At 46.4% G+C, this 116,930-nt stretch overlaps 10 protein-coding genes, 1 long non-coding RNA gene and 1 other non-coding gene across 17 annotated transcripts; 5 read left to right on the top strand and 7 right to left on the bottom strand.

The window, feature by feature from the left end:
• Positions 1–241: 241 nt before the first annotated feature.
• On the bottom strand, positions 242–21,333 carry LOC135390935 (protein sidekick-1-like). 2 transcript variants are annotated; one of them, XM_064620937.1, is made up of 38 exons: positions 21,204–21,333; positions 20,729–20,895; positions 20,524–20,661; positions 20,245–20,470; positions 19,319–19,450; positions 18,370–18,519; positions 18,141–18,281; positions 17,898–18,077; positions 17,645–17,779; positions 17,431–17,568; positions 17,244–17,372; positions 16,629–16,740; positions 16,387–16,553; positions 15,799–15,923; positions 15,549–15,738; positions 15,406–15,482; positions 15,121–15,349; positions 14,857–15,050; positions 14,445–14,556; positions 14,035–14,202; positions 13,842–13,967; positions 13,515–13,621; positions 13,279–13,447; positions 10,870–10,994; positions 10,620–10,809; positions 10,477–10,553; positions 10,195–10,423; positions 9,932–10,125; positions 9,470–9,581; positions 9,109–9,276; positions 8,922–9,047; positions 8,596–8,702; positions 8,360–8,528; positions 2,236–2,320; positions 1,951–2,137; positions 1,847–1,886; positions 472–610; positions 242–404 (listed from the first exon to the last, which is right to left on the bottom strand). In XM_064620937.1, the coding sequence occupies exons 1-38, from the start codon at positions 21,271–21,273 to the stop codon at positions 302–304; spliced, it is 5,433 nt and encodes a 1,810-aa protein (XP_064477007.1). In that variant the 5' UTR covers positions 21,274–21,333; the 3' UTR covers positions 242–301. The 2 variants fall into 2 exon arrangements, with proteins under 2 accessions (XP_064477007.1, XP_064477008.1); XM_064620938.1 differs by having other exon boundaries at positions 1,960–2,137.
• On the bottom strand, positions 3,367–8,330 carry LOC135390936 (uncharacterized). Of its 2 annotated transcripts, XR_010421837.1 has the most exons (7): positions 6,544–8,330; positions 5,502–5,540; positions 5,238–5,391; positions 4,763–4,821; positions 4,370–4,535; positions 3,811–3,927; positions 3,367–3,445 (listed from the first exon to the last, which is right to left on the bottom strand). It is a non-coding gene; the product is annotated as an uncharacterized LOC135390936 (long non-coding RNA). The 2 variants fall into 2 exon arrangements; XR_010421836.1 differs by lacking the exon at positions 4,763–4,821 and having other exon boundaries at positions 6,544–8,310.
• Positions 21,334–21,613: 280 nt separating the features above from the next.
• On the top strand, positions 21,614–25,235 carry LOC135390934 (uncharacterized). The gene is made up of 5 exons (XM_064620936.1): positions 21,614–21,880; positions 22,455–22,862; positions 23,070–23,207; positions 23,274–23,392; positions 23,939–25,235. The coding sequence occupies exons 1-5, from the start codon at positions 21,751–21,753 to the stop codon at positions 24,107–24,109; spliced, it is 966 nt and encodes a 321-aa protein (XP_064477006.1). The 5' UTR covers positions 21,614–21,750; the 3' UTR covers positions 24,110–25,235.
• On the bottom strand, positions 25,168–40,058 carry LOC135390933 (uncharacterized). Its single transcript, XM_064620935.1, has 10 exons — positions 38,311–40,058; positions 37,182–37,814; positions 36,454–36,634; positions 35,005–35,280; positions 34,252–34,416; positions 33,396–33,542; positions 33,223–33,344; positions 31,675–31,937; positions 29,208–29,499; positions 25,168–27,567 (listed from the first exon to the last, which is right to left on the bottom strand). The coding sequence occupies exons 1-10, from the start codon at positions 39,631–39,633 to the stop codon at positions 26,611–26,613; spliced, it is 4,359 nt and encodes a 1,452-aa protein (XP_064477005.1). The 5' UTR covers positions 39,634–40,058; the 3' UTR covers positions 25,168–26,610.
• Positions 40,059–44,498: 4,440 nt separating this feature from the next.
• Positions 44,499–44,571, top strand: Trnat-ggu (transfer RNA threonine (anticodon GGU)). The gene has a single exon. It is a non-coding gene; the product is annotated as a tRNA-Thr (tRNA).
• A 4,182-nt stretch (positions 44,572–48,753) lies between these two features.
• Positions 48,754–57,507, bottom strand: LOC135390927 (uncharacterized). The gene is made up of 8 exons (XM_064620927.1): positions 57,094–57,507; positions 56,772–56,953; positions 56,517–56,699; positions 56,300–56,437; positions 54,865–55,054; positions 54,695–54,786; positions 53,506–53,616; positions 48,754–51,169 (listed from the first exon to the last, which is right to left on the bottom strand). Exons 1-8 carry the CDS (start codon positions 57,134–57,136, stop codon positions 50,921–50,923), a joined length of 1,188 nt encoding a protein of 395 aa, XP_064476997.1. The 5' UTR covers positions 57,137–57,507; the 3' UTR covers positions 48,754–50,920.
• Positions 57,483–62,962, top strand: LOC135390928 (V-type proton ATPase subunit C-like). Its single transcript, XM_064620928.1, is given in 15 exon segments — positions 57,483–57,583; positions 58,003–58,160; positions 58,427–58,463; positions 58,466–58,493; positions 58,563–58,648; positions 58,711–58,805; positions 58,863–58,954; positions 59,060–59,158; positions 60,078–60,094; positions 60,097–60,145; positions 60,242–60,334; positions 61,050–61,143; positions 61,212–61,309; positions 61,467–61,596; positions 62,397–62,962. Coding segments are annotated over 14 exon segments (1,149 nt in total). The 5' UTR covers positions 57,483–57,583; positions 58,003–58,028; the 3' UTR covers positions 62,496–62,962.
• A 2-nt stretch (positions 62,963–62,964) lies between these two features.
• LOC135390929 (S-methyl-5'-thioadenosine phosphorylase-like) lies at positions 62,965–66,045 on the bottom strand. The gene is made up of 8 exons (XM_064620929.1): positions 65,885–66,045; positions 65,671–65,757; positions 65,114–65,403; positions 64,955–65,057; positions 64,733–64,885; positions 64,029–64,115; positions 63,155–63,277; positions 62,965–63,094 (listed from the first exon to the last, which is right to left on the bottom strand). Exons 1-8 carry the CDS (start codon positions 65,900–65,902, stop codon positions 63,065–63,067), a joined length of 891 nt encoding a protein of 296 aa, XP_064476999.1. The 5' UTR covers positions 65,903–66,045; the 3' UTR covers positions 62,965–63,064.
• On the top strand, positions 65,672–68,715 carry LOC135390931 (spermatogenesis-associated protein 6-like). Of its 3 annotated transcripts, none has more exons than XM_064620932.1 (9): positions 65,672–65,864; positions 66,314–66,403; positions 66,477–66,614; positions 66,681–66,729; positions 66,965–67,131; positions 67,488–67,589; positions 67,683–67,746; positions 67,811–67,890; positions 68,466–68,715. In XM_064620932.1, the coding sequence occupies exons 2-9, from the start codon at positions 66,356–66,358 to the stop codon at positions 68,535–68,537; spliced, it is 720 nt and encodes a 239-aa protein (XP_064477002.1). In that variant the 5' UTR covers positions 65,672–65,864; positions 66,314–66,355; the 3' UTR covers positions 68,538–68,715. The 3 variants fall into 3 exon arrangements, with proteins under 3 accessions (XP_064477002.1, XP_064477001.1, XP_064477000.1); XM_064620931.1 differs by having other exon boundaries at positions 65,672–65,870; XM_064620930.1 differs by lacking the exon at positions 65,672–65,864 and having other exon boundaries at positions 66,198–66,403.
• On the bottom strand, positions 68,673–69,433 carry LOC135390932 (large ribosomal subunit protein mL55-like). Its single transcript, XM_064620933.1, has 3 exons — positions 69,347–69,433; positions 68,990–69,170; positions 68,673–68,864 (listed from the first exon to the last, which is right to left on the bottom strand). The coding sequence occupies exons 1-3, from the start codon at positions 69,370–69,372 to the stop codon at positions 68,721–68,723; spliced, it is 351 nt and encodes a 116-aa protein (XP_064477003.1). The 5' UTR covers positions 69,373–69,433; the 3' UTR covers positions 68,673–68,720.
• A 211-nt stretch (positions 69,434–69,644) lies between these two features.
• On the top strand, positions 69,645–69,998 carry LOC135390546 (DNA-directed RNA polymerase II subunit RPB11-a-like). The gene has a single exon (XM_064620241.1). It carries the CDS (start codon positions 69,645–69,647, stop codon positions 69,996–69,998), a length of 354 nt encoding a protein of 117 aa, XP_064476311.1.
• Positions 69,999–73,379: 3,381 nt separating this feature from the next.
• Positions 73,380–81,473, bottom strand: LOC135392677 (uncharacterized). Of its 2 annotated transcripts, none has more exons than XM_064623399.1 (6): positions 81,297–81,473; positions 77,908–78,208; positions 75,724–76,041; positions 74,623–74,736; positions 74,263–74,568; positions 73,380–73,727 (listed from the first exon to the last, which is right to left on the bottom strand). In XM_064623399.1, the coding sequence occupies exons 1-6, from the start codon at positions 81,371–81,373 to the stop codon at positions 73,470–73,472; spliced, it is 1,374 nt and encodes a 457-aa protein (XP_064479469.1). In that variant the 5' UTR covers positions 81,374–81,473; the 3' UTR covers positions 73,380–73,469. The 2 variants fall into 2 exon arrangements, with proteins under 2 accessions (XP_064479469.1, XP_064479470.1); XM_064623400.1 differs by having other exon boundaries at positions 73,564–73,732.
• Between the last annotated feature and the right edge of the window lie 35,457 nt (positions 81,474–116,930).

The raw sequence follows: 116,930 nt of genomic DNA, 5'->3' as shown, positions 1-116,930 counted from the left end.
ACTGTAGAAGTAGTTAGTGGTCATCACTGGCCTTTACTCCCATCATAATCAGAATCTGGCATAGCAAACGAAACATAGCGGACGGTTTACGGATTTTGTCTGTAAAAATTTTTCAAAAAATTCTGTCAAAATTTTTTCTCCATCCTTCCTTGCCAACCTATTTCGTAACATTTGTTGTGATGGTTGCTATCCGAGCGATTCATCCCTTCTACCAATGAAGAAAGAAACAGAGAAGACCGAATCACTTTGTAAGATCCACATTCACACCAAGCAGCAAACTGCACCAAATTACAGAGGCAGATCATAAGTAGGCGACTTCAGGCTTGTCATTCACGCAGTAGAAATTCATCTCCATACATTCTTCTGGTGGGGTGCTCTGTTGAGAGACTGTGACTGTCTTGGACCTGGAACGGTAAATCGTCCTACATAAATGGCCCACACGTGAACTCTCGGTGAAAGTGTGATTCTCACTTTGAGCCCTTGTGAATCATGTGCAACATCAGTCCGAGAATGATGAGAATGAGCAGTGTCGAGACGACAAGTAGGATGGAGAAGTGAAGCGTGAAGTAGCTGGCAAGTTTCTCCATGGGGATGCCCTGGGGTTCTGCATCTGGGGTAGAAGAAAACCGATTTACTGCACTTACGCCAACATTGCCTGCGTGGCCTGAGAAATCGAACATCAGGTGGACAAGTGAATCTCGATTGGCGATCTGGCTGCGATAGAACGTCAGTTGCAAGTCGTAGGAAAGTACCATGTTCTCGTAATATAATCGGTACAATGTAAATCGTACAGGGTGTTTTTTTTTTTATTCTTTACAGATTTTTTACTAAAAAATGCTATGAGAACAGCATAGGTACCGTTTTTGCAGGTGGGTTATATGGCCATTTGGATGACTGAGTTTTGCTATGCAAATGAGCTGAAACCATGCGCATCTAGTTGTTACATCATCTCGGTCCGTATAACTCAACTGCAAAAAACAACATATGCTGTTCAGATAGCTTTTATATTAAAAATCTGCAAATAATAGTAAAAAAAAACACCCTGTATAATGTTTACTTTATGTAATTATAATATGGTATTTGTAACTAGCTGTGCATGCATCAGGTACATTAGTTTCGCTTTTGACGCCATTGGGACACTGACTGGGCATCTGTACGAACAACTTTTCAGGCGAGAAGTCTGCGGAAGAGAGTGAGGAAGAATGTACGCGCGAAGTAGATATCACGCAAGAAATGCCGGGGGAATCGAAACGACGCTGGAAGGAACCATAGAAGATTTGTCAGAAAACGCGAACGAGGGCACTCGAACTAGCAGACGCCCACGAAACTACTCTTGGAACACGAGTGCGCACGGTGCGTCTCTGCCGACATCTCCACAGAATATTGAGATGGGATGGGAATGCGAAAAACTGCTAGCGAGGTGGAAGTTGTGTGTCTCATGTTCTGTTGAGCGTTCGCACTGCGTCAGAATATCGCAAGTGGCGTACTGTTCACCTAGCAGACGACATCATCAGCCCTGTCGTCTGCTACGTAATATCTTGTGGCCGCTCCACTCCACGAAAGCACGAAAAGGCATGACGTTGAGCGCTCGTGCTGACGTGCAGCAAAATGCTATGACGTGTTGCGGAGCATCCGCTGGAGTGCTCTGTGAATGCTCTGTGGAGTTCTCATTTGCATCAGGGCCGGATCCAGACAGAAGCGTGTAGTGGGGGAGGGGAACCCAATGTATAAACAATTTTTCGCCCCCCCCCCCCCCCCCTTGTATCCGCCACTGGTGTAAATACACGGTGTAAGAAGAGTGTACATGGAATAATACAAGGCAATAGCGAGCTTCGGAAATGCATACCTGTAGTCGCAGTTATGACGTCCGAGGAAACGTGAACTGACTGAAAAAAAAAAAAAAATTGAGTAAGTGGTATCGGTACCTGGGCGACGTGCACCCGTACTTACGGAACTTACAGATATCGTAGTTTGCGCGTAAATTTTGTACTTTTTCTTTGGCAGAAGGGGAGCGTTGAAGTGGCTCCCGTAGTAGAATCCATCGCCGACGACGAATGTTCGCGACGAGTTCGGCATCATTGCTATGGTGGCAGTAACGTAAGGGCCGTTCGCCTCGCTGAGGACAATGTCCAAGTTTCTGGAAATGAAGCACGCAGTGTTGATCTGACTGCCGTGATGAATACCTGTTTGTGTGCTTCAATTTAGCTAGGAGGGGCTCCTGGAGCCCTGGCCTACCTGGGTTGCGTCGTCTGTGAGACTTGCACCTTAACGGTTATTGTCGAGTGGTCGCCCGAGACGTAAACCAAAGATATGTCTGGTTCTGGATATGAAATATAATGTTCATAAAACGAGTTGTTAAGTCAGCTATTCTCTCTCTCTCTTTCTTTTTTTTTTTTTTTCTTTTTCAATTCTTTTTAAGACTCGGGAAGGATCAACGTGCTATGTGTATCCGGACACCAGTGCTCGGCTTTTACAAGGGACTCCGCTCCAATAATTTAGTTTTGCAGGTGTTCGATATTGGAACCCACATGGAGTTACCGTCCCTTCGCTATCTGGACAATTTCGTCTTACGGGAGTTCGTTATATTCGAACACACATGTGGTTACCGTCCCTTCGCTATCTGGACAATTTAGTTTTGCGGGTGTTCGTTGTATTGGAACCCACATGGAGTTACCGTCCCTTCGTAATGCAAACAATTTCGTTTTGAAGATCCCTTACAAAAAAATTGATCACCTTTCTACAGGAAGTGGGTAGAACATTAATCACCCAGCCATGAGACTGTGTATAGAAAGTATCCAGACTGTCTACCACCCACGTCACCTTTTTATGGGCAATTGGAACACACCTTCCTGTAGAACGTCTACCGACAATTTGGTGACTAAAAGTCTACCCACTGTCTGGCCAAAGTCTACCCACCAGGGATACCCTGGGCGGGCCAGGCCCCTCCATTTCTTCTCCGTTTTCTAAATTTGTGGTTCTAAAAATGATATTGCAACTGTACAGGCGCACAAATGTGAAAGATGTGAGGCAGTTTACAGACAAGTGCCAGCTGCACTGCAAACAATATTCCCTGAGAAAAAAAAAAACTCTAAATGCATGGCAGCTGTATTAATTGTGAACACAGTGAAAAAGACTGAAATGTTTTTTCGAGATATATGACACAAAATCGTGAAATTCACATGCCGCTGTATTCCTACATTACGTGTTAACCCGAGCTAAAAGATGTGTTCTTGTTGTTTAATGGCTAATCATTATTATGATTGGATACTGTATTATAGAAACATGCACCAGCCTGTAAAAATTACTGTCTATCATTTCATGAAATAGTGTTTGGCCTGTATCATTATCAGACACCCACACCACATGTTATGTGTTCATAAAGCAATATATTCACTGAAATGTACAGTGCAGTAGCTTTCTCCAGCACAGCAGCTTGGAATGGCTCCTGAAATCAGAACAAAACATGAAATTAAGAACATTGAGTGTAAGGCATACGAAAAGACAAGACATATTTATGTATTAACTGAAGTGCTCAACACACAGTTTGAATCTGCGCACTTTAAAAAGCACAATGCACATACGTGGACAAAGTACGTGAAAGCACAGAAGTATTTGTGTTGTGCCCTGTAGTATTCAGCTTATCCTAACAAACACATGCAGAAGATGCAAGGAACAATACCAAGACTCACAAATAGGGCCTCAAAAGCACAATGGTTAACGGTCAAAAGTATGAAATTTTGGGAAATGTGGACCAAACAGAAATAATCAGCACCAAATTGCAGACTAAGAAAGGGCTAATGGGATACCTACCTTTCAACTTTACCCCAGTTCGCAGATGAGTGACAGAACGCAAACAGGTATGCTACTTAAGCTTGATTACCATTGGGGTGCTTTGTTCCTCTTTCAGTGCTGATGTGTCCAAAATAGCTGTGAAATAAAAAGGAGGGCATTTTTCAACAATCATAATTTTTCATGCTATAGCATCTCAGGTGCTGAACTGCCTTCAAAGCTTCATGTGCAGGTCGGCCATCTGTTCATGAATTAGAGAAGGCCACTAATTTTCTTCTGCCACCAGGAACTGGCACAATAAAATTTGCAAACCTAGCTGTCCACAAGTCAATGTATCACAACCAAGTTTGCCAATAACACCACGTTGCCTAGAGCAGCAGCAGGTTTTTCGGTATCTGTGAAACCAAGGAATAGAAAGACAAAAAAAAAGAAAGAAAGAAACATTTGAAACACACGACCGTGAAACTTATTCTCACCCCACGGTAAGAATGAACAATACAAGGACGAATACAGCGGAGTAGTTGTCGACTACGTGATAACGATTTATGATACGATGAGTGTAATACATGAGAACGCATACCATTGCATGGATTGTAACATAAGAAACGTTGGTGGCAGGCACTGCACATCGTAGTTTAAATACACTCCGAGCTGAAGCGCCAATCCTTTCTCCACGCTCCTTGCAGTTAGCGTTTTGTCATTGTCCAAGGGAAGAACAATGCCTGAGAAGTGTAGTAGTGATGACCCTATAAGAGAGATAGATGTACATAAATCTATTGCAGTGACTGCAAATGCTTTGAGAGCCCATGTTGCAGCTGCAGCACAGATCCTTGTTTTGTGACAGCATACTTTCTTTCAGTTGCACAAAACAGAAATATGTTTTACACAAAGAAGAAGAAATGACCACTGCAAGGTGCCAATAGCAGTAAAACAAAACTTCCAAGAAATGGAAGCCATATAGCCAGCCTCATACCAATAGCAGAGGCATGGTGTTGGGGGCCCTCACTCCACAGCTGTCTGGCCAGCTTTGTGCTAAAGAAAGATTGGATACCTCACTCAGTAATGCAAACAGTTGAACTCTCATATAATAATCATCAGACACAAGAAAATATGCAAGATTAAACACAAACAAAATATATAATAAAAAAATAACCATAAAGCATTGTGCGCTCGTTACTCCTTGCAAAATTTTTCTCTGCACTTTGCCGTATCAATGATGGACCGGAAACAGAGACAATGGAGAAAATCGCCTGTGATTGCCTAGTTGCTGCCTTTAGAACTGCGTGTCTGAATTAAAGTTCATTCACCCCGCCCTGACACAACCTTCAGACATCAATCATATTACTTTGATCTTTGACATTTTCGTTTTCATGTGTGTCACCAAGAAATGTGTCAATGATCATATTATCACAGAACTCTCAGAATCAAGACGGTGCATGAGAACTTACAGTGTGGAACGAGGTGCAGACCTCATAGTCTTCATTAAAATATGCACAGACCGGCTTCAACACAAAGATATGTTTTCCTGGGCAGCCATGTTCATCACTGGAGCCCTATATGGGCTGCAGCAACTTTCTTGTTTGCGGCTTCCATTCCAGTCTCCTTGGGTAAATGACACAGATACGTTATGCATAGATGAATGTATTTGGAAGTGCCTTTGATAGTCATAAAGGTATACTTGAGATAGCTTGCATTCACAGAAGGGAACATACTCGTTTGCTGCTTGCTTCTTGTCTGTATACGCCCAGACCCTGCTTGGTAATAAAATAGAGAAAGAGATAAGTCCACGAAAGTATTAAAAAAGGGCGTATAGAGGAATATGCCTGAAAAGGAACAGGTGTTGTCTGCGTCAGAGTAAAAGCTGTGTAGCAAAAAAAAGTATTGTGCTGCAACACTATCACTTCATGCAAACACCGCTCAGCTAACGAAACGCGTCACATTATATCGTGCCCTTCGTCAGATTTTCGTTAAACTCAGAGACGCGCAAACGTTATTCTTCCCATTCAAAGCGGGCTCTGCTTGCTGGTGTGCCATCAGTGCGGTGCCGTAACTTGATACCCGTTCATATCAGGCGATGTCGTCGAACGCTTTTGGTGCTAACAACGAAGATATACTCAAGCGTATACGGAACAAGGAAAAATACGTCTCGGCAACTCTTTTACCAATATTTCTGCTGCTGTTTAATCCACATGTTTGTTTCATGCATTCTGTATAGAGCGGTGATATTTGCCTCATAAATAGTGCAAACACTTAAAACTATATGAACGACGGCTGTACACAATGGCCTCATTCGATCAACGTCGGTTAAACTAAATCAAGGGTCCCTCGACTTGGAAGTGCGATTCAACTCTCTTTCGACAGCACTGACAAGCATTTAAAATAAATCTTGCGTCCCGAATTAACATTATTAATAAAAAGGTGTAAGGGTACTCAATCTCGGTTGAGCGTTCAATCTCGTTAACCGGCGTTGGTGAACCCCGGCCGATTTCAAATGTCCACGAGAATGAACGCTCACCGATCCACTAGTTCCAGAATGTTACACACTGCTCATTTTAGTGGTTTGAGAAGAAAATTTTAAGAACATGCATGGCTACGACATCGACAGTGTTACAAGTGAGAACACAGCGGAAGGCGACAACATTCCGCTGAAGAAGGCGCCATTCACTACGTATTTGGTAACACACAACGGCGGCGCATATTTCCCTTTATTCCAAAAAGCTGACAGCATAAAGGACATAATAAGAGTTCACATACCTTCGAAATCTTATTGCGAAAGCCCACGAGTGAGGCACAGCTTTGGCTTTGACGATTTTGACAGTCGGGGCACGCTTGCGTTCCTCACACATGTGCCGGTTGCTGGAGGCCATGCAGATCCAGTGCGCATGCCCAGACACCTCCTCCCCCGCGAAATAACAGGAAACGCGCGTGATTTGAAAACACGGGATCGCGCCCGCGGCGATATGCCCGTATTTTTCACGATTATTTTTTTACAGTGTGCTGTTGCTGTGTCAATCTCCTGTTTGTTTCATGTCATTACGTAACCGTGACTCTTAACATATTGGTATTAGGAATTGTTCCACTTACTGTGATGCTTGAATTTCTGTGGATTTCACTGATGCTGCCCCATTGCATAAACATCTGCAGTCCCTTAATTGTAGAATTATTTGCGATACAACTGTTAATCAGAAATTTAGTACTTTTTTCTTAGTGAATATAAGATTTTATTTATTTTTCTGACGTGTCGCTTGTACAAACTTACTGCAGGTGAGCTTGCGGTCAAGGTCAAATTAATGTCACTAAAGTGTAATGTAATCAGTAACCACATTCCAAATTATTGCCATCCGCAATGAACAGCATGAAAGCGCTGTTGTAGTGGTACATTAATGGTCTACCAACAGTCTGCATACCAAGTCGTTAAAACGACCACAGCGGTGAAAGCTAAAGGAAAAGCACAAGAGGTAGGTAGACTGTCTGTATACCGGGTACAAAGGAAGGAGCAAACCATAGAAAGGTGACATGGTATAAAAGAAGTACATAAGAGGACCACTAAAAGGTGAAAACTGTTTTTGTAAGGGATGTCGAACGAAGATATCATCCAGAGGGTGCGTTATGGATTGGAAACATCTTTTGGGCACTACGAAGCCAATCCGCGCGCGAAACATCGAGTACTAACCTTCCACGAGGCTTTTGTAAGCATGATCTTCCTCCAGTATTCCCCGAGGAACATCGAGGCTATCACTATCGCGGTACAGAACTGTTTTTCCTTCGTTTTACGTGTGCCACAGCGACAACATATGCCGATGTCTGACTAACAATGGCTTGGGCGAAAACCGCAATTGCACCGAATGAAAGATCCATCACGAACGAAACTTTCGCAATCATAGCCACAGCTGGTTTCGAGGGAAATATAGCTGTATTTAAAGGTTCACAGTGTACTTGGCCAAATTTCTCTTCCGAAAACGGCTTACATATTACATAAACGAATTTTAAAGATTCGCACTGCCTCTGCACCTGAGGAAGCCCCAGTGATAGTAACATCATGATGACGTACCAGGTGCACCAATCGGAGGCCATTGTCTCCGAGCTCGTCTGCTTCGTGTTCGTTTTGCAATATATAGTAGGTAAATGAAAAGTCCCCTGTAAATACGCCGATTTTCGCTTATGAGTGTGAGTTCTGACGCGGCCATGTCGCTTCGAACACGGTGTTACTTTCCTGGCTGTACGAACACGTCCTGCGCTAACTCAGAAATGACAAACCCCCATCGCAGATCTCCGGGACATGGAGACGCGAGGAGCCGCTCGCAAAGGGGCGCTTTCTGATTGGACTTGTCCGTATGACGTTTTCTCCGATTTCCAGAGAGGGAATTCCGACGTACTCTCAACATCCGGCGTCCGCTCTTCTCCTGCATTACATCAAATTGCACAGAAACTACTCCACTAATGGATTTTCGGCATAATTGTCAGTGTTGAACGAGGAGTAAAACGGTGCTATAGTTTCGGAATCTACCGAACGGATGCGACAGTTCCTTTAAGAGAAATTACGTACGTGAGACGTGTTCAGTTTTAATACCTTGGTCGAGCGTTCGAAAACTGACGTTGCTGGGGGGACCTAATCCTGCACTGGTGGCTGCACGCACGTCCACAGTGTACTTGCGTCCTCCATGGAGACCATGCAATTCCAGTTCCGTCTCTGGGGTGACGCTCGTTCCAGGTAGTTCAGCGTCCGAATGGACAGTCACCTATAATGACAACCACCATTTTGGTGATATCAGTTGAAGATCACAGACAATAAAAGCTCGTCCGTACCTGGTAATGTGTTACGATTCCATTGGGTTCGTCAGGTTCCTCCCAGCTCAAAAGGGCGCTCGTATCTGTAACGTTGCGCACTTCGACTCTCCCCACGAATCCCGGTGCTACAGAAAGGGAAAAAGACATGCTATGCCCATGTACAACTGCCGTCACTCTTAGCCATAACGCGAGAGCATGCCGAGCTGCTGTCGTCAAGCGGTGTAATGTTTCAACCCAGACTCGGGCCGGTGCCTATATACACCTTGTTGTTGCTTGTCTTCTAGGGTTTTTGCAGACATCATGTCTGACATTCGATTACCATTTGACAAATAAAGAAACGTTACCTTCTTGTTTAGTTTCTTGAAGGAGAGGCGCCGAGAAAGGTCCTTCACCAGCCTCATTTACTCCATTTACTTGGAAAGTGTAATTGCAAAAGGGAACCAAAGAGTCGACCGTTATCTCTGTACTGCCTGCACGCAGACAATGAGAACTTTTTTTGGTGTGTGTGCCTATATTGTACCTTCAAATTACCTGTAGTGTTGGCCACGATGCTCGACGCCTGATGGACAGATTGCAAAACGTAGCTGTAGGATGTGACATCACCATTGGTGTCAGAGCAGGGTATCTTTTCCCAGGAAAAGGAAAGAGACGATCCTCCCACCGAAGTCACACGCACGTTAAGCGGGGAAGCCCTAGGAGCTGTTTCAGAAACGCACTGCCATGACTCGTAATATAATGTACCATCATGTATGCATGTTGTGCATGCGTTAAAACTATGACGTAGACAAACGGTAACAGAGGGCACGCAGTTGTACATGCGGGAGCTGTCTCCATCTTTTATGTGGAGTGTGTTGTAGAGTTATTATATCATTGCCTTGTGCTTACGACATACCTGCTTCCGAGGTTCTGAAGATTAAATCCAAATGGTCTCCGTAGCCGACGCCTGTCCCAGCGCTGACGTTCACTTCGTAGAGGGAGTTCGGTACCAGCTCGTCTATCGAGATCTGTTTTTTTGAATGGAGTATTGTCTTTAGGTACATTGAACTGGGGTCTAGGTACTGGGGTATTGTCTTTAGGTACATTGAACTGGGGAGTAGGTACTGGGGTATTGTCTTGAAGGTCTTAAGCTACGGTCTTTAGATACACCCCTGCAAGATGTGCCCATGCCGACTGCGAGCGGGTGACATCTGCACGTGGGTGGCTAAATGGGTGCAACGTTTCGTTGAAGGCCACTACGAAATATTGCCCTAATTCACCGGACAACCACCATCTGAGCCCATGAGGAACACTGGTAGTGTGTTCCAGATGCTAAGTTGCTGAACAGCTAACGACAATATCGGGATTAAAACGTTACGTGTGTGTCAGGAGCAAGGTGAAGAGACTCATTGTGGTCCTTCGATGAGTTTTCGCACATGCCGGCATCGAGTAGACGTAGAAGCACACGGTAGCCCTTGAGTAAACCGTTGGGCGCTGCCGGTTTACTCCAGGACAGCTCTACGGAGGTGGCATTCACGGTTTTCACTTTCAGAGCACCAACTGGACCAGGCACTAGAGGGCCAATAGAAAGTTTACAGAAATCATCGCACCCGATTTAGTTTATATGAAAGTATCGTGTACCGTCTTCGAGTGTCTCCTGGAGCACAGTCGCCACGTGGTTGCTACTCCACGCGGAGGTGACAACGCCCAATGCGATCTCGTATTCCGTGTAGGGCTCCAGTCCTCGCACGAGGTAGCGCTCTCCGGACGAGTCAACGTCATCGTGCTCTACCCACGTGGTCTCGTTGACTTTTCGAACTCGGAGTTGGTAACCCAGGAAGTGGCATCGCAGTTCGTCCGCCGTCGGCCTCTAGTGAGACTGAGTTTGTGGTACTGATGGAATGCAACCATTGCGCCATTTACCTGCCACTCCAGCTGGATCTCGTGGGGAGAGAGTGCTTCGCTCCTCATATCCTTCGGCTTGCTGTCCACCGTTGCTTCTGCATTGACAAGGTCGCCATTAAAAGGTCCGCCATAGAGGCTGTAGAATGATTTTGAAATATCACCTCCACATAGTGTTCTGGCTCTTATTTGGGCTTTCTCTGGACCTTCACTGCCCACATTAGCATTGGCTCGTCTAAGAAGGACAGCGAAATCATATTCGGTGTCTGGCGTCAGGCCAGTGATGTTCTTCTCGGTCTCAACCTGCCAGTCCCCCGCTGTGCTCCAGTCACTTCCATCTGCTCGGTAATATAACTGCCCAATGGCAGAACGTTTTGCAGTGTGTCATGTGTGTCCTGCTGCAGGGTTATATACCTTATACTCGACGGTATCTCCAGGACGCCTGCCGTACCCCTTAGAGGGCTTCCACGGCTTCCAGGACACCTGCGCCGAGACGACGGACATGTTGACTTCCGGAGGATCCTTCAGCACAGGCGTGTCTGGGTTTTCACGCGAGAACAAGGGCTGGATTATCAATGTATGCGTGCGAACAATTCTAACACACGTAGAATCACAACGAAATGTGGTCGCTGTACTGGGAGCATTTCTGTAATGGGTCTAAGCATGTACTCGTTGATTTGAAGCTTTGTGGACGCCATATTTTACGTTTTACCTTCCCTCGAGTCCCGTGGTTATACGAGTATTGTTAGACTCGTATAGTTAGACTTCATGATCAGTTTTCCTCAACTGCGTTCACCGTTATACTACCTCACCAATTACCCCATACTCTATCTTCAAAAACACATCCCCCCGCCCCCCAGTTGGATTACGATAAGGCCGTTCAGCCACTTTTGATAGGATGCTGATAGGTTGTAATAAGCAGGGCATGATTGCATACTAGTCCCCAGAAAGTTACACATTCCACATTAGGACAAACTAAATTATGTGTAGCTAACACACCCACAGTTTGTATACGGGAAGGATCTTCGAGCAATTTCGTTTTACTGGTGTTCGTTATATTGGAGCCCCAATGAAGACTCGTCCCAAGGGTGCGCCATGGAAACACCAATCAGCGCGCGAAACATCGAGCACGACGTTCCGTGAACGAACGCTCCACGAGGCTTCTGTAAGCACGATCTACCTCCGATATTCCCCCCGAGGAACATCGATGCACTCACTTACGTGGCATATGGCTGTTATTAGTGAATTTTAGTGTATCGTCATTTTACGTGTGCCAAAGCGACGACGTGTGCTGACGTACTATAAGTAACATGACTTGGGCAAGAACAGCAGTTGAAGCGAATGAAAGATCGTCCACGAACAAAACTCTGCAGCTTAGCCACAGTTATTTTTAATGCGTTGTCATTAGAAAGCACACGTCAAAGGAAAAAACGGAAACTGTGTCCATCTGCGGACACGAGAAAGGAACTAGAAGGGAGGAGGAGCTTGAACGAAAAAAAAAAAAAAACAAAGCCAGCGGGAAACGACAGGCGAGTTTTAATTCGCTAGCATTGGAAGCGCGCGATGGAAGAAGGGCCAAAACGAGCTCGACGGGATGCAAACCCAGCACTTCGAGAGGCGGAGGCCAAGACGATGTGAAAGACCAGTTCGCCTTAGATATGTATTCTCTGTGCTTTGTCCGCTGTGCCATCCCCAAAAGGTTCCATCTGCACCGACCGAGGAACGTGTGTGGACCACGTCTAGCAAACGACGTATCCGGTGGACGAAGTGCTGTACATGGCGTGGCACTTCACCGACCACAAGGCCCTTCTGGTGTCTCTCCATAAGGACATTCCCCCAAAAGAAGTCGTACACGGCATTTGGACACCAGAAATGCAAGAAATGCTCCAGTGAACCGAAAGGAGGAAGCAAAAGAAGGAATCAAAGGTTTATGCTAATGCATTAAGGATCCACCAATGGATGTTCCTAATTTTGTAAAAATATTGCCTCTAGGTGATTCGGAAACGTGTGTGGACCGACACGGTAATATTTGGCACGGCTTCACAGTCTACCTGGCCAAATTTCTCTTCCGAAAGCAGCTCTTACATATTACATAAACAAGTTTTAAAGATTCGCACTGCGTCTGCACCTGAGGAAGCCCCAGCTATAGTGTTGGTGGAGTTGGTGAGACCGCTTGCCGTAGTTGGCCTCGCGAGACGGGCATACGTCACGACTAAAGCAGGTCCAGGAAAACAGGAGGGCAGGAGAGATAAACTGATGTTCTGAGGCTGGAACAACATAGAAGGGACAGATACAAACAAAGCCTTTTGCCTACAAATTGCCTTTCATCTTTCATAGGAGGGCAGGTTCGGATTTGAAGTGAAGTCCAGTCGGAAAATGAAAAGCAGTGTGGGGATGTTCACCTAAGACGTTGAAAAGTACGCGGGGAAAAGGCCATTTGTGATGTGTCCTTAGAGACGGAAAAGGAGCTAGGTATCCCTCACGAAGGAAGCCGGCGCCCGATCACAGATAGGCCTCCGGGACTTGCGGTCGCCAGCAGCCGGTCGTCAAAGGGCGCTCTCTAATTGAACTTGTCCGTATGACGTTTTTTTTTTTTTTTTCAATTTCCAGAGAGGGAATTCCGACATACTCTCAACATCCGGCGTCCGCTCTTCTCCTGCATTACATCAAATTGCACAGAAACTACTCCACTAATTGATTTTCGGCATAATTGTCAGTGTTGAACGAGTAGTAAAACGGTGCTATAGTTTCGGAATCGACCGAACGGATGCGACAGTTCCTTTAAGAGAAATTACGTACGTGAGACGTGTTCAGTTTTAATACCTTGGTCGAGCGTTCGAAAACTGACGTTGCTGGGGGGACCTAATCCTGCACTGGTGGCTGCGCGCAGGTCCACAGTGTACTTGAGTCCTCCGTGGAGACCGTGCAATTCCAGTTCCGTCTCTGTGACGAGGCTCGTTTCAGGTAGTTCAGCGTCTGAATGGACAGTCACCTATAACGACAACCACCATTTTGTTGAGATCCGTTCAAGATCACAGACAATAAAAGCTCGTCCGCACCTGGTAATGTGTTACGATTCCATTGGGTTCGTCAGGTTCCTCCCAGCTCAAAAGGGCGCTCGCGTCTGTAACGTTGCTCACTTCGACTCTCCCCACGAACCCCGGTGCTACAGAGAGGAAAAAGACATGCAACGCCCATGTACAACTGCCGTCACTCTTAGCCATAACGCGAGAGCATGCCGAGCTGCTGTCGTCAAGCGGTGTAATGTTTCAACCAAGACTCGGGCCGGAGCCTATATATACACCTTGTTGTTGCTTGTCTTCTAGGTTTCTTGTAGACATCATGCCTGCTATTCGATTACCATTTGAGAAATAAGGAAACGTTACCTTCTTGTTTAGTTTCTTGAAGGAGAGGCGCCGAGAAAGGTCCGTCACCAGCCTCATTTACACCCTTTACTTGGAAAGTGTAATTGCGAAAGGGAACCAAAGAGTCGACCGTTACCTCTGTGCTGCCTGCATACAGATAATTAGACCTTCTTTTTTTATTTTTTGCGTGGACGTATTGTACGCTTCAAATTACCCGTAGTGTTGACCACGATGCTCGACGCCTGGTGGGCGGGTTGCAAAACGTAGCCGTAGGATGTGACATCACCATTGGTGTCAGAGCAGGGTATCTTGTCCCAGGAAAACGAAAGAGACGATCCTCCCACGGAAGTCATACGCACGTTACGCGGGGAAGCCCTGGGAGCTGTTTCAGAGACGTACTACCATGACCCATAACATAATTGTACGCAATGTTGTGCATGCATTAAGACTATATATTTCGTAGACTTGGATTACGGAGAGAACGCAATCATGGTTGAGCACTTGGTCATCAGTGTGTCATATAGTCATGCATGTGTCTCCATCTTTTAAGTGCTCTGTTAAAAGTAAGCTCAAGAGGAGTAAGTCGTAGAGTCGTTATATCATTGCCCTCTGCCTATGACATACCTGCTTTCGAGGTTCTGAAGCTTAAAACCGAATGGTCACCGTAGCCGACGGCTGTCCCAGCGCTGACGTTCACTTCGTACAGGGAGTTCGGTACCAGCTCGTCGATCGAGATCTGTTTTTTTGAATGGAGTATTGTCTTTAGGTGCTGCATTTATGAAGGGTCTGTAGATACGCCCATGCCGACTGCGAGCGAGCGACATCTGCACGGGGGCGGGTAAACGCGCGAGTGCAATGTTTCATTGAAACCACTAAGAAATGTTTAGCACGTATGGTGTGTCAGCCCCTATTGTCCCATGTTGACACCATTCACCGGATAACCACCAGTTGAGCCAATTGGCAACGCTGGTAGTATGTTCCAAAACGTAAGTTGCTGAAAATTCACGATAATATCGGTAAAAGATTAAAACGTTACTTGGGTGTCAGGAGCAACGTGAAGCGACTCATTGTGGTCCTTCGGTGAGTTTCCGCACATGCCGGCATCGAGTAGACGTAGCAGCACACGGTAGTCCTTGAGTAAACCGTTGGGCGCTGCCGGTTTACTCCAGGACAGCTCTACGGAGGTGGCATTCACGGTTTTCACTTTCAGAGCACCAACTGGACCAGGCACTAGACGACCAAATAGAAAGCTTACGGATATCATCGCACCCGAATTAGTTTGTATTAAAATATCGTGTACCGTCTTCTAGCGTCTCCTGGAGCACAGTGGCCACGTGGTTGCTACTCCACGCGGAGGTGACAACGCCCAATGCGATCTCGTATTCCGTGTAGGGCTCCAGTCCTCGCAAGAGGTAGCGCTCTCCGGACGAGTCAACGTCATTGTGCTCTACCCACGTGGTCTCGTTTACTTTTCGAACTCGTAGTTGGTAGCCCAGGAAGTGGCATCGCAGGTCATCCGCCGTCGGCCTCTAGTGAGACTAAGATTGTGGTACTGATGGAGCGCACGTCCCAATGTGCCATTTACCTGCCACTCTAGTTGGATCTCGTGCGCGGAGAGTGCTTCGCTCTTCATATCCTTCGGCTTGCTGTCCACCGTTGCTTCTGTATAGACAAGGTCGCCATTGAAAGGTCCGCCATAGAGGCTGTAGAATGATTTTGAAATATCACCTCCACATTGTGTCCTGGCTCTTATTTGGCCTTTCTCTGGATCTCCGCTGCCCCCATTAGCGTTGGCTCGTCTAAGAAGGACAGCGAAGTCATATTCGGTGTCCGGCGTCAGGCCAGTGACGTTCTTCTCGGTCTCAACTTGCCAGTCTCCTGCTGTGCTCCAGTCACCTCCATCTGCTCGATAATGTAACTGCGAGTGGACAGAACATTCTACAGCTTGTCAGGTATGTCCTGCTGCAGAGTTGTATACCTGGTACTCGACGGCATCTCCAGGACGTCCGCCGTATCCCGGAGTGAACTTCCACGGTTTCCAGGACACCTGCGCCGAGACGACGGACATGTTGACTTCCGGAGGATCCTTCAGCACCGGCGTGGCTGGGTGTTCACGCGAGAACAAGAGCTGGATTATCATTGTATGCGTGAAAACAATATGCAGAATCACTACAATATGTGATCTCTGTACTGGAAGCACTTCTGCAATGCGTCTAAGCATGTATACTCATTGATTCTGAAGCTTTGCTTTTGTTGTTGTTTTTTTACCTTACCCTGAGTCCCATATGGTAAGGTAAACTTAAAAGCACATTAATGTACTATCAAGTCTACTTCGGCAATGGAATTGCTTTATGAATAGTTTTCCTCAACGGCCTTCACCGTTATACTACCCCAGATTATCCCAATGAACTATCTTCCGAACACATCCCGCCAGTATTCGCCTGCGTTGGATTACAGCAAGACCGTTCGGCCACATTTGATAGTATGCTGAGATCTAGGGCACGACTGCATAGTCCACAGAAAGTTCTACGTTCCATGTTTGAAACTGAAATAAGGTGTAACACACCTACAATTTCTACGGGAAGGATCTTTGAGCCGAGCCCGTAACTGTTTTTAGCGTCGCATCGCACTTCGTAGAAGCCATCCTGAGTGCCGCTCACTTGAGCCGTTGCCTGGTACAGATCCTTCTCCAGATGCACTGTAGTAACGTTCAGTAGTTCCAGGTGTCCCGACCTAAAGACATAGACGAAACTTTAGCTATCTACCGAACACTATGCCTATTGTCCACGAGGTCGTTAAGGTTCTCACACGAGATGCATCCCTATGGTCGGAGCTGGGTTGGCATCGACAAGACAAGTCAACGAAGCGCTCTCGCGGGCGTTGATCTCTGTGATATTGCGCGGTTGGATCCGAGGAGCAGCTGCGAGAGAGAACGTATCTTACTTACAAGTGCCAGCAAGGAATAGAAAAATACTTATTTCATGTCGTAATCTAAATCAACGTCGCTCATATACGCACTATACGCAAGATGTCAATGACGTCAGTGGACATTACGCACTTCTATGCACGTATTTTCGAAAGAACTCGCAGAATTGCATAGTTTCGGATTCTCCAAAAGCAGGTGATGTCATCAGGAACTCTGGGGTCTGCCTCTTAGCAACATCCCACGTCTTCGATCCCCCCCCCCCCAAGTTGCAAGCAACTGCGACTGCCAACAGCTGTGGTGAGGCTAGATTGCGGGTGCGGACCGCATGACGTCATACGTCTCAAAATCTGAAATTAATTTTATGATATATTCCCGCGTCTTGTAGAGAAACAATATTTTGGAGACACGTGGGATTTACAATGTCACAAATTCCGTAGTTTTCGCAGGACACGACGGAATAATAAATAATAACACCACGGAAAAATAATACAACTCACTGTGAGTGCAGTCCTTTCCCCTGTAGCGTCCTCTGCAGGTACAGCTCCCATCTACGGGGTCGCAGGTACCTCCATTCTGGCAATCGCATGTTCCGCTGCAGTTCACACCGAACTTCTGCAGCGGACATTCTAACAGAATCAACGGCGTCATGAGAGATAGCTCTCGTGCATGAAGAGTCCTGCTTACGTTCCTGGCAAGAGTGACCCGTGAAGCCGGCCTCGCAAGACCCATTGCAAGTTCCAGAGGCGAAGTCGCAGGCGTCGTTGCCGTGGTGACAGTGACACGTGTAGACACAGTTAGGGCCAAACTTTCCCGGCTTACACTCTGCGTAAGAACCGGAAGTCACGCAGGATGTTAAAAAATGAGAGAAAAAAAAAACACTGAGAAGACAGTACAGTACCTTCCTGACATTGTTGGCCCATCCAACCCGCAGCGCAGCCGTCGTGGCAGGTGCCGTTCTTCCGGCAGTTCTCGTGCCCGTTCCAACAGTGGCAGTGGAAGGAGCAGTTGTCCCCAAACCTGCCGTGGACACACTCTATCGGAAGAAGCAGTTTCTGTCACGGTTTGTCGAAAGTCGTCATGACACGAAATGAATTTGTCTCTATGCTGACAAGACAATATACAAGTGTATGAACAAGCCAATGGTATCTTACCGGAACACGTAGACCGAGCGAATCCTTCTTGGCAAGATCCAGGACAAACGCCTGTGGTGCGGTGACATGGTTCTCCGTCCTTGCAGTTACACCTCCGAGAGCAATTGGTCCCGAAGAATCCGGCATCGCAGTCTACGTTTTGGCCCTCAGTCGTCGGCGGGGTAGTGCTGAGGTCACCCTCTATCAGTTACATCAAATAGCTAAGGTATGCGTGTCGATCGGGGAACAATGGTTCGTACGTACCGTATATTTGGCACGACTCCCCAGTCCAGCCGTCGAGACAACCGCCCTGTTCACAGTGTCCTGTGATAGAGTCGCAGTTACCCCGGACGTTGCAGTGACATCGCTGTGTGCAGTCGGCGCCGTAAAAGCCTCGCGGGCACACTGAAGAAAATGAATACCGCAACCTTCGTGTAATCATTTCAGAGGACCGGGATACCAAACGGAAAATATTGGTTTTAAAATGGCGCACCCTCAGAGCAGCTATGACCCTTGAATCCTGGCGCACAGGTGCATCCTACAGGATCGGGACCACAGAAGAGATGAATGGCGCAACCCTTTCGTGTCTCCTTTGCGTCACACTTCTCTGTACAGTTGGTGCCAACCCGATTGGCTCCGCAAGCTGTTGGTCAAGCAGATATATAGTGGTGGTTATACAAAGTAGAAAGACCTTGATCTGTTGAATTCCAACAAGCACGCTGTTCGTGAGGAGCGGGTACCCAGGCTCCGGAATTGTTCCCTGTACAGTCAATCATAGCCTGACCAGTGATGGGCAAAGTACCTCAACATTGTACAAGGTACTTTGCAAAGCACTTTAAAGTAATCATCAAGTACATTACAAATTTGGGGGAGCGAGTCTAGGATACCCAAGTTTTTTTTTTTTTTTTTTTTTTACCTCGGTTCGCGAACCGATTAGGCAACGCCAGCCAGTGGGCAGCAAAGCACCACGTATCTGCGATGACTGAAGGCAAACTGACTATATATCATGAAAGGCTAGAAAATCCAGTGAACAGATATGAGGACAAGAGCCGCCGATATTTCGAACAGAGACTGTTCTCCTTCTGGGCCGTCCTCATTTAATGGGTTAGGAATAATGTGTTCATGGGCATTGTAGGTCAACAGCTGGGTGGATAAGAAAAACCCATCCAGTCTTTTACGACAGAGGTGAACACACTGTGTCCGTAAGGCGCTTTGTTGGGGATCCTTACACATGACTCTGTAACAGTGCGGAAGACTTCGGCAAGAACAGGTAGAGAAGTGTCCTTCCTGACTTTGAGATGGCCATATCAAGAGGATCAAAGCGAAAGCAGTTTGCCGGCAATAAAGAACGTGGCTGCAACTCTCATATTTACGACGGCTTGGGTTCATCTTCTCGTACTGTACACCTTATATTTCTTTTCTTTTTTTTTGAAGCGTCCTACCTTGATCGCAGTGAGGCCCCGTGAAGCCAGACGGACAGATGCAATTTCCAGTGTCCTCGTGGCAAACTCCGCCGTTGCGACAAGCGGGGCAGTCATGTTCGCAAGCTTGTCCGTAGCGGCCCCGTCCACATGCTGCGAGATATACACCATGACCATGAGACACTGCGTTACTGTACGTGGCGGGTTATGGGTGGATTTCTGGTAGAAGTCACCACTCTCCCTTTATGAAATGGCCGACACTCATTATATACGACGCCCAAAATGATATCGATGGAGCACCATCTCGAGCCCAGTGACTATCTTTGTTGGTGATATACGAGCCAGTAGTGTACGTATATAGAACCACAAGCGCTGGGGTGGTGATCAATTTATTTATTTATTTATGTTTTTTTTTTCTGGGTGGGGGTGGTGGGTGGTTCATTATTACAGTTACGTTGTAACAACCTTATGTATCATTGCTGACATGTTGTCTGAAGCTGAAACAACAAGCACCCCCCACCACCACGGAAAAGAAAGGGAATGAATGTCGCCAAGATTTATTTTTAAATATTACGGGGTTGTAGGGATGAGTGTGGCTAAATCACTAATACGAGCGCAGCTGAACAAAAAAATAAAGAAAATAAATAAAGAAAAGCGAACTTATGGTGGGATACATATTTTGTGCTGTATTGAACGGCCTCGTGTGCAGGTGCAAAATTATATATTTTGTTGACGATGAGAACGCTGTATAAACGAGAAAAAGAGAGACAAAAACGAACCGAACTTTGTACGCTCTGCCTGGTCTGGAACTTCGTCCAGAAGGGGCTCCGAGCAACTATAGTCAACTACGGCTACTTTCGTTTTAATGCTTTTCACGAGCTTTACTATCCACGGTATTTCCCCTGTGTCCCGTTTTCCGTTATAATCTACTACCAGTAATTTCTTGCCTACGACATGGAGCCTGATGAAGGCGTGCAGAGCCTCTTGTCGATGTCCCTCGTAGAAGCACTCGTAGACACCTCTGTCGTCCACGGTAACGTTCTTCAAGACGAGCGTCTCCTTATCCCGTTCCAACTCCTTGTCTTTGAGGGCCCACACAAGTGGCACGTCCAAGTGGTCGCGCTTGGTCACCGCAAGCTGAACCGTATCTCCCGCGTACGCTGTCACGTAAGCCTAGAGGTAACCCCTTCTGTGGTGGTGAATGTATTGACTATACGGAGGCATACCTTCAAGGGCAAGACGTGTGCCTCTGTAGTGGCTGGCTGTTTGATGGTGGTGATGTCGGTAACGATCCCACCAGAAGTGGTGGAGCACCTGTAGACACCAACGCGTGCCTGCTTGCCAAGACGGTGGAGCATCAGCACCTGCCAACAGCCGCCCGAGCGTCATCGTCGATAGAACTACGTGAAACACTATCTGCACATCCATTACCTTTGTATTTGGAGGCTGGGTGTAGGGAAAGGACATGGGCATTACGCCGCCGTCCTTGGAAAATGCGATAGGGACATTTTCGGGTGCAGTACACTGGATGAAGGAGCTGCGGTCGGGATTCAGGTGGCCGAAGGTGCTCCTCATCCAGAAGCCTCTGTCAACGCGTGCTTAAAGGGTGAGAGAAAATCTTTACTTGCAAGAAGGATGGAGGATCCCGTTTCCGCGCGTCTAACTTGGCCTGTTCTGTCAGGTTAGACGCAACAGCTATCTCGACCGACTTATTGAGCAATGCTGGCGTTACAGTTTCGTGAAAAAGACAGGCGGTTCTCACAAATAGGTAATCTAGTACGTGGGACAAATCGCTGGTGGGGAAAACTGTACAGCTTTTATGCAATTCATATTGGCAGTATCTCGCAGCGTCTCGCTTGAATTGTCTGTGAAACGCGAAAAAAATAAGTCCATGCGCAAATCTTACCACTATCCAGTTTTCCCGTCAGCACTAAAAGACAGATGACAGCGATGCGGTAGTTATTAATCATATCCATTAAGATTGTGAACGGGGTGCTTCCAGCCTTGTGGAACGTTACTATATGAGATTATGAGTGGAGAATGTTGCAAACTTCCTTCGAGTCACCGGATGCCGTTTCCTTTCCGGCTTTCTACGTTTGACAACCTCGTCGACTGCTTTACTTCCGAACAGATCAACATCCGCCACGTAAGGACATTCTATATTTTTTCTTGTATTGCGTAGTTAGAATATTCCATGCTGCTACAGGTGCGCAAGTGCAAGCGAATTCCGCTCGGTCGATCGAAACCGAAACCAAAAACTTGGTGATGTCGACCCATGCGCCATCTTATATTCGTTTTGGAAAGCTCGTCTCGAGTTTATTCATCGTACCGCCCATACTCCCGTGCGATGCTGGTGGTAAATGCTGTAATGTATGGTGTGATTGACAGTGAAATGGGTGTTGCTGTGCGACTTTCGGACGTATCTTAGCGATAGTTATAGTCGCAATAGTTGTATGACTGTGCGTCAAGTTGCCTGCAACATGCAGAAAACGACTGTGTGGTTACTTGTGCATCTAGGTGTTTCGTGGTTTGTATCGTCTGTTTACGGAATGTATGGGGACAACACAGCAAGTGCATCTGTTTGTAAGTGACATGATGACATCATTTTTCTTGCGAAATTTCGCTGTTAAAACGTATTCGTCTGGAGGATATTCGTCTTTGACTCGATCTTGCCCAGCAGCTGTGCTTTAATCCGGAATATTACTAAGCAATGAGAGCACTGAAGGTACAAGAGAAACAAAACAAAAGTCGAGAGTGGGATCGAAATTTACGACTTTACAACTTTTAGATATTGAAAATATAACTTTTTCTTTTTTCATGAACCACTTGCTCCTGTGCTCTCTTCAAAGCAGTTAAAGTGTGTCAGCGAGCATCTTTCCCCGTCTCATGTGATGCTGCATCACTGCAGATCACTGATAAGATAGTGGCGACGAGTACTATCTTGCTACGGGCCTAGATATATCTTGCTGGGGGAAGATATGATTCATTGATTGGATGTGGATTCGCTTCGTGCATCCTCGTGAGGGAAGCACGTTGGCAGACTGATAAGTGGTAACTGATAACCACACACATTTTCATCACTAGTCTCGTACTGTAAAGAACAATGTTCATTTGCAAAGTTTCAATATGTGTCTGCAATTTAATAATTTTGTTGCAGATTACTTCGAAAATTATTGTACAAACAGTACGACAGACGTTCCGATACTGCTCGACACCATGGGCACAATAATCCTGAATCAATCGGAGAAGCGGTTCAACTGTTCCGTCGAAGTTCAGTTTGATGGACAATCTGGCCTCTTAATCACGCTCGTCAACATCACCTTGAAGGAAAGCCCTAACTGCACAGAGGAATACTTCGAAGTGACGACATTGGGTCAGGATCCCAAAGCTTTTGGCCCAAAATTTTGCAAGACACAGTCGGACGTACTGGAATCAAATCCAGAGATGCAAGTGGTCATTGAACCGTTAGAGACAGACGGGGCCGTCAACTTAACTCTCAGTTCTGCAGCAAACGCCACAGGACCTTTGCCTGCATTCGTCCTCGCACTGACAATTTTTACAGCAGGTACGGACTTCACTGCTTAAACTGTTGGATCGTACGAGCTGTAGCATTACTACACAAGTTGTGGCGACCCTAACTTGAATGTAACCGTAGTTGAATGGCTGCAAGCAATGTATACTAAAGCAACCAAATATTAGGACAAAGTTGACGTGCAAGTCAAAAAGCTTTTTGTAAAGAGTAAAAGACTAGTTTTATCTTTTTGTTGTTCAGTGAACCCAAAGACTCAGCAGTGTGCATCACGTTTTGAGCATCAGTGTCCAACCAATCGGTGCATTCCCATGGGCATCTTCTGCGACGGACATAACCACTGCGGAGGAAGCCAGCGGCCTGTTCCACTTGAGTGTCCGGGTAATATTACACCTAATCCCGCAGATGTTGTCGCATTATATTGTTGACGTGATATGTACAACCCAGGTGGTCCGACACAGAAGGAGACAGTCTGGGCAATCGCAACCATAGCCTTTGGACTGGTGTCTATGGCCCTCCTCCTGCCAGCATTTGTGTGGACCGCTGTTCGTGGCGGACAGATTCAGGTATTTCAGTTTATTTATTTATTTATTTACCTTAAGAGCCTGAAGGGGCATTACATAAGGGGGTAAGGGGGGTTCAACTGATGCATCCAAAATTGAACAACAACAATAGAACAATCTTACATAGATAACACAAAGACATAATATAAGTGTTAATTAGACAAAGAAATCAGACAAAGCAGCCTTAAAAAGTGCTGCATCTTTAATTGTGACTATGGAAGATGGTAACGTGTTCCATTCTGAGATGGCCAGTGGGATGGGTGATTTAATAAATGTAGTGGTTCGAGCCCTAGGGCAGGTAATATAACATGCATGACGAATACGCGCAAGTCGATGAGGCGGAGGAGGAAAACTCAAGTCAATTTCGAAATATGGAGAATAATAAAGATTATGTAAGTTCCTCAGTTTCTTTAAATGTTTAGATTGTGGAATTAATAGATTAGACTTGAAAAGCGGAAACTTTAGGACGAAAATCCACCTTGTTGGATTAATCTGTCAACACTGTAACCGTCATCAACTGTAAACGTCAACCGTAATCCATTCCTTCAGGTAACCTCGGTCATTCACAATGGGAAGCCTTCAGTATCTCCATCAGATCCGTCCATAAACGACCCAGAGCGCGGCAGTGCTCCGACAGAAGCTCCCTGGGTCCAGGGTACGAGCACGCAGGATCCAGTACCCGAGACAACTAACGACACGGCACACTTGGTCCATTCCTGAGAACGACCCCCGCGGACGGTCCGAATGATGGCTACGACGTGCCCTCTCGCGGCTCTGACCCACGGCTCGGCGGTCACGTGGCCGTGAACCGTGGGAAAGACAACAGAGCGGCAGAGTCGAAAACGAGGTCTTTCAGTTTACTATGTCCGCCTTAATTTTTGTACGACCGTGTGAGGATTTTAGACGTTGTGACCATGTACTGTTCCAATCGTGTTCTTTTTACCGGTGTTGCTACATTCAAGCAGGAAATGGCACTGACCTCCTTTCGTGGAACAGAAGACAAGGGAGAAATACACTTAGTAAACAAAGTGCCTCACTGCTAGCCTAATCCTTTGTGTATGTTGCATTATCATCATTTTCTGTGCATACTATAAGATAAGTGTGAAAACGTGTATCTTGCTTTGAAACAGTCATGCCTCGAGTGACAAGAAAATTAGGTAATCGGTAATTTCTGCTCCCTATGAAAGCAATTTCTCAAATGGAAAAGAAATCAAGTATGCTTCTAGAACTGAAAGGAAGTTATACTCAGTTCGAACCCTAATTGTGGCATTTGATTTCGTACTTTTAGTAATGCTTTTTGTACTTAGGACACCGTGCATCCTCGACATGCAGCATAGTTAGGGTCGTGTGTTTTTGGGTTTTACGTTTTTTTTTAAATCAGAAGGGGGAGAGAGATTGGCTGGTATTTTAGGGGCCGTAAACTAGTAAAATCGGGTGCAAAAAAAGAAAAAGGAATGCTCCTCGCAGTTTACATGAACGTGATATGCAGAACACAACGTCCTCTAATGCCAGTATTGATGGCTGAATTTGCACTTTGCAAATAAGTTCTCAGTTGTTACCCTATAAGTGATGATGATGTAAATCGGGGGGCTAAAAACGGGTTTGACCCTAAAACGCGGGGCCCTAATCATAGTCTATAGGCACAATGTTACCGCTGACTGCATAAAATATATGCCACTTAGAAATACAAGACAGCCTTTCATGTTGTATCCAACACTCACAAAACATAGTGCCTTCAATGTGCCTTCAAAGACGTGTTCCACAATCATACAAGTGAATGTATTTGCATCGTAGTATATACTTGTAATCTTTATTAGAATCCTATAAAATACACAATTATTTTGTTGTTGTTTTGTTGTTGTTACAGTTGCTCCATGTTTGCTTTATATGTCCCAGGGTGACTCGCAATCATGTAGGAATGTCCAAAAGGACATTATGGGACGCAGAGCTCGCTTATATTATGGCACAACACACCTGCAGTGCAGTCTCAGTGACTGCGGACTCAGCGGACTGCGTGACTCAGTTGAACCTCGTTAATATGTCATCACAGCTTTATGACTCTTTTTCTCAGGAACAGTTCCCTCCGGGCTCCAGCGGACTCCGCATATAACTCTCGTTTGTTAATATGACATTTTATTTATATGACAATGACCAGTATTTTCAGCACAACCAGGGACAAACATATGTATTTTCCCCTGGCAGTATACTATGACCTTTGGTCACTGAAAAGGCTGTTCTTCTGACCTATGATGGTCAAAACGTGGGCGTGCTTTGGGGTGACTCTCAATGCCCGTCTGACGTGCTTAAAAGAGCAGTGTCCCTGGTCATATGGTCATGGTGACCAGTCATACGCCATTCATTGACCACGTCTGAGGAGAAGCACAAACGAACTGAGCTGAGTGAAGGAATGAAGTAGCGCATGTGAGTCAGATTGAGAACTGCACTAAGCAGACACCTGTATCAGACAAGAAGAAAAAAAAAGTGTTATGTTTTTTTAAAATGCCATTATTCGTATTCTGTTACCAGCTTACACAATTTTTTTACTTTTCAAAGCTCACGTGAACGGCATGGTGCGACTCATGGTGTTTGTTAATATGACAGTTCGCTTTACGACCAAAATTGGCTGGGAAACAGTCATGGTCATATATTAACGAGTTTCAATTGTACAAAAATATCTTACATTTGCCATCCTTTTTTTTTTTGGACACTCACTGAAGACTTTGCAGGGACGATTTGGCACATGACTAGGGTTGCAGAGAAACATCGCACAACTTTAAGACTGTACCCTGAACTGTACAGTTCAGTATTGTTCTGGTTGTGATACGTATTATGATCGCATATTCACTGTTACTGCAAACCACGAAACTTCTGTTGCATGACACAAACAACGTAGGATCATCAGACACGAAAACGTACAACAAAGAACAAAGCCAAATAAAACTATGGTCCACTTTTAACAACTCCGCACGAAGCTGTAACAAATTATGCAAACAAATAAGTGAAGGTGCGCGCCATGCAAACAAAGACAAATCAGTGCTCTTGCCCCTCAAAATCATAACTGTGTCTTCTGAGCACCCATCGACAAGAACGTGTTGTTCCCAGTAATGACTCCCATCTGCTTCTGTAAGCACGTTGGACTAGCCTCGTAGCCCCTCAAACATAGGTGCACGTGATTAAAGAGCGCAACTTAGAAGTGAGGAGATGTAACGTGACCACAGAATCTATGTCTCTTTGTCTTCCTTATTTTTGAGGTGCTGTTCTATCGTGTAGATGACTATGCGTTTGAACGTGGGATGCAGCACAATTTCCTTGAGCCCCTCGACCGCAAAGTGCTTCCCCTTCACCCACAGCTTCAAGAACCACTGGTCCAGGCGATCCTGCGTGAGGCCCAGCACCACAGACTCCAGGTTGGTCCAGGTCTTGAGCAAGTCGATGAAAACCGCCTCGTTCCTCATGACACATTGGAAGAACATCATGTGGTCCTTCTTGATGGGAACCAGGACGACAGACGAGAGCACAGCTCCAGTCTGGAAGCCCTTCCCGTCTAACAGTACACTGCCGTCTCCAAGAGACAGAAGCCTGTTGAACGTCTTAAGTGCGAGCTTACCCAAGCAGTAGCGCAGGCGATGGTTATACGTCCCTGCCTCGCCTTTCGCGTCCCACGACCCTTGGAAACATAATGCGCAGGTACGCTTCAGGCAGTGCAGGATTGAGAGACCAGGCTGAAGTTTGAGCCGCTCCTTCCCGTGAGTCTGTAACAGCTTCTGAAAGGTGTCGCTGAAGGTCTTTCTGATCCAGAGCTTGCACATCTTCAAGTCTTCCTCATTCCTGGGGTTCAAGAGAGCAGCATTGCTATCGATCCACTTGTTGAGGAGGATGATGGCATTGTTAGTCACCACCCCATGGAGCTCGCTGTCGTCCTCCAGCCGTTGGAGCAGGAGCTTGTTGAAGCGATCGCGGAGGGAACCGCGGTCCGGCTGTCTGCTGTCGTCGCAGTCTCTGAGCACCATTTCGAGAATGTCGGCGACGACCCACGGGAATCCAGAGGCCCCCTTACTATTATGGTTGTAGGAAACCTGGTACCAGGCTGATGCCTTCAGTTTGGCTTCGCAGTAGTCCGAGTCATTTGGAAGTCCCTCGTAGAAGCGTTTACGCATCTGTTTCACGATGTGTTGGACCTGCACAAATGTCATGAAGGGAAAAGGATAAATGGATACATCTCCCTGAGCTTGAGGAAGGAAGCCTGATTGACTTACAATTTTATGAAGAAGCAAGCTACATTTGTGTTCAACTTAAGTAGGAAGCTAGGAAAAGAAAGGAACGGAAAGGAAAGGAAAAAAAATCTAGTCCAACTACATACGCCGTTGGAGATAAGGAGCCGGAATAGTGCATCGGGAGAAATACTGCAGCGCCACTACGCAGCATAGAGTTCGAGGTAACTCGTTACTGTAACCAAGTTCTTTATTTTGGTAACTTGTAACTTAACTCGGTACTTTTGCGCCGTGGTAACTTTCAGAGGAACTCATTCCTTTTTCAGCTAACTTTGCCAGAGTAACGTAAGTTAAGTTCCAGGAGAGGGCTGGGTTCCACGAACGGGCACTTGTTCACTGACTCCCATTGAAAAAAAAAAAAAAAGCAGCACCGAGGGTCGCGTCCCTTTGAGGGACCATATCGTAATCCCCTCAAGACCGTGGCTTTCGGGCGCGACCTTGTTCACCTCTAGCTTCGAGTGTAGTTCAATTCTACCAAATTGGTGGCGCTGTCGAACACTATGACGTCATTTGGTTACAAACAGGGAGAGGCCTGTTGTTGGACATAAACGAAAACGATCTAAGCCTGTTGCACTCCTCCGCAGGCAACTCAAGGTCTAACTCAACTGCTCACGCGCACTGCACCTTCGTAATGCTATTTTGTGTTCGGTGCAACTTGGAAGTAACTCGTTCTTTTCTTTAAGTAACTTGGTAACTGCGAGTTACATTTCAGGCTGAAGAACTTGGTTATTAACTTAGTTACATTATGCACACGGAAACCTAACTTGTAACGAGTTCTTTTTGACCGGTAACTTCTCAATCTATGCAGCATAGCGTCATGTGGCCAGTCTTAACAGTGAATACGGAAGCAGAGTGAGTACGATGGATTACATTATCTGGCACAGAAGCGAGTGTGACCTCTTTGTGTCCAGTCGTCTTATCTGCAGCGCAGTAATATTTTGAGAGCTGATGGATTAGATTTTGCACTAGTTGAGCATGACTATGGAAATCTCTCTAATGCAATTTATTCCTATACATGGTTGTTTAATCTGAGCAAAAGTACGATATAAACCAGACTATAGGTTTTTTTTTGTTTTTTTTCAAAATACCGCCTGTGACAAACTGTCTTCATCTTATAAGTTGGTCAATGGGCGCAGATAAGGGCTCCCACATGGAAACTCACAGGTCGTCATTCAATCACTGTTGCATTTCCTCATCCTTTCGAGGTGCCACTGCACTTTCAGTTCGTGCTTCCAACCTGCATGCAGTGTGTGTGCTTTGGCGCCACCTTAGACGCTTTCCGTCGTTCTCGATAAACCCTTCAGAGATCACATCCAAGAACAGCATAATGCGTGGTTATCTCAAGATAACCTGAAGATGCCAAGAGACTGTATAGGATGAGGACCTCCCCCCCAATGTGCATGCTCTCCAGCTGTCTTTAAAGAGAGCCTCGTACATCGCAACCCCTTTGGCTGAGAAGCAACATTACAGCAGTGGTTCATGCTCAATGTCTGCACAATGAATCTCGCGTGATGTGCTTCTGCCACTGTTAGACTTGTTTATATCACCTGGCTCTGAAGGACGATGGCAACATCTGTCGGGTTGTGCTTCTCCTTGACGTACTTGTTCTGGGAATAAACAGCACCAGAAAGAGCCTCGGCTTCGGTGTCAATGCCATATGTTGTCAGGAGTGACCTGATCTTAAAGTCATACTCTTCAAACTCCATCTCGGCATCTGCAAGATAGGACTCTCGGCCGGGCAACAGGAGACGCGAGTCTGGCAGTGCTTCACCTGGAGTGGCTGTCGCTTCTAATTCCACTTCCATTGCCGTACAGTAGCGGTACAAGTGCCCTAGAACGCTGTACAGAGTAAAAGTATGTTGTATCATTACGTAACGCCAAAGCAAACTATGTGGTCTAACTAGTGAGAACCTACGAACACGTAAACATGTGAGGGCAGACATTATATCGGAACTAGTGGAGATCATGCGCTTAAAATGTTGCAATTTGTCCCGAGAGAAATGTTTTGCCATAGAATTTATGTCCTTGTGGTCGTCCATGTGGCTGTCACTTCAGAAACTTCATGTAACATTTTTGCATCATGGCTCAGAGTGTGGTTAAACTTATTTAATCGGCATAGTTATTACGTAATCCATAATTTAGTTTATTAAAGTTTTATTAAATAAGTGCATTAGTTTAGTTTATTATAGTTTATTTTTTGTTATATTATATTAAACAATAAACTAGTAAACATATTATGTTTATTTAGTTTAGTTTATTAAATTGAAAATAACCGATGCAATAGATGATATGCAAAACGCAGCGCCCTCTCGTAGCGCGCACGGAAACCTTCGGAATTCCACCATGTCTGAGGCTCTCTCCCCGACCCGAGTCATACACACGACTCACGTCCAGCTGTTCTATTGCGCGTCTTGCCTCACACATGTGTTGTTTCACTATGTTATTCACATGGTGAGACGAGGAGTTCAAAAGAGAATGCAAGCAAGGTAAGGGTGCTTCTGGATTCCTTGTTGCATTGGAGCGCTCATTTCGATTTTGGGAGAGAGACTTACGTTAACCTAGTGCAAACCTGCTCTTTAATGCCATCCTATGACATATTTAGACGGTTCAGTACAGTCCATTTAAGAACTATTTACTGCACTGTATACGGCATAAACATTTGGCACAAAATAAAAGCTTAGTACGGTTGTGGAGTATCGATGGTCAATTATCCTAAAACTATATATGTTTCTGGATACTATCAGTGACTGATCGATAGTTTTGCATCACTACGCGTTTCCTTGGTAGTTTTCTCTCTATCTTCTTCTTCTTCTTGAATGTGAAGACTGATGGCACAGCAAATTCATAGATGTCCCGTCTTCCATTTGGCACGTTTGCGTCAAAATCAGTCTCTTTGAAATGCCGTGACAACACATTTGCTGTGCCAGCATTGAACTTAATCTTTTCGCTTGATGGCTAGCAGTCATATCTGTCTCAGGGAAGCTGTTGAAGGTGACTGTAAGGCGAGCATGGAATGTTTTCACACTAAATGATCGAAACAGCCAGAGTGCACCGTCTGAGGGTCCCATCTCAGGAGGACTATCTGTCTGGTAAACAGTCACGTGAAATGCAGTGCAACCAAACGTGACAATTATGTGGAGATGCTCAAAGAACGAAAACTCAGATTCACCGAGCTGAGAAAGACCCCATTTTATATACCAGTGCGTAACGGTGAGCATCACAGCGGGTTTCATAGCAACAACTACAATCGTACTAAGCTTTTATTTTGTACCAAATGTTTCTGCTGTATAAAGTGCACTACCAACTTCTCAAATGAGCTCTACTAAACTGTATAAATTTCTCTTGGGATGGGATAACAAAGCATCGTTGCACTAGGTTAACGTAATTTTCTTGCCCAACCTATGTCACAGCGCTCCATGCTTTCAGTGCAATAAGGAATACAGACATTTGAGGCTCATTCCCTTTGAAACCCGCGTCTCATCACACAAATAAGATAGTGAGCCAGCATATGTGAGAAGCAGGACACGTGAAAGAGCTGTTGTATGACAGCCGTTTGCATTGCTCGTGTCGGGGAGGACGCCTCAGACATGGTGGAATGCCGGTAGGTTCCCGGGAGTGCTACGAGATGGCGCTAGGTTTTGCATACGGTCTATTCTATACGCGAAACCTTGTGGACTTCTCCAAAGGAGATATCCGTGCTCAATTCTTCGTTTTAACGCGATGTGCCCTCCCGAATAGAGTCGTTCTACGAGACCACGATTTTGTTTTTTCTCATATATCAAAGAAACCCAAACCCAAAGATTAGATATTTATAACTTATTGAGGTTAGGTTACATTTATTTATATTTATTAGGTTATAACTTGTAAATTTATCTAAAGGTTATTAAATTTATAACCGCACAATTTATTTGTGAGCCACGGATATGGCAACCACCCGACATCTTCCTGTTAACAGCTGCGTAAAAAAAATCTATTCCTACAGACATCAGCCCTAAAAACAAAGGTGTCACTGACCTGGATGAGATATAGGTCTCCTTCTCTGCATGCTTGCCCATAAAATCTGGATACATCTTCACAGTTTCTGACATTCTAAGGTTCTGATTCTGTCCCGTCTTGGCATAGTCGACACTCTGAGAAGCTTTAATCGCCAACCTCTTGCACATCACTGACTTGACCCCCCTGTCGAGCAGATCGGCCCAAACCAAGTGAGCACTGGCAATAAGCCCCACTACGTCGTTGCTGATGAAGGTGCAAAAGAATTCAACCATGTCTTCTACCTGCAAATATATACATCAGATCCTCATCATAACGGTCAACAAGAATCCACATAGGCGGTCATTCAATATGGGCAAGAGGGTCGTAGCCTCAGTAGCTACAAGAGTGTGCGGAAACTCCAAGGAAGTTTAAAACAAGTGCACCAAGTCTAGTTTAGTATACTCCTGCAATCGTGCAGGCCACCCTCTAGTGCACTTGAACTCTAGCTCGTTAGACCAGAAAGGCGGCACTTAAGCTTTCGAAGCCAATGCGTATCCACTGTAACGCAGGTCCGCAACATTTTCCGATCACTCGAGAGGTTGCATTCTGTATGACCTTCCACTGACTATACTTCGATGCTATGAGAAGTCTGGTGGGTGTAGGCTTAGAATGATAATCTGGTTCGAAGCACGTACAGTCAGAACAAAAGGCGAAACAACGGGAGGACATTGTGAAAGTTAGAATAAAAGGAATGATCTTAAAAATGAAAAAGAAAAATTCTAACGAGGCCTTACTATCTTTTTTTATTTTCTTTGCTGCCTGCAAACCTACTGCATGATGCAAGGTTAATTGTGTAGCAACACAACACTGAAAGCAACACCTGGGAGCCGACCGACGCTGCTTGATGTCAGGAGCAGTTGATCTTCTCCACTGACTAATTATCTTGGCACGAGCAACCGCGTAAAATGGTAATACAGTCGAACCTCATGATAGCGAACTTGGTTTCAGCGTAATTTCGGTCATTACAAAGTTTATTTTGCATTTGGTTGGCCACGCTTTATTTCTACTGAGGTATTTTTTATACAACAAACTAAACTTCCCCATTTTCCATGGGTCCATGAGGCCAGGCTGTCGGAGACGCTGTCTGCGGATGAGAACGTGTGGAGCCATTTGCAAGTAAATCGAGCAATTTTTGGTGATTTCGTGACAGCTGACGGTGAAGCGATTTTGACTGCCGCTGAACTTTCCGAAGATGACATCATTTGCTGAGGTTTGTAAAGGACTCCGTTGTCTCAGCAAAGTGGGTGAGATCGTCATATGCAAAGCCGTTGTGACTAGACAATAAACAATAACGTCGATAACGGATTATTTCAAATAAATAGGCCATATGGAGTGCTTCTCTGGGATTTTTGAGCCTTATTATAGCGTGGCACACGGTTACATTTTTAATTTAGCGGCAATATCGACTATTTTTAGTCACATTCCGTTAATACGATATTTGGATAGAACAAACAAATTTGTAGTTCCGGCGTGACTTCACTATAATGAGGTTAGACTGTAGAACAAAGAGGCGTGCGCAGAACGTACCTCAATTTGACCTTCTTTATTTTTCGGTGGATCGCTGAAGAAGTCCATCGGGTCATCATTGTTGTGGAAGATGAGATCCTTGTACCAAATGACAGAATATTCGTCTCCATCCAAGTCAGAGCCTGCAAGGAGTGGGTGAGATGCAGTGTCTGCTTCCTCTCACAGTGCCTTACCTGCCATTTCATTTGAGTGGGGCCTCTTCCCTGTGGAGGGAAACACAATGCAGTCGCGGACATGGTGAAGCGCGGGGACATCCACTGCCCGCAGGCGACGAATGTCTCCAGCGTGCAGGCAGGGGTTCTTAGTCACGACGACATCACCTAAAATGCGGATCAGAATGTGTGTGAAACGGAAACTACAAAATAACTGCTTCGATATTTTAAAATGCTGCAGCATTTCTTTCGTTTTTCCAATAGGAATCAAACGCAAAATATAAGCAATTTAATCTGCCAATATCAAAGATGAGAGCAGGTGGGTGGACACTCCCTCTCAGTCATGCGTAAGGATTGGACACTGTGTCAAGTATTCTCTCTCTGAAGTATTCTCTCAAGTATGAAATATTCTCAGTATAGCTCTGTGTGAAGTATTCTTTCAAAAATCTGCCTTCTAGGCAGATTTTTACAGGAGGAAAAAGGTTAGTTTGAATGAATTTTGATTACAGCGGCTATCTTTTTCTTTTCTAAGGAAGGAAGATCCCTTACTTTGCATGAGCGTGTTCACTGGTACCGTTACTACCCCTTCGACATGGAACAAATCTGACGTCTGCCTGATAGTCACATTGCCTATCTCACCAAATGCCATAAGGTGAAGCACCATTAGGTGCATTAGCTTCACTAAGGTGAAGTTGATTTAGCGCATGTCAAGTCACTGCACACTCAATGTACCACTTTACGCTTAACTTTACTACTTTACTGCTTTTTACTACTCTTTTGGTTGTGTGGGTATACAGAAAGTGACCTCATTATGGTGGTTATGAAAGTCTGTGTATGACGACATATAGCACAGTGTGCAAAGAGTATACAATCGTACCTGTGAGAATTTCATACTGGTCTTCAGGTCCGTACTTATCCATACATTTGGCATACTGCACAAACACTTCTCCATAATGCAGAGTGCCTGTCTCATCCATCACACCAAACATGGTCCGGCCAAACTCTGGAGGGATGAGGATGTTGGCCCGCTCTTTGATGTCCTCTGGTAACGCAAAGTGAAAAACGTGAGCCAATGGTGCGAGCCACCACGAGTAAAAATACCTAGGAATGCATGACAATACCCTTTTTATGTTATCTGTGTCTTGGAGTACCTATAGGGACATTCCCACACAGCCTACGGATGTTGAGATTCTAATTCTATTCTAATTTATTTGAACCTGCGACTTATTGAAGGGATGGAGGCCAGTTGCAAATAAGGTAAGGTGAACATATTTATACAGTTTCTTGTAATGCAATGTGGTGTGCGTGTCAGCTTCCTTTTGCCAGCTCCAATTACTAATATTCTGTTTCCGTTACCATTACTGTTAGTTCTACACTGCATATTGTAGTATTGTAGTACTGTATTTTAACGCTGCATATTGTAGTAAGTTGTGTAGACCTGACCGTTGCAGGATCAGCAATATAACAACTTAATGACTCGGCAGATGCAGCAAAACAAAGCTGCTAATTAGGAAGAAGATTGCTGCAGAAGTGTTTGAAGGTTTTCTTGTCTATTCAGAAACGACAGAAAGGTAGCAAAACAAGCAGCAGAGATGCCATTTCACAGTGAGGATGGCCGTGTTGGACTTACTAATAGACCTGCGGTGGATCGCATGGAGCATGTTGCGAAAGAAAGGTTCATCATGCAGGTCCAGCCCCGCCTCCGCCAACCCGTCAAAGGGAAGCTTCAACTGGGTCTCTGCCTTGAAGATGGCCGCTGCCTTGCTGCTGTCGAACAGGCTGTCCATGAACAGCTCCAAGGACATTCTCTGCAGTTTATAGAACACTTCCGGTTTGATGTCACGCAGTTTTTTTGATCCCTTCTGGGCTAGGATTGTGATCATCGGCCGGTTCAGCTTCACCACTCCTGCATGAAACGCAGAAATCAAAACGACGGATGTTGACCCCTCTACAAGTATGCACAACCTCAGCCTTAAGTCATGTTGTGTGATGGTCTACGTGGGAAATCGCACTTTCGGATGCTGTTGCTGTGTTTACAATGTCCCTATGCCACTCTGACTTTTATTTACCTTTTTTTTTTTTTTTTAACAGGTTTGGATACCCGAACATTTTTTTCCAGGCTTAGTCCAGATAGCACCACATCCATGCATGCCAAATGTTCACCACAAATTTTTGATCCAGATATTTCAAACTATTCTCTAATTGCAAATCAAGGGATAAACAATGCACGCCTTACTGGTTGCATGCTAGAAAAGGAAAAAATAAATAAACAAACAAGTACCGGACCCTTCCTGTAGTTAAAAAGATTTCGTAAAAAAACTAAGCACCTACCCCATTTTCCTGTGTATAACACGCACGTTATACATTTAAAAAGTGCCCCGAAGGGGTTCTGCGCGTTATACGCGGCAATATTTTCCCGCAGAGTTCCTTTTCAGGTCGGTGGCGTACAAATTCTAGCCTCTTCCAGAGTGTGCTGTGGCTTTCGCCCATAGGGGGTCCATAGGGTCAGTTGACAAAACCGGCAAAAGGGCACTGGACTTCATAACAGGTTAATGACGATGCTTAAGGGATGCTATTGAATAGTCAATAATCCTGAATTCATTTCACAAGGCTAGCGTGATCGAGACGGGACATGAAACCGAAACACCGACTCTGCCGCATCGGAGTTTAGCGGCTTTGACTAAATGTGTTTCGAATAAAGCGCACGCATATATGACACACCGCTTTCGTTTATTGCGTAGACCGGTGGCAGCATAGAAGCTTGTAGCAACGTTGCGGTGCACGTTATACGTCAAACTTTTTCCAAATTCGGCCCAAGTGCGAGTGAGCATTATACACTGGAAGATACGGTAATTAGAAGTACATTAAAACATTGTTTTGGGCTCGTTCGTATTTGATTTGCATAGAGTTGAGTTGCTAAAACCAGATCATGAGACAAACCAGTAAACATACCACACGGAGCACTTATTAAAAGTAGCTGACAGCGTGACTTTGGCACCAATTGATACAGCTATATACACTGCCAAATCTATCGCATGAGCGACTAAAGCCACTAAAAAAATTAAAAAGCAGCGCTTACGTGGCTTGCTCGACTTGAGCACAAAAAGCTCCTCGTGCGATGACGGGTATTTGTACATGCTCTGACGAAATATAATTTGATCGCCTTCCAACGTTGGATCAAGCACCAACATGCCTTTGGCCCCTCCATAACGGATTTGGATTGCACACGGCTTTCCTTCTTCTGGAAGGGCTTTGTGTACCTGCTCCATAAGAGAACATCACCAAATATCAACAAGTACTCCATACCCAATACCTGTGCATCTCGTCACACTACAACCCATCTACTATTTTCATTGCATTTTTCTTTTAAACGGTAGCGCTGTGCGAACTCTTCATTTTTAAGATAACATTTTTAGACTCGCAACACTAGTGCGGCAGATTGACTTTACGTAACACCAATTTGTGGCACACATCTCCGCGTAATGATATTTTCAGTACAGTATTCTTTCGTATTACCGCAACCGACTTTTTTGTGTGAAATGAAGGCAAAGTACTACCAATTTCTTTCTAACATTTCTTTCTATTTCGATAATTCTTTTTATTATTTTATTACTTTTATTTGGTATTATTTTGGGGCAATTATTTTTGTGGAATGGCAGTAAAGTATTACCACACCTATTACCGCACATTATTTTTGTACTACCACAACCAACTTTTTTTGTGTGAAACGGAGGAAAGGTATAATATCTCAGCATGGGTACGTTTGTAACCACTGGCCTTCTAATCGTAAATTCGATTCTGTCTTACCCTCTCCAGCAAGCTCTTCGAAATCCTCCCGACTCCATCGGAGAAATTATATTCCAAGTTCAACTTCCCTATTGCCGTGATGTCGTCCACAACTTGGGTGCAGGTGCGAGGGATGTGTACGAAACCTATGGACTGGGAAAATGCCTGTCCCATCCTAGCCATATACTTGGATGCTGTCCTTATCGCGGAAAGGTCTCCGATGTTGGAGCGAACATCCGCCACGGTGCGTCCCTGCGGATCCTTCGAGTAGTACCACACCCCGTGGTCACGGAGCTGGCTCGTTGAGGATCCCAAAAACTCGTACTTCCGATTGCCGACCTTGAAACCTTTCAGCATGCGTGGCTTGGTGTTGTTCTTCAGGAACTCCCAGCGGTTGACGCCGAGCGAGAAAGAGAGCTGGCGTCCATCGTCCTCACGGACAATGACTCGCATGGCGTGCTCGGGATCGAAGTGTACCAGCATTCGACTCTTGCAGATGAGTTGAGGAGGAAGAAAGAGGAGCTTGGTTGGGGTCAGAACAGCCTTGCGGATTAGGAGGACCTTATCCGAGATGTCGCCGCTGACCGCAGAGCCCGTAAAGGGGCTCTTGCATCGGCGTGACTTATATTTGTTGAAGAGTGTTTCCAGTCCCGCCTGCAGAATGTGGGAAGATGTATGCCCTCAGAAATGTTATGTTAGACATGTCTGCAGCAGTTTATCACTGACTGGGACCCTAGTGATTTAACCAGAATCCCTCTATGCTCCCTCATGCCAGTACACAGACAGTCATGTAGACACATGTCAGTAATGATATGTTAAGCTGTAATGATGTAACCATAATAATGACCCCCCCACCCCACCCTATTCTTTCCAACACTCCTCCATGCTTGGGATTCTGGATATACCACTGTAGGACCCTGTCAGAGTCATGTGACAATCTGGGGGAGAGAGAGCATAAGTGCGCAACTTCTTCAATATTTTCCTAAGGCTAACTATCCTCTCTCAAGCATTTCTGAAAAATTTACTGTACACTTTACCCCAACCAATTCCCACATACTCCATTAGAATCCTGCTCGGTCTGAATGCTGACCATCGACGTCGATGTACCATTATATATTGACGTCTATGGTAAGGCAGAGGATTTGCTCACCTTAAATGTGACGATTTTGGCATGGCTCATTGACACATGAAGCTCGTACAAGGCCTCTTGCAAAGCGATCTGATCTTCTTCCACATATTTCTTCAACATACCAGAAATTTCGTTCACCGTGCCACGCACAGCCAACTCATCTGCAACCTGTGTGGAACAGGAGAGCACGCACTGCAGAGCGTACTGACAATCGAAGGAAGCGTACTTGAATGCCACACCGGGACCGTTCCTCTTTGGTACTTCTCGGACAGGCCCAAAATAGACCGGAATCTTCTGACAATGCAGGAACATGGCCCTGAGCGCATCCCAGTGAATATCGTTGGGAGGAAACTCGAGTTTTAACACCCTGCAATTTCCGAGGACATTTGCTCCACAATAAGTCTGATCCTTCCCAAATTCGATGACCCTCACATATTTGCTCTCGGTCTGGGCTTCGTACTTGGTGACATACTTGTGCTCCACCTTCCATTCGGGACATGCGTCGACATCCTGTTTGAGAACCGCGAGGTCTTCATCTTCATCCTTGGAGTTTTCATCCCCGTCCTCTGGCTTAGCATCTTCAGGACGGAGATCAGGTTTAGGCACCTCGTCGCACTCTTTGCCCCACCTGTCCGCCCAAGATGAGTTTTTCTGTTTCGAGACGCAATGATAACGGTACAACAGTGGCGAGGTCAAGAGATGCAAATAAGCAATCGTGGACTTGTCTCGTCTTCTCACCAGAACAATTCTGCATATTGAAGAAAACGATATCACCATTCTATGGCGTGCGTGCGTCTCTCCGCTCCATTGTGTCTTGTCCTTGGGTTCTTTGACGTCAACAAACTCGAGATACAATATGTTGTCAGTGTTGAGAAAGTCCACTGCTTGCTGAGTGATCCGAATGGGGCGGTGCTGTGCGCGCTTCCCATATGGAGTCGATGTGTAGTGCTCGACAAAGGTGTTTAGACCAAGGAAACTCCCTAAACTGAATGATTCGATGTCGACGTCTTTCTTGCCCATGTCATAGACACCACTTGGCAAGTCGTCGATGACTCTATCTTCGATGCCACTGAGGCTGAGCCACCAGTCGGATGGGTAGCCCGGGTCTTCGCACCAGCGATGGAGGACGCATTTGTCGAAACTGCCTTGAACTTTTCCATGCGTGACCTGAACGAGAATTTCTTCCAGCGCATCCTCATAGTAGGAGACGTCAGGTTCCTCGATTCTGCTCACTGATTTGATAACTGCATGCAAACTAAGAGCTGTTCCTATCTCGCTACTTTTAACTTTCCTATCTTTGACTAGAGTGAGAATTCTGAGTGTTACTACTGCTGCGTTCGACATACTGTCTACTTAGGCGAAAGTCACATTCGGGCAGACGCCAAGTGAGACGTGTCACAAAAGTGTATCATGCAAGCATTACGTGTACCGGTGGAGCTCGCTGTCGACGATTTGGCAGGTTAATTCCGAAGTTGGTAAATATGCGAACACGGCAACATAGAGCATGACGACGACGTTAAATACACGATTCACTGGACAAACCGCGGCGTCACAAACTTATCCGGCAATCCGTGCAGCACTCTGATTACAATCCGAAACTTTGAGAGTTCGTTTCGTTGTTGCGAAATTGCAAAATTCCCATATCGGACCCCCCTCCTGGGAACAAGGCTAACCGGAAGTCGCGCGTCGCTAGTAATAAATTGCGCTGTAATGTGCAAATTCTGTAGTGAGGTTAGGTTAGGTTAGGTCAGTACATTTTACACGCGCGGGGGGGGGGTCCGGGGGGGGGTTCCCCCCCCCGCAGTTGTTCGAGACTGTGCTCACTTCCGTCTAAGCCTCGTTCCCAGGGTTAGATCGGAGGGGGTCCAATGTGGGATTTCTGGCTCACTCTTCGTTGTTGACAGGGCACAGGGTGGTTTGGGCGTTTGGGTTTGGCTTTGGCCACTGGCTTTGGCTGGTTCATTGCTGGTTGGTGGATGATGATGATGACTCCTCTGCGACTCCGTTGGCCACATGGCGCGAGCCTGGATTCGCGGGGAATTTAATTCGGTGCATAATGTGAAACCATAAAACCCCCCCGAGACTGGGGCACACGAAAGGACAGACGCAACACGAAGTCTCAAAAAGTGCCTTTGGGACTGTTTGCCCCCCCCCCCCCCCAATGGATCTGCCACAGGGTGTCGTTGTTCTTTACTGATAAGAACCCGTTAAAAAAATAAAAAAATTGGGGGTCATTATTATAGTTACGTCATTACAGCTGTAGTAGTGACATGCATAGGCGCCGACTGCAGGGGGGGGGGGGCGAACCCCCCTCCCGGAACTTTCCCAGGGGGGAGGGAAGGCCCCCTCCCTGAAGTCTACCCAGCTGACACTCATCGAGGGATATCCTGAGAATCGCGTGCTTCATGCGAGTGATCATGAAAATCCTGTAAAAAATTGCCTCACCACGTCGCAACACGGAATTCCCGACACCTTGCCTGACCTCTCTGAATGAAAGGGGGGGGGGGAGCGTTGTGCCCCGGCCCCGTCCGGCAGATTGAAAACTCTCCGCCTATGGTGACATGTGTCTAAAGCTGAAATCGTAAGGGCACCGGCCCCCTGTAGGGGGTACACTGGTGAAAAAGTTGGGGGGAGGGGGTGTCACTGAACATTTGGGGCTGTTAGGGGGTGTAGGGGGGATCTGGATAAATCACTGACTCCAAGTCCAGCGCCGAGCAAGTGAGACGGCTTCGGGTTTCGGGAGCGTCGCAAAGTTGACGCGGCGCGTGCAGCTCTGTCGCCGCTGTCCACGAGCCGAAGGACATAACGGCGAACGACACCAATTCATCGTAGACGTCTCATGTTAGACCAACGGCTGTGCACCCCGACACAGCCCTGCACGATTTTATTTTCTTACTGCTTCAGGGTCGACAGACACAGGCAGAAGACTGCTGAGGTCGTCAAGGTGACCAGCGCCCCCCCAATATTATAACTTTCACAGGAAAAATCGTCTTTGCAAAAGCCGCCAGTCGGATGGGTATATTCGGGGTCTTCGCCCCTGTATTGAAGGACGCATTTGTCTAAGCTGCCTCAAGCTTTTCCGGGTGTGATCTCAACGACAGTTTCTAACTGCGCGTCCTCATAGAACATGTCAGGTTCTTCGGCCCTGGTTATCGATTTCATATCTGTATGCAAACCAGAAGAGAGACAACGAAAAAATAGCTAAGAAGCAAGAGAGCTGGTGAAGATGATGCATAATGTAAAAACCCCGAGACTAGGGAACACGAAAGGACAGACACAAACTCAAACACAGCTGAAAATTTTACTTCACATACAGACAGCTCGTCCCCCGAAATGACCTCCTATTTTGTCCTCAACTGGTTGTTTCTCTTCCCTCTGTCTGTATATATTTCTTGTAGGTGAAGTAAAATTTTCAGCTGTGTTTGAGACTTCGTGTTTGTGTCTGTCCCTAGTCCCGTGTTCCCTAGTCTCGGGGCTTTTCATTATACATTATGCAAAAGAGAGAGCTGCATCCGATCGATGTCGCTACGTTTAATTTTCCTATCTTTGAGTACAGCGAGAATTGTCAGAGCAGAGTTATTATACTGCGTCGAGGCACCGGCTTATAGTGCAGTCGTAGACGTCCTAACGAGGTTGCTACTCGCATCTGTACCAGGGAGGGATATCTCATGCCTCTGGTGTCATCAAGGAGAGTGTCTATCACAGCTGTTGGCCCAGAATTTCGTCCTTTTTTTTCTTGGGGGGGGGGGGGGGGGGGGGGGGCTTGAGCTCCACAAGGGGATGCATTTACATGCGTTTGACAAATATTTTACGGGGGTGTTAGGGGGTGTAGGTCTGGATAAATTACTGGTCTATAATGAAGTCGCCGTACAAAGGGTAATGAAGCTTTTTTGCGGAAGGGTGGCCACCGAAGATAAGACTGGCTGCGATCCAGTGGCGTAGTGGAGGAGGAGGAGGAGGAGTGTCGTTGGGAGGAACCGAGAGGTCTGCCTGCCTGATTAGGCGGCATGTTTCTCGGGAAGGGAAAGGTGGTGGAGAGGAGGAAAGGAAAGGGTGAAGTGGGAGACCGAGCGGAATCCGCTCGGGGGGAGGATAGCTGCGTCCATGGGCCGACTTCAGGGGAACTGTGCCGGCATACGCCTATTACACATCTGAGGGAAACCCAGGAAAAACCCCAGACGGCACAGCCGGCCCGCGGATTCGAACCGCGGACCTCCCAGTCTCCAAGCGCACGCGTTACCGCTGCGCCATCGGAGCTGGTCAGTGGCGTTGTCCGGGGGGAACCGCGCGCATTTTGGAGAGAGAAACGATGGGAAATCCTCCTCTCCCATGTAGAGTCCTAATAGAATCCCTCCCTAAATATTTTTCTGTCTATGCCACTGATGCGATCTGACCTGCTACCCTTCTTTCAAGCAGAGCTCTGCTTTCGAGAAAAAGATAGCTATCTGTTGAAGAGGATTTAGCGCCTGCGGGTCTTGGCTTAATTCTTTCGCATTTTTTGCCGTTTCTTTTTCTTCCTTTGTCTTTTCTTTTTTTTGTGGGGGGGGGGGGGGGGAGCGCAATATTGTGTGTGGGTAAAAGGAGTACAGAGGGCCTTCAAAAAAAAAAAAAAAATCAGATTAAGACGTGTGATGAAAGTGTGTGTGTCATTTTACCGAATGGCGCTAAAGGTTTTGATGTGTGCAATTTGTTTCCCAGAAAAAAACTCACATAAACATGGGTCCGCGCCTTCACCACTCCGGGTATTACGAGGAGGAGAAGGTATGATGCCACGTCACCGATGACGTTATAAGAAGAACTCGTTCTGGTTCGCCGGTCAGTGGGGGTCAGCGCCTTGTCCCTTTGACACCGTAAACCAGTTTTGCCAGTGGAGGAGGAGTGTCGTTGGGAGGAACCCGAGAGGTCTGCTGCCTGATTAGGCGGCATGTTTCTCGGGAAGGGAAAGGTGGTGGAGACGAGGAGAGGAAAGGGTGAAGTGGAAGACCGAACGGAATCCGCTCGGGGGGAGGATAGCTGCGTCCATGGGCCGACTTCAGGGGAACTGTGCCGGCCTATTACACATCTGAGGGAAACCCAGGAAAAACCCCAGACGGCACAGCCGGCCCGCGGATTCAAACCGCGGACCTCCCAGTCTCCAAGCGCACGCGTTACCGCTGCGCCACCGGAGCTGGTGTGTTTTGCCAGTTCTCCCGGAGAATTGGGGATAGAATGAGCGGCCGAATCATTACCGAGACAGGAGAAAGGCTTTTTCAGAACCCCGAACAGGCGAGTAGCAGACGACAGCGGAGTAGCAGACAGCATTTCTCTAGACCAATCTGCGAGCGTTCTCCTTATAGCGTCAGCGCGAGATTACAGGCAGATCACAGGCTGGTACTGCTCTTTACAGCCGTTGCGCACGGTCGCTTTGTGCGGCGTACTTTAAGTCCAATTTTTGCGATAATTATGACTCTGTGGTGTGAATTACCGTAATTTCACGCGTATAAGCCGCACCGCAGATAAGCCGCAGGACGCGTTTTTAGGAACGTTTTGAAAATTTTTTGGCAGATTAGCCGCACTCGCAGATAAGCCGCGGGCAATACGAGACGACTGATTTGAACGACAAAGGAGACCATAGAGAAGGCCATAAACCCTGTGGTCCATAGTGTGCAACAAAGGAGGTCAGCTCTATAGAGTTTTACCAAGATCGGATTGTGCCCTTGTTGGGCGTTTTTCATGGATTGATGGGACAGTAGTCTTCCAATAGACGTGAATCACTGTCACCACTTTCGTTAAAGCTGCTTGGGGGAATGCACCAGGAAGATTATTCTACTCGAATGTGGGCGCGTCCCTGTTACGCACTGTTCGTGCATCGGCAGGGCAGTGCTGTTCCAGAGACACTGTCGGCCCGGCCCTTTCGTTAAAACTGACGTATGGGGAAAATACCAGGAAAAAATAGTCATCAGATAAGCCGCACCGGTGGATAAGCCGCAGAGCACCCGTGAGAAAAAAAAATCGCGCATAAGCCGCGGCTAATACGCGTGAAATTACGGTACTTCGCGTGGTGCATCTTACTGGCCTACTTAACAGTTTCATAGGAAGAAAACATGGGTGTTAAAAATGACTTCTGTGCTACTTTAATTGGTGTGTGGGAATGCCGGGAAAATCCCTGTTTCTGCGCAACTTTTGAACTTCATCAGATGACGCACCCTTGGAAGTCGCTCAGAAGGTGTGCTAGCTTAGCTCAATTGGTAGAGCCCTGGACCGGTAATCCAGAAGATGTGGGTTCGACTCCTACAGCTGGCTAACCTTTTCAGTGACTTTCATCGTTTTGAACTTCGTTCGCGGCAACTCTAATGCCCGTTGTATACAGACGACGCCTGCCATAGTCACTCATACAATATACCAACAGCAACGGATTGTTATCAGTAGCAGCTGTCGAGTCCTTATGCACGAGTATCATGCAATATAAGCGCGTCTCAAGTGCACTGTCAACAGGGGCGAAAACCACCATCTGCGCGTCAGTTGCGACACAGTCGCTCATTGACGCTGCGACCCTACAGGAGCTCCGTCCATCATCGCTTTGTAAGTTATACTTCCACATAACAGAGCGGGCCTCGAGAAACGGGCACGTTGCGTCTTTCCTCGAGGAACTGCACAGCATGTACGCCTCCGGTCAACCTTAATAATAACACTGAAAAAAATGTGGTCTCGTTCGCGAGCGCGATTACAGCAAACCCTTGCGGGGCCACGAGGAAATCTTAATCGAACTAATTGATTCTGTTAGTTTAACGCGAGGATTTTGTTCACTTAATGTTCCCTCAGTGCCCCAAGGGTGGCGCTCTTATCGCGCTGGGAAATGAGACCGATTTTTTTTTCCAGCGTTATTATTAAGGTTGACCGGAGCTGTACTTTGCTGGACAAAGGTTGACGGAACATGTCCCGGCGCATTCCTTCCTCAGAGTGACACGGTAGCAGCGAATGGTACGGTACGGACTTCCAAACACGTGATCTGGGTACGGTCCCATTCGCTGCTAGCCAATTCACCCTGAGGAAGGAAGGCGCCTGCGCGTGTTCCGTCAACCTTTGTTCAGCACTGTACCTATTCGCGATGTGGCCTACTCAAATCTTATCATACACGTACGAAATTGATCGAATTAATTAATTCGAATGTGTAGGTGGTTTAAATTAGAGACATGTAGAGCAAGATTCCCCAGAGGACTCTAATCCGCGGTAGCCGCCGAGAGAAACACGCAAAAATCCCTCTGCGTCGCGCTTTCGTTTTTCGTCCAGCCCTCGCTTTTAGGGAGTGACTTTTTCGAGTTAAATACCTTTCTCAGATTCGGGGGCGCAAAAATCGGGCGCTATTTTTAAATCGGTAATTCGGGGAGAAATCGGGCGATAATTGTGCCTTCGGGTGTTATCGGGTGTAGTGCAAAGTACCAGCTGCAATGCTGCTCTCAGTGATTTACCCAGACCCCCTCCCTTACACAACCGACCTAACACTCCCGAAAAATCCAGAGGAGACCCTGCTAAAATTTTGTCAGCTTGCACAATATGTCGTCAAAAGCGTGTAAGTACATTCCCTTTCGGACAAAATTCTGAGTAAACCACTGAGTGCCGTAGCCAGAGAGAGAGAGAGAAAGTTAGGGAGGTGTACTACAGGGACCCAGGAAGGTACTCAGGAACATTTCGTAGGGATGAATCCTCTCCCTTCCCTTCCCTACCTACGTCACTGGTGCATTACGCACTGCGGAGAGGGGGCGAAATGGCGACTGCGCCAAAAACGAAACTCCGCAGGACGCGCGGGGATTCTGCGCGCGCCTTTCCCGCGCTCATTATGCGCCACACGAGCTCCCCGAGGTACCCTTTTTGCGTACCTCTGCCCGTTTCGCGGTACCCCTCCGACGGGTATTTGTTAGTCCATTTAATTTCGTATACCCATCAAGGCTAGCGCTCTCTCTTCAGATTATATTGGGTCTGAGTAGGTCATATCGAAAATAGGTGCAGTCAGGGGTTTTTCCTACCCCACTACACACACACGGTGGCGGATCCAAAGGGGAAGAGGCGATCGCCCCCTTCCAAAACGCTACGGTACGTTTTCCTCCTCTACCCTCCCCAAGTATGCGCTTCGACAATGAAACCGCCCCCCCCCTCCCCAAGCGCTGGTCTGGATCCGCCCCTACCCACAGGCCCCTAATGCCCCCCCCCCTCCCAAATCTTGCAGCACCTTCCAAAATGCCTGCCAGGAAGGCCAAAAACACCAGAGAAGTCGAATATACGGGTGTCACCCCCTCCCCTGCGGCATGCGGGACACCAAGACCCTCCCAGAGACAAAAGTCCATGGAATATCCCTGGGTCAGGGGCGGATCCAGGGAAGATCCTCGGGGGGGGGGGGGGGGGCACTAAAAAAAGAGAGAAGACGGGGGGGGGGGGGTCGCCATGTAGCAGGAAAATTCGCCGTGCGGCAGGAAAATCTGCCGGAATGGGGGGTAGAGGTATGTCTCGGGGGGGGGGGGGGGGGGGGGGGCTCCCCCCTGGATCTGCCCCTGTCCTGGGTACAGTGCAGTTGTGGAAGGAAAAACCCACCATATGGATTTATGAAAATTTTGGCCAGTTTCTCTAGGTGCAGACTGTATAATATAGCCTATATATGCTTTATGGTTTTGTCTGAGGTGGTGACCTCAACTGTACTGTTATAAGCCGTTCATTTTTCTGAAGCTCTGTTCATTAAAGCCGCACATAATAGGGTCTCGGCACTGGTTGTCCATGCCCAGCATATCTCTTGTAGCCGCGTGCAGAATATAGTGCATGATGGCTCTTTCGTTACACTATGCATTTTCAATGTCACATTTCCAGATGGCCGGCAGTGGGTGCACCGCATGACGGAGTGGATAGGAACACGTGAACACGAGCGTAATACCTTCGTTCACACTCGTGGCATTATGCTAATGTTCGCGGGCTCCCGTCACTTCCACGACATCAACTACGTACCACTTCTGTGCCGTGTGGCTGTGCTCCGCGGCTCTCATTCTTTCATGTTTTTTTATTTATTTATTTATTCCGTGTTAGCACCGCGAAGCAACTGTAGCTACGAGCGGCGTACAGATGTGGACTGATGGAGAGAGAACAGCAGGAAGGAGTGGGGGGGACAGGGGGGTTAGTATGTGTCCTGGGCCGACTTCAGGGGAACTGTGCCAACATTCGTCTGGAAAGTCTTTCGGGAAACCCAGGGACAACCTCAGACAGCACAGTCGGTGTTGGGGTTCGAACCCGCTCTGGCAACACTGCAGCAGGTCGAGAGACAGAAAGTTCGACCCTTCAGTCAAAGTCCCCTCTGAGGACAAGATGGAATGTCTTCCAAGTAGGGCCGGTGAGAGAAATTACGGGCCCCAGGGATGAGTCCTGCTGCCTGGGCCCCGGGGCTCCATCACCGACTGATCGCCCCCCCCCTCCCTCTCGCAGGCCCTGCTTCCAAGACACGTATAATGTGTGACCCTTTAGTTGCTTCGTTAAAGCCATGCAAGATGAAGAGTTTATTGTGAGCAATCTTTCATTCTCAAACAATTTATCACGATCTGTTGACTTACAGTGAGAGAAGGTCTACACCGCTGTTGCGGAGGTTGCAGCGGGTATAGACATACAGGAGATACGTGAAAATGGTCACTACGTGTGACTTTTAAGAAACACTTTGACAAAAGTTGCCATTTTGCACACTCGGAAATGTGAAGAAACAACAGATATCACATTCAAACGGTGGGGGGACATGAGGCCATATTTTTTTTGTCGGCGCGCCATTTTGTGACCCTCGGAGATGCTCACCTCCTAATGGAGGGCACACGCCACCAACCAACCATCAGAGGTCAGCACATCTGAGAGTCGGACATCTTAAAAGTACGTGTCTGGCGACACAAAATTGGCCCATGGAATGCTTTCTCGGCTCTCTGGCCACAAAAGATATCCTATAAACGCTTAAAGGCATCCTCCGTCGCAGTTCTTGTCCCGCAGAGCTCACTGTTACTTAGAAAGCGGGAACCACCTCAAACTTGAATTTGAAACAAAACCCATTTGGTCAATAATCGCGATATTTATCATTATTTTGACAGCAAACAGAAGTGCATGACTAGCTTTTCGACTTATAAAAGGGTGATGACAACCTTCTTGGGTCATATACTCGCAGACAAGTCAAGGAGTTATCTCTGAAGGGACCACCGCACTCACTGTGGAATTCCTCCTTGTTAGCTTGCCCGGAAACATCCCTGCTCCCGACGTGAGGCAGTTTTGAAGGAAAAAAGAATAATCTTCATGTACAACAGTACTCGACGATCGAGATACATTTTTGTACCATCCATTGTAGCATTACATTTACGTGCGTGTGCTTCCTCATTGCACTCTGCAGAGGACGGAGAAAGAATGTGCTCCCCTCACGGTGGCAGTCTTCTAACAATTTCCCTACACGTAAAGTGCTACAGCCGCTAGCGTGACTAGATGGATCCTCGAAGCTGATTGTGCCGTACATGCTTTGTGTGTGTGTATAAAGGTGCCGAAAAAATACTGTGCTGCAATGACGGGACTAGCATCGCTCCAAGCTCGCTTCGAGACCCGTAAATTCCCTTTGTTCGTGCGTGGCAACAGTGGGTATAGCCTTCCATGGAACGTCTCTGCTCTGACCAACAGAAGAGGAGGCAACCCAAAATGAATGCAAGTGCTTCTCGAAAAGGAACATGCAGGTAAAGTCGAGGTAAACACAAGGTAAACACAAAGTAAACACAAGGTAAACACATAAACTGCCACTGTATGGTACAGCTTTTTTTTTACCCGCCTGGTAAGACAGCTCGATGGCAAAACTACAAACAGCGGGGACATTCATTGGCGGTAACTTCTATCTTTTTTGTGTTCTTCTTAGACTATATGTTCCCAAACTGTGTTTCGGGGAACACAAGCGTGGCTTAGCTTGCTGCAAATACGTAAGCCGGGCCAATGTTGACCCATCTTGATATGACAGACGGTGGTATAACGTCTTGTTCGATACACGCTCTTCTCTGCGCAGTTTCGGGAACTTTATCTGGTCGTTGGAGAGGGTGAAGACGTGCAGTTTCCCCTCCTCTCTTCCTCGTCGGTAGCTGCGCGCGTGCCTCCAGCGCGGTGTGTTTTTGAATTGCTTACGGCAGCTTTATTCCTCTCGCAATAAGTGTGAATAAGTAGGTTCCTCGGGACTTTTCGGAAGTTGGTTCTCGAAAGGTTCCCCCGGGGTGAAAAAGTTTGAGAACCTATATCTAAGACCATAGGACTTGGCAGTAAGCAAATGTGAAGAATGAGAAATGTGACGTCGTAATATTGAATACAAAGCATGGCTTTAAAAGTGTTGTGGACACAACAAGACAAGACAACGACAGTATCTCAACCTGCGTATTCTGATATGAAATTCAATATGAATTCAATATAAAATAAATAATATAAATATATATACATAAATATATTATAAATATAAAACAAAAATAAAATTCGATAATAATATGAAAAATTCAATATGAAACGCCAGCACGGAACCTGCAGGTAACACAATACTGTGCTGCCCCAGATGAAGCACTTTGTATTCAATTGTGTTTATATTGGATCACTTTTGACGTTGGCACTCAAGAGGTGTCGCAACACTTTGTCCCGAGTTATGCTAAACAGATATAAAAGGTGGTTATATTTGCACCTGCATTCAAGGTTTCACACCGAAGGGTGTAACAGGTGCATAGAAAATCTGCACCGTGAATGACGAAACTTATCCGGCTCCGACATCACTGCAGGAGGCGGCGCTGCCGGTGAGGCAGTGGATGTCACGTGCTTACGACAACGAATAGGAATGAGCGAGGAGGAACGTGAGAGCAAGTAGGAACATCGAGGGAAGGTCTGGAGGCAGGGTAAACAGCGCATGGTTAAAAACTGGCGCACTTTGATCGAGAAAAATTTCTCACGACAGGAGGAGCTGCTTTCAGTAAAAATTCTACGGGGTGTTTGAGAAAATCGAAAGTCCCTTTAAAAAATAACAGTAATGGGTTGTTATGTACTGGCTGAAGATTGGGCCCCGGGTGAATCATGCTGGCAGTTATAAACATAATTTTTTGTTCACTTGGCTGCATACCGTGGACAAAATGCTGTACTGTTCCGTTACCATTGTGTTTCCACACTTGGGCCATTACAGTGCAACCATAACTGTGGCAATATCACTATTTGATCTTACCCATCATTCATCCCCTCAACACAAACGAGGGAATAAAAAAAAAAAAAAAAAACTCGGCTTTATCTAAAAATGCAGTAACCAAAGAATATGGTCAGTTTTTAAGAGAATCTCTCACTCTATGAGACTGGCAATGTGGATGTGAACCTAAGTAATAAATACATAAATAGTGACGGTAAACTATCCAGTGCCTGCAAGGCACTACAGAGGGATCCGCAAAGGTTCGCATCAGGGGACCGCATACCCCGCACCTGCTCGCTACTCACTTGTGCCTCTGTGCTGACCCTTTAAAGTCAGTCACAGAGGGAGCAGCCACAACTGACTGCTTCTGAGCCTTTGCTCAGAGAGATAAATTTTTTCTTTCCAAACCCGGGTACGACTTCTCTAGTCTCTGGTGTCGGGACCCCAGGTGACGGAACGCCTGGGTCAGGAGGGGGGGACAAGACTAGGCCTGGGACCCGACACCCCGTCCCGTGTACGGCGCCGTGCGTAGGAGTACAGCGACGCCATCTGTTTGCATGCCTTGACATCGATGTCAGCGGGGAAGAGACAGACATGGTTTTCTGTGGTGCAGACAGCTCTCAGTTTGGCACAGTTCGACTTGTCTCCCCGGTGTCCAGTGTAGATGTAGTGGTCGAGGTCCTTCTCATCGAGAAAGAATATCTGACGGTCGTCCTGCAGGTCAGAAGAAAAAGGACGGCTTTAAGGACAGCATGGCATCTTTGTCTGAGCTGAAGTCAGAGCAGCTTGAAATAGTATTTGAGATGAAACCGCCGTATTTACTTGCGTATAAGATGCAGATATTTTACCCAAAAACGTCGCATTGGGGGGGGGGGGGGGGGGGGGTTCAATACGCGGGTAAAAATGGAAACCCCGACACTTCACTTCCGTTTTACTCAGAGATATTCGCAGCGATCACCCCAAAATCGAACGTCTCGATTCTGCCTCATTGTCGCGATTTATTCCGAAATGTCTGCGGCGAACCCTCTGGAATCGAACGTTGCGATTCTCCCACACCAAATCGTCTTCCGTTCCATCTAGGGTTGCCACCTTTCGTAGTGAAAAATACCGGCTGAGGGAGAGGAGGTGGAATAGAGGGAAAGGGGAAAGGCTCGTGGGAAAGGGAAGTGGGTGAGGGGTGGAAGAGCACACAGAGAAAAAGAGAGAGAGAGCGTGCAAGATAATACGAGGAAACATATGTTCCTGTGTGTAATAATAATAATAATGAATAACTAAGGAAAGAACTGGTGACTGCGGAGTTGGGTCTATGCTCCAGGTTTATTCAAGCTGTAGTGGAATGTTGAAGGGAAAACCCCGCAAAAGCCCATATGAAAGGTCTTGAGTCACAAATACCGGCAAAAGGCTGCCGGTATCACCTTCCTACCGGCAACCGGCAGAGCGAGCAAATAACCGGCCGTGCTGGTATAATACCGGCCTGGTGGCAACCCTAGTTCCATCAAGCGTGGACGAAAACTCCATGTCAGTCGCATTCGTCTTGCATCACTCTGGCCACAGGCGCTCCTTCTCGGTGGCTGCGCGAGACGATCCGGCCGTGCTACTAAAGTTGCGGTGGAATCGGCACATGAGCTCACGGCACATGAGCAGCAGGACCCGTTATTAGGAACATTCTGAAAATTTTCCGCCTGATAAGCCGCACTCGCAGATGAGCCGCGGGCAGTACGACGCGACTGATTTGTGCGGAAAACCAGTGATGCTGATTCCGGGGTGGCATGGTGTATAACAAAGGAGGTCAGTTCTAGCACTTGTTCTACTAAGATCGGATTGTGCCCTTGTTGCATGTTTTTCTTGTGGATTGACGGGTCAGTAGTCTTCCAGAAGACATGAATCACTGTCACTCCTTTCGTTAAAGCTGCATGGGAGAAGGTACCAGGAAGGTCAGTCTACTCGAATGTGGACGCGCCCATGTTACGCATTGTTCGTGCATTGGCAGGGCGTAGCTGTTCCCGAAAACCAGTGCCGTGTATACCAAAGGGAGTCTGGCCATTAATGGGACCTGCCTATACCTGGAGCTCCACCCCCTTTTTGAGCTCCCTGGCCAATCACGAGGCAAAATACAGTTCGCTATTAATCCCAGGCTATCCAAGCTATAAATTATCTGTATTCACTGGGTGCCGACATTTTCGGGGAACTGGATTGGATTGGATTGAATAGGATATTCCTTGACGACCAAGCAACATAACGGATTTTGCGTCCACTTCTAACGGCGCCATCTGGATGGAGAGGGAGAAACGGAGAATAGCAGAAGTAGCAGAAGCAGAAATGCATGCTAGCAGAACTGATTGGCCGGTAGAACCGCTAGTTGGAACAGACTGTCTGTATTATACGTATTTTAACTATAAAACATAATATGATTGAATCGAAAATGGGCAGAGGTGCGTACATGAATAAAACTGTCATAAAATGCAAATTTTTGACAATCCGTAGCACTTTTCTCGCTATTCGCCTGTGATTGCTGTCGTTATTAGGCTTAACAAGGACGACAAAACATGTTATTTTCAGGCAAACATTGAGACTGGAACGTAATTTAAAGGTGATTTGCAAGATAATTGCAACAGAATCTACACTTAGGGAATAAAATTGATGTAATTTGTGATAAAAATTTGGTAATGAAATCCTCGCTTCGCTGTTCCAAGCTACGCCGCCATTTTCGGGAAAATTTTGGTGTCATGGCGGCCCGCATAGAAAACAGCAGCCAATGAAAAATGCTCAATTTGATTGACAGGTCGAGCCTCTTTTTTAGGCTCCTCCTAATGGCCAGACTCCCTTTGGCATACACGGCACTGCCGAAAACATGAGACACTGTCGGCCCTTTTGTTAATACCGGGGTATGAGGAAAATACAGGGGAAAAATAGTCATCACATAAGCATCACCGGCGAATAAAGCCGCAGCGTGCCCGCAAAAAAAAAAAAAAAGAACAAAAATCGTGCATAGGCCACGGCTAATACGTGTGAAATTACGGTAATCATAGTCACATAGAGATTATGCATACCTCATACTGGAGCATTTCCAACATATTCAAGTCTCCAAAACGAACTGCGAAGCACTCGCATGCTGCCCTGTACTTCTCCACGTACTTGCTCAATGCATCGAAAAGGTGCTCCTATGAAAACAGCCGGAAAAAAAAAAAACTGACGGTTACATTTTGACCACCACTTCATAATCATCACTAGGGCCCAGGACTTTATGCGCGGAAATCTTCCAAAACATGCATGCAAATGTGCGGCGCAAAACGTCTACATACGCACAACATATGCAGAAATATTATAATGCCAGGAATGTTGCTGCAGAGCCTTTCGCGTAACTGGGAACTATATAAACGTGTAAGCTGTCTAAAAAACATTCTATACAAATGAAAATGCACGTTCGTCATTGGACGCTGGAACGTTGCTCATGCGTGCACACTCGGGTATTCCTTGTTGGACGTTGCAGAGAGCCACCATGGCCATACTCCATGGGTGGATCCAGACCCTCGGTTTGGGGGGGGGGTTGCGGTTCCTTTGTCGAAGCGCGCAGTGGGGGAGGGGAGAGAGGGAAATCCAATGTAGAAACTGACGTTTGGGGGGGGGGATCGCTCAACCGCCCCCCCCTTGGATCCGCCACTGCCATGCTCAGATCTTCAAAGGTGCATGCGCATATACACACGCCCGCACAAACACATTTTCTTACATGGGATGATTAAAAACTTCCTGTTTTTACCCGTTGAGACAGCCATATGTACTGCAAAAATGCGCCGCTGCATGTCATTCCGGCGAATTAGCTAGCTGCCCAGCTCATAGATGCGATGTGCTCTTCATTGCCTTCGAGAACGGCACGCTCACGGTCTTCAGTACTTTGATACTCTTTATTTTTATAAACCACAGCTTGAGCTCGTCAGCTACTTGTCGAGCATTTTGTCTTCAGAAGTTGGTACTGGGTGCTATAGTCGAATCCGCCGACTGCGTATATATGACATAATATGCACCCGTCATATTATATGACTATCAGGAAGAAATATGCCGAAATATGCAACTATATGCCACACAAAACATTTTAGATTCCTGTCATTGTGGTTCGTAATGTGTGGGACATCCGTTAGTATGCATCCAAAAAATAAGCATTTTGCACGAACTCCCGGGCCCTAATCATCAATCACTTTGCGTGTGAACGCGGTAAAATAAGGAAAATCCTGACCAACCTACCAGGTCGACAGGCGTCTGCGTCACTAAGTCGGCAATGTCGACGCATTCCATCCGGTAGTTCTTGAAGTCGTACATCGTTGCATCTTGGTCACCTGCAGGAAATACAACCTTCTGTTACGCAGTTAATTACCGTAAAGAGCAGCAAGGGCTAATCCAAGTGGCGAACTCACGCAGTACAAAAAAGATCACGGTGTTGAGAGCATCGCGAGGTTTGAAGCCGAGGTTGAAGAAGAACTCTGAGACTCGAGCCCAAATGAGGTCAGCCACGCCACATGAGACGTCCACTGTTGCCAGACGATGGTTCCGGTCAAAGTACCGCAGGAACTCTCGTACACTTGCTGCATACTCTTCATAGCGTCTCTGCAACATGCAATCAAAATTTATCAACATTTCCAGTCTTGATACCAGTTTTGCCAGTTATCACTTATACAACCTTTGGAAAATTTTTCAAAATTAGGAGTATGTGGTGCCATCAGGCAACAGTTAAACCCGGTGTCACTCGCTAATTAACGGAGTAACCATCCTTGGAGGCCAGGCACACTGCCACTAGCTAATGGTTGTTGCTGGGTGATAATCTTTAAAAAGAGCACAAATCAGACTTGTAAGCAGCACTATGACGCGTGTAATCAGACTTGTAAAGGCTCCACTACCTGTACGTGAAGGCATGCACAACTGGGCATTGAAACATTGCTGCAAAAATATTGAACAGGGCCCTTCGATTTTGAGGTCAACTGCCTCAGCGCAGATCTATGCTGTGCATATATGAATAACTGGACAAAAAAAGTAGAGAAACTCCGACTTAACGTAACAAAATAATGTTATTTCACCGATCTGAACAGTTATCAATCATCCTGCACCGAGTTACGGTGCAGGATGAGGTGCGAGTTACGGTGTCATCCCTTATGTCAAAGGCGTTTCTGAATCTATCCGCCGGGCTTCGCTTCCGTTGGATATCAGGACTACGTTGAAACTACATGTCAAACTTCGAAGTCTCACATCGAAACCGAAGGACCCCGTACCCCCGGAAGACCAGTCTGGAGTAGTCTACAAAGTACCGTAATTTCACGCGTATTAGCCGCGGGTTATGCGCAATTTTTTTTTCTCACAGGCGCTCTGCGGCTTATCTGATGACTATTTTGTCCTGGCATTTTTCCCGTACGCCGGTTTTAACGAAAGGGCCGACAGTGCCTCTGGAACAGCATCGCCCTGCCGATGCACGAACAGTGCGTAACAGGGACGGGTCCACATTCGAGCAGATTGATCTTCCTGGTGCATTCCCCTAAGCAGCTTTAACGAAAGTGGTGACAGTGATTCACGTCATCTGGAAGACCACTGACCCCATCAATCCATGAAAAACGCCCAACAAGGGCACAATCCAATATTGGTAGAACTCTAGACCTGACCTCTTTTGTTGTACACTATGCCGACCCTCGAGTATGGACCACAAGGTTTGTGACCTTCTCTATGGTGTGAGCTATTCTCTTGCACAGAATGCCAGCTGCAAATTTTTTTACTGTTTCTTTTCATGGTGCGTGTACTACTTCTCTTGACACACCCGGTGTTTCACCTGCGATCTGGACACAAGGTACGTTGCGACACACTTACTTTTGTTTTCATTATATCCTTCTCGTCACTTATTCCGTCTCTTAGCAGGTGAGTCGGACTCTTGGCAACGAGTGAGCGAAGGTTCTCAGCTACTTTGTTCTCTGGAATCGCTAAATTCAGAGCCAGCAAGCATGGCCACTACAGAAAACAAAAAAAGAACAAGAGAGGAAATAAAATTATTCCGCCGGCCTTCAAAGTTTAGTGCCTCGCAACTCACCTCCCGCTCAAACTGTTCCATTTCTGTATCACAGGTCTTTATGAAAGTTTGCACTTGCAACATGGATCTCAGGTTGGGTACCAGGTCGAGTAGAAACAAAGTCGACCCCGTCTGTTCCTTCATCTCCAGATCTGTCATCACAATCTCTAGCACCAACTGCAGAGTTAATATCTGAGGTTGCCTCTGAAATAAAGCAATAAGTGGACTTTCTACACCTACCATCTTTTTTAGACATTTAAGGAGGTAATCACTTACTCGAAGAAGTTGTTCTACTTGGTTGGCTGTTTCCATGTTCCCTATGAGTCCCCTCTTGGCTGAAGTTGTGCTGATCCTTCGAGCAAAGTGGGCTAAAATCAGCTTTTCGGTGCTGACCACTTGGAAACCGTAGCCTTGAGCCAAGTCGTTCACAATACGCCCTTTTCGGGAGCCAGGGCCGCCTGTTGCATGTAACACATATAGACCACTCACCCACGTTTGTGCACAATTCAACTCCAGTGGCACTCAGGAACGTGTGCAAATACCGCTGGAGTTTATCTGCACACACCCTGTACATAACGCATATCGAAGTAACACTTACCGAAGATGAACACCACCCTTCTATTTGTTGTGTAGAGCTCCATGGGTTTGATGTTGCTCCTGATTTTATCTCAATGACCGGCAATTTTCCTGCCGTTGAATCTCCTCTTTAGAAATCACGCATCCCATCATTTACAATATCATCGCAAACATGATCACACTATAAAGGCTTTCGTAGTTCGCAGCGAACACGGGTAAAGAACACGGTGAACAACACCATCACCATACCATTACTACTCAGGTCTGCAAAAACGTAAACAGTGTCATTGCAACATGCGCTTTGCCTGAATGGTAAACGTCGAGACAAACGGAGTATTTCAGGAAGTTATTTGCGAAATTTAGCACTGAAGAGCGAAATTAATTTGCAGACGCGCATAATTAGCGCTTCGACCGACCGCGCAGCGTCGCCACCTGCTTTTAAAGCCCTGCGCAAGTTGTCACGGGACTCGGGATTGATCAGCGGTTGCTTTCTCGGGGGAGTTTGGATTTCGGTAAATTTTCTGTTCTTTTCTATGTCCGAGCTTTACGTTGCTGTATTCCACAAAACACTGATGCTCGGTGCTTGTACGTAACGTGGAAAGCGTTATATAAAGTGCCGTCATTCGCGGCCAAACGTCGAAATGCTAAACATAGGACCGAATCTGGAAATGCTGCAATACGGATAATTCACGTTTATTTCCATAGTTAACAGTTTTTATGTATTCCCGTTTGCACGTAAACTGTCCGCATTTCGGGGTGGGGTACCTCGAAGAGGAGGAGTGCATCTGAGTTGTTTTATTAACTTCTTCGCCCGTTTTAAGAGGTCTTTGCGGTGATTCTCATAGAATGCTACTCACTTGTGGTGGGAACCAGTTAAGAACATTCCTTGCTTGTGACGAAAATTAATGCAGAAAATTGACGAATTCCACAGGCGGACGGCAATAATACCCCGGAAGCATGTCAGAATTCTGGCTGATATCTGCTCCTGGGGAGAAATCCTGCCAACAGACATGGGAAAAACTGTGCAATGCCACCATGAAGCAGAACAACGTTGCTTCCAGCTACAAGTTCCACATTCCAGATCTCAAGGTGGGTATTTAGCTCGTGTGGCATCATGTGTTTTGGCTTACAATCAGTGGTTTATACCGAAACCCCACCACAGGTGGGCAAAAGTTGGGGACTGTGTGGATTATTACAGTTATCCCATAACAGCTTTATGTAGCATTACTGACACGTGTCTAGAGCTGAAATAAAAAATAAAATAAAAAATAATGAGATAAAGAGAGTGAAAAGGGGTGTTGAGAGAGGGGGGTCTGGATAATTCAGTGCTTATAGCCCAGCTCCATCCGAACTAGGTGGGCACGCTAGACCAGCTGGTCGGTCTCTCGGACGAGCTGGAAAACTGGACACCTATGTGGAGAGGTATGTCTCTCATAGTGGTCAGTGTATCTATGTATTGTTGCTGTCTTACATTCATCTGTCGACCACCAGTGTGACCAGAAAAGTGGCCAGCTACCTGGGCGACGTGCTGGAAGACCAGAGAGACAAATTGGCCGACAACCTCCTCGCCAATGGCCGTGAGTTTCGATGCCCCCCGAAACGTGAATGGTCGGGCAAAAACGTGTGCTTCTGTTTCCAGTTGAACTCGAAGCCTATCTAACGCGGTTTCAATGGGACATGGCTAAATACCCGATCAAGCAATCCCTCAAGAACATCACGGAAATCATCAACAAGGTGAGGCAACCTTGTAACTGACGGAAAAGGGATGTTAACCGGAGTAATGTTCCGCAGCAAGTGTCGCAGATAGACGGGGACCTGAAAACAAGATCAGCAGCTTTCAACAACCTCAAGACGCAGTTGCAGTCGATAGAACGGAAAGCGACGTGAGTCGTCAGATAAGCTTCCCCTTGGGACAGTTCTGGCTCACTAAGCCGCAATGGACCTGCAGTCTCTGGCCTTGCTCTGACGCTGTCGCCCTTCCGTTGCAGGGGGAGTCTCTTGGTCAGAAGCCTGGCAGACCTGGTGAAGAAAGAGCACTTTGTCCTCGGATCCGAGTACCTTACCACTCTCCTTGTGGTTGTACCAAAGTAAGCTTCAAACATTGTTGCACATCAGCGGCGTGGCCGCGAGGGTTAAGGCGTCCCGGCCGGTAACCATGGTAACCAAGGTCGTGCTGAAGACTGGGAGATGGTGGGGTTCAAATCCTACCGCTGGCTGTTCTGCCTGAGGTTTTCCCTAGGTTTTCCAAATACTTTCCTTCCAGACGAATGTTGTCACAGTTCCCCCTGGAGTCGGCCCAGGATGCATACTAACCCCTCCCCTGTCCCCCACTCCTTCCTGCTGTCCTCTCTCCATCTGTCCACATCTCAACAGCACACATAGCCAGAGTTGTTTTGTGGCGCTAACACGGAATTTAAAAAAAAGCAATTAAATAGTGCACAATGTGTACAAAAAAAGAAAAAACTTGCATGCTGCAGAAACTTCCCCAGGTAACCGCTAAACCTCCTTATTTTTTTGAATGGGTGTTCACATCTGCTTGTTTTCCCGTTTCGTCCCGTTGTTCGTACTCTTCGTATCTCTGTAACCGGCTCTGGTGTAAAGATGCATTCATTCACATAAATCCCCTTCCGCACACCAACAAAGTGCGTTACGGATGCAATTTGTTCACCTGTGTCGTAAAAGACTGGACGGATTTTTCCTTGCCGCCGAGCTGTTGACCGACAGCACCCATGAACCCTTAGCACGTCGTCCCTAACCCTAGCCCAGAGGAAGAACGGTCCCTGTTTGAAATATCGTCTGCTCTCGTCCCGAGGCACTTCCCTCAATATTTCCTTACCGGTTCGCTGGATTTTCTACCCTTCTACGATACGTACGAGTCATTCTGACACCATCCTTAAAAAATGCTGAACATCTGCACAATATCGTTTTATTTTTTACTCTGCATAAATGAAAAGTAACCTGGCTGCACGGTCTGCACCCTGATGTACCTCCGCTGTTATTCTACAGGGCATTGTATAAGGACTGGAGTTGAAGTACGAGAAGTTGGCCGACATGGTGGTTCCCAAGTCATCTCAGTGAGCTTTCCAGATTTTCGAGCAAAACTGCACAAGTGGCGCTTTGGCTAAATTTCCACTTTTTTCCCACAAATTTCCACACTTTCCATCACTCAGGTTGGTCTTTGAAGACAGTGAGCATGGCCTCTTCACGGTGACGCTCTTCGAGAAAGTCAAGGACGAGTTCAAGCTTCACTGCCGAGAAAACAAGTAATTGCTTCCCCAGGGACATATAGCATGTGCACAGAATTAGAGCACTGCACGGGTAACATTCTTATGCCCCGGCCTGAGCCCGGCCTTCCTTTGATTTACCAGCCCGACGGCTCCAGCCCGGGCCTGGCCCAAGCCCGACCAATATCTAAGTTTGCCGGCCTGAGAAATTTCTAGCCTACCCGGCCCGGCCCAGTGTAGCGGGCTGTAAGAGTTGACTGTGGCTAACTAACAGTGGGGTAACATAGGCTTGATCCCGGCCTAGAACCGGCAATGCACGGGCCCGGCCCTGGCCCACAAAAAGGCTTTGCCCAGACCGTGGGCCGGGCTTGGGCTTTCGGGTAAGCCCGTGCAGTGCTCTGGCACAGATGTCTGGCAGAACCTCATTAATAGTAAGTAGATTGGTACAATAAAAAGTATTAGTGCGGAAAAAATTGTATAAACTTTATAATGGCAGCGCAGGTGAACGCAAGGTAAAATATTTTGTCGGATTCTTTAAACTACAAGTCGTCTTTGTGTAACTTGCAATCCAGCCGACATTCTCTCAATGTACATATTTGTTAGCATTGAGGTGTGCCAAAAAATCGTCGTATTTGGATAAACACGATGCTCAATTAGTTACCTAATATATGACGCATACACGTATGTATAACATAGTCGTTCTGTAGTTGCACATATGTGAGCGTCGCATAATGTACGATAACATTGATGGCAGGTTTGTGGTCAGAGACTTTGTCTACGATGAAAGTGCCCTCTTGGCTGGGAAGAATGAAATTGCCAAGCTGGAGAGTGACAAGAAAAAACAATACGTAAGTGTTTCTGCTGTATCAGTTGGCAAACCTGCTGTATCACTGCGTGGCTGCCACTTGCATTGCAGGGCCTTCTTGTCCGCTGGCTCAAAGTGAACTTCAGCGAAGCCTTCATGGCCTGGATCCATGTGAAGGCACTTAGGTTGTTTGTTGAATCAGTTCTTAGGTACGTATCCCTTTCCTGATGTTGTAAAATAGGGAAAGCAGTTCCTAACGCCGGACGTATACACTGACACGCGAGGAAAAGAAGCGTTATGTATTATGGGTATTATGGGTTATGTATCTGGGTATTATGGGTATAATGGGTAGCTTTCTATCGCAAGGTATGGTCTCCCAGTCAACTTCCAAGGCATGGTCCTGCATCCGCACAAGAAAATGCAAAAGCGTCTCCGCGAAGTCCTCAACCAGCTTTACAGTCACCTTGACACGAGCATCGCCCAGGGTCCTGTTGATGTGAGTCATTGTATTGCAATTCTATGGGTCATTCCAGCAGCAATTCTCAGACTGTACCCAGCACACTATAGATGTGCAGAAATGCAAAACGGAAAAAAAGAAAAGATGTTTCACGCACATATCTGGGCTCCACATGCAGTGTAGTGTTTCCGGTGGGCCACCAGGACCACTGGAACACAGTAACGGACAGCGCCCTTCGCTGTACATATTTTGCTACTCACCATTCTCGGAAAGCGTATGCGCATTGTAGTGCCGACGTACAAGGGACCCCCACCTTGCAGGCCACATATCATATTATAGGCCTTACGGTTGTGCAAACACTCATGACATCTGTCGTACATTGCACTGCAGCCACAAATCAACAGAGCATTGTGTTTACGGGTTGAACGTGGTAAAGCCTGCTTTTGCCTCGGGATCGCAGTCACTTAGGCGCATAACAAAAAAACAAATAAAAAAATGGAAAACAACTTTCCAAAGTGCAAATTCGACCACCAATATAGCATCCGCATGCCCCACAGTTAGTGCTAATGCACAGCACATTTAGCGTGTGGAGTTGATCTCAGATGGGAGAAGAGCCTCAATTTTTAATCCTCCATCCGGTGTCGCGCAATTTTGCAGCTCCTGAAATAAAAATCCGGCTTTTGCCACCCCGATTTTCAGAAAACGCAAGTGTCTACATACAGTGAGGGCTTGCAGTGCTCTTCTGAATAAAAAAAAGTCGAATCTTCCGTCAGATGGTTAAGCATAGCCACTGAGAATGCGTGAGACTAAAAAAATTACGTGTTACTTCCCCCAAACAGGACATTCCTGGCCTCAACATGGGGCAACAAGAGTACTATCCTTACGTCTACTTCAAGATTTGCATCGACCTGGCTGACTCCTCTTCGGGACGTCTGTAGCCACTTTCCTCCGCCGTTGAGTGTTGACTGACAAAAAAACGTAACGGAGCAGGAGTCGCACTTTCCTCCGTAAAGTGTGACATATTTATTCCGTAGATGCCACCTATGTTGTTAGCAATTGTAAGAACAAAATGTGTACGTCAGAGAGTGGTGGTTGGATGCTTCCAGAGTTTAACCTTGGTCGGTTTCTGCTAGTCCAAAGGAAGTGTTTTGTTTCATTGAGAAATCTGAACACATTTATACATTAAGAGCTTAGTACCTTGTGCGATATCATTAAATGCTAAGTCATCGCTTAAGTACTTGGTTTAATTTCACGTCTGTCTGTCTGCATGTTGAGATTGTCTATAAGCGCAACATTCCGTCAACAGTATTGCAGCTCGTGCTTACCATCCGTAGATCAGGATGTGTTATGATTTTTCTTTTAAAACATATAAGATGTTGATTAAAAGGATCGTTGTGAAGATTAATATGGAATTCATCATTTTATGCGTGTACAATATGATCTGCACACACCAAATACATATATAATATACATTCTTCTTTGGCCCCGTACGTAACAATATTGTCGTTTACAACATAACTGCATTGTGCAGTTGTTCCTGCAATGAAAACATGTTGGAAATGAACAAGAAAAAGGATGTGCACTACAATATACCCACTTTGGCTTCACCGATTACGTGGTCCCAGTCCTTATTCTTAATCTCTGGGATGGATCTTCGTATGATACGCAAGGCCTTGTCCGAATTCTCCTTCAAAGTCTTAAGCACCTCGGCCACTTCAACCTGAAGAAATGTTGCGGAAAATCTAACAATTTCTTAGATACAGAAAACACATTGTGTTCGACGAGCTTAGAAATGCAAGGGGTGTACAGCCAAAAGGTTGACTAGTCTTAGAGGGGAACAGCTGCTTTGGATGGAAAATAATACTGCATATCCTTTGTGTTTAACAAGTATTCCTGTTTGGATTCCCTGACACGTATGTTAGAAATGGCTCAAATTCCGATACTCTCGCATAGAGTTAGGGTTCAACATCTCAAGACACTGTGCTTAATCTTAAGTAACCTTACATATATCACCCCATTACATCATCATCACTGATTACATCAGTATGTTGCCTAGAGGGTCGTCTCTTAAGAAACACTCTAAACCAATTGAACGATACCATGTTCGCTTTAATTGTTCAAAGGGTTCTTTTGTCCCTACTGTCATTGCAAACTGGAATCTATTATCCAACGAGGCTGTCATGTGTGACACTTTGTCTTCATTTCTCTCCTACATTTCAGTTTGATGTCTTCTCTGTTGACTTTTTTGGCAAAGTCGTCGTTAAGTGATGTGTTCTTGACAAGCCGATGATGGTCGCTGCGTGTGGTGTGATTTGATTTTGAGTTGTGATTGTGCACTTTGCTTTGGCTATGCACTGCACCTTCCTTCTACAGCATACCCAAAGCCAGAAGTATTATGAATAAATAAATATCTCATTTTTTGAAGACAGAAGATTGTAGTAATGGGGAGAACACAAGAACCTACAACTCACATGCGCGTGATCTTGCTTCCAGCAGTCATAATCCGTGGACAATGCAATGGCTGCGTACAATAGTCCAGCCTCTTTAGCAAGGACCACCTGCAAGATTAAATACCGTAAAATTAGAAATTTTTGTGAGAACTCAATTTTTGCGATCGAAGTTTTCCTCGCGGAATACAGGTAGCGGGGATAAAAAAGTATAGGCATTGAAATTTGCGACGATATCAGCTCCACAAAGACAAATCGGCTTACTTGACGATCTTCATTCTCACAAACTGCTATAATAATTATTATATAATAATATATAACACTGCTATAATTGAAACGCCACTTCAACATCAGCGGTTTATTTGCATGCTGTATCACTTGGCATTGCAGATATACCTGCTTTCACAAAACTGGCACGTATGGCATATTGTATGGTTGGAGTTCACGGTAAGCCTCAGTATAAGCCAGTTTACATGTTGAGCCTTTATGACATTTCGCGAATTATTAAGACCGCAAAATTAGCCACTTTTACAGTGTCCGTTTTTGTAAATGGCATGTAGCATGAGGGAGAGTGTAACCTAATGTCTACCCTAACGATTCTTTTTTAGGAGGGGGGGAATCGCTCAATTGCCCCCCTTTCCGGAACATCCGTTGCCAAAATTGATTGGAGATAGGAGCTGTCTCATGTCACAACTATGTAGGGAGTAGTTAAAAGTACACAGTCAAACCTCTGGCACTGTAGTCATGTTGATGATGTGTCCTCCCCATGCACGAAACATGTTGCTTTCCGCGACACTGGAAAAACGTGGCCCCTCGATCGTAACAACCGTTGCCTTGTCGTGGGCCGCTATTCCCAGCTGCTTCGCCGACGATATGAGTACCTGCCCGACAAATTTAAAATAGCAACAAAAAAAAAAAAGCTCTTTTGTTTCTCAAACGCAAAGTCTGACCTCACGTAAAAGATCGCAGAAAGGAGACGCCATCGAAATGTGGCAGACTCCTTTCGGAGATGTCTCGGCTCCGTCGTAGAATGTGCTCGCTCGCTTAGTTGTCCTGCAATATAAATAATAATAATAAAAAGGGCACAAAAAAAAGAGGGGTGTCATTACCTGTCTATAAACTGGTCGGGAAATACAACGTGCCCCGGAGCAATCTCTTCTTTCAGGGAACCCGTAGCTGTGGTGGCGATGATGTGCGTGCATCCCAGCTCTTTTAGGGCCCAAATATTAGCCCGATAATTAACGTTGCTCGGCATGACGTCGTGCTTTCGGCCATGCCTGCGTTGAGGTAAGTGTTGAGTTTTCATGTGTGTGTGTGTGAAGATTGTGAAGCAGCAGTTACCTTGCAGTAGGAAGCATTCCACGCCTTCTATTTGCCCGCTTATGATGGAGTCTGATGGCTGCGTAAAAATTTGAGTGAACCCTTAGACAGGGGCGGATCTAGAGGATCTCACCCCCTCCTCAATTTCTTGTCTTCACATTGTGTTTAATTAACCTCGATCGTGTATCTACCATGCTCGCAAAGGCTGGACCCCCCCCCCCCCCCCCCCCCCCCCCCCCTCAGAACAATCCTGAATCCGCTGCTGCCCTCAGAGCGTGAAGTGCGTTTGCCCTTCTCCCAACAATTTGCAACGAAGAAGAAGATGAAGATGAGAAAGAGCATTCACCTCGCCAAACGGAGTCGAGACGTTTAACTCTTTTCTGTTCAACAGGATGTCAGGATCGTCCAGTCCAGAACCTCCTATTATGCCAATCTGAGAGAGAGAGAGAAAAAAAGCACTGATTGATTGATCGAAAGATGTGGTTCTTTAGAGAAGAGCTTGTTGAGCATCAGCGGGTCTCATTGAGCATTTGCAGCTAAGTGAGAGTGCGTTTCGTTACCTTCACTGTTGAAGGCATCTTACGTAACTTGATGTCTGTTTAACAGACACGGTTTGTATCTACTATTAGCTGTACGATTATTGGAAATCACACCGAACAGCACTGTTTTGTGTACCTCCAAGTTTGCCGGTTCCCTTCCCCAAACACAAACACACGCATACAACAAAATATTTTAAAAAGTCATCATTGTAAGTCAAGTTGCTGGTGTTGCAAATCGATTCTCGCGTTTTTTTTTTATTGTTGTGGTTATTTGGCTCTGTCCGCATTATTGAGATATCGAAGTAATCGAAGTTAGCACGCGACATGAGTAGTCGTTGCGACCCTGGTTGCATGGTTGCATAGCAACGTAAATGACGCTCCTTAAAATGGCCGCTCAATGCAGCTGATCATGAACAGCTGGCTTTTTACACAAACATTTGACTCCCACAGCGCCGAACAAAAGTTCTGCGGCAGGTTGTGAGTTGTCCTATAATGCCGACGAAGGCCTTGAAATGCTGTGTCAACTTGAAGATAAAATCAGTAAGCGTTCCACTTGCAGAACACGATTGTATAAGCATCATGTTTGGTGGTGTTAAACCATAATTTCTCGTAGATTTCTTGTCCCGGCGTGTGGTTTCGCAGAAAGCACGAGCTGCAGCTTAACATCGTTCTATTTGATTCGTTCGGAAGAACAAAATTGCTTCCTGCTTCGTTTCCTCTTACAGTGTATGAGGAATTCATATTTCAAAAGGTATACTCTGTTCATTTCTTCTCCGTTCAACTGGAAGCACGCTACAGGTTACACATTTCTTTCTAGGCATCAACATATTGCACAGACCTGACGCAGATGGCAGCTTTCCTGGAAGGTGAGACGAGTCCCACACTACGTTGCCTTTTCTTGTATCTGTTGTTTTTAAGCTTTATTTTGGCGATAAATCGAAAATCATTTTTAGTTACTGCAATTCATCGGAAATCAATTAAAATCAAACCTACTTTCACTATCCTGAAGGGTATAAAATGATAAAAATACCTCATCCATCTTATTAAAAAAGAATGAAAAGGAAATGCTATTTCTAATGTAATTTGTATTCTGTTTTCTAGAAGAGAGCATCTACATAGAACTCGTGCAAAGAAAACAGTCTTCCGAGACTGTCTTGGCCTCCGTCTGCACTGATGCTAGAAATTTCCTGTATCCGTCCCCGACGCTCAGTCGGTCGTACAGTGGGCCCAACAGGGAACTTCTTATGGAGACAACCCGCAACTTTCCTGTGCGTAAACATTTCCGGCCTTTCGGCTAATTTGCGAAAGAGGAATCAAAGGTGGCTTTGATTTGGCTACGCTTGCCGCACTAGTTCCGGGACGTTTAGTGACAATGTTGTGACACACAATGCCAGTTTGATGCAGTGAGAAGTGCGCGAATAGAGGGGCCTTGTCTGCACTTTACGCTGTCACCATAGTTCTACTCCTGCTGCACCTCCTATGCTGCAAGTGCAGGCTAGCCTTGAATTGTTCAGAACTAGACACATGCTCTTACAAGATGAACAGGAAAGTGCACAGGGCACTGGTGCCGTGAGTGTAGCCAAACCGAGGAGATCACGTGACTTACGAGCATTTGTGACCCAAGGGCATGATATCCCCAAAATTATGCTTCGCTACGTCAACCATGATAACAGAGTCTGATCGGGAAGCCCAGAGACCTCCGTCGCTGCCAAGACATATTTTAGTTGTAAGTATGGCACCATTTGTAGACATGGAAAGGACATACAAACTGTGCCAAAATTATTTCTTCCACACCAACAGTCTTGTTCTTTTTCTGTAGGATTCAAAAATGTTGTCATCTGCCTCCAGTAGTGCAGCTTCAAAGGCATGTCCCCACCACAAAGGTATGAAAGTGTGATGTACATATCCAAACATGTAACTGTGACATCAAGTTATGCAATTTTTCAGAACACGTTTGTACAGTGTGTAACTTATACAAGAAGCATTTTGGATCCCTGTATGGAGGTCATAACCACATACCATTTTCGGTAAGTCATCAGATAATGACGAATAATAGCCCCATTAGATGCAGATCTTTGGCACAACTATTTGCAAGAAGATTGCCCCTGTTGCTGCTTTTATTAGCTCTGTACTGTTCTTACTATCCTGTATTATATCTTACTAACCGGCAAAAAATGGGAGAAGTCTATCACTCGCAAGTGAATAAAATAAGTATTTAAAGAAATTGAAACATTTATTTTGCTGAAAAACAAGCTTTCGGACGGAGCCCATCCTTCATAAGGTGCGATACATTGAACACTTGGTAGAGATATTTATACTAATGTACATCAGAGAAAGGGGGCAAAGAAGGTGGTGAGGAGGAAATACAAATTCTTATTAGAGAGGACTGAGAGCACGAAAAAGAAAAAAAAAGGACGGACTCCGTCCGAAAACTTGTTTTTCAGTAAAATAAATGTTTCAATCTCTTTAAATACTTAATGTATTATATCTTACTGCATAGGCATGTAAGGGAAACCCAAGTGTAATTTCTCGCAACTTTCGAACATGTTGTCTTCCAGTATCACCCCTAACGATGAAATCAAAGTTGTTGTTTGTTTTCCAGGGTCACACACGTTGGTTCAGTGCCCAAACTCGAACCCCGGACAGTGGAGAGTCCCAGCTTTCATCCTCATAAAGACGTCACAAAGCCATGGTGTTTCTGTGTATTTCACAAGGTGTCGCATCTCTGACGCTCCGACCAGCTTGACCAGCCATTTGTTGCATTTACACTGTGTGTGTTTTGTCAGTGCGTGTAAAAATTGGCACACAGTTGTTTTTAACGCAGGATTCTTACAATAAACTAACATGTTCTACATGCCTATTTCTTGATGTACTTTAAGTACTTGCGACTGTCAAAATCGTCTTCTATTTCTTCTTCCACGACTACTTTCTCGATGGGCTTTCTTTTGATCAGGACAATCTTCTGTTCTTCAGGGGTCAAGTCTTCAAATTTCAGTGGCAACTAGAAAAATTGAAAGAATAATAAAAAAAGGAAGACGTACACAGCTGGTGTTATCAATGTACAACTTCAACGCTTGTTATACTGGTACCAAATTTGAGTTAGTACAGATATCATACGCATGTTACCTTTATGATCTGCCTTGGTTCATGATGTCGTATTGTAATTGTCGATCCGTCTGGCTGTACTAATACTGTTGGATACATCCTCATGTATGTATGCCTCTTAACCCTGGACACAAAGGCTATGTTGGAGCTCGTCCTGGATGGTATGTACCGAAACCAGGACTGGAGGATGCCGGCTTTGAGTCTGGAGACATGGACATGTGCGCTATTTTGTCAATTAAAATGTCTAGACTAATAAATCTCACGAGGTAAGTAACTAAGATACCCATTAATTGTTGTAGCAGTGTTACATATTTTATATATGTCATAAAATTAAGGATTAGTCGACTTTATCGATGCTAAGGAGCAGCATTTACCTACCTAACAGCGGCCATTTTGAATATCATGCCATCTGTTGACTAACTAAAAGCGCTAAAACCTAGAAGAGCGTTTTGTATGGGCAGTATATACAAAACATGCTAGCTGATCCGAAATTATTGTAAAAACTGACCTGTACTGATCTTGCAATAAATGCTTTAAGATGTTGCTTGCGCTGCAAACACTCAACTCAGCACTCAACTTCAATCCAAGTCGAGCTAATCCAAAAAGCCGGCATTTGTAAACGTTGTGCACGTCCGTGTGTTGTGTTGCGTGCTTGTTTCTACATTTTAAGACCACAATGAATGCCCCGCCGGCCTTCGAGTCATTTCTGCTTTTCGGGGGAGAAAAGAAGATAACGATCGAGAAGGACACAAAAGTTCCGAATGCGGCCATCTTTACGGTGAACAAAGAGGATCATACTCTGGGGAACATGATTCGTGCGCAGTTACTGAAGGACCCCTGTGTTCTGTTTGCGGGCTACAAAGTGCCACACCCGCTGGAACACAAGTTTATATTGAGAGTTCAGACAACCCCGGACAGTTCTCCACAAGAAGCGTTCACCAATGCCATAACCGATCTCATCAGTGAACTGTCATTGCTCGAAGAACGATTCAAAGAGGCTGTGAGGGAAAAGCACGATGGATTAGACTAGCGACATCACGACAGCTGTCATTGTTCATTGCTGATGTTTTTAAACTATAAATGTAAATTGTAAAATTCCTTTTTCTTAGCGCAGGTGTATTAAAATATTCTACTGGATGGTGAGCGTGGCGTGCCTGCTTCGTCGCGAGGAATGGTTTTCTGAAACCTCAGTCCTGTTTGATATCCGAATCTAAGCTGTCGGCCATGGAACATAAAAATTTATAGATTTTGTTGATACGACAAGAATGTTGAGAGCAGGCAATCATGTGGTTTTCATTATTATCATCAGATGTCGCCACCGCACCTCCACGCATAATGAACGGCAATTACCGGCGGAATATTTAAACAATCCGACAGAACACGTGCCTTTGTTTTGTTTCATTGATATTCATTTGAATATTTTTGTTTTTTTACGCGTAGAAATTATGTTGTGTAGCGGATTTCAGACCGCAACCGCAGCTTCGTTCGTCGAAAGCGCCAAACGAAGCAGACGACAGTTGTGTGAACGTGTTGATCGAAGCTGTTGTACTCTTGACGTGAGCACATGAAATTCTTCCACATGTGAGTTATCACTTGGTAGTGACTGTGTACATACCTTGAGGCTTCTGAGTGTTAGCGTTAGAATTCACTTGAACCTGAACAATTCGTCAGCAGGGGCGATGGGGTACATAGCACGTACTCAATGTAATATACTACTGGGCAGGAAAAAGTTTTCGCTTGTCATATTACTACTCAAGTGCTCGTTATATCTTGTACTTGCGAAAGGACACGTGTTTTGACGAAACTCATTTCCGATGCCCCATGTAGCAGGAACAAATCCCTGAATTAGAGTGCAGCTCAAATGGCGGGCGTTCGAGAGAGCGCAAGACAGCTTCTCTGCATGACACTTCTGAATCGTGGGGAAGCTCACCTTCTTGAGCCCCCCTGGTTAGCCTCTTCGTGCATACTCAGATATCAACACAGACACAATTTGCGACCGTCAATCGACAGAGCTCCCGCCGGCACAACCTCGAGTGCTCATTTTCTTTTTTATTAGTAGTCCTATAGCTATTCGGGACAGGTGCTTCGCAACCGTCAGGCAATCAGTTTGTATACTGTGTGTGTCGAGAACAAGAGGGCTTTACCCAAAATCAGCAAGTTGGTCAGAACTTTGGAAGACAATTCCCTATGTGGGCAGGGACGGATCCAGACCCATGGTTTGATTGGGGAGGGGGGGGGGCAGGTTGTCTGTAGGAGCGCGTAGTGGGGGAGGGAGAGAGGGAAATGAATGGATGAACTGCCATTTGGGGGCGGTGATCCCCCCCCTCCCCCCTGGATCCGCCACTGTATGTCGGCTGCAAGTGCGCGAGAATGTTTTCCTCGCAAGTTCTGGTTATGAATTATATGAATTCTGGTCATGAATTTTCGGTGCGCATGCCTGACTCATAATAAAAAATGGTTTTACCTCAATTCTGATTAATATCAGGATCTAACTCGTCCTCAAAGGAACATCAAAACTCATATCCACTGACTTCAAACGCCGAGAGCAGAGAATCATGTGGTTCCCATTAGCATCATGAGATGTCGCCACCCCACCAACCTTATATCCACGTGCGTAATGTTACGTATTTAATATGTCCTACAATACACATACCTTCGTGTGTTTTACTGATATGTATTTTTTACGCGTAGAAATTTCGTTGTCGAGAGGATCAGTCCGCAATCTCGGCTACATTTGTCGAATCCGCCAAAGCTAAGCAGACGACAGCGTTCGGACGACAGACGACAGTTGTTCGGACACAGACTTGTTGAAGCTGTTGAACCCTTGATGTGAGAGCATCAAATCCTCGCAATTTTCGTAAGTTACCAATTGGCAGTGGCTGTGTATATACCTAAACGCTTCTCAGTGTATAGCGTCAGAATTAACTTGAACCTGAGTAGTTTGCTGGCGGTGGCGCTAGCGCCTCATATGCAATATAGAGCGGGAAAGTTTTTGTTTGTCATCTTCCTACACAAGTGCCCGTTATATTAAAACGCTGCATACATAAAATGAATCGCATAATGATGTAAATCACTACCGATGCCGCGTGTAGCAGAAGCAAAGTCCGGTTCAAATGGTGGGTGTTCGATAGTGTTCGGCGAGCGCAAGACGTTTTCTCCGCATGACACTGCTGGCTCGCGGGGAAGCACGCCTCATAGAGCTCACTTATTAGCTTTTTCGTGTACCTAGTCAAATGTGATGTGGTAACATACACTTTTAAAAATGAACGCCCCAAGCCAACCATCATCCCGAGTGACATCGTTCTCTCACATGATTTGTGGAAAACTGGAGGCGTACGCCTTTTTGTGACAATTAACATTTCTGCATAAGTGTCACAAAAAGGCGTACGGCTCCTGTTTTCAACAAATCAAGGAAGGGAACGATATCACTCGGGATGATGGTTCGCTAGGAGCGTGCTATGTGGTGAAGTTCATTTTTAAGAGTGTAGATTTGAAGACAAACACAGTTTACACCACCAGGCACCCAATTTTTATGTTTTGTGCGTAGAAAACATGACGGATTCACACACACACAGACACAAAAAAAAAAAAAAAAACGTCAAGGTATTCAAAGCTTTGGGATTCGGGCTCTTACACTCTAAAAACGAAGCTTCACCGCATAGCACGCTGTGCGCCAACCGTTGCCACGAATGATATGGTTATCGCTTCCGATTTGAAGAGAAAGGGGGCGTACGCCTTTTCGGTGTCAGTTTGGCGTACGCTCCCCTTTCTCTTCTATGTGGTGAAGTTATATTTTTAGAATGATATGCGAGACGCCCGTGGGAGTATTGTCCCCGCAGGAAAATACATGCATCTTGAGTTTCTAACGCCTTTTGATGTCTTGATAGTCCTTATAAAGGCGGTGGTCTCGTATTTAACTATTAGCCTTTCACAATGCAGCGACTGATTTTTTAACGACATTTTTACAATTTCTTTGCGACATTTTGCTTTACGTGGAAACGCTATTCCTAAGAATGACAAAAATGTCCAACTCACTCTTCATTTCCCTCGGTGGATTCATCGGAGAAACCACCAAGAAGAAACTTCTAGCATAGTATAGTATATTAACACCCAGCAGTATAGTCTCACTCATATATACTGTAAACGTGTTTTTATTCGCGATGTATAAATCTTCGCGAATCGCGCGTTCAGTCATTTGAGGGATTATTCGCGAGTATTTAATTTCGCGATTCCAGGGCGGTTTCCTTTCGCGGGATAAACGTCAAGCTGTGTTGGCGACGAAAATTTTTCGCGATTTTTAGCGGTCGCGATATCCGCGAAAATTAATACAGCGCCAATAAAAGTTCGTTTACAGTACTTATAATAACACCCAGTATAGGATCATCCGGAAGTAATTGCAAACGAACACATCTCATAGAGCAGCTTTTATTCGTATTGAGTTTTTATAGCCTCATTTTCTATAAGGTGGTCATCCGTGTATATTATATACGGCGGGCAGGAATCAACAAAAGATGCGAACGTTGGGCACCCTGGCGACAAGGCCCAGGAAGTAAGCGGCCGCATGACGTAGGACGTGACTGCCACCGACCGGTGGACTCCGCACCACGAGGGACAGGGTATCCATTCTCGGACAACGCACCACCAGCTCGGCCAGCTCACGGGCATCCACCGTGGTCAGCTCGGACAGGGTGAGTCGCAGTTCTCGAAGGGTATCTTTGCACACTGGCAGGAGAACGGAGGCATCCAGTAGGGTGTCCACCTGCACTGCGCCCAGCAAGGACTTCTCGTAACCACAGCCGAAATTCTGGTGTCAATATAAAGTCAGCATAACGCAGTGCTTCCCAAAATCTGTTACCCAGCGACCCATCAGAAATATGAAATATCGCGTCGCGATATTTTCGCCAGCGGCTTTCACTTTCGGCAAACTTTCACTGCACTTCAGTTGTATCTGTTTTGTTTTTCAGTATGCACCTCCCCCCAATTTTTGTGGGGTCTGCTTATTGTAAACTTTCTCTCTCTCTGTATATATATATATTTATATACTTGTGTACGCGAACTTCACACCTTGTACCTGATGAAGCGTGGTCCCCCACGCGAAAGCTTGTATATATTAAACTAAGGGAGCTTCAGTGTTGCTTTTTGTATTGTGCTGCACTTTCTAGTATAGAAATTGGAGGGCAGCATACAAGCGAGTTGCTAAGCATAATGGAATACTATACGAACATATATTCACCGACTCCGATCATCATGAAAGAGCAGTGCTGCACCGTGAAGTTAGGCGAATGAAAACAAACCTTGAGGACCTGTAGGTTCTGGAAGTACGGTTCTTCGTGGACAGCTGGCCTGAAGAAGGACCTGGCGACGAGTACCCGCAGTTGGGGACACGCAGCGCTAAGCGACTGCGGCCGCAACCTCGCCTGCAGGGGAAGCTCCAGTTCCTGCAGAGCACCGCACACCGAGGGCCCCAGGGCCTCGAACATAGTATCGTTGAGGAAAGCGTTAGGACCGGAGCGAATCGAGTAACGGATGGTTAACTTGCGCAGACGGCTCATCTGACGCAGAGGCTGAAGGTCACGGCTCGAAGAGACGTGCACAGTAACCTACAGAATTGATTGTGTTTGCGAGTAGACCTTACGCATAAGCCTCTTTCTAACCTCTTCTGCGTGCGGACACATCCTGACCAAGGCGTCGGTGGCAGTCTCACCCGTCGGCGGTCCCAAGAAGACTGTGCTCAGGCGGCTCAACAGAGGCTCCACATCCGGAGATACCTGCATGTTCACGGTCTGACATTATAACAGAGCCGATCGTGTGAATATCAGAGAAATCGTCTGCGTTCTGGGAATGAAGTACACTTCGAAACATATAGGCGGAGAATTTTCAATCTGCCGGACGGGGGCCGGGGCACAACGCCCCCCTTTTTTCATACACAGAGGTCGGGCAGGTAGACGACTTCAGAAAATCCCAGAGAGCTTAGCGCCGCTTTGAACTATGGGAACTTGCTGGTAACAAACGAGCCGAAGGTCTCTGAGCTGTTTCGGTTCCTTCTCTCTATAGGCCGATTGTCCACGAGGAGTCAAGGTCAGCGAGAACGAAGGGTCAAGGACAGTTCATTCTGGTAATTTCCCAGGATGCAACGCGTGCGCAAGGAGCACTGGGATTTTCTGAAATCGTCTATAATATGTTGTGACATTATGAGACAAATTTTTACAAGATTTTCACGTTCACCCGCACGAAACACGCAATGCTTAGGATATTCCGCGAACCGTTCATCGTTGAGCGTCAGCTGGGTAGATTTAGAGAGGGGTAGACCCCCCACCCCGGGTAGACCCCCCCACCCCACCACCCCACCCCACCAGTCGGCGGCTATAGTTTGATAGCTGTCTCCACACTACAACTGCATATCCTGTTTTACTAATAAAGGTTTGCTTTTGAAATCTATGCATTATGAGTTAAAGGGGCATTTGCGCCTTCCCTGTTCTCTGTTCTCTCCTTCTCAAGAGACGCGACAGTGTGGACCGGCCTCCCATTGGTCCCCGTAAACGGTTCCCCGCGGTGATTGGGCACTCTACTGCACAGCCGTGTCACTATAAGGAAAGCCCAAATTCCTTAGCCCGCTTCCTCCTTCCTTCGCCCTCAGGTAACGAATGGCGCAGCTAATGACTCCCGTTCCTTTTGTGTTGTTAAGGTAACGGCATCTTTGATTGTGCGAGGAGAAATTTTTGGAGTTTTGTGGTCATTTAATACGGGCACCACACCTGCAGTATGGCATCGACGATGTCGCACTGCAAGTCCTGTAGCTTGGGAAGCTGCAGGAGCAGCGCCTGCAGGTCTCGTGCAGACAGCTTCGATTGCGCGGGGCCGTCTCCGTCGCGCACCCAGCGCAGGGAGAGCCGCGTCAACTCCGGGTGCGACGTGAGGGACTGCAGGTCGAAGGGAAGCGTCGTGTCGAGCGACTTGAGGCAGTGGGCGTCTCGCACGAGCGACCCGAGGGCTTCCTCGTCCAAGGTGTACTGTTTCCGGCATTCAGTCTGGACGGTCGGGGGATGCGGGGGCTCCTGACACTTGCAGCTCACCTGTTTGCAGCAAGTGTATACCATCATTGAGCCGTCTGGCGTGAAAATAGTTTGGGATTATACCCCCGCCTCCACCCATACGGCACACTTAATGCATTAAACGGAATGGCAGTAACTGCACCTCCTAACCAACCATCATCTCGAATGATATATCCTTCTATTATTGATATGCTCTCCCCTGATTTGTTGAAAACAGGAGGCGTACGCCTTTTCTGTTACAATTATGTCTGTTATTACACGGCTACGGTATTACACTATAGGGTGAGGGGGGCGTACGCCTTTCTGTAGCAATCAGGATACATGATAATTGCTACAAAAGGGCGTACGCCCCCTCTCTCTTTAAATCAGGAGCGATAACCCTGTCATTCGTGGCAGTGGTTGGCCCACAACGTGCTATGCGGTGAAGTTCTGTTTTGAGGGTGTAGACTACGATAGTCCTCCACTACCGGCTAAGCCCCGTGTCTTCAAAGTGCTATCGAATTTTTGTCATTGCATTCAACGAGTCTCATTGTTTTATTAATTAATTTTATTATTAATCAATTAATGTAACTTAATTAATTTTAGTCAATTTTTAATTGTTTGATTGTTAAGTCATTTTGAATTACTTTTGATTCATTTTTATTCTTATAATTAAACAATTTTTGTCTCGAGAAATATGACGTCATAGTGTTGCGCAATGTGCCACCCGTCCTGCATCCACGCTCCTCCAAGGTCGATATCCGTTTCCTAACCACAGGTGTTGCTGGGAGTCTTCCAGCGTGCGGCGGAGAGCGAGAAGGGACGCGCGTTGTATCTATATATAGGAACAGGTGACAGAGCTCTCGATCACGCCACCTTCTCTCGGAGAATGCGGGACTACTAGAACGTATTTGGAATATGATAAGTACTGATAATTTGATAAGTAAGCCAGTATACTATTTGTATGATAATTGTAGAAGTCTATGTAAGTAGTATTTGTTAACTATAATAATTGTATAAGTATGCAGGTAGTATTTGACATAATAAAGTAATAGATATAATAAAATTTAAAGACATCTACCCGAGAAACGTCATGATGACGTTGGTAGATTCTGCAACCGAAAGAAATCGGAAGGGGAGAGCTGGGTTCCACACTCTTAAAAATGAACTTCACCGCATAGCACGCTCCTAGCCAACCATAATATCGAATGATATCGTTATCTGCCCTGATTTGTTGAAAACGGGAGGCGTACGCCTTTTTTGTGACAATTATGAGCAGCATAAGTGTCACAAAAAAGGCGTACGCATCCCATTTTCAACAAATCAGAGCAGATAACGATATCATTCGATATTATGGTTGGCTAGGGGCGTGCTATGCGGTGAAGTTCATTTTTAAGCACGAATGAGCACTTGTTCGCTGCCTCCGTTTGAAAGAAAAGTACACTCTTAGAAATGAACTTCACCACATAGCACGCTCCTAGCCAACCACCATCCCGAATGACAACGTTCTCGCCCCTGATTTGCTGAAAACGGGTGGAGCAGCCTATTTTGTGTCCATTATGCACGGCACAAAATAGGCTTCTCCTCCCGTTTTCAACAAATCAGGGGCGAGAACGTTGTCATTCGGGATGATGGTTGGCTAGGAGAGTGCTATGTGGTGAAGTTCATTTTTAAGAGTGTAGGACCAAAGGTCGCGTTCCTTTCAGGCACCATCGTAGTCCCCTCAAGACTGTGGGCGAGACCTTGTTCGCAACCCCTAGCTTCCGAGCGTAGTTCAACTCTACCAAATTGGTGGCGCTGTCGAACACTATGACGTCATTCGTTTATAAACAGGGATAGGTCTATTGACTGGAGTCCTACGTGTCCTTTCGAAAATTCGTGGAAGCGCGTATATGTTCACAGACTGACATTAACGATGGTAATCCTGCGAAGCAACGTGGTATCCAAAGCGGCCAAGAGCTCCCGAAGGTCTCGATGTCTCATGAGGAGTCTTTCGAGCACGAGGTCCTGGACTCGACCGGCGTGGAGGAGAAACTTTGCTGCGGAGACGTCGAGGGAGCGCAGGGGTGCCCTGGAGGCCAAGTGGTCGAGCAGAATGGTCAGCACATCGCTGGGCAACCGGGCCACTCGGCGGTCGAAGCCCGGGTAAAAGAGGGACACCAGCGTAGAGACCCGCTCCACGCACAGGGACAGCAGAGAGCATACGTGCCTGCGCATACCCTAATTAATTAATTAACTAATTAATTTTACTTTACAACTATGGTTACTTTTCTACAAAAATAACCGTAGCAAAGTCACGCAGATTGTAATGTGTTCCACCAGTCAGTTCTAGCGTCGTTTTAATGGAGGTTACCCTGAACAAGTAACTGTGAAGTAACTGTGAAGTAACTAAGTTAATTAATTTATTTGTGTACCGCCCTCAGAGCCCAGAAGGACAGACTTTAACATGGTAACCGTAGCTATAACTATCTAGTTACACTAAAAAAAAGAGTCATCGTAACTGTAACTCTGTTATTTTTGCAGGCTAACTGTAACTGTTACTTGGTTACTTTTTTGAGTAACTTACTTATGACTGTTTGCAACCTTCAGACATGGTTGTGTGTCGCTATTCGTGCATATAATCCTCTGAAGATTAATCATCGCTTACGCTTTTCTTTATCTGCAGGGTCACTCACCTGGAGTCGCCTGCAAGAGTTCCCCTAGCCAGAATGCGACTTTATTTCGTTAGGTATGTGAACCGCACTTGGTAACTAGCACTTTGACGCAACGCATTTTTGTCATGATTTGCGACTTTTGAATGTATGTCAATGAATCGATACGCCGGTTCTCCGAGTGATTCATGTGTGACTGCCATGCACTGTGTGCCCCTCACACAGTGAACCGAACGTCGAGTGCCTCGCGTCAATATTTCAATGTATTGCGTCAATATATTTCGTATATATACCGCGTCAATATATTTCGTATATATATCGCGTCAATATATTTCGTATATATATCGCGTCAATATATTTCGACGAGTGGGGTCACTGCTTCAACTGTGACATTGTGATGAGTTTGTTTTACACTTTAAGGTTGACAGCGGAGGAAATGTGCACCTGCTGAACAATTCGTCCCACATTTCCATCAAACAACAACAATTTTATTTAAATGACGATCAGTGGGGAGTTTCGTCGCCTTTTCAATCTCGTTTCTTTTGCGTTCGTTGATTTCAGTGTGTCACGTGGTGTGTATGCAATGTGTTGCACACGCGATGCAATGCTTGTTGAATGCGAGCAAAACTGGGGTCCTATTCTCGTCAAAGTAATCGTCCTAGATTACTCGGTGTCTCATCCGTCGTTGGTCGCTACACGAAGGAGGCGTGATGAACAGGAATGAACTTTGTGATAGATGAAGCTTGAAGAGTGCAGGATCAAATGCTGTACTATTGGTTGAGGTCGCGTGACAGTCATCTCTGTTCTTTACGCCTTCTTCACGTAACGACCAATGATCACACTCTGAAAACAGTACTTCACCGCATAGCACTCTGTATACGCCAACCGTTGCCAAGAACGATAGGGTTATCGCTTGTGATCGGAAGGCAGAGGGCGCGTACGCCTTTCTGTGACAATTTTCATACGTCCAAAGTGCCACAAAAAGGCGTACGCCCCTTCTCTGTCTTTTTTAGTCAGTGTTAGCACCGCGAAGCAACTGTGGCTATGAGCGGCGTATAGATATGGACAGATGGAGAGAGGACAGCAGGAAGGAGTGGGGGACAGGGGGTTAGTATGCGTCCTGGGCCGACTTCAGGTGAAACTGTGCCGACATCCGTCTGGGAAGTCTTCGGAAAACCCAGGGAAAACCTCAGCGGCGATGGGATTCGAACCCAACACCTCCGATCGATTCTTGTGCTACCACCAACGAGCGGACGCCTTAGCCCACTCGGCCATCATCAACCACCAACGAGTGACATCGTTCTCGGCCCTGATTTGCTGAAAACGGGGGGCGTACGCCATTTTTGTGGCATTATGCAGTTCATAATTGCCACAAAAATGGCGTACGCCCCCCGTTTTCCGCTATGCGGTGAAGCTCTGTTTTTAGAGAGTAGAGACGATGTCTGAGGGAAGGAGAGACACGGGGAGGATAGAAGTACACGCGGCAAGACTCGTAAACAGCAATTAAATGTTTATGTAACGGATACATAGTATCTGTTTTGCACATGGTGTTGGCACCGGGCCCAGTGAAACGGGCCCTCGAGCTTGGGCGGGCCAGTAGAATGTCTGTTTGCCATTTACGGAAATTACGATTGTGAGATTTATGAAGAAAGAAAATTATTTTGTCAAGGTGGACACGCTATACAAAGACTGAAAGCGAAAGCAGAAGAAAGTCAGAAACACACATGGCGGGATATCTCCCATATGTATATCTCCACTTAGCAGCGTGTTTTTCATTAGACCTTTGCCGGCCTTTCCAAGTCGGAGTTTGGGTCACCCCGGGATTTAGCGGCGACTGAAATACGGCAGTCGTCGAAAAAGCCGCAGGAGTAGAAACCGCACTTTGTCTTTGCGTATAGAAGTAATTTCCTTTCATTGCTGGTTATGATGAGTCTTGTCCTGCGTATTCACTACCAGGTGGGCCAAGGTCGCCATTTGTTCATTACTGCCAATTCGCCGCTTCAAACACACTCGTCCCCCCCCCCCCCCCGCCAAACTGAAGGAAATGTTGCCCCCCTCACTCTTAAAAATGAACTTCACCGCATAGCACGCTCCTAGCCAACCATTATCTCGAATGATATCGCTATCTGCCCTGATTTGCTGAAAACGGGAGGCGTACGCCTTTTTTGTGACAATTATGAACAGCATAAGTGTCACAAAAAAGGCGTACGCCTGCCGTTTTCAACAAATCAGGGCAGATAACAATGTCATTCGAGATGACGGTTGGCTAGGAGCGTGTTATGCGGTGAAACTCATTTTTAAGAGTGCTCTTTAGCGCCACGAAGCAACTGTTGCTGTGAGCGGTGTATATACAGACGTGTCGTATACGTCTTCCAACGTACTCTGAGCTGAACTCCCAAACGCTCTCTTTCTTCATTTTATTTTCATCACAAAACTCCGCAATTTATCTTGGCTAGCCCCGCGTGTATACACATTTCCGGGAAACGAACAGAAAAATGTGTGTACTCTGCGGGTGTGCCATGCAGGCATATTCCGCTACGCATGACCGCCCGGCGGATGTTAGCACATTTTTGACGGATAGAAGCCGCATCCAGGTTGACGCCTGTTTTTTTCGACAGCCCGCATATTGATGGAGCCTCTTCTTACCTGTTTTTGTGCACGTAACAGATCCTGCCGTCCAGGATCTCCACATCGTACCTGTCGCCTGCCTCTTCAGCTATCATTCGAATGCCTCCACTAAAACTCGAATGGTTCAGCAGCAATGACGGCCACCCTTTTCTCGTCTTCGTCGTCTGAGCGCTATATACGACGTCACGAGACGCGTGCCGTACACTCTTAAAAATGAACTTCACCGCATTGCACGCTCCTAGTCAACCATCATCTCGAATGATATCGTTACCTGCCCCGATTTGTTGAAAACGGGAGGCGTACGCCTTTTCTGTGACACTTATGCTGTCCATAATTGTCACAAAAAAAGGCGTTCGACCACCTTTTTCAACAAATCAGGGCAGATAACGATATCATTCGAGATGATGGTTGACTAGGAGCGTGCAATGCGGTGAAGTTCATTTTTAAGAGTGTAGATTTTGCTATATACTCGCTGCTTTGTCCGTGATCGTTAATTAATTAATTCATTAATGATTTAGGTTATTTAGTGATACTGCAAAACCAACGCGTCTTTATCAGGAACCACACCCTTAGAAAAAAGGGTGGAGCAGTTATACCTTTTAGGAGGTAATAGTTGTCCCGCATATGTTGTTCCTAAAAGGTTTCAAAGTTCTACCTCGCTCTCAAAACAGAACTTCACCTCATAGCACGTTGTCGCCGCCAACCATTGCAACGAATGATAAGGTTACCGCTTCTGATTCCGTGAGCGAGGGGGGCGTACGCCTTTTTTGCAGCAATTTTGATATATGATAGTTGCTTTTACCGCCCTTTTTACACCCTTTATCAGACGGTATGTTGATCTAGGTGGTGACTATGGAAGTTACCACCTTTTCGCACCCTTTTTTCTTAGAGTGCAGCTCGCGTGACTGAGTGTGGTTAGCGTGCTGGCCATGTCATGTCGAGAGTGGGAGGTACCCGGGTTCGAATCCCGGTGCCGGCTGCGTATTTTTTTTTCCTGGGTTTTCTTCAGACACTGTCAGATATATGTCGGCGCAGTTCCCTTAGAAGTCGGTCCAGGACGCACATTCCCCCAGAGCGTTAGTCGTGACGTTGCCCACCCCTGTGAGGCCGACAACTACGAGCCCTTTCACCATCACCATCACCACCACCACCACCACCATCTTTATCAGGAAAGATAGAAAGATTTCATATGTCCCAATGTTGCGTCGCGCATAAGAATAGTGAATTTTAGTACACCGTATACGCTATCACCTTTGCGTACGTAGAGGGATAGCGCGGTGGTTCTGAGCGCTGTGCAAAGCTCTGTTTATGTTTTGCGCGTGCGCAGGATCACCAACGCTGTCCCTTACGTACGCAAAGGCGACAACGTACGATACAATTAAATTCATTAATGACTTAGTGAGAACTACTTCTCTGACAAGCGCAATCAGGCGTCGCTCATGGTCGAGTTGTCTGGCGATATGAAGCCACGAATTATATTTAATTAATAATATATTTATTATTTATTATATAAAAATGTATAATGATATCAATATAATTAAATGCAGCGGTTGCGCGTGAGCGTGCTATGTTGTAAAGCTTTGTATTTGGCTCATAACATGCGCTAGTATTGCATCGAAGAAGAAATGCGGCCAGCTCAGCAGTATTAAAACAAATTCGATATCTGAAAGATCACAACACATCAACAAAGAAAAAAAAAGAAAGGGACGACACATTATCAACCTGTAAGAAACAACCATATGATGTGATGTGATGTGATAAAGAAAAAAATGGGGATGTGAGTTTCGACGAAGTCGAACTGGCTACCCCGGTACACTTACCAACCATGTATTGTCAATCATTATCGGCGGATGGTGGTACTGACGACGCGTCATTTAGCTAACCCGGAATTGTCGAATATTAAGCAGCCGCTCCGATTATTCGAACGTTTCTCAATTCCTCGATAAAACATCTCCGTCGAATGTTCTCTAATATTATGCCGCGAAGTATTTCGCAGCCCGAATGAGAGCCCCTTTCGGAATGTTGTTGAGTGGGGCATTATCGAAGCTTGTCATTCATCGGAGTTGAACACATCCGATGATAAGCAGCGATGCGATGTCGCAGCAGCTGGCAGACGGTATTATATAGCCTCGAGCAGGAATTTCCATCAACTGCGTTACCTTTCAGAGGGCGTTCAACTGGTTGTCGTTTCTCAGCAACACACGGAAGGCAGACTTGTATACGTATCTTGACACTTCAAAATACTGTATTTCAAATTTTTTTATTAGTATATTTTCGCGGAAGATATTTGTATTCAATGTCAAATGCTTTTTCTATTCAGTTCTACTCAATACTCTATAGTTACTTTTCGTTTGTTTGCTATTCTTTATACCATATGATCAGTTCCACAACGTTTTTTCCTTGTCCTTTCCATTCCACTCTACCTTTCCTGTCTGTCCTCTAGTGTGTGTGTTACGTCCTCAAACTATGGCACGCTTGTCCAGGGGTTTGGTTTTTCTTGATAAAAATAGAAAAGAAAAAAGAAAGACAAGGAAGAACAGTAATCTCTTTAACGACCACCACTCAAGTACCTTAAACGTATCTCAAATAATAATTGGTGAAGTATTTACTTTTGTATTTCCAAGTATTTGTATACTGTACCTCAAGCGCATTCTCCCTTTAAAATTTGGTATCGTATGAAAAAAAGTGTCCGTTTATACATCTGTGGTCGAAGCCACGTTTCCGTTGCGAGCAGGCATGGTGCGTAATGCATACATAAAATATTACAAAGTAACGTATTACAAGCAAGCAATGCATTACCCGTTGTTTAGGAGTACTGAGTATTATGTAATGCCTAATTACTATCACCGGCAATGTGTAATAAAGTGAAAGTGTAGCCACACCTCCTTACAGCGAGCGCTTCACACACCACGGAGAGCTGTGTTAGAGACTTCTGGGAAAAATGTAATGCCATTACTTTCCAGCCATTACGTTGCATTCGAGTGTTGCTCGCTTCTATAAAGGAATCATTTCTAAGCGATAATGTTTTCACAATTTTAATCACGAACAGGGGAAAGAAAATGCGAATGGCATAATCGAAGATGTACATATGTTAGGAAGGTTGATGTTATTTTATTTATTTATTTATACATACTGCAACCCCTTTAAGGGGTTATTGCAGGAGTGCATCAAAGAAGCATTCACAGGATAATAATTTTTTGATAATAAATAATAATAAAAATAAGAATATAATTTTGGACAGCAAGCCTCCGAAACGTCGCGATGTGCACCTTGCAAAGATTGAAGTGCAGAAAGTTAGGCTAGTTGATCGGATAGCATACTGCAATATTTGGAGACGCGAAAGACGAGGACATATACAGTGTATTCACACGAGCGACATCCTCACGGAATATTCTAGTGGAAGAAAAAGCGAAAACACTGCTCACAGAGCCGAAGTTCCGTCCCGTGTTATATGTTGAGCATTCACACGGTGCGAAATATCGGGAATGGCGTACTGCGCATTTAGCAGACGACACGTAGCAGACGACACCGTCAGCGTGTTTTCCTGTCGTCTGCTACGGAATATCTTGTGGCTGTGCAGCAGGATATTCCCCACGGTTAGCAGTGTACGTGAAGACACGATGTTGAGCGCTCGCGCTCACGTGACAGCAGAAAGCTATGACGCTTTTCGCATCTTCCGCTAGGGTAATGTCGCTCGTGTGACTATACGGTACCCCTGTCACACGGACACTTTTGATTCGCATTGAGTCAATACTCATCGAGCTCAATGCGGATCTGGCGCTGCTACCCGGACACGTTCTAGCAGGATCGAACTCCGATCCCGCTTGACCCGATCTAGTTCTTTAAACGGGATTGAGATTCTCAAGACGGCTTGAAGACAACATCCTCGAACTCGGCGAAATTGTAGTGGAAAACAAAAACATTACATTAATTTGCAAATATTCCTATACAAGCCCATTGAATTTCACGGTTACGATTTTAGTCTAGTTATGATAGGCGACTGTGCTTGCTAATTTGTTTAATCTCGACACCGAGCCCCCCGTAAAGGCTTAGTAAACAGCACAATGCGGATGCGGTTATCCTCGACTTTTTAGGAACATTTGTCAATCCCAGGTTCCCAACGTGCTGCATCGTGCTGTTAGCGCCACCTGTCGACAAGTCAACCTTTGAATACGCATTGAGTTGAACCGTGTAGCAGAACCGCGCACCGAACGCTCTCGAGAAACACGATGCGGATCGGGATCAATCCGCATTGAAAGTGCCGTGTGACAGGGTATGAAACGTCCATTGAAACAAACACAACCCGACGAACACATGCAGAAAATGTCGCCAACCGCGGCGTCCTTCTCAACTACCGTCGGTGGCCACAAAGCATTAGCACCTCTTCAAAGTGAACGGTGAGGAGGACCTCCCGAAACAAACCTGCACCCACGCCTGCACCATTCGGGGCACCACCCTCTTGTAGAAAGTCACGATTCTCTTGCACCTGCCCACGTGGCCTTCAGCTCGGGCAGTCACGCTTCAACAGAGACACCACACACAGGTGGCACATATTTCTTGGGGCCATCGTGGGGGTCATATTTGGGGCCAGAGATAAAAGCTCTTTAGGCCAAGATAGTGCCCCTCTTAGTGGATTGATTTCTCTTAAAAGGTTTTCGAATGCGCATCGAAACCGTTCTTGCTTTCTAGGTCAGGATGCCGGTAACGTTTCTGTGTTCAGAATACGGGACTTGACTGCAAATGGTGGGGCACCGCGTAGTGTAGAGCTTCACCACATCACACGCTGGAGGCCGGCCATTGCACAGGATGTACAGTCGTCACTCTTGAGTTGTTTAAAGCGCGGTGCGCGCGCCTTTTTGTGTAAGTTACACTCTAAAAACGGACCTTTGCAGCATAGCACGCCAACCATCATCCTAAATGACAACGTTCTCTCCCTTGACGTGATGAAAATGCGGGGTGTACGCCAGTTTTCTGGTAATTATTAGCTACATAATGGCGTACAGAAAAATATACACAAAATGGCGTACGCCCCCCCGTGTTTTTAGGAAATCGGGGGAAGGAACGATCGCTCGAGATTGATGATGGTTAGCTACGAGTGTGCTATATGGTCAAGTTCATTTCTATGAGTGCAGGAAGCGTTTCGAAGTTGGAGTGTAAATTAGACCGGCAAATTATTATTAATTACCCTACTTCATTATTTTACCTCATTGACTTCGTCTCGTCTCCAGTCAATTTTTTCACCAACTTCACAACCACCATCTCTTTTAAGATGGTGGATGTGGATCAGGAGTCAGGAGGAGATATCAGGAAAATGCGTACGCCCCACGCTGATAACGCATGGGATAACTAGAGGCATGATAACGATATCATTCGGTGGACCCTTAAAAATTAACTTCACCACATAGCACGCTCCTAGACAACCATCATCCCGAGTGACATCGTTCTTTCGCCTGATTTGCTGAAAACGGAGCCGTACGCCATTTTTGTAGCGTTATGCGGGTCTTGCCCAACGACCCTTTTGGGTAACTTCCCTTTGCCCCCTCTAGCCCTTTGCACTCCCCGACGAACTCATGCACCCTCTACGCATCTCCAACCCTCATCCTCCATCCGTTTTTTGTTTTGTTTTGTTTTTTGTGCTATAGTCGCGACGAGGCCCACTTCTGTGTGGCCAACAACGGCGAGCCGATTCTGTCATTACCCCCCCCCCCCCTTTTACGGCATTACGGAGTTGCCACAAAAATGGCATACGGCCCCCGTTTTCATCAAATCAAAAGAGAGAACGTTGTCATTCGTGACGATGGTTGGCTATAAGAGCGTGTTTTGCGGTGACGCTAATTTTTAAGAGCGCAAACAGCCGGAATCCCGCATTCGAATTCACCGCTGGTTCCCTTTAGACTCTGTTTGTGCGCACAAATAACCGTTTATGGTAAGCACGCGCAGCGTGACAAGACTCCATCTTGAACGCCCTGTCGCTGGAAACCATCACTTACGCGTTTTTTTGTCCCTGGTAAGAGATCCACGCCCGCGTATACATATCCTGTCCTTGAAAGCGGCACCGTTATTATAGTAGCGCGTTCGATCACGCGGGGGAAGGCGACGTTTGACCGATCGGCAGCAACAGGTGCAACAGTGGGCTTACACTGGGTGGTCTCAATATCCACTATATTGAGAAGAGCTTATCCCGGTGGCCAGAGGAACACGGTGTCATACGCCCACCAGAGGGCCCCGCCTCTGCCACCAACGACGCCGTCGCCCAGCGTTCCTCTATCCTTTTTACCTCTATAGTTCTTTCGAAAGCGAAACGGTGATTAACTGGCAGTAATTGCGAGTTTTCCGCCCCTGCAGCTGGTCACTGCGTGTGATGGCCTAAATGACTCCGCGATTTGGACGAAGTCGTGATTGCGGAGAGACACAAAGAACGGGCTCGTTCTCGAGATGAAGACATAAATGTTGTCTGCAGCGCCTAATGGGTTGTATCGTTACGTGGTTTGTCAGCCGGAAGACTTTGAGTCGCGTGTCAGCGTGGCTATATAGGATGGGGAGGATGTTCGCATGGTTGAACGTTCCTGGAGTCTCAGCACGCAGGAGAACGGTGATTTCTTTGATAAGCGCCAGGATTTTGTTTAGAGTGGTGGCTGTGGTGGTGGTGGTGGTGGTAGTGGTCTGCAGATAAGGAGGCCTGCTGCTTAAGAAGGATGGGGTGGCCTACTTCATGAGGAACCGTGCCGATACTGCATTCATTATAGTTTCTGAGGGACCCTACACTCTTAAAAACAGAACTTCACCGTATAGCAGGCTTTGCGCCAACCATTGCAACGAATGATAGGGCTATCGCTTCTAATTTGAGAAGGGGGGAGCATGCCTTTTTGTGGCAATTTGGATAATTGCCACAAAGAGGCGTACGCCCGGCTGCTCTCTCCTCGAACCAGAAGAGATAACCCTATCATTCGCTGCAACAGTTGGCTCACAGCGTGCTATGCGGTGAAGTTCTGTTTTTAGAGTGTATACAGCCAATGCTTAAGTTCCCGAACTGTACCATTCCAGTCTTCCAAGTCGGCGCAACCTATAGGCCAACCATTGCGCAGAATAATCCCCTTATCACGACTGATTTGTGCAAAGCGCGGAGTCTACTCTTATTGTACGTCTCCACCCTTCATCCTTCTTTTCTTTTTTCTATAATCATATAGTCCACTCCTGTATGGCCAACAACGGCGAGCCGTGTAAGACCCCCCCCCCCCCCCCCCGTGACAATCAACGTTATTATATATTTGTCACAAAAAAGACGTAGCCCTCCCGTTTTCAACAAATCAGGCGGTGGAAGGATGCTGGTCCCCGTTCTGGGGATCGCCGAGGGAGAAGCGAGAATATGGCGGAAAGGGGGGACCCTTGAAGCGCACTGGACTCCGCGGGGATCCTGGAGCGCGGAGCGAGAACAGAGTGGACAGAAAAGACCCTCGGGGCGCACTGCGCAGTGAGGTTAGCGTCCATATATGTATTGGCATCGGAGCGGAAAGAAAAGTCGCACAGACTGGCTCCCTTTAACGTTTCACACGGACTAGATAGCTTCACTTCACCAGTCAACCAACCAACCAACCAACTTCACTGCTTCCGAGCAACCGACCGCTTATTCCTACACTCTTAAAAATGAACTTCACCGCATAGCACGCCCCTAGCCAACCATCATCTCGAATGATATAGTTATCTGCCCTGATTTGTTGAAAACGGGAGGCGTACGCCTTTTTTGTGACAATTATGAACAACATAAGTGTCACAAAAAGGGCGTACGCCTCCTCTTTTTAACAAATTAGGGCAGATAACGATATCATTCGAGATGAGGGTTGGCAGGGTTGGCTAGGAGCGTGCTATGCAGTGAAGTTCATTTTTAAGAGTGTATGACATGACGTAACACATGTAGACCATATAGTAACAGCATGCAAGCTAACTGGTGAAATTACGACGACGGTATAGGAGCCCCTTGAGTTTGAACAGTTCAGGACAAGGACAAAGGCCGTCTCGCCCTATCCTTCGACGTTTCTTCCTTCAAACTGTCCTTGTCGTGAACCCCTCAAACTGAAAGAGATGCCACCGTCGGCATAACACGTTCCGCAATCGGCAGAGCAAGCTGCTCGCTCTGTATACCATTTCAGCGGAGACGCCGTTCCATTTCCAAACATCTTCGATACCGCATGATCGACTCTATATACTTGTTCCCGTTTCTGCATGTTGAAAAATCACAAAACCGTATTCCGCATTTTGACCTTTAGGAGAGAGATTAAAATTCTCCCCCTGCACTTTCACGCACTGCGTGGTGCCGAAAGACCACATGAGCATCATTAACGTGCTACGCGTGCATCTCTGTGTATGCGCCATCGGAGGAAGAAAAGAAAGAATGAATGAAAAGAAAGAAATCGTGATGTCTTGGGCGTCGACGCGTTCAGACTTTCTTTCGGACATGCACAAGGTGCTTGAGACAACCATAGCAATGCGTATTCAACGAGAATCCCTGGATTTACGCCGAATATGGCAGCGCCGAGGACAATGTATTCATAGCGTGCAAAATAAGCCGGGCGGAGACTCACGCCAAAGACTAATGGCAAACAGCGCGGCGGTCAGTTTTTAAGAGAGAAGTGCCCGCTTGCGGGGGCGCTCGGTCAGGGTAATTGGCTGGAGATGCGGTGGCCGCGTGGGTTTCCCTTATCTGCATGAGGACATGTTTGTCCCATCACCGAGGGGTGCACTATATGTCCGACCCACACTCGCTTCTAACGTGAGAAAAAGGGTGCAATGCGCTCCGGTTTCTCGTGGTGGTAACCTACGGGTGGTATAACATTTCTTGAAGGGCGTGCAACTTCGTATCGTGTCATGTCAGCGGCGTATATATAGACAGAAAAATATTTCGGGAGGGGATCTATGGGGGACTTTAAGTGGGAGAGGAGGATTTCACATAGTTTCCCTCTCCCAAATGCACTATCAAAGGTACCGCACTCTAAAAACCGCATAGCACGCTCTGCGCCAAGCATTGCTACGAATGATAGTGTTATCGATTCTGATTCGAAGAAACAGGGAGGCGTACGCCTTTTTGTGACAGAAAAGGGGGCGTACGCCCCACTCTCTCCTTCGAATCCCCTATCATTCGTGACAATGGCTGGTGCAGAGCGTGCTATGCGATGAAGTTCTGTTTTTAGAGTGTATATGTGTTGCAGCCATGACGTCACAAAAGTGAGTGTGGGTCTACACCGCATGTAATGTGTGGAGTCATCCTCGTTCACAAACAAGGGGTGATGTCGTCCTTCGCTTTAAAAAGAGATGATGATGATGGTGGGGGTGATGATGGTGAAGAGGCTGGCCGTTGTTGGCCTCACAGAGGTAGGCAACGTCACGACTGACGCCCTGGGGAATGTGCATTCTGGGCCGACTTCTAAGGGAACTGTGTTTGTGAAAAGAGAATTTCACCGCATAACACACTCCAAGCCAATATCATCCCGAACGATATTGTTCTCCTTCCTCATTTGTTGGAAATGAGAGGCATACGTCTCTTTGTGAAAGTTCTACCACAATGACTGGCGTACGCACGCTGTCTCCTCAATGAGAAGCGATAACCCTTTTATCATTAGGCTGGATGGTTGGAGCATAAGCGTGGTATGCGGTGAAGTCTCACCATTGCACGCGATGGCACCGTTGTCACTACTGATATGTGGAAAGCACGGACTTTTTGTGGCAATTAACATTGTTGCATAAGTACCACAAAAAGAAGTACGCCTCCTGTTTTCAGAAAAGTAGGGGAGATAACGATGTCCTTCGAGATGATGGTTGGTTAGAAGGTGATGGTGAAAGTGACGTGGTGTGATGAAAGGTGAAGGAGGTGAAGTTACTGCCATACCTTTTATTGCCGTGTGCACACTCTCAGAACAGAACTTAACCCCAACAATTGCCACGAATGAGAGGGTTACCGCTTCTGATTCGAAGGGCGAGGGGGGGGGGGTGTACGCTTTTTTGTAGCAATTAGGATACTATACGATAGTTGCTACAGAAAGGCGTACGTCCCTCTCTCTCTTGAAATCAGAAGCGATAACCCTATCATTCGTGGCAATGGTTGGCTGACAACGTGCTATGCGGTGAAGTTCAGTTCTGAGAGTGCGAGGGTATAAGTGCTCAGGCCTCCAGTCGTTGAAAGTACCCCTGCCAACAATCACGTGGGAAACATGGCTGTCCCGGAGCCCTAATCTTCAACTTCGATCAGCAAAGTTCAAGCGGCCAAACGGGAATTCATCTTTCGAAGTACGCATATCCCGACGTCAGACATATCACCGCCTTCTCCGTGAACTTTCGCTTTCGGAGTGCGCAATCACAACCACTACAAGCGAAAACTTTCTTCCCGTCCATCGATCCATCCACCGCTAGGTGGCCTCAATCACCGAACAGATTTCACGCCGTATCCGCAACATAAATGGGAAAAGGCATACGTCAACGCGGAGGGAAGAAAAATGAGGCGCCCTCATATACTACTAGCGGACCTTTTTAAGCGGGGGCGGAAGTGTAATTGGGTGGGGGCGCGGTTCCCACACTCCGTCAGGGAGGAGTACACCAATTGACACCACCCATAGATCACACGGTTTTTCACCGGCGGAGTTGCATCTAGAATCGCACCTACAGGTAGCGCAGGAGCAAGAAAGGAGCACCTCCTGGATTCCGCCCACCCACGCATGCACCCCTGCTGGCCATCTGCGTGGACACCACGCCCCTTGCTCAACGTTTTTTGTTTTCTTCCGAGAGATTCATTAGGAAAAATGCTTCATTAACTTCAGCGCAAGGTTGAGTGGGAGAGGCTTGTTCGCTAGGCGCTTCTCAGCCATTGTGCACCCAAATGAATGAAACGGTCGGTCTTGAATGGTGGAGGGCATCGGTTCATGGTATACGCTAAAGACGGAGGGCGGTGGTGGTGGTGATGGTGGTGGTGGTGGTGTTGGTGGAACTGCTTGCCGTACACTCTTAGAAATGAGCTTCACCGCATAGCACGCTCCTAGCCAACCATGATCTCGAGTGATATCGTTATCTGGCCTGATTTGTTAAAAACGGGAGGCGTACGCCTTTTCTGTGACAATTATGAACAGCATAAGTGTCACAAAAAAGGCGTACGCCTCCCGTTTTCAACAAATCAGGCCAGATAACGATATCATTCGAGATGATGGTTGGCTAGGAGCGTGCTATGCGGTGAAGTTCATTTTTAAAAGTGTAGTCAGCCACACTCCGGGGGGCAAGGTCATGACTATCGCAGTGAGGGAGGGGGGGATTGTGCGTCCTGGGGCGACTTCAAAGGAAGCTGTACCGAGAGTTCACGCTTAAAGCGGAACTTCACCACAGAGGCACGATCCCACACTCTTAAAAATGAAAAGAAAAAAGATGGGTGGTGGCGGTGAGAGGGCTCACCGTTGTCGGCCTCACAGAGGTGGGCAAACGTCACGAGTGACGTCCTGGGGGAATGTGCGTCCTGGGCCGACTACTAAGGGAACTGTGCCGACATATGTCTGAAAGCGTCTGAGGAAAACGCAGGAAAAATCCCGGACAGCACAGCCGGCACCGGGGTGCGAACACGGGTGCCTCCCAGTCTCGATGTAAAAAGAAAAGATAACTTCACCACATAGCACGCTCCTAACCAACCATCATCCCGAATGACATCGTTCTCTCCACTGATTTGTTGGAAACGGGAGGCGTACGCCTTTTTGTGACACTTATGCGGAAATGTTAATTGTGACAAAAAAGGCGTACGCCCAGCGCTTTCCACAGATCAAAAGTGATAGCAAAAGTAATAGTAAAATATCAAAAGGTATCACTTTGTACAATGGTTGGCCTTCAGCGTGCTATGTGGTGAAGCTTTGTTCTAACAGTGTAGCCAATCACCTTCTCGAATGACCACCTTATCATTGTCTCCACTGATTTATTGAAAACGGGAGGCGTATGTGCCTTGTTGTGATCATTATCATAACTGCATAATTGTCGCAAAAAGGCGTAAGCCTTCCGTTTTCCAATAAGTCAGGGGATATAGAACAATATCATTTGGGATGATGGTTAGCTAGGAGCGTGCTACGCGGTGAAGCTCACGCATTTTCAACATGTTTAACTATATGTTTAATCTTTTCAAATATAGCATAGCCTATGTTTTACTTAGTGAGAGGGCCGCATCGACATCGTAACATTTAATATGACATTAGAAAATGACGTGCAGTTTTCTTTTGTTTTCTTTTCTTCTTTCTTTCTTTCCTTTTTTTTTTTTTTTTTTTTGCGCCCGTGTGGTTTGGGTATAAAAAGTTGTACCGCCTCCCGTTTTGAACAGTCGGGCAAATCAATATCGATTTGCACGCTGGTTGATCTTGGGTTTGCAACGCAGGGCTACCTGAAACAACAGTGCTGAGGTAACAGGAAAAAGGCAGGTCATCGGGTGTTTAATTGTTTATTTGTTTTATTTTTATTTACCTCCTATTTTTCAGTGAGGTCGCAAAATAATCAAGACTGGCACTCTTGGCGAATTATACTTGGGAGAGGCATAAACACTTAAAATTATGCAGTATATGATAAACAGAAGCGACGATGCAGCACTTTGATACACGCTCTAAAAAAAGAAAAAGAGCTTCACTGCATACCACGCTCCTAGCCAACCATCATCCCGAATGGCAACGTTCTCTCCCTTGATTTGATGAAAACGGGGGGGAGGGGGAGGGGGGGAGCGTGCGCCATTTTTGTGGCAATTATGAATTGCATAATACCACAATAAAAATGGCGTACGCCCCCCCCCCCCCCCCCGTTTTCAGCAAATCAGGGGAAAGAGCGATGTCACTCGAGATGGTGGTTGGCTACACTCTTAAAAATGAACTTCACCGCGTAGCACGCTCCTAGCCAACCATTATCTCGAATGATGTCATTATCTGCCCTGATTTTTTGAAAACGGGAGGCGTACGCCTTTTCTGTGACAATTACGAGCAGCATAAGTGTCACAGAAAAGGCGTACGCCCCCCCCCCCCCCGATTTCAACAAATCAGGGCAGATAACGATATCATTCGAGATGATGGTTGGCTAGGAGCCTGCTATGCGGTGAAGTTCATTTTCATTTTTAAGCGTGTAGGATCTGTGTGTATGTATCTGTATGTATCTGTGTGTATCAGTGTAGTGTGCTATGTGGTGAACCTCTGTTGTTAGAGCGTTTAGAGAGTTTTTTTTTTTTTTTTGCTATAGTCGTGAGGATGCCCACTTGTGCGCGGCCAACAACGGCAAGCTACTTCAACCCCCCCCCCTCATTTTTAATCGTGCACACACCCTGACGTTGCATCACGGGAGTAGAAAAAAAGCCCTGCAAATCGGAAGAGATATAATTTGATATGGCGGTCGGCCCAGAGCAATCGAAAATCCTGCCAGAGCTGATATTAGCTCTGCGCGTGTCCGCATTGTCAGTCGCCAATTTGGCACCGTATGAAAAATGACGAACAAGCCTGCATGGCGGTCCAATCTTTTCCATCTGCTTCTTACAGGTTGTAAATACGGCGTTGTAAACATTCCATGCGCCCGCGAGGAGCTCTTAAAAAGGGCGTGACGATATGCGGCGTGAAAAAATATGTGACGATAAGAGCAGTGGCAGTGTGGCAACCCTGTAATCACGGCACCGTGTCTCCGCCGTAGGGCACGTGATTTATGGCGACGCATCCGTTCCAGGAGGTCAACCACGCACGCGATGCTTTACGGGATAAACATGGAGTCTTCGCGCGCACCGGACCAATCATATAGCACCCATCAAATCGAAGTGCTAAGCTTTAAAAGCCAACCGAACAGCCATGTGGAACTGCACGTTGCCGGCAGTACACTGCTAAAGTGGGACTCCCCAAGAAAAGCACCACAAAGGTTGTGATATATCTGTAACCTTTGGGATGTCAGGAACATGTGTACGAAATAGCTCGTCTCAAAACTGCGCAGATTTTGTTCAAACTAATTTATTACGAAGCGAGCCCTTCGCATGTGTGAAGCGAGAGGGCGCTGAAAGCAACACACTAATGACATCATCCGGCATCCGGCAAGGGAGAATGCAGATTGCAAGGCAGTCGACAATGCTGGGTGACGTCACGGTATGCTCCTCCGGACCAACACCACCCATAGATAGAGATAGCCGGGTTACTTGTCGACGGGACGTAACAACTAAGAGTCAGCCAATTAGGACCGTGTTTTCAACGGCAGTAGCCAATCACGAACGGGCTTTCAGCGGTCGTGGCCATGAAGACGAACCACCGTCGTCTGCGAGTAGTAACTACTACCCGCGTACAAAATTTGAAAACTTGGAAATAAAGCGCAAAACGGTCCCATTTATTTCTCAAAACTGGTTTTCTGGAAAGCGTGTTGCAATTTTTGTCTACATATTCAGGTCTGCACGTTCCAAGCTAGCTGCAATCATTTGCGAGTTCTCGAATTCGCAGAATGGCGAATCGCAGTAGCAGACGAATTCTGACTTTATATGTCCACGTAGCGAAGGAGGGAGAGGAGGCAACAAGTAGGTCTTCTGCATCTAGGTGGCTATGTGTGGACGAACCGCCGTAGTATGGAGCTCCGTTTTCTGCTCTTTGCATTTCGGTTTCGGTTTGCTATTGTCATCACTTACGATTTAATTACTCGCGCAAAATGAACGCGAATGTTGTATTCGGCATTGAGGGGGTCGTTCGCGTTCGTTATGACGCTCATCTACTTTTTTTTTTTTCGAATCCTTGCGAAATCCTCCTTTAAAGGAGCACTGAAGTGACCCCGAATTTTTTTCTCTCTCTCTCTTTTCGGTGCGGAGTGTTCTCTAGAGAATAAAACGAGTTCCTGCGAAAGAACGATGAGCGTACACGTGACCTACAGAGCGAGCGCGAGGGCTCTGTTCCTCACACCTTTGAAAAGATCCTCCTCCTCGTGAAAAGAGCGCATCGCAGAACCAAAGGACGCCGTGACGTATGCGACTCCCCTCACGTGACCAGTGACGTACAGCGGCACAACTCAAGCACGTATAAGCGGCGCGTGAGCTGCGAAGTAAAAGCAAAGAAACGAGGCGCGGAGCCTTCACCACGGTCACGAGAGCGTCGTGATGCTCCTATCACTTCACCTTACACTCTTAAAAATGAACTTCACCGCATAGCACGCTCCTAGCCAACCATCCTCTCGAATGATATGATTATCTGCCCTGATTTGTTGGAAACGGGAGGTGTACGCCTTTTTTGTGACACTTATGCTCTTCATATATTGTCACAAAAAAGGCGTACGCCTCCCGTTTTCAACAAATCAGAGCAGATAACGATATCATTCGAGAGGATGGTTGGCTAGGAGCCATGCGGTGAAGTTCATTTCTAAGAGTGTACGTGCTTTTAACAGAACTTCACCACATAACGCTACGAGTCGTCATTCAGAATGATATAGTTTTCTTCCTTGCTTTCTTAAAACGGGAGATGCACGCCTTTACGTGGCAATTTGGTTCCGCTCTCTTCTCGATCGTATCGGAAGTAATACCTGTATCATTCGGTTTGCGCCAAGCGTACGTGTTATATACCCCTGCGGTTCTGTTTTAACAGTGTGCTTCATCAACGTCAGCTTTCAACGTCATATCGCGTATCCGACTGAGAGTATTGATTTGTGTATATACGTAGCTTATTACTTCCGTCTTCTTGCCTTCAAACACACCTACATTACAATGAAACACCTGTTAGTATGCAAGCAACACTTGACTGCTGTTCGTGTCGTACACGGTATAGCTGGCGCTCCTTATTGGATATAGTTCAACTTTGTTTTACTCATAAGCACCATGTTTGGCAAGTGCGTTACTGATATGGAGTCGTACTTTACATGCAGGGGCTGTGCGTCAAGTAGAGTTTTGTCTTTCCCTTACGTTGTAAACAAGGTGTTGTCTGTGGTTCATATAGTATAGAACACTGGCTGCGTAGCACCAGAGACAGGGCCGCGATGGAATGTCCAAGTGTCCCTTGTTGAGTGAACGTGCTTAGTCGCTTTGACCTCGAACACGAAGTCTCCAACTCCGAAGAAAAAAATAAAAATAAATAAATGTAGTGAACGGGGAAGTAATTGGAACTTCTAGTCCCCTAGATTCCAATTACTCTCCATTTTAGTCCCATGATCCCGAAATTTAATGGTTGTCGCAGATTAATTCCAGATTAATGGTTGCGACAATGCATTTAGTCCTCCAAACGACTAAAATTACTCCCTTTTTCCTCGTAGAACAGGAGTTCTCAACCGGTGGGGAATTCCCCCCTGGGTGTATTCTTTTTGGGAATGTCATGGGGGGAATGACACCATGCAACATTCGCCTCCAGTCGGCGCTTGTGCGCACTCTGCGGATAGTACATCATTCACAGGACATCGTTCACGGAAGGAATTCCACGACGGTACATATGTCATGATGCACTCTTAAAAATGAACTTCACCGCATAGCACGCTCATAGCCAACCGCCGTCTCGAATGATATCGTTATCCGCTCTGATTTGTTGAGAACGGGAGGCGCACGCCTTTTTTGTGAGACTTATGCTCTTCATAATTGTCACAAAAGGGCGTCCGCCCCCCGTTTTCAACAAATCAGGGCAGATAACCATATCATTCGAGATGATGGTTGGTTAGAAGCGTGCTATGCGGTGAAGTTCATTTTTAAGAGTGTGGTTACGGGGTGCGGACGCACACTCATATAACAGAACTTCACCGCATGGTACGTTGTTTAGCCAACCACTGCCACGAATGATAGGGTTATCGCTTCCGATTTGAAGAGAAAAGGGGACGTACGCCTTTTTGTAGCAATCATAATATATACAAATTGCTACAAGAAGGCGTACACCCGCCCCGCTCTTCGAATCAGAAGCGACAACCCTACACTCTAAAAACAGAGTTGGCGGGGGGGGGGGGGGGGGGGGGTCGAGGTAGCTTCACCGCAGGGCACGATACTGGCCAACCGTCATCCCGAATGACAAAATATATCCCTTGATTTGATGAAAACGAGGAGGGGCGGGGGGGGGGGGGGGGGCGTACACCATTTTTTTGTGAAGAACCGCATAATGCCACAAAAATGGCGTTCACTCCCAGTTTTTCAGAAAATCAGAGGAAAGAAACATGTCACTCGGCATGATGGTTGGGAGCGTGCTATGTGGTGAAGTTCATTTTTAAGAGTGTATCTGTCATTCGTGGCAATGGTTGCTTTGGAGTTAATAGGGGGGGGGGGGGGGGGTAACGCTTTGATGAACGGCGAAAGGGGTTGACGAAGCAAAAAAGGCTGAGAACCATGCACCGTCCTAGAATGTACGTCTGCTTGCAGAATGTAAGGTTCACCAACGAACTAAAGGACGTGACTGATTGATTAGAAAAAAAAAAAAAAAGTGGAGCAAAGGAAGGGAGTCTCAAGACTCCACAAGTGTTCCCAGCATTGTAATTGTGCGAACAGCAGATAAACAGTACCAGGAATCACCGTTTATAATAAGTTGGTACGAGGTGCGCCTTCTCCTGGAACCCTTGCCAAGGAGACCAACTTGGGAGTTATGATCGATTATCTTATGCCGAACGCGCCCAAAAGGTGTTGAAGGCATGCCTAACACGCACTCGCTAACGACGTACCACCACCCTCAAAGTCAACACTCGAGAGAGCGTCGCATATTTTTTTCCAGTTTGCCCACCAATTGGCTGCGGATGGCCAACAACAACAACAACAACAGATGGCGCTGCGAAACAATGCGTTTCGGTTAGCGCAGCAAACCAGTTGTTCGGAGATGGGTGTGTTCGCCATCATTTTGAGACATCGACGAGCCCAGCCCAAAAGTGCTGGTGGAGGAGGGAAGAGGTCCATTTCGGTGCAACATAAAGACGAGCTGCAAAACAAATAGCCTCGTAGAGTTGGAAAGCGTTTAGAGAGCAGCTGCAAGTTTAAGAAGGTGCACCAGCGAGGCTAATTGCGAGCCCGAAGAAGGCGAGATATGTTGGCCAATTTGTTATTTAGCGGCTCCTTCGACAGTTGGCTTCAAACCCCCCACCCCGTCCCTCCGGGGCGAAGAACTGGCAGGGAAGCCTTTCTCGTTTTTTTTTTTTTTTCGATTCTTTGCGGTGCAGAGAGAGAGAGGAATTGAAGTCAGTTCAGAACACTTGTTGGAAAAATCGGCAGACTCACTGAAACCTTTCTGTCACTCGCACTGTAAAAAAAAGAAAGAAAAGAGAGAAAAAAAAGAGTAAAACGGGGAGTAGTAATTGGAGAAGAGAGAACTGATGTTCTGAGGCTAGAACAACATAGAAGGGACAATCACATACAAGGCCTCAAGTTGCCTAAGAAATTAACGATTAAAGATGAAAGTCACTGAAAAGCTTAGCCAGCTGTAAGAGGTGTGAGAATTGGAGCTTCTAGTCCCCTAGATTGCAATTACTTCCCATTTTAGTCCCCTAACCTCACAATTTACTCCCTGGGACTGCAAATAGTTACTGAACTTCGCCAATGATCTCCCGAATGCAACAGTCTTCGTAAATACGTGCTTCCTTCGTGAATTTGATGGAATAAGGTTCTATAACTTAGCTAACTTAGCAGTTTTCCACCAGCACGCAGGAAGAAATAGTTTGCGGTTATTTCTTGTAAAATTGTGCCCTATTACACGTCGCAAGATTTTATATCACTCGACATATCACGGTTGGCGGTTTCATTCAAAGTATTTTCCTTCGTGCGCACGGATTATGAGCCCGGGACTGTTATTAGAACAGAGCGTGAAATGCAGTCTCCACTCTGTGACAGTCATTTAGTCCCATGCATTTACTCCATAAAGGGACACTTTTTGTGTGTGTGTGTGGCAGTGCATACTCTAAAAACTGAACTTCACCGGATAGCACGCTCTGCGCAAACTATTGCCACGAATGATAGGGTTATCGCTTCTGATTCGAGGAGGGAGGGGGTAGGCGCACGTCCTGGGCCGACTTCACAGGCAGCTGTGCCGACATCTGTCTTAAAGCGTCCGAGGAAATCCCAGGGAAAACACCCAGACAGCACAACCGGCGGCTGGATGAAGTTCTATTGAAGTTTTTACTTTAAGAACCTGGATTCGAACCCCGTTTCTTAACGTCGGGTTCGAATACGGTTTCTTAAAGTAGAACTTGGCCACATAACACGCTGAAGGCAGGCCGCTGCACAGAATGATACCCTTATCATTCCTGATTTGTGGGAAGCGCGGGCGTACGCCTTTTTGCAACAAATAACAGAGCTGCGCAAGTGTCACAAAAAGGCGTACAGCTCCCGTTTTCAGCAAATCATGGTGCTTTGCTAGATGGACGTGAACACTCTTTAATGTGAACTTCACCGCATAGCACGCTCCTCGCCAACTATAGTCTCGAGTGATATCGTTATCTGCCCTGATTTGTTGGAAACGTGGGGCGTACGCCTGTTTTGTGACACTTATGGACAGCATAAGTGTCACAAAAAGGCGTACGCCTCCCGTTTTCAACAAATCAGTGCCCAAGAATGATATCATTCGAGATGATGATTCGCTGGGACAGTGCTATGCGGTGAAGTTCATTTCTAAGAGCGTAGCGTGTGGCCCAAAAATGCGGCGAACTTTTATTTTTTAGCGTCACCCGCATCCCCTGCGGTTTCTGTCGCCATCCATCGCCTGGAAACACTCTGTCTCCCGTAATGTCGGTACAAAAACAGAAGCAAAGTAGCTCTTAAGAAAGCAGTGTCAATATCCTCAGATCCGATTACCCGGATGAAAACAACATTCAATAAACGAAGCTGCGGCGATAAAAAAATGGACGAGTTGCACCTGCTCTTCTACCCATTAGAATGCGAGGATGGACTCGCACTAGTGAAAGTTTGAGCAGCAAGTGTCCCAACAGCAGGTGCATTCCAGAGGGTCTTTGGCCGCGTCCACTGAACTCGGAACGGCAGATGGGGAGCGAAGAAGCGTCGAACGGGTTCGAACCTCCTTCGATAGATGCGAGAGGTCCCCGGTAGGGAGCGTCGAATGCGACCTTGACCTCTTCCTCCGATGATATGGCGCCCGGAGGACACACTTTCAACTCCCTGGGCAAAAAGAAAGAAGAAAACGGGTTGTGTTACGCTGGGGCCGGTTCGCAGCTGCACTGTCAAATGATAGACTCGCAGTGATTTGGATGTTGCGTAAGCTCTATTGCTATTAAATTTATCTGGGAGGCTTACGAAGGCTGAGATGATTTATTTTTATTATTATTTTATTTGTTTTCTATATCGGTGGCCAGAGTGTGATGGGATGGGACACAGCTGCAACGCGTTGATATTATTTGCACACTCTTAAAAGAGGTGGTGGTGGTAGTGGTGAAACTGCATGCCGTACACTCTTAAAGATGGTGGTGGTGGTGGTGATGGTGATGGCGAAAGGGCTCGCCGTTGTCCGCCTCACAGGGGCGGGCAACGTCACGACTGACGTCCTGGGGAATGTGGGTCTTGGGCCGACTTCATAGTGGACTGTGTCGACATTTGTCTTAAAGCGTCTGAGGAAAATCCAGGGAAAACACCCCAGCCAGCGCAGCCAACGCCCGTATTCGAACCCGAGTCATGTCCCAGTCCCGGCGTGGAATGAATTCCAAGTCGAGAACTTCAGCACACAAACACGCTGAGGGCCAACCATTGCGCAGAATGATACTGTTGTCACTCCTGATTTTGTGGAAAGCGCGGAAGGCTTTTTGTGACAATCAACGCTACTACATGAGCGGCACAGAAAGGCGTAAACCTCGGTTTTGCAAAATAAATCATCGTGGTTAATTGGCTATATATAGGAGCGTTCTATGGTGTTATATGACGACGATTGATTTCTAGGGCCCGTAGCGCCCTCTAGTCGCTTGCAACGGGGCATAGCAGTAGTCAGTGATTATCCAGACCCCCCCTACACCCCCCTAACACCCCCGAAAAATCTAGAGGATACCCCCCAAAATTTTGTAAGATTGTACAATATTTGGTCAAAAGCATGTAAACACAGTCGCCGACCGATTTTTCGGACTCCAAAAATTCGATCTTTCCGATATTTAGGAGAAACGTTGTGGCTTTATCAGACGCCCCATTGAGCCAATGAATTTTGACGTCCGAAAATTCGAACAGTTTTTCGCACATTACGGTTCGATTTTTCGTACATATTCGCCTCGATTTTACACCCCCTTGCGTAGCCCAATACCCCTCATGGGCGAAATTCTGGGTAAACACTGGCAGTAGTACATGACAAGCTACACATTACTGGATAGTTGGTGTCGCCAGGTCTTCTCTTCCTGCCGAAGAGGCGGTGCAGACGCCTCGTAACTAGTACGTCCCTTATAGCGCCAGGGAACGTCCTGTTTTGCGTGAACAGAAGTGCAATCACTCGACACGCATGAACAAGGGGGCGCTTATTTTCCCTCCTATACCAGAGCACATACGAGATGCGAGGGATCTCCGAGAAAAGACCCTGATGAAGGAAAGCGCTGTTTGCTTTCCGAACGAGGTTGAGTCCGAACAAGGACGTCTCTTTGTGTTCGTTCAGCCAGCAGTGACAGGTTGAAATACCGATGAGTTCTCTAGAGGGAAACAGCATGCGGTGTCCTAAACGAAGATGCCCCTCGAACACAAGAGGCCTGCTGTTCTTTGCAGCTGACAAATGCCGTAGCCAATCAAAGAGCGCGCTGAATGTGATGTCTCGTTGAATGAGCAGGATGATTGCCTGGTTCCACACCGTGGAGGTCAACAGCATTGCTTAAAAACGTTCCTTTCTTCGGGTGACAGCCTGTACGAGGTGAACATCGATTATCGATTCCTACATTGTAAATCTCTTTTACTCATTTTTCATAGTTCATTTTTGTTTGGTATAGAGAAGTATATTAAGCTGCAAAGACGTATATTAATTGCAAAGAGTTATGCCTCGCATCCGGCACACATGTTCCACATAGTCATACGAGAAGAACGAAGTACGACTGACAACACGTTGAAACATATACGTGGCTATGCATACTATTATCGGAGAATGTTGATGGTGATGATGTTGCGTTTGCTTTCCGAAGATGGCGACAGAAAGGTAGACGCACAGATCTATCTTCGCAATCAGGAGTGATAATGTGCAATATATTCTAATGTGCATTCTGTGCAATGGTTGGTCTTGAGTACGTTGGGTGGTGAATTCTGTTCTTAAAGTCTGTATACACATTCCCTGTTCCCAGCCTAGTACACAGACCGCTTGTTTTCTGTCTTCTGCATCAAATCCCAGCGGGGAGAAAAAACAAACAAAAGAAACGTATATATATATATAAATGTCCTCTCAAGTTCCGTATCTATCAGTGCACACGAGATTTATCCTTTCTACCCTTTTGTAATCCGTTCTGGCAATCCCACGGTCTTTCAACTTTGTACAAAAAAGCCATAACGAGCATACCGCTCATTCCAACCGGACGAACCCCTCCGCACCTGCATGACGAACACATGGTTGGCAGACCATACTTGTTCCCAATAGCGTTTCCTGGCCACACCGGAGCATGCCCGGATTCCCACCGATTCATGGGCTACACAATGTCCCCTTGCTTGTCTGGCCAAGAGAACACATTCCTCCCCTTTTGCACCCTTTTACTTCGGAACTTTTACTTTTACTTCGCTGCTTCCGAGGGTTCTGCATCGGCTAAGCGAACGCCCTTTGGCTGCTTGCTCATTGCTTCACATGAACGTCCCTGCACTTGCAGGCATCGTATAGCCCTATTCGCAGCAAGGCCTTGTCGCAATTGCTGTTGCAATCACGTATATAGCAGCACGCGGACTACCGAATTTTATGCGCCACTTCTTCATTTTATGCTCACCTGGCCCGCTCGTATACGCTCGAAGGATCGACAGGTAATAGAGTTGCATAGAAGGCTTTTAACTTTGGGGGCGCCATTAAACGTTTTACCGAGATCACGCGGCGTAGGCTAAAATGTCTCTAATAGTGCTTCAGCCGAAGATCATTGGAAACGCATAAATTGCGCCTGTATCTGATGGGGTTTTATTGCCGCACTGCCATTGGAAGGCGCGTGGGTTAGAAGAGACTATAAAACGGCGTTAGTGTATTGCTCACATAATTTATGGTCATTCGCATGACTTCTGCTTTGAAAAGAAGGCGTCCTCTCTCGTGTCTGGAGGTGCCAGCTCTGGGGAAGGCACAGGGAAGTTGATACAATGCATCCATAAGAGTGAGATCTGCTTAGAACAGACCTCTCAAAGTAAACTTGTAAGTGTGTACAGATTCAGTGTTAGAACAGGGGTGACAGCTTCGGATCGTTCGCGGAGATCGGCAACGGTGGGGATATTGGAGTTAACGGTGAAAGCCGAGATAAAACTTTGACAAAAATGAAAAGAACAGATAAAAACGTGTCCCGCTATGTCGCACTTTGAACAACACATGTGAAAAGAGCCTCTTTTCTATACCAACACACGCGTTGTGCACTCTTAAAACGGGACTTCACCGCACAGCAGTTGTGTTGTTTGTCTCACTCTTTGTGACGCTTTTTCATTCACTGGATCTTTGCGCCATCTACACGAGTGATACGTTAATAAACAGTAGTTTCGGCGTTTTTATCTTTTTGTCATCTGTGTAGACCCAACTTGACAACGTTTCTACATTCCTCGCTTGCCACCAAGTATAGTTAAAAAAAAGAAAAAAAACTTCGCCTCGCGTAGTTTATCACTCCCCATTTGTGGAAAGCGCGGGGCGTACGCCTTTTTGGAAACTGCATAACTGTTCAAAAATAAGAATAAAGGAAAAACCGCGTACGCCTCCTGTTTTTAACCAAGGGGGCACAACGGTGTCATTCGGGATGGTGACTGGCTCAGAGCGTGCTATGTGGTGAAGCTCAGACGCTTACAGACATATGTCGGCACAGTTCCCTTAGAAGTCGGCCCAGGACGCACATTCCCCCATGGCATCAGTCGTGACGTTGCCCACCATTCCGAGGACGACAACGGCTAGCCCTTCCACCATCACCACCTTCTGTTTTTAGTGTGTACCCGAATTCTCTGTGTTAGTGAACTTCACCGCATAACACGTACACTCTAAAAGAACGGGGCGTACGTCTTTTTGTGGCAATTCGGGTATATTATAATTGTCACAAAAAGGCGTACGCCCCCCCCCCTCTCTCTCTGAAAAAGAAGCGACCCTACACTCTAAAAACAGAACTTCACCGCATAGCACGCTCTGCGCCAACCATTGCTACGAATGATAGGGGGTTATCGCTTCTGATTCAAAGAGGCAGGGAGGCGTACGCCTTTTCGTGTCAATTATCACATATCCTAATTGACACAAAAAGGCGTACGTCCCACTCTCTCTTTCGAATCAGAAGCGATAACCCTATCATTCGTGGCAATGGTTGGTGCAGAGCGTGCTTCAGCGGTGAAGGCCCATTGCACAGGATGATATCGTAAACATTCCTCATTTGTGGAAAGCGCGGGGCGTACGCCTTTTTGTGACAATTGACCGCATAAGTGTCACAAAAGCAGCAGGCCTCCCGTATTTAGCAAATCAAGGGCAGAGCGATGTCATTCGAGATGGTGGCTGACTATACACTCTTAAAAATGAACTTCACCGCATAACACGCTCCTAGCCTGCCAACTACTCGAATGATATCGCTGTGTGCATTTTTTTGAGCGTGATTTGTTGAAAACGGTAGGCGTACGCCTTTTTTGTGACACTAATACTGTTCATAATTGTCAGAAAAATGGCGTACGCCTCCCGTTTTCAGCAAATCAGGGCAGATAACGATATCATTCGAGATGATGGTTGGCTAGGAGCGTGCTATGCGGCGAAGTTCATTTCTAAGAGTGTAGGGAGCGTGCTATGCCGTGAAGTTCTGTGTAGCAAACTGTGCGTGTATCAAACCATCATCCCGAAGAACATCGTTCCTTCTCCTGATTTGATGAAAACGGGAGATATACACCTCTTTGTGACACTTATGTCGTTACATGCGAGACATGCGTGAGACATCGTTACATGCGATATTGTGTCGTTACGTTAGTTGTCACAAATGGGCGTACGCTTCGCGCTTTCCACAAATTGGAAGTGATAGCGGTATCATTCTGTGCAATGTCTGGCTTCAATTGAGTGTGCTATGTGGTGAAGTTCTGCTTTAAAAGGTTGGACACCATCTGATTCTTGTATCGAAAACGACTACGCTCTACAAAGAGAACTTCACCGCATAGCACACTCCTAGCCAACCATCATCCCGAATGAGAGCGTTCTCTCCCATGATTTGATGAAAACGAGGGGCGTACGCCATTTCTGTGGCACTTATGGACCATATAATGCCCCAAAAATGGCGTACGCCCCCCCCCCCCCCATTTTCAGCAAGTCAGTAGGAAGAGCGATGCCACTCGGGATGATGGATGGCAACGAGTGTGCTATGCGGTGGAGTTCATTTCAACCGTTGAAATGAATGCAGACTTGTACAAAATACTGCGCAAAAGTATTTAAAATAAGATACTAAATACTCTACGGAAAAAGTATTTAAAATAGAGTACAAAATACTCAAAACTGAAAGTAATTTGAGTAGAGTACTAAATACTCTAAGAAGTATATAAGATACTATTTAAAGTACTTTAGTATTAGCAGTAAATGAAACGCGTATTCTGAACATGGCCTTACAAATGAAAGGAATAAACTTCATCAGCCATGCATATCTTTCATTTGCAACGTCTTGGTGTCAAGTAATGTTTGGTGAACTTTGGTGAACCCAAGTAAACTTTGTTGATATGTTCTGACCCAAAACTTCGTAATCCCTCCTGTATGTCGGTTCGGGTCTTTCAACCTCTGGCACGTGTTTATTGCTTTGATGACCAAGGAAATAAATGCCGGGATTATCTTGTACCTAATCCCCTGGTGATTCACCTGGCAATATGAATAGGAACGGTTTTCTGACGAAGCTGGCTATTGAGAAGCAAGGCCAGGCTTGGGACCAGCCTATTGTACAAGAGGATAAGTGACAGATTCGCGAATTCCCGAAAAAAAGAAAACGAAGAAAAAGGGGGTTAAATTCCAGTGAGCTGAAAATCTCGGCACGGCGGGAAGCGTGCTGGATATGGCTTGACGAGGAAGGAAAGTATTTTGAGTACTGAGTAGCAAATACCGAAAAAAGTATTTTAAATACATTAAAAATACTTGTCGCAAAAAGTATTGAGTAGAGTACCAAAATACTGGGAAAAGTATTTAAAATACTGTATTTTGAGTACGTACTCAAGATACGTACAAGTCTGAATGAATGATCGGGTTATCGCTTCTAATTCTGAGAGAAAAGGAGGCGTACTCCTTTTTGTGTCAATTATCATGTATCCAAACTGACACAAAAAGGTGTACACCTCCTCTCTCTTCGAATCAGAAGCGATAACCCAATCATTCCGTGCAATGGTTGGCGCACAGCGTGCACTCTCGGAACAGAACTTCACCGCATAGCACGTTGTCCGCCAACCATTGCCACGAATGATAGGGTTACCTCTTCTGATTCCAAGAGCGAGGGAGGCGTACGCCTTTTTGTAGCAATTTTGATATATGATAATTGCTACAAAAAGGCGTTCGCCCTCTCTTTCCAGATCAGAAGCGATAACCCTATCATTCGTTGGCAGTGTTTGGCACACAAAACGTGCTATGCGGTGAAGTTCTGTTTGTAGAGCGTACACTCTTAAAAATGAACTTCACCGCATAGCACGCTGCTAGCCAACCATCGTCTCGAATGATATCGTTATCTGCCCGGATTTGTTGAAAACGGGAGGCGTATGCCATTTTTGTGACACTTAAGGCGTACGCCTCCCGCTTGCAACAAATCAGGGCGTATAATGGTATCATTCGAGATGATAGGAGGGTACTATGCGGTGAAGTTCATTTCTAAGAGTGTAGGGCAATCTGACGCGTATTTCATCCTCTTCCAGCTGTTTTACGCGCTCTTCCCTCAATTAACGTTCGCGAAATTCGAAAGAATGGCAAAAGTGCCTGTGAGAAACAGTCGAAGCACCTCCTGGACATCTCTGCGGCATCTCTTGAAAGTATATACGTGACCCTCAGTTCTCGCGCTGTCCTCCGAGTTTGCTATTTTTCGCGGGCATCATATTTTCTCATTTCACGTGCCGGCCGAACAGAGCCACCCAGTGCGTCGACTGTCCTCTACGCATTAACCAAAAAAAGTACCCTCGCTGCTCGTTTTGCTTCTGGTTCGAAGGCGAACGGCCATCCCGGTTGTCAAGAAAAAGCCATCCATTCTGGCGTCTGTCCTCCGCGCAGCCTGCCTTTGGCGCGCTACACTGAGTTTGTTTCCAATTACCAATTCTGGTCCATGTAGAAACAGGTCGCCTGTTAATCATATACAATGACATCTTCATGAGCTATTATTTCCACGCTACGTGGCGCAGGTAGCCAAGACATTACGTGCGGCCGGAAATGTTTCATTACTTTTTTGCGGTCTGACGATGAAGGCACTCGGATTTCGAAATAAGATGGATGGAATGGCTAAAGTTAATAAAGAAGCGAGAGTTACACAATCCTCAACATGCCCATCTTGGGACAAATATAGCCATTGTATCTTTTGCACTTCTTTCCGAAACTCTGTCCTCGCTTTTTTCTTCTTCCTTTTTTTTTTTTTCTCTTCAGAATTTCATCGTTAGATCCGCTTCTTTACTCAACAAAAGGAGACCGACAATATAGAGACTCTATTTGCAACGCTGCGAAGAAGAAATCATCGAATGCAAACAACTCATTTTGAAGAAATGATAGAAATAGGTAGAAAGAATTTTGAAGAAATCATTTTGATACGTTTTGTTGTTGTTACACACGCTTTATTCATAAGATAATTAATCCGGCATCAGTCGTCCTTCTTCTGTGTACTATTGAGTTTTGATACGAAGATACGAGTTCATCTTCTCTTACAATTATTCTGGAGCACGGAGTGTGCAAATTGTGACAGCGGTCGCCATTGTCCCTCCAACCGGAGTCATATAGGGGCTTTGCGCAAACTGAATAATAATTCTCCCACTCCACTTTTCTTAGTTCTTTTTATGGATATATGTCAAAGTTAATGCTGCAAAGCATGATGGGAATTGATGTTCTGAGACTGGAACACATAGGAAGGTACAAATACATACAAGGCCCCAAGTGCCTAAGAAATTAATGGTGAAATTTAATCATTTCTTTCATCACGCTGCAAAGCAACTGTGGATGGCAGTGTTCAGATGGGGATAGCCAGTGGTTTACCCAGAATTTCGCCCTTGGTGGTGGTGGTGGTGGTGGGGGGGGGGGGGGGGGCTCCGCAAGGGGGTGCATTTAATGCTTTTGGCCAAATATTGTGCAATCTCACAAAATTTTAGGGGGTCTCCTCGAGATTTTGAGGGACTGTTAGGTGGCGTATGGGGGGGGGGGGGGTCGGATAAATCACTGGGGATAGCAGCAGGAGGCAGCATGGGAAGAGGAGGCAAACTGCGACCGGAACTGGGCCGCTATCGTCAGTGCATTGGTGTCACCGTTGCGCACCGCGAACCAAGCTGTTTCCCACACACCGTATACTTCTTTTCGAACGGCGTTTTCGTTGGAAACGTGCAGTAAAATCTGCAGGTGCTCTCTCGCATTGAACACTGCAGCATTGCATTTGTCATGTCTGTGTCCAAGCTCTTCCCGTTACTTTTTCACCGTTACTTCTTCATTTTTTTTTTTTTTAATGTTGTGGAGCACGGCGAGGTACCGTGAAAGGAGCACACTCATCGTGAACTTGCATTCGAAAGAGCATCCATATCCTGCTGCTCGCGAGGAGACATTCTTTTCCCTCGTTAGCGCCTTGGGAAAACCAGGGATGCTGCACCTGGGCTTCCTGCCAAGAGATCAAGCACAGGCGGTGGCAACCACCGCAGACTGCGTGCCGTCAGCTGCTGTGTAACCAGAGAGCCAGGGGGGAGAGAAACAGATAAAGGAACAGCAGCTCTCCTTCGCGAAAGAAAGGGCGGTCCCTCTGAAGAATGTCTCCCTCTTGCAGAGCGAGCGTAGGCGTCCCCTGCCCTCCCTCCCTCCCTCCTCAAATTCTTTCTCGCGTCCATTTCCAAATGTGGTGTAGAATAGCAGATGGAACAAGTCCTCTTTTTGGGACAACAGCCGGTTGTTGCGCTTTCGCTCGACGATATGCCCGTGCTTGTTACTGCGGCCTTCGAAGGAGCTATAGGCAGCTGGCTGTCACCGTGAAGAGGGCCGGCAACAATGGGTGATGAACGGAGGGGTGACGCATCCCGTTTTTTGGGGGGACGTTTCGTCACGTGATTTAGACCCTTTTGCTCTCACTTATATGTATATGCACGGGGCCGTGTCTTGGAATTGCGGTTTCGCTGCTCTGCGCGGAATGAGACTTTCGGCCCAGCTTTGAGTCACGCAGAATTTGTCATAGAGTATATGGTTCCTCTTGTGCTGAAATAGAGGGGCGTACGCCCCTCGTGTTTCTCGTCGCAGCAAGGTGCTTGCATCTTCCCCCCTTCTTTTTTTTTGTTTTGTTCATGCAATCGAATCCAAGGTTCAGAGCGCGCACATGCGGGCACGTGAAGACCGATTGCACAATACTGACATAAGGTGTAGACGACACTGCGAATGACAACATTCTATTTTCTGAATACATGGAAGCTTACTGGGGTGTGCCCGTTTTCATGAGGATTTGCATTGATGGTAATTTCGCTAAGCGGCCAACGCCCGATATTGGTCCAAGATTGGACCAATACTGAGCCAGTATTGCCAATATTGGGCCAAGATTGAACCAATACTGAGCTAGTATTGCCGATATTGGGCCAAGATTGGACCAATACTGAGCCAGTATTGCCGATATTGTGCCAAGATTGGACCAATACTGAGCCAGTATTGACAACATTGTTCCAATATTGGGCCAAGATGTGCTGCTTGGGATCGCACGGTTCTATTTTTAGAGTTGTCAGGGCGCCCTTGCATATCATGCTTTAGGCTAACTACTGTTCAGAAGGGCACACTCCAAAAGCAGAACTTCACCGCATAGCCTTTCTCAAAGCCAACCACGCATTCGGAATATATCGCTCTGTCTCTTGATTTGGTGAGGACGAAGGGTATATTCGCAATTTCTGTACCATTTTGCGTGCATGTAAAGTGTTACAGAAACGACGTACTCCGTCTATCTCCTACAATCGGATGACTCATCGCCAGTGTTTGGCCTTGATGGTGTTTTGCGGTGAATTTATGTTTTTTAGAGAATGCGGCTTTGACTTCTCAATATAGCCAGCCTTCCGAGACACTTGGCATATTCTACTTGTTTTCGCAGAAAGACGCTGCATTCCAAAGCTATCTCAGATGAGTGTCATCTGGACGGCTGGAATGCGACTCAGCTGGTCACGCGATGAGGTAGAATGTGGCGCTCTCAATCCAGATTTGCTCGATCTTGACGTTTGGCTTTCCTGGTTTTTGATTTTGCTCGGTGCACACGCACGGGTGGTGTGACCACGAATGCTGATTTTTCCAAACAAATTTTCCCCTCTGCCCCGACCCGCCCACCCACCTGGTCGACCTTTAGACGGGGAAAAGAACAGTGCCGAGAACAAATTTACTCACGGTGGCGGCCTGTTTGCGTTGCGCCCACGGGCAACACCCCTCTTTGCCGCCGCGCTGTCTGGCACGGCGGCCTTTCCCACGTCGGGCTGCTCCGTATGACATCTCTATGTGGGAGAGCCGCGGGTCGCCTAGGGTCTTCCCTGTAGGCTGTACTGATTGTAAAAACCATGCGCCTAAGAATAGAACCGCGTAAGACGCTACAACTGCCCCTACTGTTAGGCTGCGTTTTATAGTCGTCTGTCCGAATTATTATTTTTTTTTTTTCGTGGCCGCGAGAGGTTCCGAACAGCTGTTTCCATTCAATTTCATTTTTATTCGACCACGAAAAGAAGCAGAACCGGGTGAAGTCACGTGCGTTAGTGAACCTATGGGAGTGAACGGGGACCTAACTCCTCTGACGTCAGAGCATAATGCAGGTTTGTTCGGAGGATTCTATGTAGATCACCAAATACAAAGCCATTCCCAATTATGATTGTCTCGGAGCGAGTTATGTGGTGAAGTAGCTGGAGGCGCCACAACCACACTCTTAAAGCAGAGGTGGTGGTGGTGGCAGTGAAAGAGCTCGCCGTTGTCGGCCTCACAGAGGTGGGCAACGTCACGACTAACGCCCTGAGGTATGTGCGTCCTGGGCCGACTTCAAAGGGAACTGTGCGAACCCGGGTACATCCTGGTTCACCCTAACTCCACCGCATAGCACTGTCCTAGCCAACCGTCATCCCGAATGATGTCGTTCGCTTCCGTGACTTGTTGAAAACAATGGGCGTACGCCTTTTTGTGACAGTTATGATAACCGCATATATGCGTCAGAAAAGGCGTACGCCCGGTGCTTTCGACAAAGTAGGAGTGGTAACCGGTATCACCCTGTACAATGGTTGTCCCTCAGTGTGTTACGCGGTGAAGTCCTGTTTGAAGAGTGCACCGCCACCTCCGTTTTAACAGCGTACAATTATACAGTGAACCGCATCTATTAAAGTGCCACAGATCCTTTACGCTTCATTTCAGTGTACTTTCTGTGTGTAAGCGTACTGGGGTAGCCAGTTTGACTTCGTCGAAACTCACATCCCCATTTTTTTTCTTTTTAGCACATCACATCACATCATTTCAGTTAACGATTTCGAACCTACAGTTCCGCAGCGCTGAAACGTTGCGGGCGCCGAATAACGTGATGTAATAGGAAATAATAGAAAAAAAAACAAAAAAAAACGGTAACGTTGCTGACCGAATATCTATTTTTCATTGGCTTCGAGACGCTTTTAACTCTTATGACACCTATATGCACCAAATGTGTCGACGGAAAAGAAATAAAAAAAACGAAACCCCCCTCAACCATCTCAGCCATGACGAATTAACATGGTCCTCCACAGAACATGTGGGCAGACTGCGGGTCTGTAGCGTGGGTCCGTCTGGGGTAGATTTGGGAGTATAACCTCCTCTGACGACTACGGTGGAGCGACAGATCGAAGGATCGACCACTTCGTGTTTTACTCTGCTCTCTTCCCTTTGGGCTTTGCGTGCTGTTCCAACGGAGTTTTGTTTGGACGGTGCGAGTATAATTTTCTTCCCCTTTGTTTCTTCTCATAGGAAACTTCTTCGAGGAAAACTAAACGATTGTGCCGTTTTCCGACCGTACTTGTTTTTTTTAATTTGTGTTTCAATCTGGTAATGTGACTTACAGAACTTCGCCACATAGCATGATGAAGGTCAACCACTACACATAATGATGCCGTTATCGCTCCTGACTTGTAGAAAGCGCAAGACTTACACTTTTTCTGTGACAACTAACGTGACTGCAAGGTGGTGGTGGTAAAAGAGATGGTCGTTGTTGATCTCACAGAGAAGGGCAACGTCACGACTAACGCTCTGGTGGGAATGTGCGTCCTGGGCCGACTTCTATGGGAACTGTGCCGACATATGTCTTCAAAAAGGCGTACGCCCCGAGCTTTCCACAAATCAGTAGACAAAACGATGCCATCCGGGATGGTGGTTGGCTAGGAATGTGTTATGCAGCAGAGTTCTTTTTTTTCTCTCTTTAAACAGAAAACAGTGGATGGCATGTCGACCGACATTTCAAGTGAGCATTTTCGACTTTTTTTTTCTTTTTTTCATGCTCAGCATATTACGACGTTAGTCATTCATCTGCACACTTCGCTCTTCCTGCATATCAAAGAAAACAGATTAGGTAATGCGTCTCTGTGTTACGTGTTGAAGCTCCGTTTGGTAGAGCCCCAGAAGCACTTTCCTCCGCTCCATCAACTCCATGAGCTATGTATACACTCCACGCGAATTCACATTCCTTCTCCTTTCACACTACCAATACAGTTTCTATCTTCGACTATTGTGAAGTCTCACGGCACAATAATCACCTCTCACATTCCAACTGGCCGCTTGCACCTCTACAGCACCTCTCACGCATCGCCGGTTGCAACACCGGTGCCACGCAGCTCTTCTCACCGAGAAATTTATATCCGGCACAAAACAAACGGGTGAATCGCTGAAAAAAAAAAAAAGAGAAAAAAAGAACAAGAACAGAAAGCCTTTGAAGGCATCGGCGAAAAATAAAAAAGGAACATTTTTAAAGTGCCACCGAAGTGAGTCATCCATCACAGGAAGGAAGCAATCCGGGAGGAGGAGGTCATTTTCCGTTCGGAATTCCGATCGCCATCGCAATGACGCCGCCACGCGCTGACTAACGGTACCGTGGCGCGCGAGGGGAAAACGAAACTAAATCTTTATATTATTGATATCGGCCGCCGCTCAGATGAGTTTTTCCATCCAATAAGGGGGGGGGGGGGTGAGTCCGTCTAGGCTTTATATATTATTCCGCGTGATTAATCCTGGCAAAGCGTTGGCCGGGGGCTAAGTTTGAGCGACCTCTCGGGTGTCGGGAGGCGAATGAAATATCAATTTTGGGAGACGACATTTTGTCCAAACGCAGTTCTTTCCTCAACGCAAAAAAAGAAAAACCATGCGTGTTAAGGTGAGAGAAAAAGTTTTACTTTCGGAAGTTTTCTGAAAGTGGTACTATTTTTCTTTCCTCATATTGCCTCAGTTTTCCTATATCAGTGCATGTTGCGAAACTCAAATGATATTTCCTTCCTTTTTCAGGCCCCGGAAAGCTTGCTGTTTCTCTGCACCGCTTCGAAGATTAGGTAAAGTATTGCGTGTCATACATGTCATACTAATTATACGTATAGTTTGTGATTTATATTAACTTTCTTCAACGTTACAGCTCCCGGTTTCCGGTGTTCAATTTTTTCCGAAATTCGGTGTGAAAAATCTATGGTTGTTTCGCTCGCAACGAATAATGAATGGGTTGTCTTCGGTGGTACTACTTCAAAAGTAAAGACGCTCGGTGAAAATCGGCGAGTAACGAAACACTTTACTTCCATTTTTCCGTTATACTTGCAAATGCAACAACCTGTACTTCTTATCATAAATCGGCAGCTACATGCGTAAAGGAACTCAGACAACAACGCACACTTTTCTTTTGTTGCAACAGCGTTTTGAAGCAATTTCGTTGTAACAAAGGAGAGAAGCTCTCGGTGAAGCTCTGTTTTTAGAGCGCTATGAGGTTGCATTACCCTATCCGACTAGCTCGCCTAGGAGGACTTAATTGTCAGTAACTCTTAAAAGGGTTGGGACGCTTTCACAGATGGGGTTCATTACACCATGAACGCATTGTACTGCACGGCAGAATATTGAGGATAAAAGAATTAATTCTTCTACGTGTCGTACTCAGCGAGATACAACAAGCCCTCGAACTAACTCCCGACCAAGGCGCAGACGTCACAGAGCTCACAGTTGCGTACATCCCCGTTTGCAGTCGCATAAGCACGTGACTTCTCGTGCGCTGCCTAGAGATGCAAAAGTTCTGGAAATTTTGAATCGCTCAAAAAAAAAAAAAAAGTTTTTTTTTTCTTTTCGGGTTTTTTTCCGAAAAATTTGCCGGCCAAGCCACAGCATACAATGAGCTAGAAACTTTAGTAGAGTTCACCCTCTAGGTATAAATGCAGGTCAGAGCATCCCATGATACTGCTGCGATCTACTCAGCGATAGGTAATTGGAACAACCCGTCCACTCCGACCAGAACTCCGACCTTATGTGAACGCATGGCGATCGCTTGGAGAGGCCAGACGGAGCTCTAAGTTGGTCGTTGTTGGCGGATTAGAGGCACCCAAGGCACTGTTGGCGGGTTGGAACGCATCGAAGGCACGAAAATTTACATTTTTGAATTTTGTCGCCTGGAAATTTTGAGCTATTTTTCCGGAGACGAGGAAAAAACCCGAAAAGAACTGTTTTTTTTCCCAAAATTTCCGGGTTTTTTTTTTCGGGCTTCGCATCTCTAGCGGCTGCCTCACTGTCAGAGCCGCATGAGTTTCGCCGTCCGCGGTGACCATTTTCTCCGCTTCTGTTACCCTCTTCGCTGTGGAACTTTCAATGCAGGTTCACAGCGATGCAAAAAAAAGTCTTTTACGTTTATCTGGGAAAACATGGGATGACATGTCGCAACCCCTTTAACTGCATGTCTTTAACTAACGGCTTCTGTTCTGCCAAGCAATCAAGTCATCGATTTGGGATTAAAGTTGCCGATTACAGTTTATCATATATATCAAAGAGTGTCCTCAATCACCGTTATCTCGGTCGCATACTCGTGTAACGTCAGCCAAGGTGCGGTACGCCATGCTTACCTCACCGTGAAACCAAAACACATGCCCCCCCGTTCGTTTCTTGGTCTTTTTTTTTTTCTTTTTTTCATCTCAAGATCAACGACTTTTGCATTCGGCGTCTTCACGTAACTTACAGCGGAGCACAACCCTATAATCGCAAGATCAGTCGACAGCTCTAAACTGTCCCTTTGACCACTCGGGCACGGCATGCTGTGTCCCTTCTTCAATCTTCCAACAAAGCCACGCAGGACATATCTCTCGATGCTATCTAGACAGACAGTGTCTAGCGCAGTTGGACGAAGGCAGAACATCGTTGCCATAGAGAGGAAAGTCGAGCGAGGCCCCCTAAGCAAGGAGGGGGGAGGGTCGTTCCCCCGACCGGCGACAGGTGCACAACGGACAACTCTCTCCGA

The sequence above is a fragment of the Ornithodoros turicata genome, chromosome 4 (assembly GCF_037126465.1).
Source record: "Ornithodoros turicata isolate Travis chromosome 4, ASM3712646v1, whole genome shotgun sequence".
In the NCBI taxonomy this organism is placed as follows: domain Eukaryota; kingdom Metazoa; phylum Arthropoda; class Arachnida; order Ixodida; family Argasidae; genus Ornithodoros; species Ornithodoros turicata.
This window is presented reverse-complemented; position numbering and strand designations above follow the sequence as displayed.

Excerpts from the sequence above, each read along its gene's own strand:
- LOC135390935 (XM_064620937.1), bottom strand. The coding sequence starts at position 21,273 with ATGGATATGATTAATAACTACCGCATCGCTGTCATCTGTCTTTTAGTG. Across the intron at positions 18,520-19,318 it reads GGGGCCTCACTGCGATCAAG|CTTGCGGAGCCAATCGGGTT; the intron begins GTAGGACGCTTC and ends CTTGACCAACAG. Across the intron at positions 13,968-14,034 it reads CATCGTGGTCAACACTACGG|GCAGCACAGAGGTAACGGTC; the intron begins GTAATTTGAAGC and ends ATCTGTATGCAG.
- LOC135390934 (XM_064620936.1), top strand. The coding sequence starts at position 21,751 with ATGACTGTGCGTCAAGTTGCCTGCAACATGCAGAAAACGACTGTGTGG. Across the intron at positions 23,208-23,273 it reads TGTTCCACTTGAGTGTCCGG|GTGGTCCGACACAGAAGGAG; the intron begins GTAATATTACAC and ends TGTACAACCCAG. Across the intron at positions 23,393-23,938 it reads TTCGTGGCGGACAGATTCAG|GTAACCTCGGTCATTCACAA; the intron begins GTATTTCAGTTT and ends CCATTCCTTCAG.
- LOC135390933 (XM_064620935.1), bottom strand. The coding sequence starts at position 39,633 with ATGTCGAACGCAGCAGTAGTAACACTCAGAATTCTCACTCTAGTCAAA. Across the intron at positions 37,815-38,310 it reads CCAAAATCGTCACATTTAAG|GCGGGACTGGAAACACTCTT; the intron begins GTGAGCAAATCC and ends CACATTCTGCAG. Across the intron at positions 31,938-33,222 it reads ATAAAGAAGGTCAAATTGAG|GTAGAAGACATGGTTGAATT; the intron begins GTACGTTCTGCG and ends ATATATTTGCAG.
- LOC135390927 (XM_064620927.1), bottom strand. The coding sequence starts at position 57,136 with ATGGAGCTCTACACAACAAATAGAAGGGTGGTGTTCATCTTCG. Across the intron at positions 56,954-57,093 it reads AAGGGTGGTGTTCATCTTCG|GCGGCCCTGGCTCCCGAAAA; the intron begins GTAAGTGTTACT and ends TACATGCAACAG. Across the intron at positions 55,055-56,299 it reads AGGATATAATGAAAACAAAA|AGACGCTATGAAGAGTATGC; the intron begins GTAAGTGTGTCG and ends TGCATGTTGCAG.
- LOC135390929 (XM_064620929.1), bottom strand. Across the intron at positions 65,404-65,670 it reads TCTCGACTCCGTTTGGCGAG|CCATCAGACTCCATCATAAG; the intron begins GTGAATGCTCTT and ends ATTTTTACGCAG. Across the intron at positions 63,278-64,028 it reads GGAAGCAAGATCACGCGCAT|GTTGAAGTGGCCGAGGTGCT; the intron begins GTGAGTTGTAGG and ends ACATTTCTTCAG.
- LOC135390931 (XM_064620932.1), top strand. The coding sequence starts at position 66,356 with ATGCCGACGAAGGCCTTGAAATGCTGTGTCAACTTGAAGATAAAATCA. Across the intron at positions 66,615-66,680 it reads AGGAATTCATATTTCAAAAG|GCATCAACATATTGCACAGA; the intron begins GTATACTCTGTT and ends ATTTCTTTCTAG. Across the intron at positions 67,590-67,682 it reads TGCCAAGACATATTTTAGTT|GATTCAAAAATGTTGTCATC; the intron begins GTAAGTATGGCA and ends CTTTTTCTGTAG.
- LOC135390932 (XM_064620933.1), bottom strand. The coding sequence starts at position 69,372 with ATGATATTCAAAATGGCCGCTGTTAG. Across the intron at positions 69,171-69,346 it reads TTCAAAATGGCCGCTGTTAG|ACTCAAAGCCGGCATCCTCC; the intron begins GTAGGTAAATGC and ends CCATGTCTCCAG. Across the intron at positions 68,865-68,989 it reads AACCAAGGCAGATCATAAAG|TTGCCACTGAAATTTGAAGA; the intron begins GTAACATGCGTA and ends CAATTTTTCTAG.
- LOC135390546 (XM_064620241.1), top strand. The coding sequence starts at position 69,645 with ATGAATGCCCCGCCGGCCTTCGAGTCATTTCTGCTTTTCGGGGGAGAA.
- LOC135392677 (XM_064623399.1), bottom strand. The coding sequence starts at position 81,373 with ATGATAGCTGAAGAGGCAGGCGACAGGTACGATGTGGAGATCCTGGAC. Across the intron at positions 74,737-75,723 it reads TCGTCGATGCCATACTGCAG|GTATCTCCGGATGTGGAGCC; the intron begins GTGTGGTGCCCG and ends GTGAACATGCAG. Across the intron at positions 73,728-74,262 it reads AGAACCTACAGGTCCTCAAG|GTGGACACCCTACTGGATGC; the intron begins GTTTGTTTTCAT and ends GGCGCAGTGCAG.